Consider the following 144,179-nt stretch of genomic DNA (forward strand, 5'->3'; position numbering starts at 1 on the left):
CATCATCTTTTCCCCACAGAGAGGCATATGGTTTTGAACTGTTGACCTTGAGGTTAGCAGCCCAACACATAATGACTGTGCTATATGTGTGTGTGCAATCTCTTCTATTTGTGTCCTTCTTAAAGTGAATCTCTATCCATTTTAACTCTCACAATCCATTTGCCTAAATCAAGGTAGCCATCCAATATGTAAGTGTTTATTGAATGAACACTTGATGCCCTTTTAATTGATTCTCGAATAGTGGAACAATCATCCGTGTTGATTGGTGTTTTGCTCTCCTTATTGATTGACATGCATATTGATAAACGGTAAGATGAGCAAAGAAAACGAAGTAGAACATTGCATCTATGCGTAGGAAATTTGGATGCCTCACAAAGAAGAAAATAACGAAGTGTCCTAAAGATGAGTAACTGCTCACGGGCTTATTTCCTCTTGGCAACTATCAGAAAAAGCAGTGCTGTAGATGGAAGGAAAATGATGCAGTGCAGGTTTTGTGAGAAATGTCATCAGTTCTGCAGTATAAAGCAAGCCAATAAAACTAATCTACAAGGGGCTTTTAGATCTTGATTAGATTGTAGATTGCAAGCATTTTGTGAAGTTTTTATAAAAATAGCAATTGATTTCCCCTCTAACCAAGCAATTTAATCTATGGTAGAAGTCGCAAAGCCAGCTGTGGAAAAGCAGGTTTCCCTGCAGGCTCAGTGAGCTAGCAGCAATGCACCTGCCACTAGGCTTCTAAAATAATCATTTGGCAAAGCTAATTTTAATGGGCAGGGATAAAGGTTAACAACCTTTGTTAAGGCTCTTTAAAGCCAGAATGATTCAAGCGCCACATCCATCTCACCACTGCTTCTTTGTCTGTATGGTGTCCTTCTGTGCTCTACAGAAATTGGGACCAGCAAATTTCAGTTCCACAGGTAGTCATGGCTTAAGTATGCATATATTCATGGAGGATATATTAAATGATTGGCATTCTCTCAGTCCCGTGCCAGATAAGGATAATTGAATATTGGAGAAGCAGAAGTTTGGGTACTTATACATGCAAGAAAAAATATTGAATTGAGTGTAAAATTCCCAACGACTTGGACTCCTAGCAATCCTATAGGACAGGGCAGAATTGCTCCATAAATTTATAAGGATCTAATCATTATATATGCCGGCTTTCTACTGTGGTGTGACTGGTAGATTCAACCACAGACTACTTAGATAGCAGGCAAGTGCTTTACCAGCATAGGTTGGACATTCATTTCCAAACCAAGCTTTTACCCTGGGAAAGTAGAAATAGTTCTGAATTCTCAAGAATTGCACAGGTATAGATTTTTGAGATTGAACTGAGATTTAATCTCCAACAAATAATTCTTTCCCAGTCATTGCTGTGAAGAAGCTTCCTGCCTGGGCATAAGATATTTTGCTGTTTTTTTAAAGTCAGGATAACATTTAGTGATAGGCCCCCGGATGTGTGTAAAGAGAGGAAAGATACTTCTGAGAATAACTAGTGGAGCAGACAAAGATTAGGGGCATACACTACAGCAGCCGCACACAGTGATTGACTCCACTCCTCTGGGGAGCCATGCTAATAACCAGCACTGAAATAGGTCAGAAAGGTCTTCCATGGGTTAGCAGAGTGCTAGCTCTGGATTAAAGGGAGCAAAATCTTCCATTACTTTCAGGTAGCTCAAATTAGTCCTCGCCATTAACTAGAGCGCTGTGCTGAACAACACATAACTCTGCGAGATTTTGTTTCCTTATCTGGGAACAGGAAAACTAACTCCTGCCCAGAATTTTGTAAAGAGATATCAGGATTAGCAATTTATACCATCACAACCTCCAACATTATCACCATCATCATTATATTAACTTACACATCTTAAGCAGTTAAAATATTCCAGACATGATTTCAAGCACACATATATCTTATGTAATCTATACCCACATATAACATGTAGGGTAATTGTTGGTTACGTGCCATCAACTCTGTTCCTACTCATAGTGACCCTATGTTCAAAAAAAAGGGAAGGAAACACCATCCAGTTCCTTATAATTGTTATGTTTGAGCCAATTGTTGAAGCCACTATTTTGATTCATCTTGTCAAGGGTCTTCATCTCTTTTGCTTCCTCTCTATTTTACCAAGCACTATATCCTTTTCTAGGGAATGGTGTCTCCTGATAACATGTCTGTGATAGGTAAGTTTATTGTGCCAACCTGGCCAATGAACACATGTGGGATTACTTGAAGGGCAGAAAGATAAATGGCTCGGCAAGCCTCGCCTTTCTTGCCTCTTTCTCTTTGAGATCAGACCAGTGTGTGGTTGCCTTAGCTGGTTCTCTGCCTCAACTTGCAAGCTAGACTACCTGGGGACAGCCAACCTGTGGAGTGTGTTGCTGTAGTTAGGCAACCTCCTGCTTTACCACACTACTGGAATATACATCGCTTGAGCTGAGGACTGTTGGACCCTGTCACCTGGCTGGCTATTGGTAACTTGCTTTACTATTTGCTGCCTGTGACAGGATTGCCTGAATTGCTCTACAGAGGACTCAGCTGTCTGCTTCCTTGACTTGGACCTGGAGGCCCTCAATACTGGAAATACTGCCAGTGTATTAGCTGTCTCACAGAAGTGACATGGGATCAGGTGCACCTCAATCCTCAGATAAAGGTTCATAGATACAATAGATCTGTGCAACAGGTTTATCCAATGCAATAGACCAACTAATCCGTTGATTGTTACTTTCATGAGCATGAAGCATGGATACAAGCAAGAGGAAATTATTGATGTCAATCTTTCCTCAGTTTATCACATAATGTAATAGTATATATTAATATTTAATATATATTAATATCTCAACAACCAAACTAAAACAAATAAAAAATAGGATGTGGAAAATCTTACCATCCTACCAATGAAGAAATTAATTAACATGAATTTCTTGTTTTTATCTAGTGTCAGGCAGTTATAAATTGTGAAATTAAAACAAACCCCAGTTGTCCAATTCTAATTCTATGTCTCTTAATATCATGTTGAAGTAATATGGAATATTGTAGCATATGCTAAGTGAAAACATGAAAAATGTATTATCATTTTAACTACCATGAAGGAGGGTTTAAAACAACCTAAGCGCTGAGATGCTCAGCCCTTGCAGCAAGAGTAGAATATTATTACTGAATTACGTGTAGATCAAATATTGACCTATATGGTCACAGCTCTGGTGAAAGCTTTTTGTTCTCTGAGTTATATATTTCACTTACCACTCATTAAAAGATTCAACTCAGGAATAACTTCAGAGTAAATTGACACCAGGACAGGCACACTCTTCTTGAGTCCCTGATTTATCTTTGGAGGTGGTTAATGAGTTTCTTGCACTCTCCTCTTGTGTTGACTGACTCCTTGGATACTCAGAACAATTATTTCTGTCTCATCTAACAACTGTATGCAATATCACTTAATATTTCCTGAAGTTACAATTTTGTCTTTACGTATATATTAAATTACATTTTATCGACTCTTTGTCGATGTATGATTACTAGTTTAATTTTGTGGCTACTTTTTATTGCTCAAATATGGTGCTGATTTTTTCTCTTTGTTCCAAAAATGAAGTTGTTCACAAATAAATAAATAACCCTTATAATTGATTCCTTAATAGTGGCTTTCTGTTTAAAATAGAATATAGGTCTTTGAAATTACATTTGTTCGTTTTGCTTTGGGCTACCAGACAGAAATGAGAAAATATATTTGATCTGAAATCATTATTATTAACAGGAGAGCAATGTTTTTAAGCTCTGTGATTTATAAATGAAGGGTCTGAGAATGAAGTCCCTCAAAGAGGCTTGTAGCACCCTCACCACATCAAAAGCCCTGGAGTTTGCACAGTATCTCCCTCTGCATATCAGTGAGAGAGCCTAAGAAGTCTTGGCATCCTGAATAAATATCAATAATAAAAAATAAACCCTATCAAACATTATGCTATTTTAGACTAATTAGCTCAACACTTTGTTTGCGCAGCTCAGATGTAACTCCAAACCTTCTTGTTGGAGCAAAATGCTTTTGGGGCATTGTTAAGAAACCATTAGTTATGTATCCTATAAAATGTGATGGCAAGTGCAAGTCTGGGATAAACACACTTGAAGCCCCAACATAAAAACTCAGAAAATAGCTCACTTAGAGGACTATCAGAGGGCCTGAAGGGACAGAGCACATATTGGATCAAGTGGTCTTGTGAACTGGGTTATTGTGACACTGTTGGTGTCCCGAAACACATTTGTTTCCCTATTAAAAAAACACAATCAACCATAATTTTAAAATTTGAAGCATATTAAAAACAGAAAGAAGGAAAATTCCATGCACATTCCCCCAAACAAAGCAAACTTCTCCCAAATGAAGTATGAAAATATGCTTAACTCTCCAAATATATTTGTGCCTTGAGTTAAGAAAGTGTGGAGTTGGATAATAATCACTAATACTGAGGCATATATCAATTGCCCAAAATAGAAAGGAAATCCTAGATATACAGTTGTTTGAAACTACCATATGCCTAAATTTTTATGTGAGGATTCAAATAGTAGGTTTTCAATTGTTAAATTATTATATTGACATTGATGCTTTACATTTCTAAGGTATACATATTTATATGAACTATAAGAAATTCATGTGAAACACATAAATATACACATACAAGTACAACAAGAGTAACAGTTGGAAAAAAGAAGAAAATCAGTAATGAGAAAACATAAAAAAATTGTCAAGAATTTCATTTTACTTGGCCCCTAATCAATATTCGTGGAAGCAACAATAAAGAAGAGAGAGAGAAAGCAGAGAGAGAAGGGGCAGCAGGGATGGAGAAGGAGAGTAGGAGGGCAAAAGAGAGAAGAAGTCAAAAGACATATTGCATTGAGCACTTTGCTAAAGACCTCTTTAAAGGAATAATATGAAATTAATTTAGGTTTTCTTTTTTTTAATCTAACAATATTGTTTCTGCACAGGTTTCTCAATAAATTGTTCAGAATAAATCATTTTATTAACTGCACACTCCAAAAGTTTGATGATGACAAAACACTCCAAGATTTCTCATAACGCACTTAAAGGAATGTTCTATTCTCCTGGTAATAGTCTTATCTGACTTACTTCTGTAGACTTTTGGAATACTTTTAATTATACCTCAAATGATCACTGCACAATAGCATGATTCAAATAATCTTTCTTTGAGGCTGATTGGTGAAAACTTTGAATATATCAGCTATTAAAAAGAGATTCTATGGCATTCACTGAAATTAATTAGAAGTCCATCAATAATAAAATGCTATTAACTCAATATCTACAAATTTTAAAAGATTCATGAAATAGTAAATAAGAATAAAATCACATGAAGAAACAATTTTCACACCAATGGGGGAGTGGAAAAGTGCAGGCTGAATTAAAATCTAACACATCAATTTTTTTACATGTTAAAAACAAACAAACAAAAATCACTATTGCCTAGTCAATCATAATAGAACCCCCCCCCCCCCGCCTTTCTCCCTTAAGAGATTGGTTGCTATTTGGAAGAAGATTTAAGCTTTGCTCCCACATATTAAGTGGAATTAATGATCTATTTGCTTAGAAACCATATATTATCTCCAGTTTATCCATCCACTGGGTAAAAGTAGACATTATTTGGTCACCATGATAGATTTGAAAGTGAGCAAGAACATCAGTCAGTGTCAGCAGTGGATTAGTTGTTTGTGTCTAACGGACTCCTCCATCTCACTGCATGAAAGCCAGCTGATCGATCACACATCGCTCAGTCCTCTGCCCGACTCTGCCACTGACTGTATCACATAGTTAAAGCTGACAATGGAAAAATCCTCTGCCCCAATTAACGGCAATTTCCTTCCATTCGTGTATCGTTACATCCATGTTGCTCTAGTACTTCAAATTACAAAGTGAGCCTGGTCAACATTACAAGGGAACATGAGGCTGCATAAAGCTGTGGGTAGCAATGGGAAAAGTAATTGTGTTAATATCATCGGATCTGCTCAAGGCACAGAAGTAACATAAAATGCACTTGCTCCAAAGACATGAGAAAAATCGGATTTGTCAAGATTAAAAGCATTGCTAGTTGAAGAACAAAAGATGATGGTTGGAGGAAAATGCCACCTTTGAGATCAATTCAGGTTGTGAATGTTCAATAATAGTTAACACTAAAAAGATCATAAATTGATATTCATTTCCCCCTAAAATTTTGTTCAATAAAATAAAAACATTTTATTAAGAGATTTTGTGTGGAAACTGTTACAAACTCTGTAGTTTATCTGATCCTTCAGAGCAGATGAAGGGAAATGTATTTGTGGAAGTAATTGAGCAAATGCAGAAGATGTGAAATATTAGTGTCTTGACATCCAACACTTCCTGACACAGGCCCAACTCTTATCATTAAACAGCAGGTAATGAAGAACAACTCATTTGGAACTAACATTAACTTGACTAAACTACACTGAAGCAAGTACTGATAATGATACAATAAGCCAAACAGAAATTATACTCCATTCTTCTTTATATGTCATCTTTTTAAGTCAATGTTTTATCGTATTCTACATGTGACTATGAATAACCAAAATGTTCAATATTAGATCTCATATTTTCCAATTTTCCCTCAATGATATGTAATTGTAAAATGTAAAAATCATTTTTAAATAAAGAAAAAACACATAAGGCTAATTGGTATGATAGAGAATGGTAGAATCCCTTGGGCAGTAATCCTTCATTGTCTTTCAGGCTTGCGAGGTGAGTCATATGTGCAAATACAAAAATGATAACAGTATCTACAAATACAAAAATAATGGCTCCAAACAATAATAAGTACAAAAAACAAAACAATAATTTTGAGAACTCCTTAGAACAAATAAATCTATGAGATCAAAGAGCAGTTTTACTAGGTATAATTCTGAGCAGGCAGGAAACAATGTGAATGAAGGACAATGATAGGGATAAACTGAGAGGAAGTGGGACAAGCATTGTTGCTTATGGAGCCTAGAATCAATGTCACTCAAAAAAAAAAAAAGAATCAAAGTCACAAAATGAAGAGTGTAAGAATTGTTCGATGGAAAACCAAATTTCCCAGCAATTTTTTTCCCAAATCACAATTAAAAAAATTAAAAGCAAAAAACAAATCCCTATGATTACTAAGTGTTATCTCTACATGGCTGTGCCGGGATTTTCTGTGGTTAGACGGGTGAGGTTTCCCCCAAATAATATATAAAATAATATAATATAATCTATGGTGGGATCTCCCGTGAGCCAAGCAGTTACTCATATCAAAACACTGATGATATCTCCCTGAGGTGTTGTTGGCGGTAGGTGCCAATGAATCAGTCCCTAAATTCCTGTGGGAGGAATCGAATCAAGATCATGGTTTGGCTTTCGTGGACTTGTTTTAATTTTCTTCAGATTTAACCTGAATTCTCATATGAAGCATTGATGGTCAGTTCCACAGTTGACCCCTGGCTTGGTTTCACCTGCTAAGATTGAACATCCTCATCATCTTTTGGCTCCCATGGAGTCCATTTGAATTTTTTGTATCCCATCTGGAGAAGTTCTTGTGTATAGTTGCCAATGCTGTTGTTTCAAACAGCATTTCCAATGAAGAAAGAATTGATCTTGCAATCATCCCTCATGTCAACTTCAGCCTCCTTCCTATTGCCAAGGCCACTATTTTCCAACTACTGTAAATACTCGAGTATAAGCCAAATTTTTCAGCACATTTTTAATGCAGTTTTTGTGGTAAAATTAGGTGCCTCAGCTGATATTCGGGCTGGCTTACACTGGGGTATATGGATATTCTTTTTTCTTCAATCCACGGCTCGCATTTAAATAATAAATGATTATCCAAGCATCAGACTGATGATCTTGGTAAAATTTTTCAATTTGTGCATCACTAACCTTTGCTGTTGTCAGTTGGATCTTGGCTCAAAGTAGAGAATAACAGAAAGATGTTTACTTGAGTTTTGTTGATTCTGCCAATGAATTGGGCTGTATAACCAATAGCAAACTATACATAATATTGAAAAAGATGAGAAAGTCAGAACAATTCATTGTAGCCATGGGGGACTTGGGTGTCCATCAAGAGGTAGGTTCTGAACAGGACAAGGGAGCACTGCATGCTCTATTTTTTTTTAAAGATGCTCATCTGATTTGCATCCTCTACCCATATTTATTCAATCTGTATGGTGAGCAAACAATCAAAGAAGCTGGATTATATGAAGAAGAATGTGTCCCCAGGACTAGAGAAAGGCTCATTAACAAGAGATATGCAGATGAGTGTACCTTGCTTGCTGAAAGTGAGGACTTGAAACACTAGCTGATGAAGATCAAGGATTGCAGCCTTTATTATGAATTACAGCTCAAGGGGAAGAAACCAAAATCTTCACAACTGGACCAAGATGTAACATCATGGTAAATGGATAAAAGGTTAACATTGTCAAGGATTGTGCCTTGCATGGAATCACAATAAATGCTCACAGAAGCTGCAGTCAAGGGAGCATAAGATGTGTTGCGTTAGGTAAATGTGTAGAGGGTTGAAAAGGAGTACACTAAGGTGCACTGGACCCAAGCCTTGATATTTTCAGTTGCCTCATACACATGTGAACGACGTGTACTGAACAAGAAAAAAACGAAAGGATCAATGCATTTGAATTGTGGTGCTGGAGGAGAATACTGAAAGCACCACACACAAATTGACCTGCCTTGGATGAAGTATGACCAGAGTGCTCCTGAAAGGCAGGGGTGGGAAAATTTCTTCTTATCTATTTTGGCACGTTGTTAGGAGAGACCAGTCCTTAGAGAAAAAAACTGTATGATCGATAAGGTAAAGGGTCAGTGTAAGAAGCAGACGACACTCAAAGAGATCAATTGACACACTGGCTGCAGCAATGGGCTAAATGTAGAAACAGGTGTGAGGATGATGCATGACTGGGCAGTGCTTTGTTTTATTGGGGATACGGTCACTAGGGGTCAGAACCAAAAATAACAACAACAACTTTAGTGTTGATCCATATTTTTTAAATAATGGTTGTATTGACTAGATTTTCTTTGAAGTGGATAGTTACTACTGTATTACAGATTGTATTGTACGCAGACAGATCATGAAATGTCATTTTTGGGGACCAATATGACACCTTTGTTCTTGCATTGATCATCTCTGGCATAGCAAGCCGTATAAGTTTCTGATTCAAAATGTTCAATACGAGTCCATTCCATCTCACTAAATCCTAGATCTTTATGGTGCACATTTCATTTTGACGACTTCCTATTTTCTTAGATTCTACTTCTTACTTTCCAAATTTGAATTAGTGAGAGATGTTTGCAGCTGTTTTTTCTCCTTTCGTATGGCACCCTGTCAACAAATGGAGGTCCTGAAGCTTCCCCCCACCTAAGTCATTAAGGCCAATCTACTTTGAGAAGGTGGCCCTTTCTCAGTCATAATTTGAGTGTCTTCTAACCTGAGAGACTCATCTTCTAGCACTATCTAGGTCAAGAATCTGCTTCTATGCATTAGGTTTTCAGTATCTGAGAACATTTCATTGCTATTTACAAGGGTCCAAAAGTTAATTCCTCAAAAGCAGATAGCCCATTCTTTCTTCCTAGTCTATTCTTAGTATGAAGTCTTTCCTGAAAACTACTGGTATGTGAAATATCAGTTATATAATTTTCAGCATCACAGAAACACACAAGCCACTACAGTACAACACACTGGCTTACAAGTGGTGGTCTAGTGATGTTTATGTGGACACCGTGGAGAGATTCACTCTTCCTTGTGCCTTGGATCCTGTATCAGTAACATACATCTCCAATTCTAAAGCCAACAGTCTGCTGAACCAGGGAGCTACCAACCGGTTCTCATACATCAACCTTGGGATGCATTAGTGCCTGCTAACCACGGATTTGTTCAACTCTGCCAGCCAGAGGCCTGATCAACAGTACTGTTGCTATTGGATGGTTAATGTCAAAAATCTTTATAATTCTAGTAAGGGAAATGATTCCTGTCACATTTGTTAAGATGAATTTCAGCTGCTTTACTAAATTGGTATTATCAAGGATTTATTAGTACATATACTATTCAAGTATTTTTAAGGTAACATATATGCATATATATGTCTATGTAGACAGATATAGAAACATATATATTTAATCCGTATTGTTAAAGTCTGAATGTTTGACACTGAAAAAATATTTTAAAATATATATTGTCTACCAAATTATAATGGAATAAAATTCAATGCTTGAAATAAAAAGAAAAAAAGTGAAATTTGAATGTTTCAATATCTAACTGAATTTTAATGATTTTAATTTCAATAAACTGAAGATAGCTTCAAAAATTTCATGGAAACGCTCCATTATCTTTTAATTATAATTTCCAATGAACATTTTTAGGCCCCCTCAAACATGTACATAAGTACACACACTAATGTTAAATATATAGAAACATATCATGCACATTTAATTCTCAAAACAATTCTAAAGCTATAGCAAACACTTCCAAAATGGTGACTATGAGTGAAACACTAACAGTTTTATGAAATTAAAAATGCAACCTTCACAGTACGTCTGAATGTTGTCAACAGCTCATGTGCATCAAAGAGTTGGAGGTTTAGTCCATCCGAAAGCACTTTGAATGAAGAGGCTGGCCTTCTCGATGACAGCTCAAGGAAAATCACACATTGGAAGCCTTCTGAGCCCAGTTCTACTCTAATGCACAGAGGATTGCCATGCATCAGACTGATTGAGTGGTACTGTAATCTTGAGTTTTAATTGATTGTCACCCACATTTTATAGGTGTCGATAATGAGCTTTATAAAATGAAGGTAACAATCTCAAGATTGAAGGGCTAATACGTGGCATGGATATGACAGTTGGGGCATATGACACAACGTGGAACCTCAAATACATACTATGCTTCCAGGGACAGATTACTCAGTAGTCAAGGTAAAGATGTCCTAAGAGCGAGGACAACACAAAGACACCAGTTGTACAAAGCAAAGATAGATGGCAAGGAGACAGGACACAAAGGGTAATGACTGCCGCAGGGAATGGCGGCCAGCAAGGCACTAAATGAAATTGATACCACTTTATAAATTTTTTATACAATAAGAGTTACATTTCCTTTTCATTTTGGATCTATCAGGTATAATCTCATATTTATAGCTTTCTCAGAGGCCAGCAGTGCTATATAACCATGATTCTTAATATGTCTAGTCCTGCACAAAGTGAAACAAATGAATCATGAGATTGAGCCTCCCCTCGTCCCATGCTCTTCGTGACTGCGCTCTGCCCTATTGATGGCTATCAGTAGGTCACTCAGCGGGAAAGGCGCAGTTCAATGGATATATAAAATGAGCACAGGAGGGTCTTAAGGATTCTTTTGAGGAAAAAAAAAAGAAAATACATTCTGTAGATATGCAAAGGGACCAACAACAAACATCATAAAATAAATGAATGTAATTAGTGATGATTGTTTTGTTAGTACAATACCTTTTGACTGTTTCAGAAGAACGAAATTCATACTGTAAATTAATTATTTTACTAATCTTCAAATATATTGTGTTATTTTCCAAAGTTGAATGCAAATTGCATGTTATAAATTTTACTTGTATTATACATTTTATCTGTTTTCTATTATTCAGATTTATTTGCTACAGTAGAACTGAATTTACAAAGTGAAGTAGTTTTATATACAGCTAAACTGACGTGGCTTTAGAAGAGCATAAACAACAAAAGCTTACAGAAGATAAAAATAAATGAAACCGAGTCCAAAATAAATTTCCTTTTTAATGTGCTCTACTTTCATTAGTGCACAGTACTATCCTACTATCACTGATGCTGAGATTACGAAACAAGTATAAAAATATTTTAAATGCATTCAAAATCCTTTATCCATTCTTTTTAATAGAATAAAATAATGGGACAGAGGTAAAAGTATTTTATAATAGGAAATTGTCACATATTTGAACCCCGCTAATTACAACAGTAAAGACCTCAATTTTGGACTAATCGTTCCTCTAATGATGCATATCACAGGACCCAAATTGTGCCAATAGCTTGTCAACTGCATAGTGGGCCATTTGCACATATTATTAAAAAATTTTATATGGTAAACAAAATGTTTCTCCTCCAGGATTTTTCTAGGATGCAAGGCTATTGGTGACAGGTACAACGAGTGGCCATTGTATCCTTTATCAGTAGGTCCTGCGCATTATTTTGTTGGCAAACTGTCCTATTCATCCACAAATGACTAGTGCTCAATTTACTGTGGAGGGATTTACTGATTGCTGCAATTCAAATATGATTCATAAATGAAAAAGCTTCAATTCACAGATTTTATATTATCATATTTAAATTGAAGACGTAGTTTTGTTTCAATGCATATCAACTGTAAATAAAAATTACTAAAAAGTGTCACTACTGGAATTCCATTTTGCAATGTGTTGGTGGTGTCATAAGAAATCTAAATGTGGACTACTTTTTCTTTTTTTTTTTAAACAATTTATTAGGGGCTCATACAACTCTTATCACAGTCCATACATATACATACATCAATTGTATAAAGCACATCTGTACATTCTTTGCCCTAATAATTTTTTTCTCCTCTTTTCTTTTTTTACATTTTATTAGGGACTCATAGAACTCTTATCACAATCCATACATATACATACATCAATTGTATAAAGCACATCCATACATGTGGACTACTTTTTCAAGGAAGAAATGAGCACTCATATCCCTATAAAATGGAAAATTGGGGGTTTACTTGATCTTGCTGCATAGTTTGTTCCACTATTAGCAGATCATACCTCCAAATTTGGCTACACAGGTAAAGTCACATTATATATGTCCCCAAAAGTAATAAAATATTAGACTTAATAAGTGATAAACCTCAATCAACTACTTTCTGTGAAATGATAGCTCAAAGTTTCAGTTTGTCTGCATTTCATCTTTCTCATAGAGATCATTTGAGAATGGATTTAAGTCACATATCTCCAAAGAAGTATCATGTTTATTAGCATAAAAGGTCATTATGGTGAAAAATTGTGAATCAAGTACTTCACTATTCATGTGAAGTTTGAAAGATTGAGTTTCCTAAGTTAAGACTGTCCTGTAACAATGGGGACAACCAATCAGGACATTGGAAAGCATGCACCCGGAGTACTGAGGGTGTAATCAACATGCTATTCAAAACCAGGTGCTGTGCAGTCACTTACTCTTGTAGGACATAGCACACTAGGGTGGGTCAACTGGCATTGTGCTAATCAAAGCAGGGAATAAGGCTGTATGGTTTGAAACCAGGAAAGGTGTAAGACAGGTTGTATACTCTCACCATACTGATTCAATCTGTACACTGAGTGAATAACCAGAGAAACTGGTTTATAAAGTGGAACATAGCATCAGGCTTAGAGGAAGGCTTCTTAACAGCCTGTGATATGTAGTTGAATCAGCCTGGCTTGCTGAAAGGGAGGACTTGAAGGCCTTGCTAATGCAGATCAAGGACAGCAGCCTTCACTATGGATGACTACAACTCACTGTTAAGAAGACCAAAATCCTCACAACTCGACAAATAGGTAATGTCATGATAAATGGAGAAAAGTTTGAAGTTTTCAAGAATTTTGTCTTGCTTGGATCCACAACCAATTCTCATGGAAGCAGAAATCAAGAGATCAAAAGATACATTGCATTAGGTAAATCACTTGCAACAAGACCTCTTCAGAATATTGAAAAGCAAGGTTGTTATTTTTTTATTGTTGTTATTGAGAACTCTTATAAGTATTATAACAATTCATATCATTTTCAGAGTATTTTGTTTCTTCTTGGACTCTTTGATATCAGTCCTGCTTTATCCTTTCCCTTACCTTCCCACCCCTACCTTCCCACCCCACAGAAACCCTTATTATTATATTATAGAGTAGTAGTAATAGTTTGCCATATCGTACACCATCCAATGTATAGATTCACCTACAATTCTATTATTTGTCCCCGTCAAGTGGGGTTATTTATCAGTTCCCCCGACATCCCCTCCCCCAACTCTTCCTGTATCCTCAGGGAATCATTACTCCCATTACTGTTTCTGGAGGTTTTATCTATCTTGGATTTCATGCATTGAACAATTTTATTTATACAAATGAACATATACAGGACTAACAGGATTAATGAGGCAAAACTAAGACCACAATAGTGAGAGGAGGAAATATTAAAAAGATAGATGATAGTTATGTGTTTCATCAACACTATATTGTACCCTGGATACATCATTCCTTCTGTGTGGCCCTTCTCGATGGGACTGTCCAATTATCTTTCAGAGGGTTCTGGATCTCCACTTGGTCTATGCTCCTTGAAGTAAATTTGTTTGCTTTTGTTTGAACTTCTGATACCTATTCCCATTAACACCTTATGATGAAACAGATTGGTGTGCTTCTTCCATGTGGGCCCTGCTGGATGGCCATTTGTTTAATTGAAAACTTTGAAGGCAAGGATGTTATTTTGAGGAATAAGATTATATTAACTCAACTCAAAGTATTTGCAATAGCCTTATATGCATGTGAATGTTTGACTTTGAATAAAGATGGCCATTGAATAAAGAATCCATGCATTTGAATTGTGATGGTGGAGAGGAATATTGAAAGTACTATCGAATGCTAAAAGGACAAACTGAGCTACACTGGCAAAAGCACAGCCAGACTGATTCTTAGAGGCAAGTACGGCAAGAGTTCACTTTACACCCTTGTTGTCATCAGAGGCCAGCCTCTTGAGAATGACATCATGTTTGGAAAGGTAGAGGGGCAGCAAAGGCGAGAAAGGCCCTCAACAACATGGACTGACAGAGTGGCCACGACAGTGGGGTCCAGCATAGGAACAATAGTGAGGATGGTGCAGGGACGTGCACGGTTTCCTTCTGTTGTGCATAGGCTCGCTATGGTAGGAAACTACGTGGTGGCAACGACAACATAGTAAGATATTCTCCAGAAAGAGTATTTTCCTACTAGTCACTAACGTTAGACATTTTAAGGCACCTCTTTTCACCAACAGGCAGTTCTTAAAACACAGCCAATGATCATTTATTAAGATATACTTCTAATACATATTAGGAAGCACATATTGTTTCAATGGGTGAAATTCTAGAATTGTACATGCAGGTTTTAGATGCCTATGGAAATATTTCAGAAGACTAGAACCAAAAAAAAAAGAGATACCAAAAATTAAGCTGAAAACATATCTAAACATTTTTTGAAATCCTATGGTTTGCATCTATATTGGTTATGTGAAGGAATATTTTTATCAAATGAGTAACACTCTGGAAGATTCAGAAGTTAATTTACATATGTGCATATATTTCTATCAGTCATTAACAGAATGTTGATAAAACCTAAGATTTTGAAAACATAACAAAGAAATACTGCCAAATACTGATTATCAGGAAGTCCACGGTCACAGAAACATCATGAAGGAACAAGTAAATGACGGAAGTTCTCCAGAAGTTCCACTGAGTGCCGGAGATCAATTCTGGATACCCATTTACTACAAAGCCCATCACTAACATGCTTCAACTTTACCTGAAAAGAAGGGTGACTGTGTATGGGAATTCAGAAAAGGCAGAGTTTACTTATGGAATCACATATGGTTCAATAGCATTCTCTACACTCACTGCCACTAAGGTGGTACTGATTCCTAATGACCTGATACAGCAAGATAGAATCTCCCTGTGAGTTTCTGATTATGTAACTCTTTACCGGAGTAGAAAACCATGACTTCCACTGGCTGAAAGACTGGGGGTTTCAAACTGCTGACCTTTTGGATCGCAGCCCAACTTGTACCACTATGCAACAAGGGTTCCTCATGATTGTATAAGAGAAGATAAAATACAATTTGTATTTCCAAATGTTCAAATTGCTTTAATTATAGCAAATTATACAACAGAGATCTCATTCTCATCTCTAAAAAAAATAACATACCCAATTGTACAATGCTTGGTAGCTTAATTGTAATGAAATAATTATGAAATAATTGAATAAATTATAAATCTAAAAAATGAGTTTTTCTAATTATAACATATTATAGAGAAAGCATTTATTTATTTGAAAAATAAAATAGGGTAATTTGGTGACACATTTGTCCTCTAATCACAAAATTTTCTATATAATATATCCTATTGTCCATTTACACTTATAGCATTTATTAAGAAGCCAGTATTAAAACTGAAGAATGCACTGTGTAATGTAAATTGGTATAAGTATAGTTTTCACTGTGAGAACTCAGGAGACCATTGCATTGATTGTTGAAGCAACTAAATTAACTGACTCATTTTCCTTGGTGTAGAATATGTGCAATTTTTTGTAAAAATGTGGTATATATAGCATAAATTGTTATACTCCAGCTCCACTAAAATTTTATAATTCAGCTCATTCATTGCACTAACATGCCACCTACCATTTCTGTGTTCAATCACTAGTGTTACAGCGATGCTTAAAAGGAAGTCACATCACGGATAGCTAAGATTGTCAATATAGCTATGACTTTTTGAATATGTGAGTGAGCAGAGGAGGAGGGACCAATGACTGTCAGTGTTAGGACTCTCATATGTCAGTTCAGCAATGATACTGAACAAGAGAGAATGAAAAGTGAAGTGGTGTATCTAGTCATATTAATACTTTCTATATTTGAGAGAATAATTTGTTCTAAGCCATATCAGGATAGTTTGCTTTGAAATAGTCTTATTTGTGAAATATACTTCAAAACAGAGTAACAGAGGAATCACGTTTAAACTACTACCTGTTAAATTCTAAACAAATTCTAAACACGATGCCTCTGAAATAGAAGAATTAAGCATGAGTTGATATCTCTATTAAAATATGACATGGAATATGAGAAATGTACCCCATAAATGTATGGACTTTACCAATAAAGATGTGAATTAAAGTAAACGTATTTTTCTCTTGAGAATAGTGTTGTTACAGACAATAGGGATAACTTAACAACTCAAATCAGTGTCCTTTCTAGCATGTAATTGTATCAATTGCGAATCATAAGGGGTCCTTACGTTTCATGGGCTGTTCACCAAAAAGTGAGGTGTTCAGACCCAATCCATCAGCCGTTCCAAAGAAGAATGATGAAGCCATCTGCTCTCAGACAGATTGTGACCTCACAAACCCTCTTCAGGGTCAATACAAATCAGAATTGACTCAATCACTGTGGAATTCTGGTTTCTTTCCTTTTTTGTATCTCCTTTTGTATCTCCTACCTGCATGGGGGCAGGTAGGAGAATATCATCACTAGAAAAAATGTAAATGAATTTTCTTACAAATCTGTAGCCTAAAAGTTTTCAAATTTTAAAATAGTCCTAGACACATAACTTCATTATTACTTGCTCTTTTTATTTCTATCATGCTTTTAACTTGAATTATACTTAAAACCACCTCTTCCATGACCGCAATGAAACATCAGACACTAATGGGATCATAGGCACAAGTATATAAAAACTTGAAACTGGAATTTGCTAAAGAGAAATGACTTAAAATGACTCTTCACATCTTTAAAATCTCATCAAGTGATTGGGCTGGGCTATGCAAACAGGGCGTGTGGAACACTAATAGAAGGGATTCACATGGTTTGCCATTGTGCTGGGTATAGAAGAGTGAGTCATCTCAGAAGCTGGGAGAGAGAATTCTTTGACCAGCAGGAAAGAAGAGACACCAGCACAGCACATGTGAGATCTTTCTAAACATCTAGAGGCATTAGAGGGACCACAGGTGGCAGCCCTGGGATTAGATGGAATAAAGGGCAGCTGTAATATCAGACAAGGAGGGTTGTCAAGGGTTTTTCTCACCTTACTCAGACCGGATAGAATCGACCTCTCCATTATCTCCCTGGAGACACACCATCTATCCTAAAATGCTCATATGGAAGAAAATGTCCCCAAGTGGATTATGGCGAATGCACAACTCTTCTTAATGTGACTGAACGATTGCATTGTATGATGGGTTAAAAAGAGCCCAATAAAAGTAGTTTTAAAAGAGAGAGACCATGAACCAGAGCAGCTGGTATACCAGACCACGAATAAAACAGGGTTCATGGGAACATGTGACTGAGAGGTCAGGGACCAGAGAGCAACACATCAGCCATCATGACTGAGAAAAGGCTTTGCGTACAAAAGTACTGTCTCTTTAATATTTTGTAATCTGTTAACTTCCTTCATAAACCTCAAAATCATGAACACTGTATGTGAGTTCTGTGTCACCATTGGAGTAAATAATTTTTACCCAGCAGAGAAGCAGAGTTTGTTGGGAAGGGTGCGTTGTGTCAGACAATTGCGGGACCGAGGTGGAGGCACGTTTGACCTCTGCCCCGTAGGTGTCATATTGGGCCAAGCTGGAGTTGGATTTGCTTCCTCCCTTGTGTCCCTAAGGGGAATTCAGCTGTGGCCTCACTGCTTTCCTTAGGTGGGCAAGGCAAAAACTGCAATGATTCGATTCAAAATCCATTCAGAGCTTCCAGAATTTTTATTTACTCTTCAAAAAATGAATACTAAATATATGTTTCAGAAACACAGTACTTATGGTATAAGAGGGCACAGAGATTCTAGACACAATCTAACCTGTGTATGAGAAAACAATTTCAAAACATACATGTAAGTGTACAAGATCAAATAGAAAATATGTGATAGAGCTTATTTATATTTTTGTACTTATACCAGAAATTCTATCAATCAATTCCCACTCACAGTTCAGCACCAGGACACGAACATACGTAGTCTCACATTATCCGTTGCCATCAAGCCAATCCACACTTGTAGTCACCCTATACAGAAGAGCAGGGCTGAGCATACGGCTTCCCAGGTTACAGTCTTTATGTCAGCAGACTGACACACCTTTCTCAGGCTCAGTGGCTGATGACAAATATTATTCACTTTGATCACTTGATTGATGAAATATTTGCCAAGAGTATCTATTGCATACCTGCTTGTTGGTATGCCTATATATGTGTGTATGTGTGTGTTTTATGTAGCTATGTGTGTACATAAATACATATGCATATATACACATACCAGTATACCAGCTTCAAAATCTTTTTGTGTGTGTATACAAATGTGTGTGCATATGCACAAAAATACAGGTTCAAAAGTTTGTAAAAACACTATGTATGTCAACCTATGAATTTATATGTGTATATGTACATACACACATATGTTGTTTAAACCATCTGTGAGAAGACTTGTATTCAGAATATATAAAGGAATTTTGCAGCCCAATATTTCATAATAAATGACACAGTTTTTAAAAATAGTACAGATATTTCTCCAAAAGAATATAAAAACATAATTAAATAACTACATGGAAAGATGCTAACAATCCTGGGTCATCAGGGAAATGTAGACTCACTGAGACACAAGTTACATATCCCAAATGGCTACCATACAGCATTTATTTAAAACATCTAAGTATTGGAAAATTTGTGAATAATAATAACTCTCTTCATTAGCTTGTTTTCGCTTTGGAAAATCAGTACACAGTGGCTGTCAAAATGTGTCTTATAGTTACCGTATGCCCCACTGTATTTTTGTTCTTTCAAGAAAAATGAAGAGATCCCCTCAAGATAAATGAAAGCTTATGTCCATTCTAGGGCTAGGACTATGGTATCATTTGCATAGGAAACAGGAAAGCCTGTATCTAATACAGAACAGATTCCTAAACGTTTTATTTACATTAACTCAGAACGATAGAGGCCACAAATATCCATCACAGATGAACTGATGGAAATATCATGCTATATTCATCGGATAGCATGTGACTCAGCAATAAAATAAGCACATTTTTTAAATGTGTAGCAAATGTTTAAGGAAACTCTGAGGCATTACTGGTTTGGGGAAACCAGAGAGAAAGAGCACACCTGTGGGCTTCCATAGACACAGTCAGGTGGTATGCTGTGTGGAGAGTGTGAACTGCACCGTGAACCATGGATGCCTTAAGTCCTGTGCACACGGTCTCTGCATTTATTTACGTTGTCTCTATTTGAGCATGCGCATTTGATGAAAACCTTCGCATAGGTAGCCAGGTGTATTTTATGTTATGTTAATTATATTTCAATACAAAAGTTGCAAAAGGAAAATTAAATAAGTTTTAAATATTATTATATCGCCCAGTGTGGGGTAAATTACAGAAGTCCTATGGAGCATGTTGTAAACGCTCATCTCTTAGGGAACTATAGCTCTGTGTTGTTGTTCTGTCCCTTGACAAGAGCGTACAAAGATTTCTCAAGTTTATTCTGTGAGATCAACTCCCTGCAGAATGCACAACACTCATCATCATTCATAGAACTCATTCTGGATCTTAATCTTATTCATCAAATTTGATCTTTCCATTTCTTGACATTAGGGCACAGCTTTAATTTTTCTGGGAAGGGGATAGGATTCCCTGTGAATGCAAAGTTGCACTGGTTACTCAGGGACAGTGAGAATGGTAAATGTAGGTTGCTTTATTCATTTGAATTGTGCGTTCTCTTGCAATCAGAACAGAGCGTGCACTATTAACTTTTTAATGGCAGTAAAATTTAAAGTAGGAATATTTTCATTTATAGTTATCTTACTCTCTAGCATTTAAATTAATTCAATTTCCATCAGTGTGCAAACTGGGTTATTATACTACTAGATTAAGAGTGAAAAGTGACAGTATCTATTAGGCATTGCCTTTTGGAGTTAGAAAATCCAACATAAAGAAGATAATAAATAATATGAGAAGAGGAAAGTGAGTAGTAAAAAAAATTAGAATTCACAAAAAGAGAAAAAGAAAAAAAGAAAATAGCCTAAATTTAAGTACCAGATACACTTACTAAGATTTTTTATGTATTTATTTCATTATTGAATTTTTATTTAACTGAAAACTCGGGTTTAAAAAATAGAGTATTCTTGCATGATGACCTGTTACAGCATCTTTAAAAGTACCTTTTATTGTATAGCAATTCATTTTGTATAGCAACTTCTATTCTTATACTTGAATTATTGTTTCTCCTTTTCAAGCCCTTAAAGCAATTTCTCTTATTTCCTACTTTTTCTTTTCTTTTCTGTTTTGCCCACAAAGGGACAATTCCCTCTTGGCGGCTCAGAGGGAGACGGCTGCAGGCGCTTTCGCAGCCAGGAGACCTCTTCGGTCTGCTTGGCCGAGCAGCAGACATTGAAATTGTAAGCGGTGATTATGGGTTTCCTCTTTTGGAGTTTGTCCATGGCTCCTGTTTTACCAGAATGGGATCATCACTTTCCCTAGCTACACACATCTCCACTGATCTTAGACATTTAACCTATATGTGTGACAAGGTAACAAAAGAAGTAAGAGTAAAATTGCACCCCCGAAATTAGCCAAATATTGAGTTCAGAAAATACAAAAGAAAAAGGAAAGAAATCAGACAAGTACTATGCCAATCAACAGAATTAAATGATTATTTCTGACATTACTTCCCATTAGTTGGCATTTATTTATTTGGGTATTGTCTGTCTATAAAGGGAGGAAGGTTGGATAAAGAAGAGAAGGAATTAAGATGAGTATCAAGCCATTATTATGGGAAAAAATAAAACAAATGATTTAAATTATTTGGAAAAGAATAACATGATATTTTATACTAATGTGCCAATGTCTGGATTTATATGAAATTCTAGGTAACACCTGGGAATAAAAATCTTAATTTGTTTTATATGCTGCATACCAAAAGTACTTAATTTGGATTACCAGTAAGTATATCTTTAGTTTGCAAGAATATCTATGCAAAAAGTGACCTTGAAAAAATGAATACAAAGACATTATTGGTGCATACCATAAGCACACACAAAGGCAACACTTCTGACGTCCGTATTACAAGAGGTGAATATGTATGAGGAAAATTCCATTTTCAGCTAGGGCCTTAAATAAAAAGAGCAAAACACTCTTGTTGAGTGTATCACAAGAAGAGTACAGGGGGGATGAGAAAAATGAGCACAGAGTACAGAGTGATTAGTTTATAGATGTCAACTATAGTGTTCATCAAACAGAGTAAGTCACACAGCAGGAAGGCAGCTTGGCGAGCGTTCTAAGAATGTGCAGTACACACTCAGGAGACCAACCTAGCAGGTGTTCCCCAGCCCTTTAACTCCACTACAGCAGCACAGGGTCAATCCGCGGCATAAAAACATCATTGCAGAAGAGTCTCCTTGGGGATCAGTAGAACCTCAACAGTACTGAAGCAAGCAAGCGGAAACAAAGTGAACAATGACTGCATTTTCTGTAAACACCTAGGTAGTTTTAGTTCTTTACTGAGTAAGAATTGAAAGTTTATTGCAGAAAAACATACATACACTTTAATATAAACCTCACTGATTCGCTCAGCAATGATTTTTTTTTTCCTTTTCTAAGCCAGGTCGTGTGAGATGTATTTTGGAAGAAGTCACACACACACAAAAAGGCCTAAGATTTCACCTTCCAACAAGCTTTATGTTTTTGTAGGAAATGACGTTAATAACCCTAAACAAGAAAATAAAGAAGTGACACTAAAGTATAAAAAAAGGATTTAAGATTGTGATTGGAATATAGCTGAGAAGGTGAAAGCCACTTGAGAAATTTTAAGTTGAGAAGCAAATGTGATTTAAAAAATACAAGCAACGATAAAAGAAAACAATGAAACAAAAAATATCTATATAAAGGTACATGAGGAGAGCATTTCAGGTTAAAAGGAAGATTTCATAAAAATTCACGAAGTACCATATATAGCTGAGTATAAGCTGATCCAAATATCAGCTGAGGAGCCTAATATTACCACAAAACTTTATTAAAAATGTGCTGAAAACCTGGCTTATTCATGAGTATATATGGTAAGAAAACGTTTGATTTGTGCCAGGAAAAAGTAAGTATATTGATTGTAGTTAGAAATAATGACAGTGGACTGGGATTTAATATTGTTGGAGAAGTTGACAAAAGTTACATTACATAAAACTCTGTAGGTCATTTTAAGGAGAGGAGAGTATAATCTTAAAACAAAAACCTATCCTGTGTGGATTTGATTGGGAATATGATATAATCTGATAATCCATTAAAAAATATCCTGGCTGCTTTATAAAGAGAGGGTGAGATAAAGTAAAGCATAAAATATAGGAGACCCGATGGGAAATTACAGAATCATCACTTTAAAAAATTGACCTTCTTGGCATGGGAGTTGCCTCTTGGCAGAATAGCACTAGGAACCCAATTCTAACAATGCCAACCAGACCTGGAAAGAAAGGCAAGGAGACTGGGGACGATTGTGGGAAGAATGGCATAGTTGTGGCACAGTGAATAGGTTAATGTGGCCCCTACTCGTGATTGTCTTTATGGTGCCTATGCAAAGATTGGGCAAGACTGAAAATCAGCAAATATGAACAGCTTGGGCAGTCTGGTGCTGTTGGAAGAGGCTGTACCCACCTCTGGTGTTTGGGGCTGTTGGCCAACTTGGCTGGACTATGATTTTCTTTCTTTTTTTCTTCTTTTTTCCCCCACATGTTTCTGACCAGGGCACTAGTGGAGGCCTTCTTTGCTCCCCCACCCCCACCCCCAGGGAATCAAGGCCAGCAGATCCTCTCGGAGGTCTCTAGCACACCAAGACAAGACGGACTGTGATTTTCAATGGTTTTGTACTTATGTTGCTTATGTGATTTGGCAGCTGTAGAATGATGCAACTATTCCGGATTTTCTGCGGTGCCTCCATTACAGTCACATTTGGTAGTCAATGGTCCACTGTGTGCTTAGGAAATATTAGAGGAGTCCATATCTTGAATCACTGCCTTCGTTCACAATCCTGTCTCCAACTGCTGCCTTTTGTGTACTTGCACTACCTTACTAAGGTCAAGGGAATTTTATTGAGGGTTTGGATCGTTTCCAAAAGATATGAAAACTCCAAGTTCTCTTTTTCTGGATCCTGCATGTGGCTCATAATCATCTGACATATAAGGCTTAGAACTTGAGCCAGTGGCCTGTCATTGACCTGATTAAACAGTGTCTGCATTTTGAGGGTCAACAGAATGTTCACAGACTGTTGGGTGTGTCAGCCCTTATAACCACCTCTGGGTCAGGAGGGGCCTCCAGGCTAATTCCGGATCTATTCCTTTGAGATTTTCCAGCCTCCACAATTGTGTGAGCCAGTTCCATAATCACTGGAGAGATCTATGAGTCATTGAAATCAACTGTGTAACCCAAGCAGGAGTGGGATATTACCGATGGGATGGGAAAGTAGTTGATGTAAGATGATGGAGTGTTCAGCAGTTTGGAAAATTTGGACAGTTGGAAAATCTTTAATCACCTCTTCATAAAAAACTGTTTGTGTTGACCCTTCGAAAAAATGTTCATGATTAAAAAAATTCCAGTAATAGTTATTTTTCTCAAGGAGACCCATGTATGCTTTCATAGTACTGCAATTAAAAAAATCATTTTATTGGGACCTCTTACAGTTCTTGTAACAATCTATATATCCATGGTGTCATGCACATTTGGACATATGTTGCCATCATTGTTTTTCAAAATATTTACTTTCTACTTGAACCCTTGGTATCAGCTCCTTACTTTTTTCCTCCCTTCCCTACTCTCCTACCATCATGAACCCTTGATAAATTATTATTATTTTCATATCTTACAGTGTTCACTGCCTCTCTTTACCCACGTTGTTGTTGTCCTGTAATTTAATCATGCATTTATTCAGGAGTATTCTGTACTTCCCTGCTAGCTTTAGTACAACTTGTATAAGCCACTTCTGATTTCTGAAGTTCAGTATTGTCCCCTAGCAAATGGAAACAGTACACAGATAAACTACCAGGACTTTAGTCAGGAATGAAGGAAAGGGGAGTGACATTGTAATGATTCAGGCAGTAATTTTACTCATTTTTATCTTTATGATTCTATACCTAGTTCTAGGCCTGATTCAATTTTTGGGTTTTTGTTAAGTTTTAAAATTAATCTATTAAAAAACTCTAAACTATACCATTCAAGGTTCAGAAGAATGGAATTATCAGCAGTGTTTAAAACATAAACAAAGATCGAGTCGAAAACCCTTATCTTTTGGTGTTTTCCATCGACTGTTGATTTGCAGCAACTTTTTTATTTGAATATGATAACTTTGGCTGTATGCTCAAAATAATCATTCAGTCAACTATAATAACAGTGTCAGGCTGGATGGGTAATATTTTATTACCCATCACAAAAAATTTACAGATTGAAAGAAAACAAAAAGTAACTATAAAATATGACTGAAGAAGGATAGAGGAGCCCTAACAAGATAGAATCAAAGGGTTTTCTTGTTCTTGCTCTTATTATCACAATATCATGAATGCATTTAAAAATCTTTTGTCTTCCCAGATATACAGCAAAGGCTTTAAAATCAGAGACATAAATGGATTCCTGAATGGTAGGATGATCTGTCATGGGTAATCTTGGAATCAAATTCAAAGAATGTTATAAAACTAGCCAAGTGACCTTGGAAGTGCCGAAATGAAGTGTTACTAATAAGACATAGGAACTTCAAAAATATTGAAAAGGTTGCATAGATTTTAAATTTTCTCTAGGAAAATGTGGCTTTCTAACTCAGATAAAATATATCTTAAAGCATCTTGACCTTGAGAAGTCACAATTCCAACATTCATGGCCCTGAGCTCCTCGGCCTTCTTTGCCGAAGAAAATGATCACAAATTGATTAAAATAATTCTAACCTTCGGGTTTCAGAAAAAGAGGGAACAAGCTAATTAAGTGAACATTCACTGAGTAGCCTGTGACCATATACAGAGTGAAATGAAGGTTCTTCATGCATGTATGATGAAGTCAAAAGAAAAGATGTTTTGAATTTTTTTAAATACATAGAAGTCTGATTGCTGATCATGAAAGGGATGTATCCTAGTACAATTTTTTTCATGATAGCTGGATTTTGCAAATTAGAATTCAAAAGTATTAAGTAAAAGCCTATTAACATTGATTGCACAACTTCATTTAAAGTTTAAATCATTGAATTATCTAAACCATTGAATCATCTAAATTATATATCAATAAAACTTAAAATGTTTAAAAGTTAATTGGGTCAGAGAGAAATATGTAATAATTATCAAGAGTTCCCATCTGATACTAATTTATGGGGCTTAATATTGACTAAAGAAATAGTCCTATTAGCACAACGGGTTAAGTCTAAACTGCTGACCAAAAGTCGGTGGTTCAAATCCACTAGCAACTCTACTAGAGGGAGAGGATTTTGTGTGCTTCCATAAAGATGTACAGTTTTGAAAACCCCGTGATTCAGTTCTGCTTGGTCAAAAGGACGACCATGAATCTGAATCAACTTGATGGCCTTGGCATCTTGATTACTGAGGCACAGTGGTGGTTCCATGTGGGGGACACAGTTTCAATTCCTTAATTGCACCTCCAATGTAGCCATCGCTTGACCCTCAATGATGGCTCGTGTGTTGCTATGCTGTTGAATAGACAGACTAGGAAGAAGGCCTGATGTTCTACTTTCAAGTCAGCTTGTGAAAACGTTATGGATTCATGACTTCCCAGTAACTCCCAAATTAAAATAATCCACCATTTAAGATGAAAGACAATAGTCACATGAGTGTATATTTGTAAAAATTCAGAAATCTCCTTAAGATTTCTTATTACTTTGTGTAAATTAAACATCAATTAAAACTTTGTTAAAAGATCAAAAGGATAGCATTTACCCAAGAAAAATACCAAGAGGGTCAGTGAATAAAAAGGAAGGAAAACAGGAAACCCAGGGAGGAAGTAGGACAAGGTGATGCTAGAACCTTGAGGGAAGTACAATGGATGAGTTGGATCAGAATGTGTATGACCTGTTGAATGTATAATTGATGATATGCTGTAACCCTCCACCTAATCAAACTAAAAATACAACCTAAACATAGCATCAAATAGAGTGCACAAAAGGCAAACCCGTAATTTAAGTACAATGTTCACATCTATGTTCACTAAAAACAATGAAAGTTTTGATTTGTGAAATCACAAACCACAAGGATAGAGCTAGTGTATTCATGAAATCTCAGGAAACCAAAGCTTTGGTGCATACCTGAAATTAAATCCAAGATCAATATTGAGACATATACTCTCATACCAACGACAGATTTCTAAATTCAGTTGGAAAACAAACAAAAATCTGATTTTCCATAGTAATGCTCATGAGACTTTTATCATAATTTATATTATGTGGGCAACTTGAAAGATAACATATCTTAGGCAAAAAAGAAATAGTGCAACAATAGTTTTTAAATCGATACGGGGGATAGAGGGAATACAATGGAGGGGGAGACTGGAGAGGGAGGGAGGATTACTGGAGTGACTAGGGAGGACAGGAACGGGAAGGAAGAACTAGAACAGACTGTAATTGCGTACATCATCTTGGGGCATATTTAACCATAGGGCAGGAGGAATGGCTAAAGTTGATGTGGGGGCAATTATACAACTCTCCAGGTTACGATTGCACTGTTGAATTATACGGCGTGTAAATTACTTGCCAATGGGACTATTGAAAAAAAGAAAACTTTATAAATAAAAAAATGAATATAAATAAACGAGGTGATGGCTATGATCAGTAAATGGAATTGGAACATTACATTTAATACATTTATTGATGCGACACATCATTTATCTTCCCACAAATGAATCAATCATATAGAATAATCACCAGTTAGTACAGAATTCCAACATGGCAGTACTTTGTTGCACAGTAAAACTAAATTCTGCATGCTTTAAATAATGTGTAAGTTGAGTTATTGCTTTATAAAACTATATGTTTTCGATTTTACTATTGTTGATGCATCACTAGCATAAAGGTGGCATTTTTAAACACAAAGGTACTAGTTTACTCAGAGCCAAAACTATCAAAAAGTCATAACCATACTTTATAAATCTTCCAAAATTATGACTACATTTCAAATGGGCTAGCACTCTAACTAATGGTCCTTATCATTTATTCTGTTATGATTAATTGATCATACACTCTGCTATTAGGCTCTTGTCTCCTTAAGTGTCTGAGTGAGTGTTTGTTTATATTTACTAATTTTACTTTACTCTTAGGTACTTCAACACTTTCCATTCAGCAAAAGTAAGGTGTAATATACTGCTTCTTTCCAATTGTCCAGAAATAAATAAATAATATGCACCTGTTATTTTTGTACATGTAGACTTCTTAAAATCAAATAGATACTTGCAACTATGTTTTTAAATTATGTGACCATTCTTTGGAGAGATCTAATTAGGGTATATGAAATATTTACTTACTTTTTGGAGTTTTTATCATGAGTTTTATTTATCATTTTATTAGGGGCTCATACAACTCTTATCACAATCTATACGTAGTTCAAGTTTGTAAAGCACATTTGTACATTCATTGCCTAACAGAGTTTTCTTGGCTGTGACCTTATAGCAGTAGATCACCAGGCTTTTCTTCTGCAGCACAGCTGATGTATTTGAACTTTCCCAGGAGGATTCAGATGTACAACCTCTCAGTTAGCAGCTGAGCATCTGAATGGCCTGCACCAACAAAAGATGGTGAAGTCTTTCTTTGTTGTTGTTAGGTGCTGTCGGTTCTGACCCAAAGCTGCTCTGTGTGTGACAGAGGGAGAGTCTGCCTATTCCTGAGCCAGCCTCACAATTGTTGCTATGTTTGAGATCACCATTGCAGCCACCGTGTTGATTCAACTTGTTGAGGGTCCCTCCCTTTTAGAAAGCATGATGTCCTACTCCAGGGACTGGTCTCTCTTGACAACTTGTCCAAAGTACAGGAGACCAAGTCTTTCCATCCTGGCCTCTAAGGAGCATCTTGGCCATACCTCTTCCAAGGCAGATTGGTTTGTTCCTTTGGCCATCCATGACACTTTCGATATTCTTCAGCAGCAACACAATTCAAACATGTCGATTCTCCTTCAATCTTCCTTGTCCAATGTCCAACTTTCACGTGCACATGCGGCAACTGAAAACACCATGGCCCGGGTCAGGTGTAACTTAGTAATCTCCCTGCTCTTCAACACTCGAAAGAGTGTACCCAATGCAATGCACTGTTTGCTGTCTTGACAACTGCTTCCATGAGCGTTGACTGTAGATCCAAGCAAGACAAAATCCCTACTTGCTTCAATTTTTTCTCCTATTTATATAGTTATTACTACGCATCTTCTCCATTTCCATCTCTTGCCTGTCACTTTGTTGTAATGTGACGGGCAATTACATGGTGAATTACATGGTGCTGTGATGTTCCAAGTTATGCCGATATTTCAGATATCAACAGCGTCACTCATAGCAAACAGCTTTCAACAGCACGTCTAAGAAAGAATAGATGATCCTCTTCTAATGGATTAGTCTTTAACACCATATGAATAATAGAGGAATAGTGTTTGCTATAAGTCCAGAAGATGTTGAAATGTCCTCAAAATATGACTGAGGAAGAGCTTGCTCCTTAAAGCAGAGCCAAGTTGATGTGGATGGAGTGAAGTTTTCAAGGCATTGACCTACTTTGGGGGCACTAATCAAAATGGAAGACACAGCAACAAACACCCACAACCTGAATGTGGAATGCACTAAGTATGATTCTAGGAAAACTTGAAGTCATAAAAAATGGAACGGAATACATATGGATATAAATCCTAGATGCTAGTGAGCTGAAATTGACTCCTATTAGCCATTCTGAACTATACAATCACAGAATTTACTCTGCTGAGAATGGCAAATTCAAGAGGGATGGTACCACTAACTGTCAAAAGAATAGTTCAAGATTTATCTTGAAGATCAAGGCTGTCTGTGAGAAGATAATATCTACAATTCCTCAAGGAAGACCAGATAATATAAGCATTATTTAAATGTATGCAACAACCACCAACTGCAGTGATGAAAAGAAGCGATCAAATTACATCTGCAGGAGGGAAAATAACTGATGCATTTAAATTAGGGTGTTGGTGAAGAGTATTGAAAATACCATGGGTTGTCAGAAGAACAAATAAAGCCCTTTTCGTGAAAGTGCAGTCAGAAGGTTCCTTAGATGTAAGGATAACAAAGCATCATCTCCTAGTCTTGGATGCATCATCCAAAGGACAAGGCCCTGGGGCGTGTGGGGTGGGGCATGCTGCTTAAAGGACCTGGGCCAGGAGGAAGACCCTCCAAAAGATGGATTGACCCAGTGACTGCAACAACAGGCTCAAGCATAAAAGTGACTTTGAGGAAGGTCAGAAACAGGCTCGGTGGGTGGCAGTGTTCCTTCTGTTTTACTTAGAGTCAAGATGAGTCAAAGCCAACTCGAGGTCACTTAACAATGTGCTCCATTGGGCTTCTTCCTTTTTTTGTCCTGAAAACACTATTCAAATAACTTGGAACAGTGCCATTACTATAGATAGTTAGGGACAGATTTCCCAGCATTCCCTGCTCAGTGTAACCTCTTATCTCATGAATCAAAGTGCTTCGCAGATAATCCTCCTATAAACAACATCATAAAATGAAATCAGAGCCCAGGCTTTAGACAAACAAATTTAGACAAGACATATTTCTTGTCTTTGGACAAGGAGGATTATTTGTTATAATGGATATTTGTTTATTTCAGTTTTCTTAATCTTATTCAAAACACAAATTTCTGATTATACAATCTTCATCTAGGACAACCTGATTAACCTCCAGCATTTCCTGCTTTCAAAAGAAAACTGTCCTCTTTGGTTCCAAAGTACCCTTTCCAAGGTAAACTGAGCATTCTAAGATACTGTCAAGTTTCTCATTTTCAATCTTATTTTCCCAGGGATACTTCTCCTTGTAAAACTAGCACCTACAATAAATAATTCAATAGTCTGAAAGATATTTCTTTAATTAAGTGCATTCTCTAGCTGGGAACTTTTTTGGGACTCCATGATGACATTTATTAACAATGTTACCGAAATATTCTTTGACAGTAATTGTTACCATCATGCTATAAACTTCTTTTTAGTAAATATATAAAGGACATAATATGTAATATATAACATTTCATCATCTAAACATGGAGTCCTGGTAATGCTATGTGTTAGGTGTTGTGCTGCTAGTTTTAAGGTTGATGGTTCAAATCCACCAGCTGCTCTGAAAAATAAATACATGGCTTTCTGTTCCTCTTAAGTATTTAGAGTCTCCAAAACCAAAAATAATGTTGTTATTAATTAGACTGACTCAGTGGCTGTGAGTAAATTTGTGGCATCATGTAATCTATTGATTAATAATTGGAATTAAAGACCACAGAAGCTAAATTACATAATAAATAGACCAATATCTAGTACAGAGAACATTTCCTTGATATTTTTAAATATGCTTTTTGGCTTTCAAAAAATGTAAAGGAAAAAGTTAGAATCACTCACATTAAGAGTCAAACTGTGCAGTGAATTATTATTTTCTTTCCTCTTAGCTAAATCTCACTATTGGTTTTCACTGGCCAGTGACTTAAATAGATTGGAAGGTAGCAAAGTACTTTGAGGCCAGTGAGTGAAATTGATTAGAAGAAGGGTATTACAAATACACACTCCAGAGTCTCTACAGGAAGTTCAAGGTGATAAATGTTGAAACTTTAAGTACCATACATATTCTCCTTAGGGCTCAACAATTTAGAATTCTGAGAATTTCGATGATGGAAGAAAATATTTTTAATCTGGAGAAAATTCTACAGAAATGTCCCCTAGTTGATGGCCTTTTTTTTCTTTTTATGGTCATAGCTGCCCTTCAACACAAATTCAGTCTTTTATATCAGTCATTATATATGTGATTACTTATGAGCCGTACCAATTTACTTTAAGAGGCTTCTGAATAATCTATATCTCCCATACCTGTTTTAAACAACAGCAATAACAACAATAAACAGAGAAAAGTACATTCATTATCTGCTGACCTTTATGGAGATTATCATCAACATTGGAGATACGAATCATGATAGATTTAGTATGCTGCAATTTGCATTAGCTATAGGCCAGATGGCTTATAGCAATTTAAAAATTCTTTAGAAAGTGGTTTTTCTCAGAATCCAAGCCAAGGAACAGGAAAATGGTAAGAATTTGAACATGAACAAATTACTAAATGGACACTGATTACTGAAAATCAATGCTTAAGATAGTGGAGCTATGACAGTTAGGATTTGGAGTCAACATGGCTGGGCCAGGATTCTTGCTGATTTGGAAGTTGAGGTTTAGTAATCTCCTGTAACGACATCTCCTTAAAGATGTCCTATTTCCAGTATACATGAATTATGTGGGAAACATTAACCCTCATCTCTTTAGCTCTTCTATTATTAATGTTCAATCCTTCCAGTCTGTTCTTGAGATGTTCACAAAATGCATGGGCGAGAGACTCAAGGTCTTATCATGGCTCAAAGTTTACTTGTTTTAAGTTCCTTCAGCTTTAACCTGAAGTGACAGATCAGTCATGGATGGTTTGCCCCACAGTCAGTCCCTGACCTGGTTTTAGATGCTAATAATGAACTTCTCCACTGTCTCTTCTGACTGTGTTATTTCTGGGTATTTCATCTAGAAAAATCCAGGTATATAGTGGACCATTATTGAATAAAAGCATTTTTCATGAAGAATCATTGGTCTTGCAAAATACAATCTTGCAATTTCCAGCTTCATTTCTATCATTAAGTCCATATTTTCCAAATACTGTTCCTTTTCCTTTGTTTCAGATTTTGCATTACAATCACCAATAATTATCAATGAATTTGATTGCATGTATGATGAATTTTAGAGTGAAATCATGTTATGATTGTTCAAATTCATCACTAACTGGTGGTTGGTGAATAAATTTTAATAATAGTTTTTTGAATGCATTTCTTTAAATTCAGGTAGATCTAATCTTATCATAAACAGCACTGTATTTCTAAGCACCGTGTACTCCCAGGTACATTGTAATTCCAAGATCCATCTTGGAATGCCCTTTTTGATGATGAATGCAACGTCATTCCTCTTGCTGGTTTCGTTCCCAGCACAGAAAACCACGTGATTTTGTGATTCAAAATGACAAACTCTAATTCATTTCAGCTTGCAATTGCTGGAAGCTCTCAAGAACTGGTTTGTACACTGGACACCAAGTAGGGAAGAAGACCGGATGAGCTATGGGAATACATCAAGAACATCATTCGTGAAGATAGCAAATGGTCACTTAAAAGACAGGAAAGAATAAAAGATCAAAGTGAATGTGAGAATAAACTCTGAAACTTGCTATTAATCATAGAGTAGCTAAACACTTGGAAGAGATTATGAAGTCAAAGAGCCGAACAGAAAATTTCAAAGGGTAGCTTGAGAAGAGGAAGCAAAATATTTTAATTAAATATCCAGAGATCTAGAGTAAGAAACCCAAAATGAAAGAATACCCTCAGCATATCTGGAACTGGAATAAATCAGGAAAAAAATGCAAGGCTTCATTGCAATATTGAAAGATTCTACAGGACAAATATTGAACAATGCAGGAAACATCAAAAGAAGATGGAAAGGAGACATAGAGTCACTATAGCAAAAAGAATGAGTAGACATTCACCCATTACAAGAGGTAGCAGATGAGCCAAGAACCAATGCTACCAAAGGAAGAAGTCCAAGCTGAATTGAAAGCATTAGACAGAGTCAAGGGTCCAGCAATTGACGGAACAACAATTGAAATGTTTCAACAAGCTGATATAACACCGGAAGCTCCACACCTTTATGCCAGGAAATTTGGAAGACAACTACTCAGCCAACTGACTTCAAGAGATCCATATTTGTCCCCATTCCAAAGAAAGGTGGCCCAACAGAATTCTCAAATTATGGAACAACATCACTGGCATCACCTGGATGTAAATTTTTGTGGAAGATCCTAAAATAGTGGTTGCAGTCGTAAGCTGCCAGAGGTTCAGGCTGGATTCAGAAGAGAATGTTAAACAAGGGATATGGTTGCTGATTTCAGATGGATCTTACCTGAAAGCAGACAACACCAGAAAGATATTCACTTGTGTTGTACTGACAATGCAAAAGCATTTGCTTTTTTTGGTCATCACAAACTAGGGATATCATTGAGAATGAGAGTTCTATAACACTTCCTTGTGCTCATGTAGAACTTGTACATGGAGTGAGAGGCAAATAAAACAAGGAACTATTGCATGACTTAAAATCGGGAAAGATTTGTGACAGGGTTGTATCCTTTAATCATACTTATTCAATCTGTAAGGTGAGAAAATCATCAGAGAAGCTGGATTCCATGAAGAAGCATGTGGCATCAGGACTGGAGGAAGGCTTATTAACAACCTCCAATATTCAGATGACACAACCTTGCTTTCTGAAAGTGAGGAGTTGCGAGGCACTTGGTAATGAAGGTCAAGGACTGAAGCCTTCAATGTGGATTAAAACTCAATGTAAAGAAGACCAAAATCTTCCCAAGTGGTCCAGAAGATAACATCATGATAAATGGAGAAAGGTAGAAGTTGTGAAGGATTTCATCCTGTCTAGATCCATAATCAATGCTCACTGAAGCAGCAGTCAAGAAATCAAAAAGACATATTGGACTGGATAAATCTGTTACATGAGACCTCTTAAAATTGTTGGGGACAAAAAGGATGTTTCTTTGAGACAAAGGCGTGCCTGATCAGAATCGTGTTCTTTTCCATTGCTTCAAATGTAGGTGGAAGTCAGACATTGATGGTGCTGGTGAAAAGAGCAAATCAATCTGTCTTGGATGATTTACAGTTAGAATGTTCCTTAGAGGCAGCGGTGTCAAGATTTGTTTCTTGTACTGTGGACATGTTATCAGGAGAGACAAGTCCGTGGAAAAGGACTCATGTTTGGTATCCTAGCAGGGCAATGAAAAAGAGGGAAACCTTTGACAAGATTTATCGACACAGTGACTGCATTTATGGGCTCAGATATAAGTACTTGCGAGGATGGTACAAGACCAGACAGTGCTTCATTCTGTCCTGGATAGTGTCCCTATGAGTCTTTTGGACCAGAAAGCATCTTCACCAAAACAACATAGAAAACCTCACTTTCATTCTTCTAGATTTTGAGGCTGCATTTGACTCAGGACCTCCAGTTTTCTGGACTTGATCCAATTATTTGTTACCTTCCCTGTAGCACCTTGCATTCATCATTCTCTGAAGCTGCTCAAATCATCTGACCTATGGACTTGGAACATGTCCTCTTTTACAACTCTGTGACCCATTTCCAGGGTATAAACCTCTCTACATCTCTTCTCCTCTAGAGTAGTCATCCAAAAACAATATCAAGCTTTCAAAATTTTGAGGCTTTGGAACAAGACAGTGTGGCTTCAGAATATTTATGAATCTGCTCTTGCTAACTGAAGAGAAGCCAATGTGCTCCTTTTCCAACCGCAGAGACAATAAATCTCACCCCTTGATTTCCCACTGGGAAACAATATTGGGTATCATCTCACAAAATACACATCATAAATTAGCAAGAAATTAGGAAACTTCAAGTGATTCTTGCAAACAGACATCAAGTCCGGTAAAGTAGAGGGTAAGTGAGAAGGAAGAATGTTCTCATGAAGACATATTTACACAGTGGTTGCAGCAACAGGCTCAAACATAACAACGACATTGAGCATGGTGCATGACTTGGCAATGTTTTCCTGATATGATGTCAACCTGATGACATCTATCAACAGTCTTCAAATGCAGAGAATTCTCTCCAGGTGGAAGAGCAGGATGTGATCCCAAGGAAGTCTAAAGAGATGCACAGAAAATAAAAAGGTGGAAATATTTCATGGACCAGGAGATTCAATGCAGCATTGCTAATTCCGAGATGGAATGAATCACATCCAGGGACTGGAACTTCTAAAACTAAAATGGGCCTCTGGCTGCTACCCAGCAGGGAAGTGGAATATAATATTCATAACTTCACCTACCACCTTAATAAGCTTAGAAGATTGCCATGCTTCAGAATCTGCAAAAAAGGAACAGCTCACCCAGCACTATGATGTTTGTCTTGTGAGACTAGATCAGATCAGTGGAACCAGCTGTGCCTAGCTTTCTTATCTATGGAAAATATGCACAATAAAGGTTGTGGTATTTTCCTGCAATGAAAACAGGCATATTTTTGTTTTCAGTTGGAGCTGTGAAGTTGCTCTTAACTCATAGTAAACTTATAAAAAAAATAGACCTGTTCCATAGAGATTTTTTGGGGGGAGCTGTAGACAAGAGTGTCCGCAGGAGAAAGACCTGTTTATCTGACCCTGTAAAGATAATAGTTCTGAAATACCTGTGGGAGCAGTTTTACTCTGTCACATGTATCACTATATGTTAGAATCCACTTGAAAATACTCAGCAACATAAATAAAAGGTCATTGGATTTTTCTCTTGTACGAGATGTTGGATGTGTTCAAATCACCATCCCTTTGGTTGTAGCAAATGAGTGCTTAATCATTGGGCCCCTAGGGCTTCATAACGCAGGCATAGGACACAAACTCACTGACATCAAGTTGATTCCAACTCATAGCAGCCTTACAGGACAGAGTAGAATTGCCCCTGGGGGGTCCAACCCTGAAACTTTTTTGGTAGTAGATCTACTGGCAGTTTCATACTGCTCTCTTTGTGGTATTAGCTCAGTAGATAATCCCTTATGCCACCATGGCCCTTAATGAAGGCCGAGTGGTATTTTATTCAAGGGGTTAAAAGAGACCAATGTTGCTGTTGTTAACTGCTGGTTGGTCGTAACCCGTGTGTTTCGGGTAGATTTGCACTCCGTGAGGCTTTCAAGGCTGTGACCTTTAGAAAACAAATCACCAGGCCTGTTTCCCACGGCGTCTCCAGCAGCAGCTGATGAATGTATATCAAACGGTTGTTTCATCACTAGTTGAATGGCAAACTGCTATGGAATTGCAAAGGTTGATATGAACAAAACCACACATCATACATCTCTGTGTGGTAAGGTATGAAGCCAATAGTCCTGAATTTTCTAGTCTTCCATTATGAAATTTGTCTCTTTTAATGCATATAATACATAATGTGAGATATTTAAAACATTGCATTATGGAGCAATACACAGTTATTATAAAAAATAGAAAGAGGGAAAAGTCATAAAGAAAATAAGTGTCAACCAGGAGAAATAAAGAGTTTTGAAAATCTCATGTGTACTTGCCAAAAAGTTCTGAACTGAAAGTACTGAGTTCTATCCATTGAAGCAAAACTAAGAACTTTCTTACTCTAGTCATGTCATTTATTTCAATTTTAAAACTTCTCAATTTTTAAAAAGTTGTCTACCTATGTTTATGAAACAAGGGTGTGAGGGTCATGCAGTCTGTGGAGTGTTTCCCACCCTGAGGACTTATTAGAGTCTGGCCCGGAGCTTCACAAAAGCTTTTCAGGTTGTTGTTAAAGACCTTGTATATTTCCTTTCCCTTTCTTAATTTTATGAAAAATTGGAAAAATTTTCCATTCTCTTCCTTCAGAAGGCACAGCTTTTCCACTTCTTCTTGTTTCTTTAAGAATCAGATTCCTTTTTATGTTTGTTTCCTTGTTGATGCATCTTCATGGCTAGAGTCAGGCAGTGTGTCCATGGCATACATGGTTGCTGCCTAGGGTGGTCAGAGTTAATATCCTCTACGTTATCAACTATCTGAAATATATTCATGTTTACAATATGATGAAGAAAATGATGCACTTAGAAAATAGCCATGTGCCATGTAGAAAATTTAAATTAATTGTTGAGAAAAAATTATATATATCAACAAGAAATGTATGAGGGATAGTGTCCAATTTCCTGTGATTTCACTGGAGAGAAATAATCAAATAATCAAATCCACCACCCCAAGGCCAATTTCTATGAGGCAGAAGTTAGGAATGTTTTTATCATCCAATCTTTACCCATTCTAAAAGCAATCGTTCTTCCCATGGCTCTCGCTAATTCTTTGCTGAATTTGGTAATTCATTACAATGGCCACACTTAACTCAACCAGATTACATGGTCCATTAGGGAAGGTAAGATGTTACGATTTGGGATCAGAAATACTTGGGATACAGTTCTTCCATCAAGAACACCTCTCACAAACCATGTCAGTAGGCATATATCTTTCTGGACTTTAATCAATCATGCTACCCATTGAGCTTTTTCCTGCTCAGGAAAGTATTACTAAGTTACTTTGTTGCTAGGTGCTGTGTAGCTTGTTACAAATTGCAGTGATTCTATGCACAGCACAATGAATCAGTGCTGGCAGTGCCCCACCTTCACAATCATTGTTATGCTTGAACCCATTGTTGTAGTCACTGTGTCAATCATGCCCTTGATGGTCTCCTCTTCTTCACTGCCCTCAGTTTACCAAGCAGGATGTGCGTTTTTAGGAACTGGTTGCTCAGGTAACATGTCCAACGTGCATGAGACGAAATCCTGTGCTGTGGTTGTTTTCTTCCACGATAGATTTGTTTTTTATTCTGGCAGTCCAGAATATTTTCAATATCTGTTGCCAATGATAATGTTCCAGTACATCAATTTTTCTGCAGTGTCCCTTATTCATTTTTCAGATTTCACATGCATATATAGTGATTGAAAAAAAACACATCAGGGCTTGGATCAGGTGCATCTTAGTCTTCAAGGCTCTTCCACAGCTTAAAAGTGTCTTATTCCTTTGGTTCCTAGAGTGTTGCTGGTATATTTTCAAAGGAGCATGTCACTCCAAGGTCATAAACTTGAAGGCACTTGGTACTGCTTCTTGGATTAGCAAACCTAGCTACCCCAATTCAATACATAGAGGCTGAGCACTCTATGAGTGAACCTCCGCCCAAAGCACATGGCTCTCTCTCTCGGTATGTCAGAAGGCTGACACTCTGCGGACTCGGGCTCTTGGAGCTGTCCTCTCTGTTCTTGTGTCCCAGAAGAGGTTTAGGCCAAGAATCTCAGGGTCCAAAGGACATGTTCTGTGTCTGACTTTTCTTTTGTGAGAATTGTGAGCGGTAAAAAGGACAAATGCCTACAAATGACAAATTCTCAACATCAATGCAATGGAATCAATTTTGACTCAAAGCATCCCATAGCACATAGAATTGCCGCTGTGAATTTCCAAGACGGTAAATCTTTACAGGAATGGAAAGTCTCATCATTCTCCTTCAGAGTCCCGGTGTTTTCAAACCACTGACCTTGTTGTTAGCAACGCAGCATGTAGCGCACAGTGCCAGCCAGGCTCCCTATTCTACCATTAGAATTTCATTCATCCCTCTGCATGGTGCCACCAGCTATTTGGTGGGAGTTAAGAGACTGTGGCTAGAATAGCCGTACCATGTAATGCAGTGCATGGCAACATCCAATTGGTCAACATTTCCATTTCATACATATTTTGCCAATATTCGCCTGTGAAGTTTAACATATTCAAGAAATATGTGTGAAACCCTTTAATTGTATTCACTGTTATTCTAATAAATCTTATAACCCTGCCACCTTTTCTTTCATAAAATTTTAATTTTGATCTTTATACATATTTGCACTTAATTGGTTATTTCACTCACTTTGACCTTAAATTATTTTTGTCACGATTATTTGTTACAATGTCATTAGTTTCTTTTCATTTTCTTTTTCTAATGTGCATTTTATACCACATACTCTAGAACATTTCTATTGAGATGCTTATATATAGGTATGCAGCTTTTCAAAAATTCATGAAAATTGGAATTAAAAGATAATTGAAGTTTTCACTGAATTTTTGAAGCCCTTTATATATTATATCCCTTCTAAGTAGTGTGTGGATGATTGTTTTTCACCCAAACTAATAAAATGATCTCGTTTACATTTGTTTTGTATCGATGTGGTTGGGTTATTCTATCATTCTCTTCGGTGTTGTCTCTTTGCTATGCCTTCCCCATACTTTTCAAATCTATCCTGCTTTTGGTATTGATTACGTTTTTTGAATTTTCATTTGATATTATTGATTTTAATGGTATAAACAGTCTGAGTTATTTCCTCCAATATTTTCCATTACCTGTGTAGACATTAAAAAAAATAAAGTCAGTGCACTGTAATCTTTTAGCACAGAATACGCCTAATCCCAAAACCCCACTGACATCGGGTCAATTCTGCACCGTAGCTATCAAATAGAACAGAACAGAACTCTCCCTTTGGGTACCTGAGTCTGCGAATCCTTACAGGAACAGAAATGCTTCTCTGGTGTATTTGAACCACTGACATTGTGGTTACTAATGTGGAACCCACTACATCACCAGGTTTCCATACAAAATATATAGAACATAGACACAGCTGCTATAAAATAACTAGCATATTTTTACAGACAAATAAGCTGAGCCTGATAGGAATTCACTGATTTGCACACAATTTATAAATGACAGAATAAGGTTAGAAGTCAATTATTTCCTAGCTCCAAATCACTCCCCACCCCTCACCCTCCATTCTGTGTTTGTGTGCTTGCTGGGTGTGCTGGTTTATTTATCAGGCATTAGACTCCGGTTATCCTTTGCATTTTGATACTGGGAATAATGACCCTGACCCTAATGAGCACACTGTTTGGGCACAGGAAAAAATAGAATCTAATGAAAACACATGATAAAAATTTAGATATGAGATATCATATATTGTTATTTGGATTATCATAATTGCATTTCTTTTTTTTATTCTTTCTATGCTTAATTGCATTTCTTAATATAATTATTGCAATCTTTCAAAATTCAGGGGTCTTCGCTTGAATTTGTCCCTGTCATGGTAAGGGGAATCAGTGAGAACAGCTGCTTGTCATATCAAGATTACCCGAGTGGAAGGCCTAATTGGAATATCAAAGTAACCATCCAACGATGGCAGCATAATGCTTTCTAAACTTTATAAAAAACCACCAGAGCACTATTCACTGAACAGCAGCCACCAACAGCAAACATGCAAAAGTGACTTTCATTGACTTTTTACTTTGTTATACAAAAGCACATCTCATAAGGGACTGGGTTCTTTGTAACTCATTTCCTTGACCCAGATGGCGAAGTCTAAATGTATCGCAACATCAGCCCGAATCATCTCATGCTGTTCAGGGTGACTCACACGGACTGCACTAAAAACAGTCAACAAGAATAAAGCAATACTGGGTTCAAACATTTCCCAACACAGTGGACACATGAACACATTTCAGGCCTGGATTCCAAAGATCCGTCATTAAAACCCTGAGCAATTTGGACAAGTGAGGACTCTGGGTTGGGTCCTGTGGTGCCATGTTGCTATGACAATAACCAAGATCACTGAAAGAATGAATACAATTCTTATCTGCAGTGATTGATTACTCCCACATACTTCCAAGGGGCACAATGAAATGTATTCACTAAACGTGTGTAAAATACTTTAAAATCAAAAATGCAATGTGAATTCTAGTATCTGCAGGCTTTTCCTCAGTGTACCTTTGAACTATCTGTGTGGCATCATTTTATCCATATGACATTTACATGTGGGACCTGACACAATTTCTTCCTCTGTTTTAAGCATGAATCTTCAAAAAAAACTTTGCTTTTTCTAGTCTTTTGTTTTAACTTTGCAATCATTTTGTTTGTTTGCTTCCTTCTTTACAAAAAGATAAAAAGTCACCTTTGAAAGGTAATGTGGCTTAGCCAACAGGAGCTTTAACACATTGATCTTTAAACATTACAGTTTTGATTGAATGTATAAGTCCATCGCTATTTTCCAAGAATAAGTATCATATTATATTATTGGTAACATAAAAAATGCAATGTGCTCAGAACTTGAATGAAACATTTTTTAACTATCTGCTACACAATCATCTACTAGAGGTGATGTTGGGCTGCTAGGCAGGCAATGTTTTGCTGTGTTGAACCTAAGTTCACATCGTGTCGACAATCATAACAATGATACATAAGTAGAAATATTTTAAAGGTGAATTGTTACGGAGTCTAGCTACCTGGCTTGAAGTGGTGATGTTTTTACTTTAACTTGAGTACAGTCAACTGTGAGCAGATATATGTTTACCTACATCAGCAGCTGAGAAACATTGAGAGTCTAGTGATCACACATAGGGCTACCAACAATGTCAGCAGTTTGAAATCACCTGCTCCTTCTCAGAAGAAAGGCAAGGTTCACTACCCTGTAAAGAGGCTGCTGTCTGAGAAATCCACAGGGGCAATTCGACCTTGTCCCAGGAGGTTGCTATGAGTCAAAATGAACTTGATGGCAGCGAGTTTGCAGTTGGAGAGATCAGCAATTATCTTGGTAATTTTAATCACTGTGTGTTGCTGGGCATCAAAGAGATGTGTTTCAGCATCTGAATTCATGACCAAGACTATCTGTCCCAGCGAGTCTGTAATAGACAGAGATATTAGGCTCCTCTATAATGGGAATCAGAAGAGCTCGATTGTTTAAAACCACCCTGTATGTAAACAACCTTATACATTTGGCAAATTCACTTCCTATGCTACTTTCAGAGCAGTAAATAAAGTTTATCTTAGAAACTGCTCACGTGTACCTTCTAATTCTAATTTCAACGGTTGAAGCTCAGAAACAAGCTAATAATCCACAGATATTTAAAAAACTTTACTGCTCTGGAATTGATTTGGGCTCAAATTAAACTGAGTCTGTCTGTCTTTATGTAAGTGGAAAGTCTTGTATTTCTTCTGCATAGTAGTTGTAGGATTTGAACCAGGGACTTGTTTTTCAATAAAATGTTTACTTACCAGAAAGTTCCAAATATAGACTATGGAAAAAGGATACACATAAAATAATATATGTGCTTGAATGGATCACCTAACCACCAGAGTATCTGCAAGTTCAGCTTACAATAACTTTTAATTTTTACGAAGTATAAGAACATTGAAGATGTTCTAGGCCACATGGAAATGGAGAATGTGTTACAGGAGTTATTTCATGACATAACTTGGTGTCACCTAGTTGATTTTCTACTCATAGCTACATTATAAGCTAAAGTAGAATGGCCCCAGTGGATTTATAAGGCTCTAATGTTACAAAGACAGACTCTTCATTCTCCCTCAGAGCCGCTGCTGGTCTCAAACTACTGACCTTGTGGTTAGCAGTCCAATGATTAACTCACTACCTCACAGAAGCGCTATTTTTTCATAACCTAATAAACACGAAGTAGAGTCCTACAGACCATCAATGCCCCTGAAGAATGGCAAACTTGGTATTCCGGATGTTATCGGGGGCTGTGAAGTTGGCCACTAACAGCAACCCCACGTGCAACAGAATGAAGGGCTGCGGAGATTGTGCCATTCACACCACCCTTCCTCTGTGTGAGCCCATTGCAGCCGCGGTGCCCATCCATCTGCTGGAGGGCCTTCCTCTTTCTCTTATTTCCCTGCCACTTTTCGCTTCATAAAATTTGAATTTGTTCATCTTCATAGAAATTTGCACTTAATTGGATATTTCACTCACTTTGGCCTTAAAGCATTTTTGTTGCAGATATTCTTTGATACAATATCATTAGAACTGATCTCTCCTGAAAACACATGTAAGATATGTGAGACAAAGTCTTACCATCCTTGCTTCTAGAGAGCATTTTGATTGTGATGATTCCAAGGCAGACCCCTGTCCCCACCCCCCAGGTATGACCCAGTACTTTCAAGTTGCTTCAAATGTAGCAATTTGTCTGAGGTCCTTCTTATTCCTTGTCCAACTTCTACATACACATGAGTCCATGGAAAACAGCATGGCTTGAGTCAGGCACATCTTAGTTCTCAAAATGAAATATTTGTTCCTTAACACTTTAAAGGGTTCTTGCACAGTATAGTTCCCCAATACAATACTCATTTGACTCCTTGACCCCTGTTCTCATGAACAGTTATTGTGGATAAAAATAAATGGAAATCCTTGACAAATTCAATCTGTTCTCTATTCTCCATCATGTCTTCTGGTCCATTTGTGAGAATTTTGGCTTTCCTTACATTAAGTTAAAATCTGTACTAAATACTGCAGTCTTTAATCTGCATTACTAAGTGCTGTGTTGTCCCCATTGTTTTCTGCAAATAAGGTTATATCATCTTCAAATCTCAGTTTTTTAAATAACTCTACCTCTGATCCTGTCATAAATTCTTTCCTTCATTTAGTCTCTCTGCTAGGATTATTCGCTCAGGATAATACTGAATAATTATGGCAAAATATTGAATAATTATACAACTCTAAAACACACACTTCCTGATTTAGAGTCACCTAGTTCTGTTTAAACAACCACGTTGATTCATGTAATTTTTCTACATGAGCACAATTAAGTGTTCTGGAATTCCCATACTTCTCATTGTTATCCATTTCATTATGCATGACACAGTTGAAAGTATTTGCATAAACAATAAAACATGCATAGACATTTTTCTGGTATTCTCGACTTTCAACCGAACTTCATTTGATATCATCAATGATATCTTTTTTAAAAAGAATCATCCTGTTTGGGACTCGTACAACTCTTATCACAATCTTTCCATACATCCATTGTGTCAAGCACATTTGTACATTTGTTGCCATCATCATTCTCAAAACATTTGCTTTCTACTTGAACCTTGGGTATCAGCTCCTCACTTGTCCCCTTCCTCCCCCCTCCCCGCTCCCTCATGAACCCTTGATAATTTATAAATTATTACTTTGCCATGTCTTACACTGTCCAACGTCTCCCTTCACCTACTTTTTTGTTGTGCATTCCCCAGGGAGGAGGTTATATGTACCAGTGTACATCCTCCGGTCTAGCCAGATTTGTAAGGTAGAATTGGGTGATAGTGGGGTTGAGAGGGGGGAGGAAGCATTTGGAAACAAGAGAAAAGTTGTATGCTTCATTGTTGCTACACTACACTCTGACTGGCTCATCTGCTCCCCATGACGGTCCTATAAGGGACCTATAAGGGTCCTATAAGGTCCAGTTGCCTACAGATGGCCTTTGGGCCTCCAATCTGCTCTCCCCCGTATTTACAATGATATGATTTTTTGTTCCTTGATGACTGATACCTGATCCAATCAACACCTTGTGATCACACAGGCTGGTGAGTTTCTTCCATATGGGCTTTGTTACTTTTGAGCTAGATGGCTGCTTGTTTACCTTAAAGGCTATACGATCCTAGACACTATATCTTTTGATAGCTAGGCACTATCAGCTTTCTTCACCACATTTGCTTATGCACCCATTTGTCTTCAGTGAACAGACTTTGAACACAGTTTTTTCTTTTTTTGTCATTGCTTTTTTATTGTTGTTCTTTTGTTGCCTTGTTTTGCTCTATCTTGTTTTTGTGTATATTATCTCTGCAGGTCTATCTAAACTTAACATAGGATGGATAGACAATCTGGAAGAGAAAACAATGGGACCGATGGTTCCAGGGGTACATGGGACAGGGGGAGGTGGGGGAAAGGAAGTGATTTTAACAAACCCAGAGACAAGGAAACAAAAAGTGATCCAAAAACAGTGGCAAGGAGGGTGTAAGAAACCTTGTTGGGCTTGACAAGGGTAATATAACCATGAGGAAATACTGAAACTCAAATGAAGGCTGAACATGATAGTGGGACAAGAGGAAAGTCAAAGGAAATAGAGGAAAGAACTAGGAGGCAAAGGGCATTTATAGAGGTCTAAATAAAGCATGTACATATGTAAATATATTTATATATGATGATGGGAAGTCGATCTATGTGCACATATTTATAGGTTTAGTATTAAGGTAGTAGATGGACATTGGGCCTCCACTCAAGTACTCCCTTCAAGGAAGAACAGTTTGCTCTATTAACTTGGCATTCCATGATGCTCACCTTCCTAACATGATTGCTGAAGACAAATGTGTACATAAACAAATGTGGTGAAGAAAGCTGATGGTGCCTGGCATTCAAAAGTGTCTGGGGTCTTAAAGCCTTGAAGGTAAACAAGTGGCCATCTAGCTGAGAAGCAACAAAGCCCATATGGAAGAAGCACACCAGCCTGGGTGATCACAAAGTGTTGAAGGGATCAGGGACCAGGCATCAAAGAAGAAAATAATCATACCATTGTGTGTTCACCTTCCCCATACGATCAATGATATCTTATAGCCAAAACTTCTCCCAAATTCAGCTGAATTTCTGACAGTTCCCAGCCAGTGTCTGCTGCAACCATTGTTGCATAATCTTCAGTACAAATATACTTGCATGTGTTGTTCATGATATTGTTTGATAATTTTCACATTCTTTCAGTTTTCTTTTCTTTAGAATGGGTAAAAATACATACTCTCTAGTCAATTGACCGGGTAGCTGTCTTCTAAATTTCTTGGCATAGTGCTTCCATTGCTTCATCGCCTTATGGACCCATTTAAATTGATATTTTGTCCATTCCTGGATCCTTGATTTTTTGGCTAATACCCTCAGTACAGCCTAGACTTTGCAAAACCAGGTAAGAGACTACACCATACTTCCTTAAAACATAAAGAAAAGAGAGAACAGTCCACAAGGCAGAAATTGGAGATGCCTCTGCCGTCCATCTTTCTTTTTTCTGACGCCAACTTGTTTCCCAGGACACTCTGCTTTTCTGTTGGGTGAAGTAATTTGTTGGAATGGCTACACAGAACTCAAAGACAATACTCAAAAGTATGGGAGTGTGATAGGGAAGTTAAAAGGCTTACCAAAAGCCAAGATCATTAGATAAAAAGGATACAACCAGTGGTCCACAGCAACAGATCTACTAAGCCAGTATCAAAATCTATCTCTAGGTTCAAGCCAGGAAGGCTACTTACTGCTCTGTCTCGGAGTCTGGATGCTGCTTCCCTGCCCTGTCTCGTTGTCTTGGCCTCCGACTTTGCCTGGACAAGGCAAAGTTTTCAAACGCACTCCACTGGCAGATCTTTTTCTCTATATTTCCACTTCTGAGATAGTTTTCTCATACCCAGAGTAATGGCGATGGGTCAATCTTCTCTATTGGTGTTTTAAACACACTACATGTATGGTCTTACCTAATCATTTTCTGGGAGTTACAGAGAAAGACAAAAGAGCCATATTTAGAAATTTCACTTCACCCCTGACTTATTCCCCCCCCCATCATCAGTTCTTGATCATATGCCAGCTCTTGAAGTAGTTGAATGTGGAGTCATTAGTTTTGATACTGTGACTCTTGATATTTCTCCCATCTTTTTATGATTCCTGCATCATCTAATATTTTGCACATAGAATTGTTTAACATTTCAACTCAAGTCTTAGAATTTTATATTCAGTTCTTTCATCTTGGCATGAGCTGAGTATTCACTTTCCTTTTGGCTTTTTCATTCCAGGTCGTTGCACATTTCTTTGGTATACTTTGTCTTCCTGAGCTGTTCTTTAAAATCTTCTGATCGATACTTTTATTTAATCACTTCTTCTATTTGCCTTAGCTACTTTGAATTCCAAAGCAAGTTTCAGAGTCTATTTTGAAAGCCACTTTCATCTTTTCTTTTGTTCTTTCTTTTTAATCATTTTTGCTGTCTTCATACATGATGTTCCTGAAGTCCTCCCACAAATTGTCAGTCATCCTCTCATCAGTGATAAATTTGTCACATGTGCTATTGAGAGGTTTTCAAATTAGAGGTGGGATATATTCAAGACTACATTTTAGCTCCATGGACTTGTTTTAAGGTTTTGCAACTTCATCTTGAACTTATATATAAGCAACCTATAGTGTGTTCCACAATCACCCCCTGATCTTGTTTTGACTCCTGATATTGAGCTTCTCAAAACAAAAACAAAACTGCTTGATTTTTCTAAAAAAGACGCCAAAAGAAACCTGGGAAAATGCCTCCTTCAAATTATGTGGGTTTTACTATATGTTGTAGACCTTGGGCTGTTAATCTCAGAATCTAAAGTTCATAATACCAGGAACTCTACAGAACAAAGATGAGGCTTTCTCTCCTGTGAAGATTGACAGGATTAGAGATTCTATGCAGCATTGCTATGCTTTGGAATTGACGCAGTAGCAGTGGTTTTAGGGTTTTTATATCATTCTTGTGGTTTTCAACACATAAACATATTTCCTTCCTTGCATATTATAAACAAATGATGATATTGAAGGGAAAAGTCCAAGCTGAACTGAATGCATTAGACAAAACTAAAAGTTTAGGAATTGATGGAACATGAATTGAATATTTCACAAAACTGATATAATATTAGAAACACTCGTTATAGGAAGAAAAACAGGCATCAAAACAACAGTGAATAGCAGGGGGGAGACAATGTTTCAATCTGTTGTCCATCAAACCCCTGTGAGTTGGAGATGATGCAAGGGCCCTTAACAATAATATCAAAACTCCAAGTTATGAAGCTAGAAGGGAAAATAAGTTATAGTTCCACAACATCAATAGTGCCTTCTTTAGTCATTCTTTCTGCATAAAAATTGTGTTCCCTTGTCCAGAGTAATAGATTTTCTTACCATAGGATATATGAGTTAGCTTACCTCAGGGATTTTTCGTGTTATTTTAAACCTTCCTTTTAGAACTATATTGTAGCATTGCTTATATGGAAATGTTCAAAAAGACATAATTTTCTGGTTATGGGCATCTTAGTCATACCCTTATTTACATATATTACTGAATTTACATCTCTGGTGGCAATAGGGAAATCAACAGAATAGTTGTGACATACGTGTTACTTAAAATTATAGAATTGTTCTACATTTACCTTTATAGAAAACCAACTTATATGCCACTCATTTCCATGATTTCTCTCTGCTTGAATGTGTCCTTTCTTTCAAAATCTATTCCCACCCCCCACATTTCAAAATATAATTTTAAGAGAGTTTCCTTTTATAAATTTGCTACTGGTTTTGAAGATATTGTTTGTCTTCCACCTTTTGCTTTGTAACAAACTGCTCCAAAGCAATGGGAAATGCAGCAATGCATGCTCATTTTTTATGCCCATGAGATTGGGATGATAACCTGGTCAGGGCGTAACCTGGGCTCACTCTTACATCTGTGGTTTAGCTGCTGCTCGTATCTCTGCTAATCTTACAAGCAGAATCTGTCTCTGATCAGTCTGTTCAATGTGACTATCATTTTCCTTATGGAACTAGAGGCACGTTAAGTATGCTAGTATTAATGACACTCGAGTACGAGATCTCTAATGGATTCATTGAAAGCTTTGATTTTTATCACTTTTGACCACCATCCAATTCAACAAAGAAATTCACTAGGCCAATCCAAGGATGAAGATATAAATGGGTAACCATGCCAACAGTATCAAGGCCCTAAAATGTACTTAAAGTGGGCTGAGGACAGGGAAAGACTAAAATGATGGTGCTAATAAAACAATCAACTATAAAGGCAACTCTGTATTCAGTTCGCTAAATGCAAAAACATGTTGAGTGGTACATCTTCAGGAAATGAAATCAGCATTTTATTATTGACAATGGGAAATATAATCATATTTTCCAGTCCAATCAAATATTCTACCTAATTAGGTGAAATATCAATAATATCATTAATGACTATATAAAGACTAATCAAGTAAAACAAAACATTTAAACTAGCAACTGCCCAATTACTTAAGCACTTAATGAACTCTCTAGTGACTATGTTTATATGCAGTACAAAATGATACCATATATTAAAATTTATTTTTCCCATTTGCAGATTAATGTACAAATGTTGTATTACAAAAAATTAATGATACTAAAAATACTGTTTTCACTAGCTCTAAACTGATAGTTTCTCTGGAGTATCAAGCACCATATACATTGTTTTAAGAAACTCAGGGAAAAGGTGAAGATAGTAGAAGGTAGAAGATAGTAACATTGCACAATATATCAAATGTCATGATCAGAAATTAGAAGCTACTAAAAGGAGAGTTGATGTATACCTGCAGTGCACTTTGCATGTTGTTGCTTCCTATGGACTGGAGGAAAATATGTTCTCCCTCCTGGCATGCATACAAATCAACTACAGCAGCATATTTATTCAAAAATTCAATTTTGGGAAAGATATGTTTGTATATAAAAATTTTTATACTGAGAGTTTGGGTAGTAAAAGGTAAGAAATGGGTGAGTTTATGGTTGTAATTTACCTCCAACTCTTTATCCAGAAGGGTTAGTCACTTTATATCAGGATGATAACCAAGTAAAAAAATAATTATTAAAGAATTACTACAATTATCTCTCATTCTCTAAAATCTCTAGCTTTATCAAAACTTCAATTACATCATGAGCATATTAATACTCTAAGTCTAACTCATAAATTATGGGCTCTGAAATATACATTCACTCAATTGTACTAATTATTACCTCTTACACAAACCTCAAAATTAAAGTTTAGCTCAAGGAAATTTCACTTGCAGTTGATGATAAAAGATCCAGCTTGCAATATCCCTGATATGCAAGGTATCATAAATTGTGTTTTGAGCTAGAAGGATTTAAGACTTCAATGTATGCATCTGATTTCTGAACACTAACCTCCTTGACTTTGAGATTAATGACAGATATATAGAATCACATTTGTCAAAATTGCATTTTCTTAACAGGCTCTCCTTTGATTCAAACTGCCTCTATATGGGAAGTCAGAAGTTTAACTTTAAGTCTTACATCAACAATACAGCAAAGTATTGGACTTTCTTAGTGGTATCACAGCAACTCAATGTCTCTTATGGCCCTAGTACTATTAAGTCAACTTAATAGCAACCGTGTGTACAACAGAATGAAATGGTACCTGGTCCTGTCCTCATAACTGTTGTGTTTGAGTCAATGTTGGAGTCACTGCGTCTTCCTATCTGGTTGGAGGTCTTTCTCTGTTTCCCAGCCTTCGCGTTGCAGTGCTTGTACACTGAGCTGCGGACTCATGTGGTCTACCGTTGGCAACCACCAACAGCTCCGAGGGGAGAGGACTAGGTGTTCTATTCCCATAAGCAGTTCAAGTCTGGGAAACACACAGGTTCCTCGTGAACATTCACTCAATGAACATTCACAGAATGAACACAACACTCACTCGATGGCAGCGAGTTCTACTTTCCCCAGCGTGCTGTCCTCTTACGGAAACTAGTCTCTTCTAATAACATGTCCATAGTACAGGAGTGGCTTCAAAGATACATTCCGAGTGGACTTTCAAGACAGATTTCTTTGTTCTTCTGGCGTCCATGCTGCGAGTACTAATATTCTGTCATTTAAATAAGATATGTGGTTCTGTACATGAGAAAGTAACATTCAGGTAGTTTTAACTACTCTCTAGTACTAGGTATTGGGTTGCTAACCATAAAGTGACAGTTTAATCCCACTAGCTACTGCGCAGTAGAAAGATGAGACTGTTTTGTGAAGATTTACAGTCACTTGTAGGATCCTCCACTTGGTGTGGAATGACTAAGTCAGAATGAATTCAGTGTCAGTGGTTATGGTTGGCTACAATGGTTATTTTCTTACATAGATTACTATAGATCTAAATAAGTATCCAACTCACGGAATATCACACAAGGTTAAGTACTCTAGTACTAGTCAAAATACCATTGGTTCACACAAACCCTAAGGTAGAATCATCCTGAGTCATAAATGACCAGCTAGCAAGAAATTACAATAGCACAAAAATGACTATATTTGAGGGCTAAATTATAATAGTTATACTTTCCATGTCAAGTCAATGGGACTTTGCTATTGCTAAGTCAACAATCTTGTGACATTTCTGAATACTGGATAACAATTAGATCTCAATGGAAAATGTATTTATTAACTAATTTATTATGTTTTACTATTCTTGGTAGAACACAGTAGGAGACAAGAAAAATAAACTTACCATATTGTTAATTTTAAGTGTTGTTTGTCAGGTATTTTTAGAATCCCTCCTTCCAAATGTCAAGCTGAGTGCAAGGTTGTTTTCACTAGTCTCCTTGTGTCTGAATGGAGTTATAACATTAGTTCTGGCCCATGGATTATGAACGGAAATTATATGCATTATTTTCAGGCAAGAGGTTTTAATTTCCAGTGTGAAATATTTCAGATCTCATATGTGTTTTCACAATTTTCCTTATATTTTGTACCAGGAGAAAGGAGACCCCAAATGAACAGGTAGTGTTATTAAAACACTCAAACATTTAAAAAGCAATATGATGTGGGGCTTATTTGGTATCACAAAAGATCTTAGCAGATCTTGGCTAATAGATACTGGAATTGCTGCACTATCATAACCGCAAAATGCCCACCATATAGCTCAATCGCATCTGTCCAAATGGGATGGGAAGTTGGAAGCAAGTGATGGAGATCTATGTTGTATAGTCATGAAATACTGGATCAAAATACCACCAATGAAAACATGAAGGGCAGTTAATATACTCAACGCAATTCTACCTCCAAGGGAAGATACTGAAACACAGAAAGTAGATTGTATGTACTGAATGTTGTTGACTGAACTTGAAAAGGAATTTAAGCGTTAGAAGTTTCTCTAGCTTAGGGAGGAAAATGATTCCCACGTGCATGAATGTAACAATAACAGAACGAGCCTAGAAATTTGGAGGTCTTTCAAGTTTGTAAGAGAGAACAAATGTCAATATTTATGAAATAAAATTGAGAAGAGCTTTCAGTGTAAAAGTCTAATTAATCTCCAACTTTTGACATATAAGGTGGTTGTCAGGTGCCACAACTAGGTTCCAACTCACAGTGACTCTCTGAACAAGAGAGCAAAGCACCGCTCATTCCTGCACCTCCTCACAGTTACTGTGATATTTGAGCCCACTGTGGCCACCTCTTTGACCATTCATATTGTTAAGGGTCTCCTCTTTTTTTGCTGCCCCTCCACTTTATCACCCATGATGCCCTTCTCCAGGGACTGGTCTCTCCTGAAAACATGTCCTAAGCACATGAGACACATCTTGACATTCTTGCCTCTAAGGAGCATCCTAGTTGTAATTCTTCCCAGAGAGATTTGTTTGTTCTTTGGGCAGTACATAGCACTCTCAATATTCTTCCCCAGCACCATAATTCAAATGCATCCATTCTGCCTCAGTCTTTCTTCTCCGGTGTGTAATTTTCACATGCATATGAAACCATAGAAAATATCACGGCTTGAGTCAGGTATACCTTGGTCCCCAAAGTAACATCTTTGCTTTTTAAAACATTAAAGGGATCTTATATAGCAGATTTCCCAAACGCAAAGTATCTTTTGATATCTTGATTGCTGAACTTAATATAACAGTCCTTTCTATTGTTGGAAATTCCTGTTTAAAAAGCTTAACAATGAAGCAGTGAAATAGAAAAAAAAATTGATACCTTTAAATTATAGCGGCAATCAAGACTATTGAAGTTAGCATGGACTTCCAAAAGAATGGAGAAACCTGTTTTTGAAGTACAAGCAGATGGCTCCTTAGAAGGGAGTGTGGTGAGCCTTCATCCTCAGTAGTGTGGACATTATTAATAGGGCTCAGACTCTGCTGGTAAAACACAGAGTCATGAATAAAACGGGGATAAAGTAATACTGTGGCTGCAAGCAATGGGCTCAAGAATGGAGAGGATACTGAGAATAACACTTGATCCAGCAGATAAAAAAATTTCGTATAGGCCCATTTAAACATTACAACACTAAAAGGAGTTTAAGAAAACCTCCGTTTTATACTTCTTTCGTTCTACAGTGGGGTTTGTCTTTGAGGTTCTAGAATGGTAAGAGATATCCTGAGGAGTCATTCATGATTTAGATGTGAAAATACAATAAACAATCCAGGATATTTAGTATCCATGTACTGCTTGATGATAATATCCCCAGGGTTGAACTGTGACTGAGTAACCTGGGCCTGAAATGAGGTCTTTCATTCTCATATGTTACTGCGCAGTAATAATACCATCATTTTATGTTTGGGTTCATTTTTAATGTGTCCCTTGAAACCAAGGAGACTAATGGTCATTATTGAGAGGTACACTGCATAGGAGGAGGCTTAGGAGCTGCAAAGATGGGTTGATGGTGTGGACTGGTGGTCTGTCCCTCCTAAATTAATTCCTCCGGCTGCTTTTCCTGTGCTGGTAAGATAGACATCACTAATAAACTGATGTGAACTTTCTGTCTTCCTATGTTGAAAAAAAATAACTAAAGCTCCGTGGCATCAAATAGATTCCAATTCATAGCATTATTCCATCAGAAGTGACTATTTTAGTTTTGAGTTGATGTTTTTCTAAGACTGAATAGTAATTAAACCCATTAGTGCTCTACTCAACTCTCCTAATGGAAGAGAAAACGAGAGTGCATTCATTGTCAAGAAAAGGATTTTATACATTGTAACTAAACTGGTCCTCTGTCACTTGGCTATTGTTAGAGTCATTATTAGGAAAATATAGTGTATGTTAGAAGTTATATGCATAGTCTTCTACTATGCTTTCATTTCCTCGGTTCATTTTTAAAATTATGCATTGCAGTTGTATTCTGTATGTCATCTATGTGTGTGTTTTACAAAGAGCCTGAGTGTCCAGTGCTCACAGTTTTGAAGTGAAGTTGTGAGTTGGAAAAGCTGAACCTTTGCTTTGAGTCTGGAGAGTTCAGGTGAGGTGAATAATCAATAAACAATGTGGAATATAAATGTACACACTAGTGTGCAAAATTGGAAGAGTAAAACGCAAAGAAAAGGTGTGATATGTGAAATTCAAATCTGCCCAAGAAAATCAAATATGCAAATAAGTGTAGCCTGTCGTTAATAGGTTGTTTTACTTGTAATAAATTGAAAATCAAGCTTGGAAAATCTACCTTACTTATGCACAATATTTTACCACCTCACAGTATGCTGTAACACTAGTGAAATGTATAAATTATGATGATTTTTCAATTGGCTATGAAGAGCTGCTTGACACAAGATAGACTCAAGATATATTCCATTAACTGTCTTTCTGTCCGGAGTCCCTTAGCCTGCCCTAGAGACGACGTGTCGGCAGTTATACTGATGGCATTCCATCAGTGGTTCCTTCCATGAGAGCCTGGCTACTTAGGAAAAGTAAATTCGGAAGTAGTCACAACAAACCATTTTCCTCATATGCGGGTATTATTGCATATATTCATGGAGGAAAATAAGCATCCAGGAAGATGTCACCAAAATGATCCTATTTACAAAACAAAAGCTGATTTTCAAACTAAAACATTGAGAATGTTTTAAAACTTGGTGCAAAAACTTATATAAAGAAAATAACTTTCTAGTAACTATAGAAATCCAGTGCTTTGACAAAATAAAAGCTCTACAAAGGATGTGTTTCTGATAAAAAGGTGATTACAGAGAACTTTCAAGTAAATAGCAGTTAAACATAGTCAAGGAGGAAGAGAATGTTTTGAAACAGATTGTGGGAGCAATAGTGCAATACTGCTGATGTGATTGAACTATGGAAGGATACGATGTTTGTAATAGCTTCCATAAGGTTTTTGTTCCTACATGTCACATGAATCAATGCACAGTGTAAACATGAAAAAGGAAGAACAGCATATGTGTCTACATCATGTTTCCAGCAGAGGACCACAGGGAAACATTCTCTCAAACACAGGCATATGATTTGTTAAATCAGTGGTATAATGAGACGTGTTGTGTAAAACATGATATATGTTGCTACAGTTGTATCCTCAAGAAAACACAAAAACGAAATATTCTCATCAGTGACATTTAGAATAACTCTGATATTTCTCAGTTTTTTCTTTACTCTGAAATAATTCTATTTTTAAAATGTTTTCTTTAAACTAAAGAAAGCACAATAAATTATAGTGTATCCATCATATCTCTAGCTACAGAAACAATCAAATAAATATTCATTTTTAACATAAAAAGGTTTATTGCTAGCTATCACCCCAAATAACTACTATTTTAGGAAATATTTTCTCCAAGGGAAAAGCCACAAACCTCTTTACTGAAAGTCATCAGAACACAAAAGGAAACACTTTTAATAGTTGAGAACAGAACTAGGAGAATTACAGAGAACAAGGAGTGCTTATATGAATACCTATCTCACTGATTAACTAGTTTACTTTCAAACATGAAACACCTAGTTGTTATCAGATTCACAAAAACATCTTGCTTAGCTGTGGTTTTAAATTTTAAAATACACCAAGTCATCATTGGTATATCCCCCCCACCCCATTTCTTACAAACTGCCCAACTCGTTTTTATTCCCCAGGTTTTATTAAAAACAAATTATTTATTAGTTAAAGGGAACTCTAAAATGTTTTTTAAAAGCAAAATAGTATGCCTTCATCAATGGTGACATAAGGAAAAAGATTTAAGTATAGTCCCCAGTGCCGTGATTACTTGAATATGGTTAATGGTGAAAATAGATGTCTAATGAAATCACATTAAAGATAGTCAAATGTTTGGCATCAAAGAACAAAATATCAAATCATTGTGAATGAGGAGGAGTGTGGAGTGGAGACCCAAAGCCCATCTGTAGGCAACGGGACACCCCTTATAGAAGGGTCTCGGGGAGGAGACGAGCCAATTAGGGTGACGTGCAGCAATGATGAAACATACAACTTTCCTCTAGTTCCTAAATGCTTCCTCCTCCCCCACTATCATGATCCCAATTCTACCTTACAACTTTGTTAGACCAGAGGATATACACTGGTACAGATAGGAACTGGAAACATAGAGAATCCAGGATGGATGATCCCTTCAGGACCAGTGGTGAGAGTGGCTATACTGGGAGGGTGGAGGGAAGATGGGGTAGAAAGGGGAAACCAATTACAGGGATCTACATTTAACCTCCTCCCTGAGGTATGGACAACAGAAAAGTGGATGAAGGGACACATCGGACAGTGTAAGGTATGACACAATAATACTTTTTAAATTATCAAGGTTTCATGAGGGAGCGGATAGCGGGAAGGGAGGGGGAAAGTGAGGAGCTGACACCAGGGGCTTAAGCGGAGAGCAAATGTTTTGAGAACAATGAGGGCAACCAATGTACAAATGTGCTGGACACAATGGATGTATGCAAGGATTGTGATAAGAGTGGTATGAGCCCCCAATAAAATGATTAAACATAATAATAATAATAATTACTTAGAGACATGACAGAGGAGAATGGGCTGGGGGTACGTGGAGTTATGGATGCGGAGCTGACAACTACAACTACAAGGCCATGTTCTGAAAGTGATGATTGCGCAGCTCTTAATATCATTGAACTGTTGACTTGTATGATATATGAATTATGCCAGGACAACTGTTTTTATCACCGAAAAATAAGTCAAGATTTTGACTGCCAGTATCCAAATTACCTTCCTGGTTTTTAGGAATGCTTTATTTTATGACTATCTACCTGTGGGGATGAAAGGAAAAGAAGCAGGATAAGGTGCCTTTCATTTTATCTCCACATCATAACACGAGGACATTGCTTGCGCTTAACCAAGTGGCTGCCCAACTGGGATTCTGAACTTTACAACTTCAATTCCTTGGATTTTTATGAAAGAAGCAAATCCATGTAGCATTAGTGAATGTAAGCATACACAAGATTTTCTTAAAGCTAAATAGAAATATAGAAATACACATGTACAGAGAAAAAAATAAATATTGACTCTCATGCTTACATGACATCAGACACTGACGAAGATCATGTTCTCATCTAGAGCATGGGACTTGCCCCCTCCCTCCAGAAGGGAAGGGCAGTGAACAAACATTAACCTCTTTTTCTTTCCATTGCCTGATGCTCCCCTGGGGATGAGTTCTATACTTGAGGTTCAGACAAGTCACTCTGTGTAGTTCAGACCTGCTTTAATTTTCCGGCAAAGAAAGAAATAAAGAACAAAAGAAGGAAAATTTCCCCCCAAATAGTATGGTTTCTTTCTACCTTTGTTCTCTCTGTTCGAAGCACAAGAAAAGGCTCAGGAGGAAATTCTGAACTCCTCTTCCAGTTTGTCTGGGGAGAATTAGAAAGATAAATGATGAGGATGCTTATTTTTTTTGTTTCCAAGTTCAAGCAAGATTTCTCAAGATGGTTTTGCATATGCTACACTTTATACCATACAGTTGAACTGAAACTGGTAAGGTGAAATCAATTAGTACCTTTTAGTCACACATATGCTACAAATACAACACAAAAATTAAAAACACTAGTTATAAACTTAGAGGCACTTCATACTTTGATCTGATTCTATAGTCGTTCTTCACTTCTATATCACATGACTGATTTTATAATACATCTAATAATTTTCATCTAAGGTACTCAAATTTTGTATGTAGAAAACGCTCTTCATTGTCCTTAGCTGGGAAATTGGACATGGTCTACTAGACTGGAAGAACAATGTGACTAAATTATCACTCATTTTTTGCAGGTAAAATTCTTCTCTCCTATACTAATAGAATCTCTAATAAGAATCATTATTTTCAATGACTTAATGTTGCCCATTCCCCTATGTTAATCCTAATTCCTAGAAGTATCTTTTATCATTAAAACAAAATATACTCAAGGCCATCGAGTCGATTCCAACTCATTGTGACCTTATAGGACAGGGCAGAACTAGTCCTGGGAATTTCAAAATATACAAAGTTTTAAATTTTTGTATTTTTTAAAACATCTGTTTCTTTTTCTTAAAGCATGGTTAGCAGTCTTAAATTATTTACAAAACTCAAGGTGAGATTTAAAATTTTAGTGCTCAGTGTATATACATATACACATTTTAGTGCATTTTAAAAACTAATTTAGTTTGCATATAAACACACACACACACACCTATCTGTATCCCAAATGCCCTTAGAAGCAAGGATGGCAGAACTTCATCTCACGTACTTTGGACATGTTATCAGGAAAAACAAGTTCCTGCAAAAGGACACGATGCTTTTTAAAGCAGAGGGGTAGGGTAAAATAAGAAGCCCTTCAATTAAATGAGTTGGCACAGTAGCTGCAACAGTGTGGTCAAACATCATGACTATGAGGATGGCGATGGGTCAGGCAGCGTTTCCTTCTGTTGCACCTGGGGGTTCTGGGAGTCAGATGCAACTGGACAGCATCCAACAAAAGCAATCCATGTCTCTATATTCCTTTCTAATTCAATAAAACTGCTTTCACATATGATTTCTTTCTATTTTTCTTCCAAGTTTGGCAAAGTTTGATTCAATGGTGCCTAAACTTTCCATTTGATGACATTGTTCATGTTCATGAATGAAAAAATCATGGGGGGATTTTTATTAAATACATATAGTATACAGCCTGGCTACATATAAATTTCGAATGAAATTTAATCTGAAAGGCAAGTATGAGGTCTGGAATATATAACACGATCAATAGATTGAGGAAAATTTAATTAATATAAAATATAAAAAAGCAAAAGAAATGCAAATATAATGCTTTTATAATTAGAAATACAATGTCTTGCTGTTAGCTTTTATAAACAATATGCAGATCTGAAAGTGATCTTCAGCCCAAACCTGAAGAATTAGTAGATACTTTAGTTTTAAGCTGAAGTGCTCCCAGATTCTATATTTATGTTTAACCATTTTTTTAAAGTAAGAAGAATATTTAGTTAGAAAAAGAAAAATAGGTTCAGAAAGGAGGGGCATAATGTTTAAAGATGCTGGGAGCAGGGAGAATAATGGTTTATGTTCGAAGAGAAAAAGAAATGTATTGGGATAAAGCCGAATGTAAGGAACAAAAAAATAAGTGATGGGATTTAAGATAGCAAGTGTCATATTCTGGAAGCATGTAAACCTTATAAAGCAAAAGACACAATGAGAATGAACCTTCTCCATGCCATTTAAATAAATACTTTGGCTCATGGGCTAGAAACATTAAAACACAACTCAGAAAACAAAATGAAAAGAAATCCATTGTAAAAAACAATCAGAAGAAAGCTACAGTGTATCTCTTCTGGTTGAGTTGTCTACATAGTTAATAACTATTAGTTTGGATCGGGCATTCTTATTTTAATTTCTACTTTCATTATTTAAGAAGGATTATGATGATTAATTGTCTAATGCCGATTATTAGGTTGATATGGATGATCTCTACAGAAGAGAAAGGAGAATGGTCTTTGTTTCAGAGGATTCACAAAAGTTCCCTGGTCTATAAACATAAAAAGGCAAATCAAGTTGTCAGAAAGTTAGGTCACATGTTTAATCATCTCATCATTGCTTATTATCTGAGTACTTCAATCATATAAATATGCATGTGAGAAAAGTTGATTTGTAGAATAATATTGTGTCATGAGTATATTTTGAACTTTTCTTTTCTGGCATTTTTCAGTAGAACACTTCTGGTGGATCGAAATACACTCAATTTGTGAGATTTCCAAGCCTTGAAGAAAGCAATAAATAAGCTAGTGTTAATTTTAATTGGTGATAAAAGTAGGAGAAATTTGTTTATTTATACCAGCCATGGTGGTATAGTGCATTTTATATTGGGCTGCAAATCATAGGGCAGCAGGTGAAGCCACGAAGGTGTACCACCTTGAAAACCCTAAGGGGTAGGTCTACTCTATCCTGCCATGCCTGCATGAGTCACAGAATTGACTTGCTTTGGCTTGGATTAGTTAGTTTACATAAGTTCTATGATTACTAACTGTATATTTGAGACTTTTGTTTAGATTCTGAAGGGTAAGAGCATCCTTAGTGAGCTTTCCAACATTCTATTTTTTCAACTTTATTTCTTTCCTTCTCAGGTTCCCCCAATTCCTCCTTTCTCTCAGTTTTCACTCATCTCACAATCTAAGAACTTACATGGCACAACAGGTTACACCCCAAATACCAGCTGAAGGGTTTGTTGTTTGAGCCACTCAGAAGGCCCTTGCAGAGCAAGCTTTACAATCTACTTCTATAAGAAAATAATCTACAAAAATGTCCGCTATCAGAAAATAATAGCATCTGGGATCTGAAAGGTTTATCTGCAAACAAGTAGCCATCGAAGTGAGGCATCATCTCAATACACATAGAAGAAGCACACCAGCCTGTGTGACCCAAAGACTGAATGTAGTAAAATTTAAATCTGAAGGAGGGAATCATTTCAGAGCTTAAATTATGAACACCTGGTTTGCAGGCTACAAATGATATGGCAGAAACTCAAAATATATTCACAGGGTCTTTACATGGGCTTAACCTCCCTTCTCACCTGAGTCCAGGGATGTGAACAGTCTTGATATCAGAGAGCATTGTAAACCCAATTATGGCCGATGTAGTTAGATCAAAATTTATCACCCTATCATTTGATCTCCCTTTTGACCCATTTTTAAATTGTTCTAGTTTTTAATATTTTCTGTGTTCTCTGCTTTAATCCATTATCATTATTAAGTTTTTAAAATGTTTTTCTGTATATGAAATCCAGGATAAATAAATCTCTATAGACACCAATTAGATATTGTTTCCTCAGGAGTATGGCTGGGGAGATTGGGGAGCTAAGAATAATGAGTACAAGAATGAAAACATGTTCTAAAATTGATTGTGATGATGACTGTACAACTCTTCTTAAAACGATTAAACTGTTGAATTGTGTGATTTGTGAATGATATGCCAATCAAACTGTTTTTTAAAATTCCATGAAAATAGTTCTACTCTACATAGATGGGACTGCCATTAGTCCCAGGAAACGTGAAGGCAACTGACATCAACACTAAGGCATATCACACCAGCTTGCCATATATTGAGAAATCCTTTTGTTGATGTTAGTCGTGGTGTCACCATGTTGGATCCAAGTCATAGCAACCCTACATACAATAAACCCTATGTGTACCATTGGGGACTTCTCGTCATGACTGTTCTTATGTTTGAATCTACTGTTACAGCAATGTGTCAATCCCTTGCGGAGGGCTTTCCTCTTGCCCATGTCCAAGGAGTGGCCTCTCTGGATACATATCCAAAGTATACTTTAGACATACTATGGAAAACCCTACTATACTTAAATGGGTTACCATTAGTCAGAACCAATTCAAAGGCAACCAAGAGTAACATTTCTACATATCATATCAATTTGTTATACCTGTGTATTGTACACTTAATATACATATGTGCATGTTTCATATCTTACATGAACAGTAATAATTTCTACATCCTTGGGTTACATTTATATCTCATAATTGTATTGTTCCAATCTTTATGCCACTAAATCAAATTCTGTTGTGGTTTGGAATTTCCAGTAGATTTTTCTGGAAATATGGAGTAAAATTTTCCACACAACTAAATCTAAGTGTTAACAGAACTATCTACAAAATATAGGCCTAGGAAAAGCATTGAGAGAAAGATAAACCAGCAAATATCACTGAAGAAAATCAATTCATAGCTTTTGCTTTCCACTGACATGGCCACAATGTACGTCACAACTTCTCCATCCTCTCACTTTTCGTTATCTTTAATACTAGACTGGTTTATATGTTGTCATGCTGAAAGTGTTGCCACTGATTTTTCAAGTATTATCTGAGTCACTGTGGTAGTTACATGAGCTCCTGTCAACTTGAGGGCATTAAGAGTGAATGGTGGAATGTAGTCTGTCAATCAGCCTGATGACATGCCTCCTGTGGGCATGGTTTTCTCCTGAGGATTCTGGGAACTTCCCTCTTTTTCCCTGGAGGTGGGCCACACGCCCTCTCTCTCTATGCTTCACATTCCTATTGACATGCTGCATGGAGTCATGGTGATGGTGGCCAGAGTCCAGGACAGGTTTCCACAGTCACTGGATCCACAAGACTTTACACCCACTGGCCTGTGATCTTCCTGCAGTAGGCATAATTGCATGTGCTGTATGAATCTAAAGAGGATTTGGTGGACCAGTATGGGACAAATGGGCTAATATTGGACTTATGGACTTGATCTGGACTGGGCTGGGATGTTTTCCCATTATACCATTGATCTTTTATATAAAGCTCTCACATACAAATATGAGTGTCTCAAGTCCACCCAGACTAACATAGTCACCCACATGATGGACAAGCTTCAGTGGAGCTTCCAGGGTAGGATGGACTAAGGAAAACGTCCTAGTAGTCTACTCCTAAAATACTGGTGAGTTCAAACCATATGAACATACATGCGGCATATCCGGTATAACACCGGAAGATAAGCACCTTGGACTGGAAAGCACACCAAATATAACAGGTGAAGAGTAACTCCTCAAAGGAGAGTCAACCGTAATGAAATGGGTGGAATAAAGTTTTAGGGGCCTTCATTGGCTGATAGGGCACAATTCAAAATAAAGAGTGTGGAGAAAAAGCTTATTTTATTCATTAATAATCACAATGTGGAATGTACTAAGTATGAAACTAGAAAAATTGGACATCAACAGAAATGAAATGGAATGTGTAAAATTAATATGCTAGATATTTGTGAGTTAAAATGGAATGCTATTTGCCATTTTGAATGACATTCAGATCATTTACTTTGTGGGGTTTAAATGACAAACAGAAGACAAATGGCCTTTCATCTATGATCTAAAAAATATCTCTGTGTCTACTTTGTGACAGGAAAATATCCATATGTCTGCAAAGAACATCAGTAACATGGATTTTACTCAAGTATAACTATCAACCAATTTAAAAATTAAAACTTAAGATGTTTACCAAATTCTGTAGTCTGAAATTGATAAGCCTGCCATGATAGGAACGTGAAAGTTTAAAATAAAGAAGAAGGATGAGTAATTAGAAAATATAATCTCGGGGGGGGGGGGGGCGCAGAAATGATCCCTGAGACCACAAGATAGAATTTTGAGAGATCAACTTATTTATTGCAAAAACCTTTTTTCCCCAGCAACACAAACAGTAATTCATCAATCAAGAAATCAAAGGATATATTGAAATGCACACATATGCTGCAGAAGACCCCTTTTATATGTTAACAAGCAATTGTGTCATTTTAAAGGTTAAAGTATACCTAACACAAGCTATGACATTTTCAATGGCTTTGTAAGATGGTGAAAGTTGAACAATGAATAAAGGAGACTAAGGAATAATTAATTCCTTTGAATTATGATTTAGGCAAAGAATAAAGGCAGTCCCCAAGTTATAAATAAAACATCTTCCAACCCATTCTTTTAAGAACATATAGGTCAGTTAGACTGTAGTGAAAGAGAGATTGACTCCCTCGTTTCATAGTGAGGACAATTTACCTAACATTGAAGCAAGGATTTAAAGATGACAGTGCACCACCCAAAGATGGAGGCGAATTATCTCACATTGTGTGAATGTGTTTCTTCACAGTCCTGACCATATTAAAGTCTCATGGATAGGTTCTTAAGAAACTTCAGAATTTCTCATTCTGTATTTTTGACCAATCATTTTTTTTCTATTATAACCCTGGTGAAGCACCCACGTTGTAAAAATTCGGGTTTGTTACAGTTTGCTTTGTGAGCCATGACAGAACCAGCTTGAAGTCCTATATTAAAGGAACAGTCAGAATTGTTCATGAGTTGGACAGTTATGAACTGTTGACTGCTTGCATACCATGGCATTAGAGTACCAGGAAAAATAACCCTCTGAAAATAAACAGCCGAAAGACTACTCAGAAGAAAGGATAGCAAAACTTCTTTTAGTTTGCACATGTTTACAGAAAGATCAACCCCTAGAGAAGATGATCATGTTGGAAGCAGGCAAGTACAATTGAGGCAGGCCCCCAGTAGGAGGCACTGACAGTGTGGCTGCAACAATGGACGAGACCAGAGGAATGGTTGCAGACGTGGTGCAGCACCCAGCGACGTTCTGCTCCACTTGGCAGTGGGGTCGCTGTGGGTTAGAACAAGACACATGTGCAAACTAAATGAAGTCTGCTACTCACATAGAGATTAGTAATAAAAATGGAAAGTAGGAGGAGGCTTCCAAAAGTTCGTGGAAAATCCCATGATCTTTTAATTCCATTTTTCGTGAACTGAAACAAACCCTCATGCATAAACTCATCATTTGATATCACAAATCATCTCTGCTCTGTTGTGGAAAAATTAAACCACGGACTCATCTTCTCTTTGTTTGTTAAAAACAAAGGACCCAAGGAGAACAAAGGATAGAAATAATAGCTAATATTTATACAAAGAAAGGTTATTTTCATTTAACATCCTGATCACTTGCTCTTCTTGTCAAGTTTATGCCACAGCCCTGTATTTGTGGAGTGTTCTGGAAGATGCAGAAGATGAGCCTAGTGCATACTTGTTCCTGGAACAATCGGCAGATTTGAAGAAGGCATATGATTTTGAGTTTTACAATTCTTTCAACTGGCTCTTTACTAACATTCCACAATAGAAAGATCCATTATTTTGTGATGGGGCGATGTAAAATAATTGAAAAGTGGTTCATTTTTAAATGCCATTTACTGTTGGATGAGTAGTTTACTTCTGAAAATAGCCTGCTATTTCTCACGCACAAATCTTCCTCCTGGCAACTCGATGTTCTGCTGGAATTGCTGGAAGAAACTGGTTCTGAATTTGTTAATGACCATGAGTAAAATGTAGCTTTGGGTTTACGACCTTTTAGATTTTCTTGTGATTATACCTAAGTACTTTCTTTCAAATGAAAATTGCAATTTTTATTTCTCAGAGGAGACCATCCTGGAATACAAACCAAGTGAGAGCAGTGGGGTGTAAAAATGAATTTTGTGACATTTTTGGCCTAATAATTCAACATGATTATCAATTTCCTCTTGAATTCTCTTAAAATTTTTAGCCTAACCTAATAAATTAATAAGCCTCTGGATATTTTACAAATCTTTCTGAGATGAATACTAAAGAAACAATAGTACTTATCCTCCTAGAAGCTTCACTGATGGTACTTAACTGAAAATATCTAGTATCCCATAAAATGCATTAACCTGCATCTCAAAACTGAAAATAAATATTTGGTTCTACACTAGTCTATTTTATAATTCTCATGCATCCTCATTTTGAATTTACTCTGTAAGTGAGAATGGGGAATCCCTTGGATATTTGGTATATAAAGGAATTTTCAGAAATCACAATTCAAATAAATACACTTAATATGCATTTAAATGGGGTTTTGATACTATGCTTTTTTGTAAATATATTGTGAATGGTACTAGGAAGGGAATAATGCAACAATTAATCATGGTCACTGATTAAAAAACCAATTGCTTTGACATGTACACAAGGATTTGATCCAATTTGGGGGCATCACTCTGCATGAGATAACAAATTTTTTTGTTTTGTTTTTAATTCAAGACCTATGAAGTAAATGTGCAGCATGTTTTCTTAAAAAATAGTATCAATAAGTGCAATGTGAATCCATTTTAATACTCTTTTGAAATATATAAAATTTCTGGCATTTGACTGGTTTTATTCAATTACTATATATATATATATATATATATATATATATATATATATTCAAGCCAAAATACAATGCAAACATTAGCTTCTATAGATTCTGAAGAAGTATTGTAGTAATATTTAATATTACTTATTTGCTTATATTTAAAATGTATTCTTATGACATTGATGGTTAGTAACTTATTTTTAAGGCAAATGAAGCAAGCCTTGATTGATTTCAATGTTTCAAACCAAAATGTAACCATGTCCTGTTTACCAACTAGTTTTTGCAACTATGACTTTTCAATAAATTCCAAAATTTACTAGAAAGGAATGGTGAAATTGAAAATTTGAGTAATTTAATGGGATTTTAAAGAATGTTGAATTTAATAATATACTATTTTGTTTTATAGCACCTTGATTATTTGTCAGTATTATCAGAAAACCTCAGCAAATGCTGTATGTTTATTTCAAAGTATTTTATTTACTAATTACACTGACTTTTTATCCATTTATCATTGTGTTACTCTCTTCTTCAGTTTTAAGTTGATCAACCATGTTTTGGTTTTGAAGGTAGAGTAGCTAAAGCAAATAGAAGAAATGAACAATCAAAGAGCTGAACAGAGAAGGCAACGTACTATCATTAAATTTGCAAAGATCTGCTTCATTTGAGATGAGTAGGAAATGACTCAATGGCGTCTAAGAACAATGGTGAACAAATGGTCCAGACCAGAAAACAGATCCTATTCTGTGTCATTCCTATCAATGCTTTGTCTATCACTTAATAATAACCAGCAACTGATGTGGAGTAAAAGATTCATGAGTTTTCAAAAAACTGAAATAAACTTAAAGTAGTGTTAATGTTATTTTTATAAAGCACTGTCAAGTAGGTAAGGACACATATCAACCTTTTGTGTAATAGAATGAAACACTCCCTGGTCCTGAGTCAGCATCACTCTCTGCTGTGTGTAAGCCCATTGGTGCAGCCAATGTGTCCACCCACCTTGCTGAGAGTCTTTCATATTTTGCTGACCTTCCATTTACCAAGAATGACTTCCTCTCAAGAAATGGGCACATTCTGATAGCATGCAAAGTATGTGAATCAACCTCTTGTCATATGTGCATCAAAGGAGAATTCTGGTTGGACTACCAAATCATGCTTGGTCATTCTTCTAGTAGCCCATGACGTACAGTGAGCCTTTTTGTAATGAACATCTGATTTATGGATTATTCTTTGCCTTTTTATACAAGGCTTAAAAACTGCTTTTGTCATGGGTGGTAAGGTGAGGCATTTTAAAATTTGGATGGTTTATCATGGGGCCAAGATCAGAACCTTTGAGGGTCCCAGTCCTAAACTGAGAGGCTTTCTGGAGGCATCATGACTCATTTCCAGATCTTAATGTGTGGAATTGGATATTTGGTCGTCCTCTACAAAGGAACACACAGGAAAATAACACAGTGCCCTGCCATGGCTGAATGGGGCATTGCCATCTTTGAATGCTTGGTTTAAAGTGATAGAAATTGGGACTCACTTGGAAAAGATTTAATCAACACTGTTAACAAAGTCTTCATCAAAACAGGCGCCATTGCTTCAAATGCAGCTTTATTCCAAAGCTTCATTGGAAAGGCGTGGAGCCCTTTCTTGTACTAAAGTTAGGCTAAATAAGAATTGTCTGCATTTTTTCTGCTTGGCCTACATATTTTTATGGACAATGGAACAGATCTTATTTATAGCCCAGGGACTGCCTGTATTTAACACTCTTTGCCAACACCTTAATTTGAAGGTATCAACTCTTCTTTGGTCTTCTGAGTCATTGCCCAGCTTTCCAAAACATAGTAGGCAGCTGAAAGTGCCCTGGCTTGTGTCAGATGCATGCTAGTCCTCAGAGTGACGTCTTTGCTTTTGAAAAGGAGGCCTTTTGCAGACTCCACAATGTCACGTTTGCTTTAATTTCTTGACTAGTGTTTTCCTGAACATGGACTGTGGGTGCCAGCACAATGAAATCCTTGATAACTTCAATTGTTTTCTTCATCACAAATTCGCTGATGCGTCATGTTTGGGGGTGTTTGCATTCTTTACACGGAAGACTAATTCATACTGAAGTCAGGAGCCTGTGTTCCTTACCAGGAAATGGTTCCAGACTTCTTTGTCAGCAAGCAAGATTATGCCCTGTCTGTCTTGCAGGTTGTGAATGAGTCTTCCCTCAATGTTGATGTTGTGACCCCCTTTCTGTATTATATCAGGAGTGTTTGCACAGGATAAAGATTGAGTAACTACTGTGAAATGATGCAACCCTGATACACACCTGAAGTTTAAAAATGTTGAAGTTAACAAAGTAAATGAATCCTTACTCTAGTTGTAAAAACTACAAGCTTTTCCTTCAAAGCGATTTAAAACTTAATTGGATGCATGTGGAAACAAATATTTTATGCATCTGTACCATTAAATGATCCTGCATCTCTGTTATTTAAGTGTCCTGAGGAACCTTATCATGGAGTAATGAGCCTGAACTAATTCCATAAACAAGATAAATGATCTCCTTGAGCCTGCATTACAGATAACCACCTCAATTAAAATTAAGAGCTCATGTACATTATACCTGTAATTCCTACCTGAAAAGGATATATAATTCTAAGCAGCAAAACTCAGTGAAATCAAGTTGATTCCAACTCGCATCAATCCTACAGGACAAAGTAGAACTCCCTTAGTGGGCTTCAAGGACCGGAAATCTTTAAGGAAGAGACTGCCACTGCCCCCTCTCATAGAATGGCTTAGGGATTCAACCTCTGACCTTTGGGTTAAAACTGAACACTGAACTATGGTGCCCCAGAGCCCTTTTTCTAACCAGATGGTGCAATCCATGCAGTATATTTATGAGACTCGGTGACATTCTTTTCAGTTACTTTATTGAACATGGCTTTCTTTTATCATTAAGTAACACAACTTTATTTTCCACACAATGGCACACAGGGTCGTGGACACAGGTGTCCACCTTCTCTCATGCAAGTATTCATGCACGCTGACTAATGGCTAAAATAAAACCAAACCCACTGAGTAGATATCAACTCATATTGACCCTGCACAGTAAGGCTCCTGAGGCTGTAAATCTCCTCAAGAGCAGATAATCCCATCTCTCCTGTTCAGGAGGGATGAGTTTAAATTGCCAACCCTTCAGAGAACAGTGTGAAGCATCCTGACACTTCCATCAACGCTCAGATGTTTATGAATAAATGACCCTGAAGACAACATCGTCCAGACACTACAATTGAAAATCTAGCAAGTTTCAGAGGCTCAGAAAAGTTAAGGACTGGGAAAACAAAGTTTTCTGGTGGATGGCTCGGGCCTCATTACAACTGTAAAATTTTCAGTTCTAGGATCTGAAGAAAAGTACTGTTTGGATTAAGTTCTGTATATGTACATTTTAAAATTGCATTTTATTTATATTTGGTGATTTTAATAAGGTATATTGGATTCAAAAAGAAATGCTACAAAAATTTGCTACATTTTTGAGTATATATTTTCTAATTAGATGTAAGAGTTTTTTCTGAGGTAAAAGTGCCTGTCTATAGTAAAATGTAATCTACTTTTGTGACTCATATCAAACCCTTAATATGTCTGGATTCACTGAATTTCTGCTTATTTATTTTTGTTTCCTAATCATTAAATACCTTGGATAAAGAGCTTTCTATTAAATTATCAGTCTTTCTGAAATGTTACAAAGTTCTTCTGGAATCTCTCATACACTTTTGATTTTTCCCCTCCAATTTTAATCCCCAAACATGTCACATCACATAGTCTTATTAGCATATATGTAAACAGCATCCTAAATACACTCCAGCACAGGTGTGATTTAACATGTCATTTCAATTTCACTCAGATCTCTTGTCCCCCAAGTGCTGTCACGAAGCCAGTTTTCACCACATTAAATTAACAGGAATAGGCTAGGAGTAATAACAGTGTGTGCCATATATATTTCATTATTTATTGACAAATTATAGGCTAGATTGGAGTTTTTCTGAAAGCATTATAGTGTTATTTTTTTCTACCTCATCAAACTTTCTCACTGCCATTGAGTCGATAATGATTCATCGTGACCCTATAGCCTGGGGTAGAGCTGCCTTGTCTTTCTCCTGCAGAGCCGCGTGTAGTTTGGAACTGCTAATCTTTCACATCACAGCCCACCCAAAACCCACTTCACCTCCCTTTTTTTATTCTACAGAGAGTAAAATATCTAATAGCTGAATGCTAAAAATGTACCATGCTCTGCCCTTAATGTTCTGAGAATTTTATCAAATACTCACACATACACACAAAACTAGTTATGTTATTACCATATGAGGAAGCAGAAGTCCATTTTATTTAAACCATAGACAAGTATGCAATCTAACAAGCAATACACTAGAATGGGAAGAGAGATTGTTAACAGTAAATTGAATTTCCTGATGATACCAGAAATAACTGCTACAAAGCACTTTAATTCACCCATTTAGATGAAGATTTATCATGAAGTCTGACAAAGACTTAACCAGAGTTAGAATCAATAGGTTGGTATAAGTTAGACCCTATTGTCAAGAAACTAATATCTTATGGCCCATATGTAAGGGAATGTCTAATTGTCTATAAATGGACTTTGGTCTCCACTCCGTTTGCCCCCCCCCCCGCCCCACTGCCCCATTCACATTGGTATGATTTTTGTTTTGGGTCTTTGATGCCTAATACCCGATCCCATTGATGCCTGTTAATCACACTGGCTGGTGTGCTTCTTCCAGGGCATAGTATAGCATAGACCAAATATACAACTTTTCTCTATTTCTTTAATGCTTTCTCACCCCTCCCCCACTATCATGACCTAAATTCTACCTTAAAAATCAGACTAGACCAGAACATGTACACTGCTACAAATAAGAGCCTGCAACACAGGGAATCCAGGATAGATAAACCCATCAGGACCAATAATGAGAATAGAGATACAAGGAAGGGAAGGGGAAGGTAGGCGGAGAAAGGGGAATTGATCACAAGGATCAACATATACCCCACCCCTCAGGGAGACAAATAACAGAAAAGTGGGTGAAGAGAGACAGTGGGCAGTGTAAGACAAGAAAATAATAATTCATAATTTATCAAGGGTTTTTGAGGGAGGGAGGGTGAGGGAGAGAGCGAAAAAAAAAAATGAGGAGCTGATATCAACGGCTCAAGTAGAAAGCAAATGCTTTGAAAATGATGATGGCAACATGTGTACAAATGTGCTTGACACAATGGATGGATATATGGATTGTGATAAGAGCTGTAAGAGCCCCCAATAAAATTATTTAGTAGGGAAAAAAAAGAAACTAGTACCTCTGCCTTTAAGTGGAGAGTGAATGTGGTCAATGACTATAATCCTCACCATCTCAGGAGTTGATATGCAAGCAGTTTCTGACTTAACAGCAGTCTGTTCCAATGGTTCTCGTAGGCAGATCTAATGTTTAAGTGCAATATCTCATTTTCACGTATTTATTTAACTTTCAGTATTATTGCCTTTGTTAGCAGTATCTTTTAAGATCATAAGTCTTTGAGTGTGGAAGGAAGCATGGCAATAAAGTTACAGATATATTTTAATATACACAGACATAAGTGCAAACATACATAAAAATGCATAAACAATGAAAATGAACTCTGATAATACAGAAAATAGGTCGGACGTTGGCATTTTGACAATTGTTATTATGGCTCCATTTGTGGAATGCTCTAGATCGTCTGGAGGATCCCCGAGAAGAAGCATGGCGTTTCCTTTCAGAAAACCAGTGCTTTCTGCTTGCTTCACTCTATTGCCCAGCCCCATCTTACTACGTGTTGAGTGGATATTAACGAAACAATCCGTGTTTCGGATCCTTATTTTCCAGCTACCGAAGAGCTTGGTTCAAGTTAGAAACTCTCCTGCTAATTTTGCCACTCCCGGTGATTGGACAACCTCCCGATTTTCTCTTCCTCGTTCTTTCTTTCTTAGCTCCGTTTTCCTCCTCAAACTGCAGGAAGCTTGGACCTGTCAGCCCCCTCTCCTGGTCTCTGCGCTGCCGAGCTGTTCTGCAAAGGCAATATTATTTTCTAAATATGATATTCACGCCCTTTGCATAACTCTTCCGCCAATCTCTTCAATAACTTTTTCTAATAAAATGCATGATCGTGTTTACATAACTCAGTATTTTTTTCTATATTGTCTGCATCTATTTTCTCACAACTTCCTCAAGAAAGAAACACTGTGACAGATTCAGTAGTGGTTGTAAGTGTAAGTCATAGTTTACCTGTATATAAACCAAAGAGTAGAAAGAACAAATCACGGAGCCTCCTGGGAAAGATAGACGTACTTATCGCTCACAACACGCTTTGAGGAAGCAGATGGGGAAGAACGTTCACTGGAATCTAGTCTTCGTCCACCAAATAGAAGTTACCCTGGACTGGGCACAAGCCCCCTTGCAAATGTAGTCTCGGGGGGCAATCCTAGTGTCTCTTAGCAAGCGTGCTGGCAACTAAAGTCAGCTCCGTGTTTCCCCCAGAGCTGCTGCGGCATCAGCGATTCCCAGTGTCGTCTCACCTGTGGTCCACAGGCAGGTGGAGAGCGCCCAGTTCGCAGGACATGATGATCTCTACTGCAAGGACTGCTTCGTGTCTGGGCAGGACTGGGCTCCTGCAGCCGGTTTGGAGGAAGGCATCTCATGGATCACATCCAAGAGTCAAGCTATGCGGCGACTGCTAACGAGAACCTCCCCATCGATGCTGCCTTCAAAAGGACCAGTCCCTTTGACTGGCCACAGAGAGCGCTCCGTGCAGATGGACCGGATGCTTTTTGGAATGATGTGGTCCGAGGCTATGGGGTGGTGCACGTCCCTTCTCACCTGGCCGACACAAAAGGACCATCGCCAAGTCTGTCCCTGAATCCGCAGCTAAGGTGCAAAAGTTTACAAGCTGGTTCATGGGATGGAGGCCCGAGTACACAGACCCCAAGGTGGTGGCTCAGGGTGAATGCCGGGAAGAGACTGGAGTCCGTTTCCAGGGCTGCATCACCCTCCTCTTCAACGTGATCACCAAGGAAATGAAGACCCTGGGCTATAACACCGGGCCTGTGGACTCACAGGGTGTCTTCACACCCAACCACCCCCCCACCGCCGAACATAATCTAGTTAAGGCGTTGGCTGTTGCCCCCATCTGGCATTGAAGACCCACTGGTTCTCCTCATCGCTGCTCATTTGGAAAATGGATTAGAAGCATAGCCTTTGGAAAAGCGTTTTTATATACTAAAGTGTCATATTTCTAGGGAAAAAAACATTTTTGCAAAAGCAGAACTTGATACTGTAGAGTATTCCAACTCACAGTGACATTTTGGGACAGGGCAGTACTAACGCTGTAGGTTGCCAAGACTAACTCATTACATGGTAGAAAGCCTCTCCCCTCCTCCCCCCTTTGGAGTGGACTAATGGTTTCAAACTACTGACCTTGTGACCCAAGAGTTAATAACCACTTTGCCACTGGCTTACACAACAAATAGAAATGGAGTAAATTCTGTCGATTTCAAATGTCTTCCATCACAGCTTTGTGAGTAAAATACTTAAGAAAGAAAGGCTTACCAAGAAGAGCTAAATTGTATGGTAATCAGTTGAACTAACATAATTCAGGGGTAATCATTAAGCGTTTGTAATAAAATTTGGCAGGTAAATTTTCATGATCCTAGTTTAGTTTTACTTTTTTTTCAGTTTATAGAATAAATTATCTGGATACAGTTATAGAAACTCCATTGACTATGTAATATATACATAAAATGATGCAGAATGATCCTTGAATAACATAATTAGGATTCATAGGTAGAGAGTTTTTAAGAAAATTAGCTGTGGATGATGAAATAAGCTCACAATTCAATAGTTTGAGAACAAGATCCAATGAAACTTAAGGTTCTATTACTGAAAATATGGGAACAAGATAAAAGAAGGTAGTAGTTTCATCCCCTTATAATAAACCTCATCTGGAATATTCAATTGATTTATAGATACCACTTTCAAAAATAAATGTAGAAATTACTCCCAGTGTATGAGACTAGTTTTTCAGAGCAATAGTAAAATGAGATAGAGTAAACCGAGATACTAGCAAAGATGGTGATGAGCGACGTAATAGGCAGCTGCATATATCTGTGGCACACAGTAGGGGAATACTAATTTCCTCTCTGAATTTGCTTAGTAAAGTAAAAAGATACAGAGATATGGTTTATCGCTTTAATGTAAATTTTATTGCATACTCAAACACATACAAAGAGAAACTTGGGCTTGGGAGTGCAAATGAGTGACCTGAGAGTAGAGTCATTTGCCTTCCAACAAATTAAAAACCAAGTCACCGCCATGAGCCTCAGAAACCCACAGGGGCAATTCTCTGTCCTATTGGGTCTCTCTGAGTCTGCAATGATTAGATAGTCAAGTTTGATTTGGTTTTCTACCTTACCAAGCATAATGCCCATCTAATAGGACTAGTCCTCCTACTAATAGTTGTTATCGACTACTATGAAACCTTATATGTACGCTACAGAATAAGAAATTAAAAATCCCCAATATATTTGAAGACTATTATTCTGAAACTTACTGTAGCTTTCCTAATTATACATAGCTAATCCATTTGTTTTCAATGGAAGCAAGACTTTTCTTGCTCAAAAATATTTCCCTTTTATTTTAATATTTCAGATCCCACCCTCACCAGCTTTTATAACGTCAGGTGCATTTGTCTTGATGCATGGTAACTTTTTAGTTCATTCTTGAAAGATAATGTGAATTAATTATAAAAGTAATCCCAAGCTACGATAGGATCCAATAAATAAAACACATCCTCCTGATCCATAAACAATGTAGAATATTGCATTTATACCCAGGGCCCCTTGCTTCTTAGTGACAACCCTTTAGTTAATGAGGAAGTGCCCTTCCAAGGGTCCTCGCCTATGCTGGACACCAACACTGAGGAAGTCTAATTCTCAGATGAACTCTGGTTATCTTTACAATGAAAAGAGCCCCAAAGTGGCTCAACTAAATTGGGTGTATGATCAGTTTATCTAAGAGGGCTTGACTTTGGTTTAATTCTTTACAGATCACTCCGCAGTGCTCATTGAAATGTTTCGGGCACTGGGACAAAAGGTAAGAATTGAAGACAAAATGTGAGAAAACAGTATCTTAAGAGTTGAGAATATTTGTCTTTAGATGGAAAGCATCGTACATATTTTCACTGGTGGAAAAATGAGCTTCTCTGAGTGGCCTTATCCACACATTTGCCTGGCATATCTTCCAAGTTCTAAATGCCCAAAGAGGACTGTTTTAATTGATGTCTACAACTGCTTTGCAGAATCATCCTGCAGGGCTCTGCATAGTTTTGCTACTCCGTGACATTCCCCTCCTCTACTGAAACCAAGCGCCCTTCATACTGTAAACCAAGAAAGAAAAGTGTTCAATTGAATTTTATGATTTTAAGATTGCATCATGTAAATTGAAATGTGTTTGGTCGCCATAAAACTTTTGTACCAGAGTAAAAAGCTCTGACTAGAAAAACGCAGTTGATGTTGGTCATTAAGCTGTCATGTTTAATAAAATCTAAAAAGGTAGCCTTATCTTGCTACTCATAAAGATTAAGATACAGTCTTTCCTTAACATGAATAATTAAGTTATTTCTCAACTAGCATTAAAAAACTCTTATATAACAAAGAAATAAAACACCTTTTATATTTTGAGGTGTTTGGAATTTGGAGGAAAAAAACACGTGAGCATATTTTTGGATGTATATATGTAGTGTATATTAATCTGTATACCAGACTCTATATTAGCACAGAATTTGTAGGTAAGAATTTTTTCATATTTAAAATACACCGTCTTACATAAATTTAGAGAGCAAAATAGCAAATATAAAACATGGATTTTGGAATTTGATGACAAATTTAAAAGCCACTTACACAATTTACTAGTAATATAATTCAGAGACATTACATATAATACCAGACTAGTCCCTAGGAATGGGAGGTTAAGGATGTCCCAAATATTGAAGTCTTCCAAGATACTCTTCAGCTCAGTTCCCCTCACTCCTTCCTAGAGTCTATTCCCTCAAACTCCTGGGTTTTGTGAATCCCTGCAATGTCTCACAGAAACTCACAAATCTTTTAGGAGATGTCTCACGTGGCAATGGTGCTGGTCAGTCCAAAATTCAAAGGTCAGATAATGGTGAGCAAAATACAGGCTAGAGAGCCAGAGGTCAGAGATGTCCAAAACTCATGGGAGGCCTCCTGGATTCTACCAGTGCTCAGTCAGGAAACAAAGATCTGGCTTCCCAGGCAAGGTGATCTGCAGAGATCAGTGTGGTGGCACCAGGATAGATCCTCTGAAAGTAGATTGTAGCCTTTTTCACACCCGGGACTAAGGTGGGGTCTTAATGATGCTTTCACAAACACAAAGGAGGTGGCCCTCTTCATCCCAAGTACTAAAATTGGGTCTTAAATTTGTCCAGAAAACAAAGGGTGTGGCATGATTCACAGCCTCCACTAAAGTCAGTAAAAAGACAGGAGAGAAAGAAAATGTCTAAGTGGATTCCCAGCATAGTAAAGCATATGATTTTCTAATTCAAAATGGCCAATATCAGTCCATTTCAACTCACTAAGGCCTAGGATAGCCACTCCATTTCATTTTTGACCACTTCCAATTTTCACACATTTCAAGATCGGATCATTAGAAGATGATTTCTTCAGCTGTTTCCCTTGACTTTCATATCTTCTCCTTCATCATAGCTTGAGTGCCCGGGATCTCAGGGCCCACCATCCAGCAGTACCTCTAACGATGCTCTGCGTCCTTCATTAAGGTGCTCAGTATTTGGCAGTGCTTTGAAGCTGTGCATAAGGTTTTCAGTGGTTTTTCCTTCCAAATTGGGGACCTAGTCCTTCTTCACTCTGTTCTTATTCTGGATATTTTCTTATAATCTGTTCACTTTGGGTGACCTTCCTCGCATTGAGATACCTGTGACTTAGCTTCCAGGATCACAGCAACACACAAACCTGCACAGGACAAACTGGCAAACAAGTGGTGGAATTATGGCAAGAAGGACCCTAGTAATTGACTACAACTCATTACCTACATGAATTTAGGCTTACCTTATTTTAGGAGCTCTGGTGACATACTAGATTAAGCATTGAGTTGCTAACCAAGAGACTGGTGGTTGAAACCTTGCCATGCTTCCCTAGAGGAGTACGGGGCAATCTGCTTCTACAAATATTTATAATCTTGTAAAGTTTAAGGAGTAGTTATCCCTGTCTTTTGTGGAGTCTGCCTTAGTAGGCCCTATGACTATCCTTTCAACATAAAGAGAAATCTAAGACTCTCTCTTTAGATATTTCTATTTAAATATCTCAAGTAAATTGAGCTTGCGATTGATTGATCTGAGGAGGATAAATAAAATTGTCTCCAAGGTGCACTTGGAATTATTAATATAATGGGCAATATCTTTACAGTCCTGTTTTGTGTTTTCCTATTCATTGTCTGTATGGTATGTTTCTGATTGCATTTTGGGAGCATGGATAGCTTCATAGCTCACATAGAGACTTATTTCATAAACAGCTAAATTCTTCTCTAGTTACTAGGCAAAGGATATTAGTAGCAAGTGATATCCATGGTAGCTTGTAATTCAAAGTATTTTGAAGGTGAAGAATTTTAGATAGAAATAATCAGCTGACCATCAGGGAGGAATAACTATTTTCTCACATTATTAATGAAGGAGTGGTGGAATGTTTCCAACTTCTGCAGTGTGCTCATTTCATAAATCAGTGATGACATATGAAAATATAGAAACATCATGCTTTAACTAGCACTGGCAGGTAGGTGGGTACATGAACAGATAGCTGATATATAGGTAACCAGAAAGGCTTCGCAGTGTTTTCATTTTTATTGTCATGTTTTTGTCCTGGTAGGATCTCAGCAAGAGTAAACTATTTGAAAGAACAATTTTCACTTCCCAGATGAGAAGGCAGAGGCGCTTAGCAATGAAGATAAAATTTCCAGGACCTCAGAACTAGTGGATAATGGTGTTGGAACAGATTTCCTCCCCCAGAGACAAATTTTTATTCAGCTGAAAATAAAGTAAGTATAACTAAATCATTTTTTTAGAATCTAGGAAGAGGCATCCTGCAGCTTCCCAAAGGAAGGTCTAAAGATCTCAGACAACACCATGACAAAAAAAAAAAAAAAGTACCGGAGTAAACATCCAACTTCTTTTTGCTCTACTTGTGGTGGAAGCCTGCCAGGAGCTGCTTGCATATGAGGAGGCAGTTCCCCCTCCAAAGACAGGCCGAGCCAGCAGGTACTGTCCGTACATTGGGATCAGACAGAACACGGAGTAAAATAAATCATAACCTTAGCTGCATGGGATGGTGGGGATGGTGGGGGACACTGTGTGTTGTCAGAAAATAGTTTTCGAACAATGTTGGCTAAGCTTAACGGAGTAATGGTTAAGCAGCATTTAGGGTGTAGTTGCTTATGGGAATGGAAATCAACAAAATCTCATTATGTTGTTATCATCAGGGAACCAGCAATGTGCTTCCCTCTTCACTTTGCTGCACATCTGCATCCCTGCTGCTTGTACAGGGCGGTCCACTTCTGAGAAGTTAATGCGTGCAGAGGCCTAGATCCCTGCTGCTTCCCCTCGCTTCCCAGCAAACAGACAACTTACCCTGCTAACTGGCATACGAACAGAGTATGAATGTTCCACGTTCAAATCACAGGAGTAGGAAAAGTTTAATAGTATTAATATTTTTAGAAGCACCTTAAGGCTCACTATGATTAGTTAACAAAGGCAGGTTAGTGTGTAATGAAGGGGGAAATTACTTTTATTGAATTAGTTGATGATTTTTTTCTAATTATAGCACTGCAGGTGTTTATATCAACAGATTGCATTGGCAAGGTAATTAGGTCCAGCAAGTGCATGAATTATGTTAGGTTAAATTAGCTTATCACCAGATAGGAATTTAATGATGCGGAAATGTATCTTCCCAGGTTGTGCACTATGTGTCGTCCCGGTTTCAGTGACCACTTAATATGATGCTAGGGGATTTTGTGTATCAATTAGGAAGCAGAATTGCCTTAGGAAAAATCACATTTTAAGGGACCTTTTTTCATGTAGGGATTAGCACTCAAATGATGAATGGTGCAAATGCCAAATTCCCCTCTCTAATGTAATCATTTAATCTAATAGTTCCTTTTCCAACTCCATGTGAGTATGTTTAGACACGTGTTATGTGCATATCAAGAAAAAACTAGAGGTCTCGCTACTTAAAATAGATGCCCCTGTATGTTATTCAGTTATTTAAACAACAAGGGAAATCTAATCATTTTTCAAGAGCCAGGAAAAGAGGGGGGGGTGAGGGAAGAGAAGAAAAGAAAATTACCTCAACTAACGGTGTGATGTCTACTATTTCCACAAACACATGGAAATAATATACTCAGTCAGAAGCTCATTGTCTCTAATAATCAGTCATGTATATTTAGATGAGATGAAAATCAGGTTATGTTTCCCGTTCTGTCATGTGAAAGCAGCACCCATATCCACCATGATTCTGTTTTTTTCTTGTCTGGGCACACAAGATCACATTTTTTTTGCTTATTTTCCGTTCCTTTGTATTCAATTCTTCAAGCAGCATAGAGCATGTACCCTTCACAAGCCAAGCATTTCAGCCAAACCTAAAGTTGACTTAAACAGGAACCCATCAACATTGCACTCAATATTTGCCAGTAAGAAGTAGTATGAAGCTATGGTGTACCCTCACATCTGGCAGGGGGCTATAAACCTACTTTAAGACAGAGTGACAGGCAGGGTGACTTCCTGACTCATAGAGACAAAGGCCAAGGATCCCATGACTGAGACACTGAGGACCAGAGGGACTTGGCTTCTGCCTCAGGAGACTAATGGCTGAATCCTTATTGTTTACTAATTCTGACTTGTGGTAACCTATTAGTTTCCTTAATAAATTTCTTAACCTTGAAAAAAAAAGTAGTATGAGTCCTACCACTCTATCACCACATTTTGATGATAGGAAATGTCTTATACTGCTGTCAGCTATATTGAGTTTATGTATTTTATAATGCACCTTCTTATATTCTTTCTTAGAAATAGGAGGATTCGAGCTCATTTATTTTCCTGTGTATGTACCTGAGCTTTGGGAGAATTCCAAATCCTAAAGCACGGAATTAAACTGCTTTAAGGCTATTTCACAAGCCTGGTGCCAGAACTAGAATGACTATCCTAACTTGAATGCGCTCGTGTAAAAATCAATACTGGAAGAAAACGACCAACAAAGCAGCAGGCTACATGTTGTCAGACATCTCACGTTGTCAGACACCTTGTTAACTTTAGAAGCGTGTTCACTGTCCAGTACAGTCAGAATGGAAACATTTTATAGCATTCCTCGCGTGGATGTATGTGCTCATACTAAAATATCCACATCATGTGAATTCTTCCACTTTCTTTAGGATGTTGGAAGAGATCATTGAGAAGCTGGTTTCTCCTGTACGACAGGGTAAAACGAATAAACTGGTACAAGGGTAAAACTCATACACACAAGTAACTCTTTGAGGATATATCTTGGTGCCTCACCAGCACTATGAACCTGAACAGAACCAAAGTTATGGATTTGAGTTACCAGAAAAATACCTAATAACAATGCACATGAGATTATGCATGTGCGCATGTTAGTTTTCTAAGAACTGCTTTCACAACCATTAATTCACAGGATATCCTCACCAACTCCTAGAGATAAACAGGAATATAGGCCAGATTTACAGATAAAGAAACTTAGAACAAACGATTGAATGGTACATGAAGGATCATAAGCCTATTAGATTTGAAGTGAAAATCTCATTTGTTTAATTAATAACTCAGTGTTCTGGTTGGAGATAAATTTATTCAAGCAAAGGATAACACAATAATAATAACCACCCCATGTTACCATAAATGTATTCTATGTACTTTTTATCTCTGTGGATGCAGAGGGAGAGAGATAAAGGGGAATTCAGAGAATAACCCAAAAAAGTCTACTTCCGATTATGCCTATGGCTATTGGTCAGAGCACAGAAATTTTTCTTTGATGTTTACTATTTTAATGACCCTATGTTTTATTTGAGAAGACCCAAAAGTAAAACATTTAAAGCCATTTCTCTAGAGTTTTACACTGCTTTATATTTAGAATTGCATAGAGAAACCAAATAAAAAATAACATTAAAATGAATCCAGGAGAATCAAAATATGGCCTTCAGGACAGCCTCCCTGAATTTCCAGATCACATTTGATGCCGTGACCAGTACTGCAAGAGGGCCTGATGAGCTGTGGGAGGGTAGCAAGAATACCGACATCAATAAAACAAAGAGTCGTCTAAAAGACAGGAGTGAGAAAGGAGAGCAAACTGCATATCCAAAGAAACTCTGAACCTTGCTCCTAATTATAGCAAGTTTGGTGCAATCTTTCCATCTAAAGAACTTAGTCTTTGAAAGGCTAGATTTGCAGTGACGTTTTAGGCCAGGTACAATTCTAATTCTATTGTTTGAATAGAATTATTCAAACATTATCACCAAACGATCAGAGTGATAAGGTTTTTTCAAAACATTATTTTACTAAAAACAAGGGAGTTTTTACTTTCATTTTTCCCACTCAAGCCACTCTACATCAACACTCACTAAGATAAATTTGGTAGCAATGGAAATATTGAGAGAATCTTACTAAAATATGAAGAAATGGGTTTTCTTTGGAAGTCCGTTTTTCACATCTAGCGAATATAGCTGATGCTATTGAAGATCAATGGGAACTGCTAAAGTAGCAACAATGGATAATTGACACATTAATATAGAGGTTTATCTGCTTTTTCATCTAATACCAACCGAGAATTTATGGAAATAGATGAATATGACAGAAACAATTGAAAGTTGTGTTCAGTGGTGGAGGGAATATTAATTATTTGTCCCCATATTCTTTCTGCAACAGAAAAAGAAATCTACCACATCATTAAGTCACCTTCGCCAAAGGAGAAGAGCGTCTACCCAAATCACTGGAAACTTAGTATTTTACTCCTTTACAAGAAGGAACCAGGTTGTCTTTTTCCTCCTCTAACCAAACACAGCAGGATTTCTCTCTTGTTCTTTTTTTGAGGCAGGGTAGGGGGTGGGGGTTAGGCAGAAGGATTTCCTCCTGTCAATATGTTGATCACATTTCAGAAGCTCAGGCCAACATGTTTGGCCTAATCTGTTCTTTCTAAAGCACTTGGTCTTTGAAGGGCAAGATCTATAGTGAAGTTTTAGACAAAATAGAATTCTTATTTTGACTCCTCCAAATGTTCTTTTAGCAGAGAGTTCTTCCTGCGAGGTTACAGGGTTCTTAGATGAATTATTAAAGTTGATAAATGTTTCTCATGTGGATTGTGTTCGCTTCACTAGCAATAATCTGAAGGATATCAAAGAAAATCACTCAGAACACCTGACATTCATCACTGGGAGTTCTCTATGAAAGAATGCCAAATTTGCTTTAGTAAGAAATGAAAAATTTGCTTTAGTAAGGAAATATTTACATGTATATTTTTTACAGATTTATCAATAATTAGACTTCAGTTTAACAGAATTTGAGGATTTGCACAGCCATATTTTGTAGGCATATTTTTCAATATAAAGATGATATTGGAAATAGAATGATTTTAACACTTTAGAATACAAAAAGAACTATTTCATACTTCATTCATTGAAATATTACACTTACAACACTGATCTCTACATTTTTTCCTCTCTTGTTCACGGTCACACATACCTTGGCATGCATATCAGAACTTGAACTATACACACCTGTGTGTCTGCACACACTATGTTTCTGCTTCATTGGGATTGCCTTTAAGTGGGATACGCTGTGAAAATCTGGAACGTGTCATAGATACATCTCCAAACATTTCAATTCATTTAGAGCCTTTCAATGATATTTCATCTTTTGGTGCTGTTTGTCAAAGGGCTTACTTCGCCTCAAAGAGCAGAGTTCAAGGGTAGGAACCCTGGATGTTATAGTCACAGCTAGAGTCCTATACCAATTAAATAGATGATTTCTTCTTTTCAACTATCCATGATGCGGTATCATCGACCAGTTTCTTTATTCCTGGTAGACTTTTTCAATTAAAAATAGGATTACAATGATAGACTTTATCAACCAAAGTTAACTTCAGATGAAATCCTTTTTAAAATAGTGTATACTCAGTCATGTAATACCCAAGGTGCTGTTGAAATTTCCATGTTAACGGAAAAGACTAAAAATGTGAGAAGAAGGTGGGAGATGAATATATCATTTCTATTAAAGTTAATTCAATTAAGCAAGAACAGGTGTTTCAAGAAAAGTGCAAGGCACGTGCTCCGGAGGTGGTTTCTGTATCACCCCTTCCAGCAAGGCCCCAGAAAAGAGCTTAGTTTTCCTTCAGAAAAGAGCTTAGTTTTCACCAAGTCGGAGAAGCCTGAGCTAAAGGTTTTGTGTTGAATTTAACTTAAAATTGATTCAACCACCATGCAGAAATATTCTCAAAAATAAAAGACGCTGTCAAGACAAATTTATACACAGTATCAAATTCAAACTCAGTGCCCGTTATGTGACTGATTCACAGGGAACTTGTAGAACACAGCAGAGCTGTGTCTGTGGGTTTCCAAGACCGTAAATCATGAGGAGAGTCGAAATCACCATCTTGCTCCTGTGGAGCAGCTGATCCTCTCAGTTGGCATGGCCAGAATATAACCCACTCCACCACCAGGACTTGCTGTACACAATGTAGTCATTGAGATAAAGCCACACAGATGAAACCCACGCGTTTGTTTTAATATTGTATTCTTACACTGAAACAAATAGAGTTGGGCTAATACAAAAATGAATGTATGTGGTAATCAGTGTTGAGAACCAATGGAGATAGAACTGATTCTAACAAAATTCTGGTCCCTGAGGGTTCGTTGAGTAACCTCACACATTTTAATGATATTTGAAATATTTGCTTCTGAGTATTAACTTGTAAGAGACATGTGAAGTCATCTGTCCTAGCTAGGTTTTGTGTCAATTTGGCAGGGCCAGGAGGCTCCAATTTAGCCAGTAAATTCTCCCCTCCTCCAATGATACAATCTAAAAGAGTGTAACTGTGTTAGGCTGGGTGGGCTAGAGGAGACAAAGTCAGTGACACTCGCATATGTATAAGAAAGAGCTTTATACATAACTGCAGGCCAATGATGCAAAGAGCTGAAGCCAGTGGAAGGGCGATCACAGACCAGTGGTTCCCAAGTAATGTGGTTCCAAGATCAGAGGAAAGATGGCAGGGTGTCCACAACTCTGCAGTTGGCGACTCACATGAACTTGTGTCTGGAGGCAGACACTGAAACCCAGCAAGTAGAGAGGGTGATGGGTCAGAGAAAGTATCGCTTTTAGAAAAGGTTTACACCCGCAGGGGACATCACCAGGATATCCTCTGATTGACAAGCTGGACTTCATCCACAAAGATACCTTCAAGTTGACATAAAACCTAACCAACACAATAATCAACTCCATTACGGGATCTGCTGTGAGCAGCCAAACAATGAAGGGAGGCTTCCAGTAGAGTGGAACCCTGTTATTCAGGTCACAGCACTGATAAGTTTTCTCAAGGTTGTGGTCAAATTTCTATGTAAGTAGATGCTCTGGAGAGCTTGTTTCCTTTTGCAGGACGTGGCTCTTGCACCGGCCTTAGTGAACTCCAGTTCTAAAGATGAACCCAAAGCCTACCACATTGCCTGCCAAACCTGGGAGCCTAAAGACTGCCTATAGATCTACTGACCTTGGTTTCACACACCAGCCTGTGATCTTCCTGTTTCCTTGTTCATCAGCCTACACAGCTGTTTGAGGAGTCAGGAGAAGGCTCGAGATTAACACTCGATCCACAGACTTGAACCAGGGTTGTATTTAACTACCACACCTACAATTGTGTCAGCGATTTCCCCAAGTAATTTTATCAATCTCTCTCTCTCTCTCTCTCTCTCTCTCTCTCTCTCTCTCTCTCTCTCTCTCTCTCTCTCCCTCCCTCCCTCCCTCCCTCTGGCAGCAATGGGTAGGGAGATCATTATAAGAAAAACATTGGGATCTGGAGGCACAGGGAATCTAGGACAGACGAACCCTTCAACACCAGAGGTGGGAGAGGCGACACCAGGAGGGAAGGGCATGTAGAAAGGGAGAACCGATCTCGGAGATCTATGTGTAACCTCCTCTCTGGGAGATTGTCAAGGGGGAGGCAGGTGAGGGGAGACGCTGTGGAGTGTAAGATAAGATATAATAATTATTTATAAACTATCAAGGGACCAGGGGTGGGATCGGGGAGGGAGGGGGATGGGGGGAAAAAAGGGAAACCGAGCTGATTCCAGGAACCCAAGTGGAAGGTGAATTATGAGAGTGACGAGTGCAACGAATGTATAAGGGTGCTTTGCTCATTTGATGTATGCACAGATTGTGATAAGAGCCTTATGAGCCCCAATAAAAAGATTTTTAAAAAAAGAAAGAAAATGATTAGGGCAAAGAATGTACGGATGTGCTTTATACAATTGATGTATGTATATGTATATGTATGGATTGTGATAAGAGTTGTATGAGCCCCTAATAAAATGTAAATAAATAAATAAATTAATTATTTTTTTTTAAAAAAGAAAAACATTGTAAGAAAGTGGGTATGTGAGAAAAGAAAGAGAAGAAAGCCAAGAGTACAGAAAAATAATGGAAAATTAGAGCTTGCTCAGTGGGGAGGTGTCATAATTTGGCTGACACTTATCAAAGGACACAGTGGTTGATTTATTGATATTTGAGCTTATATAGGAGCCTCGGTGGTGTAGTGGCTATATATTGGGCTGCTCACCAGAAGATAAGCAGTTCAAAGCCACCAATAGCTCCTTTTTAAAAAATACAGGACTTTCTAATCTTTTAAATAGTTACAGTCTCAGAAATTCATAGGGACAGTTCTATTTTTCCTATAGGGTCATATGAGCCAGCATCAAATTAAGAGCAATAGAAGTTTTGAGCTTTTATGAGGGCATTAATTTGCATGCACCATGTCAGTCTGTCCTAGAAGCAGAAATAGAGGTGTTTTTTTTTTTGGGGGGGGGGCAGGATTTTGTCACTCAAAGACATTTCAAGAAAAAACATAAGTAATTTGTGTAACTATTGTTACTTGGAAATTGTTCTAGCCAGAATGGAAGAGGTTATATATGAACCACTCACAAAGTTTATTGTAACTGTATCTTTTATATATGAAACTAAACTTCTGTATTCCTCTTGATACCAAATAATGTTTCACAAAAGAAAGCGTAGCTTGGTATTTTAAAGACTAACTCGGTTCCAAGGGTATTTGAATTTCAGGAAATAATATGGAGATAATGATGATTTGTGGGTATTATAGATATTGAAAACAAAGAATTCAAAGGACATAGGAAAAGTAAAAAAGGTTGATTTTTTTTTTCTCCCAGCAAAGTACAAGTTAAAATATTGAGGATAAAACAAGCAGGCTCACTTCCTCTTTAGAAATTGCTCAGTAAGTACTTGTTTGTACTGTCAAAATTTAGAGTACTTGGAGACTAATGAAATTACATGGGAATGTTAACATGAGAGAAAGGATTACTAGTGGTAAATGTTTAAAGTTCTTGGTTGCTTACTGAAAGGTTGGCACTTTGAACCCACCAGTGGATTTGTGCTAATCGATTCTGGCTGAAAACAGAGGATACCAGAAAGATGTTTGTGTTTTACTGACAATGCCAAGGCACGTGACTCTGTGGATCGTGACAAACTAGGATAACCTTGAGAAGAAAAGGGACTGCAGAAGATTTCATTGTGTTCCTGTGAAGCCCGTACACAGATCAAGAGGCACTTGTGAAAACACAAAAGGGGAATGCTGCAAAGTTTAAAATCAGGAAATGCGTGTGCCAGGGTTGTAGTCCCCTCATCAATCTGCATGTTGGAGAAGCTGGATTTTATGAAGAAAATTGTGGCATCAGGATTGGAGAATGGCTTATTAACAACATGTGATTTACAAATGACAAAACTTGCTTGCTAATGAAGATCAAAGATAGAAGCCTTCAGAATGGATCACAACTCAAAGAAAAGAAGACCAAAATTCTCACAACAGAAGAACCAGTAGGTACCACCATGATAAATGGAGAAAAAGTTGACGTTGGCAAGGACTTTGTCTTGCTTGGATCCACAGTTGATGTTCATGGAAGCTGTGGTCAAAAGAATCAAAGGTAGTGGTATTGGGTAAATCCGTTACACAAGACCTCCTTGTAGTGTTGAATAGCAAAAACATTACTTTGAGGACCAAGTGCATCTCAACAGAGCCATGAAATTTTCAATCACCTCATATGACTGGAACTTTGGATATTGAATAAGGAAGAACTAATTAGAATAGATGCATTTGAATTATGATGCTGGTGAGTAATATTGAATTCCATGGAGTGCCCGAAGAATACACAGATCTGTCTTGAAAGGCAAGAATAGTAAGATTTCATCTTACTTACTTGGGACATGTTGTCAGGAGAAATCTGTCTTTAGAGAAACTCATTATGCTTGGCAAAGTCAAGGGTTAGAAAAAAAAATGAACAAACCAGAAAGATCATCAAAAAACATGACTTGGCACAATGGCTCCAACAATGGGCTCAAGCAGAGGAACAATTGTGAGGATGGTGAGGGCCTGGCAGTGTTTCTCTCAGAAAACACTGTGAGCTGGAACAACTGAGTGACACTTGTGTTAGGTTGGATTCTCAAAAGAAGCAAAGCCAGGGATGCTTGTGTTTGTGTATGTTGTTAGGTGTCATCAACTTGGTTCCAACCCATAGCGACCCTGTTCACAGCAGAATGGAGCACTGGCCCAGTCCTGCACCATCCTCATAATTGTATCTATGCTTGAGCCCATTGTTGCACCATGGTGTCAGTCCATCTCGCGGAGGGCCTTCCTCTTGTTCGCTGCCCTTCTACTTAACCAAACCTGGTTTCCTTTCCCAGGGACTGGGCTCTCCTGCTAACATGTCCTATGTTTGTAAGATGAAGACTTGCCATTCTTTTCTCTAGGGAGCACACTGGCCATACTTCTTCCAGGACAGATCAGTTTGTCCTTCCGTCAGCCCATGGTACATTCTGCATTCTTCTCCAGCACAATTCAAATGCATGGATCTTTTTGTTTTGGAAAGGGGTGTCTTCCTTATTAATTTCTAACTTTTGTGATAGGTGCATAAATGTGAATAGCAGTTGTATCGATGGATTTCGTGGAAGGCAGAGAGATTTACAGCACTGTACTTCAGGCTTGATTTTGCAATGGTCTTTTGACAATGACTGCCAAGTCTTCCCTCTTCATTGGGTTGTCTTCACAATAAATCATATGATTTTTAAATTCAAAATAGCCAATTCCAGTCAACAATGCCTAGGATATCAATCTTTATGTATTCCATTTTTCTTTTTTATTTCTAATTTTCCTATATTCATACTTTGCATATTCCAAGTTCTGATCATTAGCAGATTCTTACAGTTGTTTCACCTTCTCTGTAGTCATGCCCCATAAGAAAATGAAGATCCTAAAGCTTCTATTCAATTCCTCCTATGGAAGTTCAGGATAAAGCTGACAAAATTTTAAACAAATCCATGAGAGCCAAAATATTACCTTGAGTTTGTCCCACTTAAATTGAGAACATCTCAAGAAGAGGTGTGTTGCATTGCACACTAATGACAGAACACCCACCTTATGAGCTGTGAGAGGACACCAAGAACATCATTCATGAAGAAAGTAAAAGGTCATTAAAAAGACAGAAAAAAAAAAACCCAAAGTGGGTGGCACAATAGACTCTCAAATTTGCTCTCAGTAGCTAAGGCAAATGGAAGAAAAATCAAAGAATTGAATAGAAAAATATCAACTTCAGAAGACAAGTTAAAATTTTATAATGAACTGTTCAAAGACCTAAAATTAAAAAACCAAAAGGGAAAAACATACATAGCATATCTTAAACTGACATAACTGAAGAAAAATTCAAACCTCGAGTTGAAATCTTGAGATATTCTATGGGCAAAATATTGAATGATACAGGAAGCATTGAGAGAAGAGGGAAGAGCTATACAGAGTCACCATACAAAAAGAACCAGTTGACATTCTACCATTTCTGGAGGCAGCATATGAGCAAGAGCCAATGCTGCTAAAGGAAGAAGTTCAAGCCACAATAAAAGCATTAGACAAAGTCAAGTCTCCAGGAACTGATAGAATACCAATTAAAATGTTTCAATAAGCTGATGAAGCTCTCGAAGCTCTCACTTACCTATAGCATGAAATCTGAAAGTTACTTGGCCAATTGACTAGAATAGATCGATATTTGTATCCATTCCAAAGATAGGTAACCATACATAATGCTCAAATTATAGCCCAATGTCATTTACATGCCATGTGCGTAAAGGTTTACTGGAGAGAGTCAAATAAAGAGTGCAGCAGTACATTGACAGGAAACGGCCAGAGATTCACTGGATTCAGAAAAGGGTGTGGGTCAGAGGATTTCATTGTTAATGTCCGATGGGTCTTGGCTGAAAGCAGTGCATACCAGAAAGATGTTGATTTGTGTTTTATTGATAATGCCAAGGCATTGACTCTGTGGATCATAACAAACTTGGGATAGTTTTGAAAAGAATGGAAGTTCAAGAACACGTCATTGTGCTCATGAAGAACTTATACATGAATTAAGAGGCAGTTGTTATAAAGGAATAAAGTCATAGTGCATGGTTTAAAATCAGGAAAGGTGTGTGACAGGATTTATCCTCTCACTATACATATTCACTCTGTATACTGAGCAAATCACCAGAGAAACTGGATTATGTGAAGAAGAATGTGGAAGATGACATAACCTTGCTTGTGGAAAGGGAGGAGGACTTGAAGCATTTGCTGATGAAGATCAAGGATTGAAGGCTTATGAATGGATGACAATGCAATGGAAAAGTAGATCAAAATCCTCACAATTAGACCAGTAGTTAACATCATGATAAATGGAGGAAAGGTTAAAGTTGTCAAGGGTTTTGTCTTATTTGGATCCACAATTAGTGCTCATGGAAGCAGTAGTCAGGAGACCAAAGATGTACTGCATGAGGTAAATCCGCTGAACAAGACGTCTTTAGAGAATGGGAGAGCAAGGATATTATTTGAGGACCAAGGTGTGTCTGACCCAAGTCATAGTATTTTCTAATGCCTCATATGCATGTGAAAGTTGGACATTGAAAAAGGAAGACGCCTCCTACTCCCCATAACAAACACAACTATCTTTGAATCTTTTCGCTACCACTTCTATGAACATCGACTGTAGATCCCAGCAAGACAAAGTCCTTGACAACTTCATCTCTTTCTCCACTTGTCACAATGGCACCTACTGGTTCTTCTGTTGTGAGAATTTTGGTCTTCTTTTCTTTGAGTTGTGATCCATTCTGAAGCCTTCAATCTTTGATCTTCATTGGAAAGCAAGTTTTGTCATTTGCAAATCACAGGTTGTTAATAAGCCATTTTCTAATCCTGATGCCACAATCTTCTTCATCACATCTCTCTGTCTTCCAGGAAATCCAATCAATACAATGATTATTCACATTTATGCACCTACCACAAAAGCTAGTGACGAAGAAGACTCCATTTTTTGTGTGTTGGGTAAATCTGCTACACAAGATAACCTTGGAGTGTTAAAAAGCAAAAACATTATTTTGAGGATGAAATGCATCTGACCAAATCCATGGTATTTTCAATTACCTCATATGAATGTGAATTTTGGATATTGAATAAGGAAGAACTAATTCGAATAGACACATTTGGAATATGGTGCTGGTGAATAATACTGACAATGTTTTGAAACTATGCATAAGGTTTGCAGCAGCTCGCCTCCTTCCTCTGAAGTGGGGAAGCTGGGGCCTTCTTGACTGTGTGTCCTGCAAATGGAAGCTCTGCTGACAGCTTTTCCCTCCTGGTGGCCCTGCTGGCGTTCAAAATACCAGTGACATAATTCCAGCATCACAGCAACACACAAGCCAACACAGTATCACAAACTGACAGCGGTGGTGTTTGGGTATAGAAAATGAGTTATAGCAAAAAATGTATTCATAATGTACACAGTTGTAGAAACAAGTATGTTCAGTCCATCTTGTAGGAGGCATCCAGCTGATCAAGGCTGATCAAGGTGTTTACTAATGGGTGACTATTTAGTCTCCTGGTGCCTCTCTGTCTTTGCAGACAAAAGCATTGTAAAATGACTGGTATTTGTGACTTTGCTGCTAAAAACATTGCATATCCATGTGATTGTCTTTGAACCTAGTGCTTTTATTATTCTAAGGTTAAGAAACTGTGACTAGTTAAGTAACATTTGCATAAATAAGAGTTTAAGAATGTTTAAGTTCTTTGATGTTTGTCTTGTAACCAATTCCCTTGGTTAAGAGTATAAAAACCAAGCTTCAAATATACTCAGGACTTCAGTCCATCAGATTGGAGTCCTCCGGATCCCATACTTTGTATATATCTCTTTCTTTTCCTTTCATCCACACGCCTCATTTCGGACCCAGCTTGATGCGGGATAGCTGGTCTAATCCCCTGCACCATATCAAATTGGGCTTCTCCTGACGTGTGGAAGGGAATGAGCAGAAAGCAGGATGATGAAGTTGGGTGGGGAGAGAGGTGGGCACTGGCAACCTGCTCCTGGAAAGACTGCAGCCTAGGAAACTCTAGGGACATCTCTACTTTATCTAGTAGCAGTGCTAACAGTTGAAATAGATTTTGTGCTGATGGCACACAACACAGCCCTGACAACATTCTAGAGAAATTCAGCAAATAAAAATTGAATGTATAAATAGATCAAGGTTAAAGTCTGTATGCCAGGAATATAAAAACTCTCTCTTTTGTTTCTATATAAGAAAAATGTACCTGAGAGCTATACTACTCAAATTTGTAAAACACTTGCTTAAGGAGCTTTAAATTGTGTTATATATTTAATTTCTGTGCTTTAATCATTTTAATTGCTATTTTATATTTTAAGTAGATCATCTACCCAACATATGAGAACTTCCCCTTAATGTACAAAGTTTAAATATTTTTTTCCAGTAGATCTTTGAAAGAAAATTAAAATTTTGCTAGAAAAATCTATTATAGATAGCTCTATATAGAGTTTCTAAATAAATTTATCAAAGTAATTTTGCAGAGCAGATTTTGACATTTTTCAGTGTTTAGTCTCAAATACAGCTAGCTGACTCCTCAAACATTCTGTTGTTTTAAAATTCTTTCAATCGATTTCTACTGAAGCAAATTATCAGTAGACCTATTTAAAGATGCTATAATTGGAATTCTAATGATGGATTCATCAATCAAGATACTAAAGCTTTGCTTTAATTTTGAGTTTGTAAGCTGTAGTTTAATATCCCAATGTTTAAAAAAAGATGTAAAAATCTGCTCTGGAAGTGCTATTCTTTTAATATTTCCATACAAATGAGAAAAAAATCAGAAAGTCACAAAGTGAAAACACTGACTCAGTTTATACTTTGGTTGAAAGTAATGCCAGGTTTTCTGAACATATAGATATTATAAAACACTTGTGGTCTTCAATTGGTTTGTATGAAAATATTTAAAATACATTGCAGTAAGTAAAATGCCTCAGTTTTGTGCACACACACAAACTAAAAATAGGGTAGAGTCTCAAGATATTACTAAGCAAAAATAAAACAGAAAACCAGGACAAGAACAATGTTAGGCATGTGGTTGTTGTTAGATGCCATCTAGTTGCATTGGCTCTCATTAAGTGACTCGAACCAGAGTAAAACAAACTACTGCCCAGTTTTGTAGCACCCTCATAATTATTGTATTGTTTGAGCACATTGAAATATCTGTCAGTATTCTCATTGAATCTTTATTTTTGCTGATCTACTTTTCCAAGAATGAAGTCATTCAACAGGTACTAAACAAACAAAACCAAAACAAAACAGAACCCAAACTAATTTAATTAGACAAACAAAGAAGTAAAAAATGACTGTTCTCTGACTGATTTCAACACATATCCACCCTGTAGGAGAGAGGAGAATCATCCTGAGGGGTTTGGAAGTTTCAAATCTTCAGAAGAGATCGCTGCCTCATGTTGCTTCCATGATGAGTTCAAACTGACAACCTTGTGATTCTCAGACCAACCCTAACCCACTACATAGCCAGGTTACTCCTGATAACATGTCCAAAGTATGTGAGACAAAGTCTTGCTATCCTTCCTTCTAATGAGAATGGGATCATACTGGTCGGAATCAACCCACTGCCACCTAGCAACTGCATCATTGTACCTTTAGGAGCCCTAGTGATGTAATGGTTTCGAGTCGGGCTGTTAATCACAATGATCAGCAGTTCAAAACCACTACCTATTACCCAGGAGAAAGACAATGCTTTCTACTTCTGGAAAAAGTTACAGTCTCAGAAACTCACAGACTGAGGCAAATTGACCAAAGTGACGCCATTTTATTGACTGCTGAATGACAAGCCTCCTTTCCCCTCCCATCTCGGGAAGTCCTGCTAGTGAATGATTTTAGAATGTACTCGTATGTCCCCAAGATCAGGACATTGTAATTAATCTTATTATTCTTCAATATTGTCCCTTTTTGATGTTAAAATCAATCTTGTGCCTTGCAATGCTCACTTACCCTAAAGAATGTTAACATTAATTTTGTTTTCTGCTTTTGTCATACCTGCTCCCTCTATAGGAAAGTTCCTGATAAATGGTGTTTTTGCCCTATGTAAATGGGCTCTGGACTGCCATCTAAAGAGTTGCCTTGCAGTCTGGTTAACAGAATAAAGACTCTTGTAAATTTTAAGACATCGTGGCTGGCATTTAACCTGCAACATGACTATGAATTGGGACTTGATGGCAGTGAACCGAGTTTACTGTACCTTTAATCATTATATAATGTGTGCTCTTAACTCTCATTATGTTATTTGACTCAAGTGTATTTCATATTGCCATGCCTGCCTCTTATGGTTGCGATTGCCTTAGTGGATTTTAACCATCCTTTAATGTTTACTTTCATGTTTACTCCTTGAGTGTAAGGTATGTCTTTTGTAGGCATACATTAGCAGATCATTGTTTTCTTACCCTATCTGTTATTCTCTGTTTTTGCTTTGTGCATTTAGTCCATTATCATTCAGTGATTATTACTAAATACAAAGGGTTTGCTCCTGTCATTTTGCTGTATTTGTTTTTGGTTTCTCTTCCTCCCCTTCTTCTTTTTGTAGCTGTACTGATGTCTCTATTTATCTTCTGTTATGCTGTTGGTGGGGCTGTTTTCATTGCATTGGTTTCTGGGAGGCGTTGTGTTCCTTAATGCTGTCAGATTTGTCTACTTTGTTGTTGATTCTCTGTCCATAGTCATCTAGTTAATATATTTGGTAATTCTAGTCTTAGTTTTATGAATTCCATTACTTTTTCCTTACTTGGAAATTTATTTCTCCCTCTTATTTGATGAGTTTAGCTGGATAGAAAATCCAGGTTGACAGGTTTTTTTCACCTTCTAAGTTTCATGTATGCTGTTACATTTTCTTATTGCCTGCACAGTGTCTGCTGGGATGTCTGAGCTTTTTCATATTTTCTTTTTCTAGGTGATGATTTCCAGTTTTTGTTTTCTCCCTAGCTGCCTTCAGCTGGATGGTGGATAATTTGATGTAGTATATTGTTAGATAATTGACATTGGATCATATGATTATGGCATACTGAAGGTTTCCTTCTGAAGTTTACCTTATTTGGGATTCTTTCAGCAGGTAAAAGTTATTGTCTCCTTTGTGAGAGACAATTTTGGGAGAAAATTGACCCATAAATTCTCATACTATTTTCTTCATGGACTTTTGCTTCTTCTTGCTTTGGGATCCCATTGAGCTATAGATGGTTTCTGTAGTGTCTCACAAATCATTCTCATACTCTCTTTTTTAGTTGATTGTCTCTCTTATCAGCTGTAGTCAGAGCGATTGTCTTTCAGCTCACTAATTAGATTTTAATTATCCTCCATTCTACCGCTCATGTCATTTTGCATGTTGCTTATTTCTGTTATCTCCTTGTTTATCTTCTGGGATTCTTTTGAGTGTGGGGTTTTGTTTTTTGAATCTATTTTATGGAGTTTGTTTTCATAATTGTTACCTATATTCCATACAGGGACTTAAACATACTTCTTTTTAATCATATGTCTGAAAATTCCTCTTTTTTCAGATTAATCCATTGGGTTGGGGTGGGTTTTTTAATGTTTACCCCTCCCCCATTTTTGGCTGCATTGTGGTTGGCTGCTTTTTCTGAGGCACAGTGGTGTAGCTGTTAGTGGGGTGTGGGCAATAGGGGTCATTAGCTCTTTGGAATTGTTTAAGATGTCTAACAGGAGCCAGGAATCTTATGGTGATGAATAGATGATAATGGAGGAAAGGTGGGTAGGTGGACCAGGTGGGGATGTGGGAAGAGGGGGAATAAGGTATAAACAATAGTAGTAATAATAAGTGGTCCCCTGGGTAGATTTGAAATTAAAAAATAATGGAAAATGTATTTTAATAGTTGTATAAGACTTAATAGTTGACAAGTAAATATCTTTTACTAGCAGAGAAAGAGGGTGGAGATGGTGGTTAGAGCAGTCAGTTTGTGAGCAGATAATTAAGCTGTGGAGAAGAGAATTAAGTATATCTATTTAGAAATAGGAAAATTGAAACAGGGGAGAGAAAGATAAAGTAAAGAAAGAGGGAAGATTTGTGAAGTAAAATGGGATGAGAGGTGAAATATATGATGCTTGGGTTGGCTATAGATGAGTTTTGCTGCTATAAACACATGAATATGCGGGGTGGGAGAGATGTGACTTGAGGCTCTTGTATTTCCCTGTGTCTGCCTGGGAGGAGCAGCTGGGGCAGATGGATGGGGCCAAAGGAAGAGATGAAATGGGAACCCAAAAGGGGTATATATTGATTTACAATGAAATATAGGTAAAATGAAAACAAAACAGAGAAGCAGAGAATAAATTTGTGGACTGGGTTGGAATCCAATAAGATAGCTGTGGTTACAAAGTGTGGGTAGTGAAAGATCTTGAATGTGTGTGGTCTGTGTCTCAGGGGTCAGGATTCACCTGTGCCTGCCTGGAACGAGACCCCTGGTAGTGTAGTAGTCACAGGTTGGACTGCAATACCCAGCTGGGCAGTTCCAAATCACTGCAGCTCCATGGGAGAAAGGTGAGGCTTTCTACTCCTGTAAACAGTCACTGTCTTGGAGACCCACAAGGGTCTCTATGAGTCAACATTGACTGGACGGCAGTGAGTTTTGTCCTTTTTGGCCTGAAGGTGGGGCAGTCACAGAAGGTGAGGCAAGAGAAGAGAGGAAATGGGAAACAAAGGGGATATCGACTGATTCACAATAAAATAAAGAAGTAAAATGCAAAAGCCAAGAATCAAAACCTAAGCTGGTGGTTTGGACAAGAATGATCTTCTCCGTGGCTGTGACAGCACACAGATTTAGCCAGGCACAACAGGGAATTCTGTGGGAGAGCGGGGGAGGTCACCAAGGAAAGGAAGTTTAGGAAGTTGGCAGAACTTAAGGCGGCGGCAAAATTAGCTCGGTGGGCTGTGAGAAAGTCTATGCAGGGCTGCCTGTGCAGCCCACCCTTCACACAGGGGTCTCACAGAACAGCACGGTGAGGTGATTGGGTGGGTGTGATGGGATGGGGTTGGAGAGAAGTCTGTTCTTGAGGAGGGGATGAGAGTGTAATACACTATGAAGCGCCTGGGCACTTCTGTAACTGTGAAGGGAAATCAAAGAAATGCAGCCTGAAAGAAGAAGAAAAATAAAACAAAACCAACATCTGTGCACTCAGCTTTCAGGTTCAGCATTGGGGTTCAAGGAGCAAGGAATTCCTCCTGTCGGGATCTCCCTGGGATTTGCTGCGGGGTTGCTCTTGCAGTTGCTACCTCTGTTCTCCCTCTGCCATTTGAAATCTCACTTTCTACCTACCTTTGACTATAGATGCTTCTTACATATATGGTTTAGGCCATCTTAGCTCTGTTTTTGCCTCATTTTCCTGTCCCTGAAACGCAGGAGCCTAAAAAAGAAGAAGCAAGAATCGAGGAAGATAAGAAGGAAACAGAAGACAAAAAAGCAAATGTTAAGGAAGAAGATAAATCCGAGGACAATAGTGCTGAAAAAGCAGCTACCCAAAGAGCCAAATCAGAACAGGTCAGCAACCCCTGAGTTTGAGTCCCACCAGCTTCAGGAACCCATTCAAGAAGCAAGAAAATAATGTTCTCTTGTTGAAGGAGATTTCTAGCTTCATTTTATACTACGTTGGCATTTATTTACAAAAAGGCTTTCGTTTTTTATTTTTCTTGGCAAGTTTTATTGTGAGTTTTTCTAATTACGAAGAATGTTTTTTTTTCTCCACCATGCTTTATAAGATAGTATTTTAAATTGATGTGTTATTATGTCAAAAACTGATCTATTAAAGAAGCAATTAGCCTTTCCTGAGCTGATTTTCCATAGTTTATAATTATATTTATTTTTAAAATTGTATTTGAAAAAATAAGTCATTTAGAATCTACTTTGGAGTCCTAAGTCTATCCATAATCTTACACCCTACTATGCAAACTTGTGGTTGACAGGTGTGGTAGTTAGTTACCTAATTTTTATGTCAACTTGCACATATAAAGGTTCATGGGTAGAGGTTAGCCTTTCAATGAGGTCACAACTTAATGTCCTCATTTGGAGGTACCACTGAGCTAAATGGCAGTCTAGAGGTGGGACACTGTCTCTGCCTTCATGTTTCTGTTGATAAGCCACATTGAACTTCTATGAGTCCACCACCATTGGATCCCCAAGAATTTGCACCCACCAGCCAGTGATGTTCCTGCATTCTGCATCATTGCATGTGTCCTCATAAATCTAAAGAGGGACTTATGGACAAGTTGGACTAGGCTAGAATATTTCAGTGATGCATAATTACTTCTTGATATAAAGCTCTTTCTCGTATATATATTCGTGTCACTGAATTTGTTTCTTTCATCAACCCGGCCCAACACAACTGGTCTTCAACAAATACAAACTAACATTATTTAGTGCCCAGAGCTGTTATCACCTGCTCTTCTCTAATAGTGATCTGACCCCACTGAAGACTCCAAAATCTAGTTCTTCTAGCTCCAAACCAGGGAATTATCCATTTAAGATGCTTCTCTTGTGCTATCTTTGGCCCTAAGTTAGTTTAGATCAATATTTCCTTTTTCTTAGTTACTGCGGCAGACTCACATGGGTGTTTTTCCCCATATTGTCAAATTCACATAATTACGGAAGCAAGAACAAGAATGAGCTTTCAATGCCAATCTAACAAAGTGCAAATTGGAGTAATAGGGCTACTATCGCAGAGAGAAACAACAATTCATGGAAACCTTCATTTGAAAGAGATGACATATTACTGACTAATAAACCAAATTAATGAACAGATGAATAAATAAATTAAATGTACAAATCTCAGGGAAATCTATAATGTCAAAACTTCAAATATGAAAGAAAAAGGAGAACTTGCTAATACTATTTTGCAATTACAAGTTTTATAAATATTTTTTATTAAAACAATATAACTTATCTCATCAGTTAGATTGTGATAAGGAGTGGGGTAATGAAAGTGTAACATTGATAAGAAATGAGCATAATCAATAATTTACATTATATATTATGTTTTATGATCTACTATGCTTGGAATGACAAATTGAGGAGGAATAGAGTGATACTCATCATCAATAAGAATATTCTAAGGTATATACAATAGGAAAATAGCTACATGCCTACAAGACAAACTCATTAATACAACTAGTATTAACAATTACATAACAACCACTGATCACAAGGATAGAAAAAGTGGAAATTTGTACCAACTCCTGCAGCTTGAAATTGATCAAACATGTAACCAAAAGACGCTGGTGATTGTAATGTGAAATGTTGGAAACAAAGAAGGATTGATAAAAGGAAAATATGGTTCTTGTGATAGACATTATTATATTAGGCAGGGATAGAGAAGCAAGACCAGGGCATTTTTATTAGATAGACAGATGATAGATTGACATAGATAGATATATAGATAGATAAAGTTTATATAACAGCAAAGTAGTCCACCCAGCCGTACAGAGAGTTCAATCCAACTCACTATCGTGGGTCAGTTAATATACTAAAAGTCCTTCTAACTCATATTGCCACTAGCTCAAGGTCCAGGAAGCAGACAGTGGGAAGATGAAGTGGCCAGGTGTTGCAGTGGCCAGTAGCACAGCGTGGTGAAGCAGTTCATGATGGAGCCTCATGGTGTGGTGATGTGACTTGTTAGGCTGGAGGTGCATTGTGTAGAGTGGTGGCCAGCTGTGTGGAGTCAGCAGGCAGGTAGCAAACACAGCAGGGTGGAGCAGTGTCGCTGCATGGAACAGGAAGGCATAAGGACCCAGTCAACCCCAGTCCACTGGCCACTGGCTACCTTGGGCAGGTGGACCAGGACAGCTAGATCAGCCAGCAGCCTAATCAAACAACCAGGGAAAGGAAGAGGCCAGCCTTCAGTGAGTCATTTATCTCAGTCACACCTGCAAAGGAGGTTATCAAGCTGCGACATTATTGACAGGTTTAACCCCACCCACGTCTTCTTATGGGTGCTACGTTGGCATGATAAAGCTAAGTGTCACAGCCATGATGCTGGAAAAACCATTTAAAAATTCACAGAGCCAAATATTTATTCATTACAAATATCTTTTTTCAACATAAATGGTGACTACACACATGGACCTTACCATATGACAACCACAGGAATTATATCTACTATGTCTATGAAAAGAAACAAAGGAGAAACCCATTACATAAGTTAGAACAAGGCTTGATAATGACTGTAAAATATACCATCCATTGATAAATAGGAATATGAAGAAAATTTAAAAATCCACAAGAACCAAAGTATTTCTTTGAGTATACTACAGTTAAGTGTAGAGACTAGGTCAAGAATAGAAATGATTCGAGAATAAATGAGTTGTGGAATGACATCAATAAATATTACATGAAGAAAGCAAAAGTGCAATTAAAAGAAAAGAGAAAGAGAGAGCGAGCGAGAGAGAGCAAAATAGATGTCAGAAAAGACTCAGAAATTGCTCTTTGAAATCATAGTACCAAAAATTAATGGAAGAAATGACAAAGTATAATAGTTGAACAAATATTTCAGGAGCACATGAGATGAAAAGAAAACTAATGGAATGTGCTACAGTATCAAATTCAAACAATAAAGGAAAGAACCGAATTGGCATTTATTAAACGGAAAGACCTGAAGAGACCGTTCCAGCCTCAAACTGCCACAGGAAAAGAGTCTATGGCATGTTATTGAATGACACAATGTATTAGGCTGCATTGTCTGGAGATGCAAACCCAGTGATTGATACATACATCATATATTATATATGTTGTGTCAAGAAAGAATTTGATATAAAGAAGGCATCTATATATGAAGTTTATATCAAGAATCAATTATAAATCAACAAAGCATTTATGAATAGCCCAGTCCATTTCAACTTCATATGCCCAATGCTAGCTCCTATGTCTCTCCTGAGACTCACACAGCTGCAGGCAGATGATACAGAAAAGAGAAGCAGGTGAATCACAAGCCAGTTGGTGCAGAGTTGCCTGGATCTAAGGTCAGTGGGAAAGTGGCAGGAAACTGACAGCTGTCACATTTGCCTGACCCACACTGGACCACACCTGGAGACACAGAGTGTCAGCCAAGTCCCAGAGAGGAGGAAGGCAAAGGGTCAGAGGGAGGCAGTGACCAGAGGCCCTCCGTCTCCCACAAAAGGCTACACACCGAAGGGGATGTCGGCAAATTGCTACTTGATTGGCAGGTTTGACTCCACCCTTGATCGGGAGTGCCTAGTTGACATAAAATTACCCAAGCTCCACACACACTGTGATACTTCATACTGAGGCAACTTGACTAAGGTGCACTTCTCAGTCCTTTGGCAGTGGAGGCTCCCTCCACGACGCGATCTAATAGAATGCATTCAGCTCCGCGATGGGCCCTGCTGTGCGCACGCAGCCCAGGAGTCGCTGTGGGAAGTCGCGTGTGGAGAACAGCTTCTCCCACTGGGGTAGCCATGGTGGGGGTCCTCAGGGGTGCGGCCTACTTTAGATGGAAGTACACTTTGTGGAGAAGCTCTTCACTTCGTGTTGGTCTGGATCCTGAACCTGGCTCTTTGACCTTGGATTCTTTGGACTTCGGACAAACCACATAGCCCACCATGGAGTCTCCCTGGAACTCAACAGAAATTGCAACCTGACCTTCCAACCAAAAATGCATTCACTGCTTGGTCTTTCAGCTTTGTCTTCCTGCTTCCTGCCCTGTTTTCCTGCTTCCTGCTTCTTCAACTCCAGCAGCTATATTAACAGAAAATGCCTCCAACTTAACATGTGACCCACAAATTTGAGCTGGACTGAACTTAACTACTCCTACAGCTGTGCCATTTCTTGATATAATTATATATATATCCCTATATAATATTATATATATATATCCCTTGATATAATTATATATTTTATCCCTAGCCATACCTATATCTATTTGTCACTGTTTCTGCCTCTCTAGAGAATCTAGCCTAATACAGCTAGGAAACAGCCAAAGAAAATGGAAAAATACAAATACACAGTGACTATACTCCGAAGAATTGGCACTCAGTGTTCCAAAGGACTTAATACATTTGGCAAATCTGATGCAGAAAACTTCTTTACCGTGACAAAAACAATATCATTTTGAAGAATATAAAATGTGCCTCACCCAACTCATGGATTTTCAATCACCATGTATGCATGTGAAAACTGGACAATGAATTAGAAAGATTGAGGAAGAGTGAATGAGTTTGAATTTCAATGTTGGTGAAGAATATAAAATATAGTATGGACATGTTCGATTGCCTCATCTGCATGCAAAAGTTGGAAATGGAATGAGGAAGACCAAAGCAGAATTGGTGCCTTGGAATTGAAGTTCTGGTAAAGAATATTGCAAGGACGATGGACTGCCCAAACAACAAACAAGTGTGTCTGGAAAGAAGTACTCCCAGAGCGCTCCTCAGATGCAAGACTGTGTGTCATGGATATTGCACGTGTTGTCAGGAGAGACTAGGCCCTGGAGAATGACACCATGCTTGGTACAGAATTAGGACAACGAGAGGAAAGTACCCCAAAAGATGGATTGACACCATGGCTGCAACAAAGCTCAAGCATAGAAACAATTGTGAGGATGGTGCAGGACCAGGCCGTGTTTCCTTCTGTTGCGCAGTGAGTTACTGCGGGTTAGAACCAGTTTCTGGTCACTTAGAAACAATGTGAGCCGCCAGGAGAATGGACCAGCCTGACTTGGAAGAACTGCAACTGGAATGCTCTTTGGGAGTGAGCACTGTCTCACGTGCTTTGGATGTGATCAATTGACATCCTATCATGTCCTGAAAAACGACTTCAAGCTTGATAAAGTAGAAAAGTCAAAAACACACCAAAAACAAATTCACTGCCACTGAGTGGATGCCAACACATAGCGACCATATAGGCCAAGGTGGTTTGGGCCTCCGAGTTTCCAAGACTGACTGTTTAAGGAACCGGAAGCTTCGTCTTTTTCCTGTGGAGTGACTGGTGGTTTTAACTCACAGCCCAGTGAAGAATCACTCTGTCCCCAGGCTTCCTGATAAAGTACAGTGTCCGAGAAAGTGAAGAGTCTCCTCAGGAGATGAACTGGCACAGTGGCTGCAAAAACGGACTCAAACTTAGTAATTCTTTTAAAGCATTGATGACACGTGGTACATCCTCTTTCTAAGAGCCAGAACCAACTCTATAGCACATAACAACATCACTAATATAAAATATAAATATGCCCATCAACTGGCACAGTTAACATCAGCTCTTATAAAATAAAAACAGATAAAACATTGATGTGGGAACCCAAACTAAAATCCATGCTGTTGTGTGAATCCTGACCGCTATGGGCCCTAGACGACATAGTATAACGTCCCCCATAAGGGTTCCAGGGCCCCGAGTCATACCAGACACAGTTTTCCAGCAGAACAGTTGTGGGGGGGTTTGTTAACAGCCAAGTACTTTAATTACTCATGAGTCGGGCTCCTATGGTTTGATGCAAGTTGCATAAAATCCAGTGGTATTTGCACACCGCTCTAATCCTTTATCTCCACCAGCGCATAAGATATTCAGATCTTAATACCCATCGTTTCTCTACTGGGTTAGATGAGCTCGGAAATTATGCGTTTCTCCTCTGATTGCTACCAAGCTCTAGTTCCAAGTGCATTACTTGAACTAAGAGACTGCACACCAGAGCTTCCTAAGTTCATTTTTCTTTTCTGATTTTATAATCAGAATTGGATCTGTTCATTAAACATTCTCAAGGGTTTTATCAGCTTGAAAAATGGATTATTCAATCTTAAATTTCATTTAGTAGTGGCTGCATCATAATTAATTTGATCATATTGTTTATGTTTCTTAGAAAATGATATTAGTTCATCAAAATGTATAAAAAGTCTCCGTGCCTCTGATTTTTAGCTAATCTATATTTACTTTTTCTCTTCAAAAATACTTAAAGTTCATAAATGCATCTGTTGCTTATTCTCTTTCATTATTATCTGAAAAAATATTAAAAATAAATTAAAACTTGGTAAAAGCTTCCATAGAAACCCATGTACATATGTATATCATGTATGACTTCAGTACATAATAAAATGTGATAGGAATTAGATTATGGTTTTGTATTTATTATGTTAATCCATATTCACTAGTTATTAAACTTAAACAATATTAATGATGACAATAAATATTTATTTGAATTCCAATGCTCAGGTAAAATTCACTGATTTTTTTCTTAATAAACAAAGTTATATATGTGTTTTATATATACATATATATATACATATAGTAAAACATACCCACTAGAAACTCACTTTCATGGAGTTCTGACTCATAGCCACCCTGCAAGTCAAAGCAGACCTGCCCCTTTGGGTTTCTGAGGCTGTAAATCTTTATGGAAACAGAAAGCTTTGTCTTTCTCCAAAGGACACAGATTTGAACTGCTGACCCACTGTCATGGCATAGTGAAGTATAAAAGGGAGGATGGGAAATTTTCCATTTAAAATTTCTCTTGTCAAATGGAAGATTCTTAATAATCTTGTATTTATCTATTAAGAATATTTCCACATTTAAATCAACAATGTCACATAATAATAGCATTAGTCCCATATAAAAAAGTTACATTGACTTCTTGGTCTTTTACATTTTAGTATATTGTATAGATGCATTGTAATTTATTTAAACAACTGTAAGATGAAGTTTTAGTTATGAAACTATGTTTAAAAATTGATGACACATTTCAACAAAAGAAATATTTTATGGTAAATATCGTTTGCTTTGCATTTCTGATTTTTTCCAATGTTCTTGATACTGTTTTAATTAACTATTGTTAGATTAAAATCTAGGGAAGCAGTTGCATAATCCTATAATTTATGCTAGACGAAATTATAAGACAGTATTTCCTGTAGCCCTGTACTTTGAAAGCGGTCATTTAGGAGTCTGGTGCATTATGAATACAGTGTGTCAAAATGTCTCAGTCCTACATCTGAATGGGAATGCAAAGCAAGGGGGCTATAATTTTCAACAGGCTGTGCACTTTGAGATATAAGGTCAGAGGAGCATAAATGAAAAGGTTACGATATAGGGTCACCTTAGATATGAATTTGACCAATCAAATTCCAAACTGCTATATACAACGATGTCAATTTAGAACTGATTAGCTCAGATGAGTCTTAGTTCACACTGAGATGTACATACAAGGCACTTGAGAGCCGGTAAAATGTAGACTTTGTATTCTGCAGAGCAAACTTCTGGTAATTAAAGTAGGTGGGGGAGTTATTCGTTTAATAAATAATTGGAGACATCAGTGATCCAGATCATAGAGATGGGATAGAAGCGTACACATTCCCAGAATTATAATTTTGACAAAATGAATTCATAATGACTTCAGTTTATTATGCTGAAACACTTGAAGATTGCTCTTTCTTTTGCAACCAAGGATAAAATTATCAAACAGGAAAATATATATATTTCAAGGTTCATGTAGAAAGAGTTTGACTCACAAATGCCTAGTTTCCTATGAGTGGGAAAGCAGGAGCCCAGTCAGTGAGAGTGATGAAGGAGATGAAGAAAGACAAGGGTGATACCGTGCATATCAATGTAATAGATATTAAACTTGGCATAGTATGGAAGAAATAAGCTCTGCCTTAAGAGCGTAAGTCCAAACCATACTAGAAGACATTTTCTCCCTCAAATATCTATTAATGAATAAATAATCTTTTCATTTTCATAACTGGCAAAAGTGTGGTTTTAATTTCTAAACAAATATTGTTTGAAGGTATCATTGAATAATTTTTCACTTAAAATGTTAATGACTTAAATAAGAACTCTTTAAAATTTAAAAGTGGCAATTAGCAACAGACATTTTACAAAATTTGTTTTCTCTCTTACGTTGGCATCACGTTACTATTCTCAAGTATTTGTCAGTGTCCTTTTTGGAGTAGATTCCCTTCATTTGCCAGATTATCCCAGCTTCATCTGTAATACGGAAGATGCATTTTTAGAACACAAACCCACCCACAGTCACCGAATGTATATTAAGTCATTGAATTGATCGCAACTCATATTAAATCATTTAATCAATCTCCACTCTTATCGACTCCTGAGACAAAGTACACTGCACCACAGAGTTTCTGAAGCTGCAAACCTCTGTAGGAGCAGAAAGCCTCACCTTTCTCCCACCAAGGAGAGCCACAGTCCTATGAATGCAGTAAATCTGTGGCAGAAGAACTGAACGGGACTGCCTGGCTTTTCCATGTCTCTCAAGTTTTCTGTCTTTGGTGGGATACAACGTTACCACCAGTGTACCGCTCTCCACTAGAGGACAATATTTAAGTTTTCCATCATGGACAGGCTTCTACATTGCATGGATTCTTTGTGTTGTTCTTTTAGCTAGACTTCACAGAAATAAACTGAAAAGTTATTAGTTGCTTCCATTTTTACAATTTCCTATATGAGGTCCAGTTTAAAAGACAAGCTCTGTTTACTTTTAGGTTAGGACAATGTCAGCATTACAAAGAAAACCCACACTCCTTATTCTCTGAAATCTACAAATTAAATATTTGAAAGCCTACTCAATATGCCTAGTTTATAGATGATAACTTAAAATTTACTTAGACATGGAATCGAAAGAGAATTCTGTCACCCATAAGATGTCTTTTATAAACAATTTGCAATTTACCCCAATAGGAAGAGCCTTATTCCTAGACATTCTGAATACTAAATTATAAGAAAAATCATGCACCTGGTTGTATCGATATGACTTGAACTGACTTTCTCTCGTTCATGTTTTAATTATTCCTTTTACATGTAAACTTAATAATTAAAGTAAACGTGTCTCCCAGCTGTGTAATGTAGAGAACTGGAAAGAAGCTTGATCAGCTAATTGTAAAAAAACAAACTGGCTGCCTTGTATGCTCATCTATGTTGAAGTAAACCAATTAGAGTCAAATCAAAAGTATGTTAAATGTGACAGATGATACTTAAGATGACTTGTGAATAAGTAATGTCTATATTAAAACCAGATTTTTTTTCAGTACTTAAACTTCATGGATGGTAGAACTGCAAGATAGAAAGCTGTAGTCTCAACAAATTTACTTTTATCAAACATATCTTCTTGTCGCTGGCATTGATTTTGCCCATGTAACCAGAGAATGCACTATACACTCATTCTAAATTTCTCTACCTGAAAAAGAGAAACACATTTGAAATGATTTATTATCATTTATTATCCTGCCTGTCTGGTACGTAATTCTTTTTAGATTGTCTACTCGCTTAATTCCTTCTTCTCTTCTTATACATAGTCGAGGGTGGCAGAGTCTTTAAAGTGGTTCTAGTCATGATCTCTGTCCGTTCAAATAAACAACCATTTCCTGAGGGGTCTGGGTAAGAGAAGGGAAGGAAAGACACTCATGGGACTCTGTTGTGATTGTTTAGCAGAGCTGCTTGGGATTGCCAGCCTGCTGAGCACAAAGTGAATCATCTTAGACGCAGGAAGGGAAGCTCTTCCTTCCAGCAAGAGAGGAGTTAGGCGTGGAGAAAATCCTTTGGACCGCAGATTCTCATGCACTGACCCTCTGTGATAAGGAGACTGTTGTGACAGCAGGTGGGTGACAGAAAAACAGCAGTAGCAGTAGAACCAGGAACCAGAGCATGAGTGACAGCAGTGCGTTTCCCAGCCTACAGAAGAATTAAAGCTGAATGTCTGCAGGCAGGAGGCTGGGTTCTGGAGTGTTTTCAGGCACTCAATAGAGGGAGCTAGATTTGGGTCTCTTTGAACTAAAGCTTATAGCAGTTTTCCCCTTAGACATTAGGCTTTGTAGTATTCCCTAAGTAGTACAGCTGCCAGGGCAAGACGCTGAGGGCCAGAAAGAGCCCTGCCTGGTGGCACTGCAGAGACTGTCCTGACCCAACAACTGTACCCAATGAATTGTCACCTGAATTGTAGCTGGCTAACGTCATTAAAAACCCCATAATATCATCTTTGAGTTCTATATGCTATGCAATGAATGACTGAAACTAGTGACATTGGTGTGCATGAAGAGACTGCTGGTGTTGAAGTTGGACAAGGACTTTAGAAGGTGGATGCAAACCTCCGAGCAATTGGCCTTGGGCAGCTGATGCTGGTGATGCCGAATTTCCCTCCTTCTTGTGTTTCTGGAAGGGGTCAGACGTGTCACCCATGCTGTTCTTTTTACCGTAGGACATCTTACGCACCCTACAGCAACTAACATTTTTTTAAAGTAAAATTACATTATACATTTTATAGTGTTTATCCATTACATACAGGAAAGCCAAGTTGGTTTCAGACCAGTGTACATCATGAGTGGTCACACCCATTAAAGAAGGTGTGTTGGTATGATTTAAACAGGGTTCTGTGGAGCTTCCAGACAAAAGTCAATTAAGAAGGAAGGCTTGGTAATCAACACCGAAAACTCAATAAATGAAAACCCTACAGAATAGGCTGATTAAAAATTGGAGAGCCTTTATTCTGTCATGCGTGAGGTCACCATGAGTCTGGGGCCAACTCAATGGTTGTTAAAAGAAAAACCCTTTACAAAAGTTACAGTGTACAGTGTCTTAAATCTTGTGAATCTTTGTGATGAGCCGTTCTTGGAAGGAAAGGCTCATTTTTAATACAAGGGAAGGATCAGTCTTTGAAAGTAGTGGCAAAGGTTTCTTTTCTTCCCCTATTTACTTTTTCAATGTGTAATTTAGTGAAACTACTTTTCTTTAAAAACATAGGACACTTCCCTCTAGTATCAAGTCAGAATTTCTAATTGCAGTTTCAAGAACCAAGTTTAGTATCTCCACACACGACATTGTCATTCTCTTCAATATTTACTAAAGCATTGTACCATAGTCTATTTTTACTACCGTATATACTCGTGTATAAGCCAAGTTTTTCAGCACTAAAAATGTGCTGAAAAACTGGGGTTCAGCTTATACACAGGTCAGTTGTACCCCAGAGAGGTATAACACCTTGCTGCCCACCCCCAGGTGATGGGACGAACACCAGTTATCTCACGGGTGATTACCATTTCTCCACTGTTCATTCAAAGCCCCGCTGACACTGCAGGGCTTTGAATGTTTGTTTGCTCACATCTAACCAATCAGAGCCGTCCTATGACATGGACAGCTCCAATTTGCAGAAACACCTGTAGTGATTCACTTACGCCGGCAGCTGAACTGGTAAGGATATGTCTGTGGCTGTGCTCTGTCTCTCTCTTCTGGTCTCTGGTCTCACATCCTGCATCCTCTCCACCCCTGAACTAACTCCCTCCCCTCTTCCAGCTAACACGTCTGGGTTGGGGGTTGGTTGGGGGAATGGGTTGGCATTACCATGAAAGATTTTTTTCAAAGTCTTGTTTTTTTATGCTATCAGAAATGGATACTCTGGAACAAAAACAAAAACGCCGGTCATGAGGCTGGTTTCAAAATGAAGGTTGTGAATGAGCCCAGGGAATAGTATTCTTATGGTATCATTGTTGATACCTTATTGTTTTTGTTGAACCTATTTTCCACTTACTGTGCTGGTTTACTAATATTGAATGACTTGTCCTTTTATTTACATTTTAAAATATATATATTTAAATACATTACCCCACTGATGTCTCAATTTTTAATAATTTTATTTTCATTTGTTTTGATTATTGAAACTCACCAATAGCTTCTGCATTTTCCACCTTAGGCTTATACTCGAGTCAATCAGTTTTTCTGGTTTCCCAGGCAATAATTAGGTACCTCGGTTTATCCTCAGGTCAGCTTATATTCAAGTATATACGGTATATTTTGTCTGTCTTATTATATGCTAACATTACTTCACCATCTTTTGAGAAGATGTGTATTTACTATTATCTTTTCATTTTTAAAGACTTGAGCTTCCTCATAAATGGATCTGTGGAATTGAGCTAAAATTAATTTACTTGAGTATCAATTAATTTATCTGAGAAATCTTTATACGTCAAAGAATATGAAATCTACCATGTTTTAAGGAGCTTATATAAGCTCCAATCTATATTTGTAGGCAAAAAATGACAGAACATGACATCCCATGCTAATTAGAAATTTAACAAGTGTTTATTTTGACAACAGTTCTCATACTGGTGATTAAACTGTCCCTGAGAATATAAAAAAGAACAGTACACTACAAAATAAATGAACTATCTGTCTGCCTGCCTGTCTGTCTTTCTATATAGTGGTTTATAGGTTTGAATCCATTTGAAAGAGTGGCACCGAGGCCGTCAGAAATCCTATCTGCAGATATGAAGGCGGTCTCAGATTCCAAACCCAGTGACTAGAATAGAGTGAGTCTAATGAAGATGTGATTAGAAAAAGCAACAGATTAATTGCTGTTGATTCAATTCCAACTCATAGTGACCCTGTATAAATTATGCTAACATCTTTAAGGGAGATGGCACAAACCATTAACATGCCACGTTGCTAACAGAAAAATAAAGGATAGTAGATTCAAGTCCACCCAGAAGCGAATCCGGTGTGACAATCGACTGCTAGGAAATCCGCTGTTGGAAACTCTCAGAAACTCAGTTCTACTCGGACATCCAAGTGCTTGCCATGATTGAGAACAACCATGATGGCAACTGGTGTTGATCCCAGGTGTTAGATTGCTGGGGCTTCTATTGTTCTTAATACAGACGGTAAATATCATCTGAAAATATGATTCGTTTGTTTGAGTATGGCTAGTCATTTATTTTATGCCTAATGTTATCAATCTTTATTTTAAAGAAAATTTGCTCACATCTAAAATGTCCATTTTACTTTTAGGAAATGAAATGTAAGCAGTCATTTGGATACTCATGTTTACTACCACTGGCGTAACATTTTGTATTTGTGAAACAACATTAACAATACAAATGCACAGGCTATTTTTTAAACTAACAAATAGTTATTTCTTAATCAATGACACTTCAGTTATCAATATTAACTGGATCAGTCATAACAGAAGATGTCACACTCTCTTGTTTTTTCCCATTTTTGACCTGCCGTCATGGTTTAATACAAATTCTGGTTCTGCCATGTTACCTAATTTGCTACAGTGGTGACAACTGTTATTTTTTCACTTTATTGGAAAACAAAACAATCTGTTTGAGCAAGACAGGCTGTCACCTCCCATTACTTTGGGCTGGCATCATATGCCATACAAAATTAACTCCCATGTTACTGGAATCACGATGATCATGATTGACTTCATGGTAACAGTCAATACAAATCTGGCATTTGATTCTGGAATCAATTACTGCCAAAGACATCTTAAACCTTGACTTCCAGCAAGAAAAACTACTGCTCTGTATTGAATCATGTAAATCAAGAATGAGAAGTCTGAAAATCCAGGGATATCATGGAACGCTATGGTTATGTGCCTTAGACTTTAAATCAATATGACTTTAAAAGAGTGGAAATGTCAGGAATGTTCAAATATAACCATGAATGATGAAAATGTGTTTGTAGTAACAATTCAAGGGAGACTTAAACCATTTGCTCTGGAAGACAAATACACATGGCAAATATCAAAACATGATTTTTATTAAATAGGTACATATGTATACACATGACTATGGTTTTTATGTTAGTGTGCATGGAAAAGTGACTTTAAAATATATATATATTTAAGTCAACAATAGTTTTTCTGATTAAAAATAACCTTGGTGCACTTTACTCAAGTTTGTTGAGTTGTCATGGCTTTGGGATTGATATGATAATGGAGGCTATACTACAAATATTTCAAATACCAACAGGGTTACCCATGGTGAACAAGTTTCACTGGAGCTTTGAAACGTAGAATAGATAAGAATGTGGAAGTGATAGCATACTTCTGAAAAATCAGCCATTACAGACTTTAAGAATAAGAGTGTGACATTGTCTGATGCAGTGCAGTAAAATGAGCCCCTGTGGCAGAAGACATTCAAAAGCAAACTGGGTAAGAGGTACCTCCTCAAAGCAGAGTTGACCTTAACACGTTTGCTGATGGGGCATACCCTAAGATGAGAAGAAACACCTGCAAAGGTCCATCAATAATCATAACATGGAAACTAAATGTATGAACCCGTGGAAATTGGAAGCTGTTATAATGAAATGAAACACATAAATAGTGATATCTTAGACATCACATCAGGTCTTCAATTATGACAGTATTGAAGTGTGTGCTAAATTATATTACAGATTTATTTCTTATGGCAATCTTTGATCATGAAAATCTTCTTGTAGAGGTGGGACTTTGGAATTTAGCTAAATGAGAAATGTAGAAAGGCTCTTTTAACCAATGGAATACAAAATGGAAAGGTATGAAAGGAGACAGGGAAAGTCTAAATAAACTAAAATGATTGAAGTTATTGCCCATGGAAGAATGAGGTGTGACTTACCTATGTATTTTTATGATAATCAACCCTTAGAAATATAGTTATGTAACATTTCCAGTAATGCATAAATATATGAATAGCTACAAAATCCTAATGAAATTATATTTATTTTTGCCACATATTATAAATTAGAAAACCCCAAAGGGAAGAATATGCTCAGCACAGATCAAGCTAAAAGAACTGAAGGGAAAAAAATCAAAGCTTATGATTAAATATTGAAGAATTTCCAGACTTAAATCCAGTTTTCCAGGATGCGAATGCAGTGTGCCGGTATGGAGTGGGGAGCCAATGGAGGGGCCTGAGGGATTGTCCTCCATACCAGCTACGTGGACAAATGACCTTCCCCCAGAAGAATTTACTTTAAGGGACGGCACTGAAGCTGTAGCTAGGGGAGAGAGACACATTTGATCAGAGAACATGGGAGAAAATGAATGGGAAGGAAGAGAGAGTGAAGCACATTCTGACCCACCAGGCCTTGAGGATGATATCCCTGCTCTGAACAGCCAATGCACAGAGTGGACCATATGGCTGATCTCACTATAAGACACACCATCCCTTGCTAGCTCAGGGCCCTACAGGGGACAACACTGGAGACTCAGTGTTGGGACTGGCCTGGACTGACCCCACAACACAAAGGCAAAACCCTAAAGGCATGCGGCACACCAACGGTGGGTGGGGGGAGGCAGGTAGCAGAGTAGGGAGCTCACAAGGGAGTACAAAGGATAGACTCTGGGGCCAGAGTGTGGCACCCCATCAGACTTGACTAGAAGACACGCCTTGAGTTCAAAAATCAGACCTTGGTCTATATACAGGTTTTTCTTTGATTTTTAAATTTATTCTTTTAATTAATTTATTATTTTATGGGTCATTGGTATTCTTTTTTTCTGTCATTGCTGTGTTCTCATTCGTCGCCTCTTGCTATGGCTTGTTTTTTGGTGCATAGTATTATCTCTACAGATCTATCTAGGTAAAATAAGCTGGATGAACTGTCTGGAAGAGAAAACAACAGGACCAAAGGTTCAGGAGGGATATGGGGGATGGGTAGTCGGGGGTAAGGAGGTGGTGCTGACCAACCCAGGGACAGGGGAGCAACAAGTGATCCAAAATTAGCGGGTAGGAGGGTCTGAGAGGCCTGGTAGGGACTCAGGGAAGGGCAAGGTAACCAAGAGAAATTACTGAAACCCAAATGAAGACTGAGCATGATAGTAGGTCAAGAGAAAAGAAAAAGGAAATCTAGGAAAGAACTAGGTGACAAAGGGTATTTATAGAGGTCTAAATACAAGCATGTACACATGTAAATATATTTATATAGGATGGTGGGAAAATAGATCTACATGCATATCTTTACAGGTTTCATATTAAGGCAGCAGATGGACATTGGACCTCCACTCAAGTACTTACTCAGTGGAAGAACTTGGTGTTCTATTAAATTGGCATTCCATGATGCACACCTCCTAACATGATTGCTGAAGACAAATGTGTACATAAACAAATGTGATGAAGAAAGCTGATGGTGCCCGGCTGTCAAAATATATACCATCTGGAGTCTTAATGGCTTTCAGATAAACAAGCGGCCATCTAGCTCAGAAGCATCAAAGTCCACATGGAAGAAGCACACCAGCCTGTGTGACCACGAGGTGTAGAAGAACCAGGTATCAGACATGAAAGAAAAAACCATATCAATGGCTTCCCACCTTCTAGATACGATCACTGAAAACAAATGAGTGCATAAGCAAATGTGGCAAAGAAAGCTGATGGTGCCCAGCTATCAAAAGCTGTAGCATCTTGGGTCTTAAAGTCTTGCAGCTAAACAAGCGGCCATCTAGCAGGGAAGCAACAAAGCCCACATGGAAGAAGCACACCAGCCTGTGTGACCATGAGGTGTATCAGGCATCAAAGACCAAAAGGTTATATCATTGTAAATGAGGGTGAGTGCAGAGTGGAGACTCAAAGTCCATCTGTAGGCAATTGGACACCCTCTTACTGAAGGGTTATGGGGAGGAGATGAGCCAGTCAGGGTGCAGGGTAGCAACAATGAAACAGAATGTTCTTCTAGTTCTTAAATGCTTCCTCCCCTGCACTGTCTTGATCCCAATTCTATCTTACAAATCTGGCTAGACCAGAGGATGTACATTGGTACAGATAGCAACTGGAAACACAGGGAATCCAGGACAGATGACCCCTTCATGACCAGTGGTGAGAGTGGTGATGCATGAAGGGTGGAGGGAGGGTGGGTCGGAAAGGGGGAACCTATTACAAGAATCTATGTATAACTTCCTCCCTGGGGGATGGACAACAGAGAAGTCAGCGAGGGGATATGTCGGACAGTGTAACATCCAACAAAATAATAATAATGTATGAATTATGAAGGGTTCATGGGGGAGTGGGGAGGGAGGGGGAAAATGAGGAGCTGATATTAAGGGCTCGAACAGAAGGCACATTTTATGAGAATGATATGGCAACCTATTTACAAATGTGCTTGACACAATGGATGTTTGTCTGGATTGTGATAAGAAATGTTCCAGCCTCCAATAAAATGATTTTTTAAAGATAAGAAACTGAAAGATTCCATGAGCAAAATATTGAATGAAGCAAAGGAAGGAAGACTAGATAGAAGCACTGCACCACAAAGAAATGATGAACTTTCAGCCATTTCAAAAAGTAACCTATGTACATTGGAGAAAGAAAACAAAGCTGTATTGAAGGTATTAGCAACATAATAGCCTCCGGGAATTGATGGATCACCATTAGCATGTCTCGCAAAGGTCATAAATCACTGGAAGCACAGGCATATCTATGCCAAGGACTTTGGAAGACAACAACCTGGACTACTTAATGAAAGAAATTTATATCTCTGCCCGTTCCAAAGAAAGACGACCCCACGGATGTGAACATTATCAAATAGTATGATTAGTAGCTTCCGCAACTAAAACGTGGATGAAGGTAAATCTGCTACGGTTGCAACAGATCATCACCAGTGAGCTGCCAGAAGTTACAGCCGGACTGAGAAGAGGCCTTGGAGGTAACTGGCAGGCAACTTTTCAGTATTCTTAAGAGCATTTCACACACGATTTTTTTTCTGACTCTATTTCCTGCCGATGTTGGTGTCCCTGCCCTGGAGTCGCTATGGACCTACAGTAACCCTGCAGGACAGTGTAGAACTGCTCGCACAGGACTCTCTGGCTGGGACCTGCAGGAAAGGGGAGTGCCACCTCTTCCTCCCATGTGGGTGCGTGGGGCCTCAAACCGCACCATTGTTTAGCAACTGCTGCTGAAGCATTGCACCGTCAGCGTTCCTATGAGGCTGCCCCAGGTTCATAAGACTATGGCAATGTGCTCACCCTCGTTCCCATGCAGTGAAGATGAGGGGAGGTTTAAAAATAGCAGAAATTAGTAAACTTCGACTGACAAAAATATAAAAAATGAAGCTGAAAACAAAGTCGTTGCTATCAAGTGCATGGAGCCCCGGTTGCCCTGTGGCTTAGTCCTGAGATGATAACCACCGTCCAGCAATGTAAGCCCACCAGCCACTCTATAGGAGAAAGAAGGAGCTGCCCAGTCCCCGAGAGGCTGACATCCTCAAAGCTCTGTGTAGGGTCGCTATGAGTCAGCATCAGCATGAGGTCAATGGTTAGTCATGGCCGCAGAAGAGCTTAGATGAACATTCAATAAACCTCTAGACATGTTACTCATGTTCTCTGATAACTTACACTCCCTTATCATGTATAAGATGCTTGGCTTAGCATCATGAATACAAAGTCTCTGAATTTCTAGCATAAGTGAGTCAATGATTAAATTATAGACCATTACACAACACAACTGTTTACAGTACTGTGTATAATGATTCGAAAACTGCTCATAATACCATGGAAGCACAGAAACGGTGGCAAGAAAATCAGACTGAAGACTAAAAGAAAGCTTAACGGGATGACTTATCTGCATTCTGAAAAAGAGTCATAGGAGCCCAGGTAAACTTGAGGAAAGATCAAAGTACTGATGGAGCCATATATGGCAAGGAGCTGCCAGAGGGTCAAGCTGAATTCAGAAAATGGCGCCAGATATCGGATAGCATTACTGACAACAGATGGCTCCTGGCTGAAAGCAAAAAATACAAAATTTTTACTTGTGCTTTATTAACTCTCCAAGGCATTTGACTGTGTAGATCGTAACAAAATATGGTTAGCTTCAAGAAGCATGACAATTCCAAACACTTCATATAATATTAAGATATAATATTATATTGATATAATATTAAGAGGAAGTTATGAAAATAGAACAAGGGAATGCTACATGAATTAAACTCAGGAAAGGTGCGATTTAGGGTTATTAACAACCTGTGACATGCAGACGACACCACCTTGCTTGATGAAAGTGAAGACTTGAAGCGCTTGCTGAGGAAGATCCAGGATGGCAACCTTCAGTATGAGTTATGACTCAGCGTAATAAAGACCCAAATCTTCACACCTGGCCAAATAAGTAACGTCAAGATAAATGAAGTTGTCAAAGATTTTCCGTGCTTGGACCCCCAATGAATGCTCATGAAAGTAGAAATCAACAACTGATTTTGGTAGCAATTGTACATTCTACATGATGTGATTGAAATATGGAATGATCTGATGCATGCATTAAATCCCAGTAAGGATCAAATGATATACTGCACTTGGGTAAATATGTTGCACAACATCTCTTTAGAGTGTCCAAAAGCAGGCAGGATCTTTTGGAGACTAAGGTGCACCATCCCAAGCCATGGTATTTTCTTCCTTTAAAAAAAATTTTATTTGGGGTTCATACGTTTATCACAATCCATACATCCATCCATTGTGTCAAGCACAATTGTACTATGTTGCTATCATCATTCTCAAAACATTTGTTTTCTATTTGAGCCCTTGGTATCAGCTTCTCATTTTCCTCCTCCCTCCATGCTCCCCCCTCTCCCATGAACCCTTGATAATTTATGATCTATTATTATTTTGTCATATCTTACACCATCTGACATCTCCCCTCACCTACTTCTCTGCTGTCCGTCCCCCAGGGCAGAGGTTATTTTCAATTGCCTCATGCGCATGTGAATTTGGGCACTGAATAAGGAAGACCAAAGAAGAATCAGTGCATTTAAAGTACGGTTTGTTCAAAATATTAAATGTAACAATGACTGACAAATGAACAAATCTGTCTTGGAAGAAGGACAGTCAGAATGTCCCTAGAGGCAAAGATGGTAAGACTTTCTCTCACGTACTTTGGACATGTTATCAGGAAAGACTAGTCTGTGGAGAAGGACATCATCATACTTGATAAAGTACAGGGCAATGGTAAAGACAAAGTGCCTCGAGGAGATGAGGAGCTTGCCAGAGTGCAACAATGGGTTCAAACTTAAAATAATTAAAGAATGGAGCAGGACTTGGCAATGTTTTGTTCTGTTGGACATGGAGTACTATGAGTTGAACCAACTCATTGTCAACTAACAAGAGTACTGATGTGTTTAGATGACATAACAAAGAAAATACTCCTACCAAATGAGGTTACATCCACAAGATTTAGAATTCCATTACATACTTTTGGAGGACACAATTTAATTAAAAACTACTTTTATTGGGGCTCTTACATTTCTTATCACAATCCATATATTCATCCAGTGTCAAGCATATGCTATCAACATTTTCAAAGCATATTCTTCCCCCTTGAACCCCTGATTTCAGTTCCCTATTTCTTCTCCCTCCCTCTCCCCCAACCCTTCATGAATTCTTGATAAATTACAGATTATTATTTTCATATTTTACATCATCCTCCGTCACCCGCTACCCACTTTCCTATTGTTTGTCCACTGGGAGGGGGTATAGGTTGATCCTTGTGATCAAATCCCCTTTTCTCCCCCCGCCTTCCCGTAATCCTCCTGGTATCTCTACTCTCAATGTTGGCCCTGAGGGGTTTATCTATCCTGGATTCCCTGTATTGCGGGCTCATATCTGTAGCAGTGTGCATGTTCTGGCCTAATCTGATTTATAAGGTAGAATTGAGGTCATGATATTGCGGGGAAGGAAGGAACAAAGAATTAGAGTTAAGTTATGTGTTTCATTGATGGTTGACTGGTCTAAGGTGCCGTGTTCAGGTCACAGTATTCCCAGGAGGCATGAGTTTGAACCCCACTCCTGATGAAGGAATGAAACAATATAATTCTTGACAGTTTTTGTTATGAAGAGTGACTTGAGAATAAGATAAGAGTCATATTACAAAATATTCAAAAATTTTAAGCTAAGACTCAGAGAGAAAAATATTTAGGATATAGTTTTTCAAAGTAAAGGATACAATTAAGCATGTTTTCCCCAACAGACAGTATTGCAAATAATGGGTTACTTATGGTGCCATGTGTGATAAATTGTACTAAATGTCCTTGCAGTGGGGAAAAATGAGTCTCATGGTAGGTTCTGGTTGCTTCTGAAATTAGGTCACTTTGACTTTTCTAGAATTGAATTACTCGCAAATGTAAGCAGTGATTTTTTTAAAAAAAGAATTGAAAATATTTCTCTGAGTGTATAAATTTTGTGTGAGTGTTTTTGAGGAAGGGGAGGTATTTTTAATTTTATAATATTTAATAATAAATGATATTTGGCTATGAAATAAATTGTAGACATGAAATTTCTATAGGCCCCAAAGTACTAAATCTCTCCTCATCAATCCGAGTTCCTCTGGGTTCAAATGTAATGAGCAATGTACTTCATGCACCTGGGCATAGCTAACCCACTTCATAATTACACTCAGCTCCCAAAGGTAGGCTTTTCCCTAAGCAAAAAGGAAAAACTATAAGTTTCCTTGTCCATGTTTTTATATAACAGACATTACAGAAAGAAAGATCAATAAATAACTAGAACCTGTATCCGCGTGCGCGCGTGTGTATGTGTGCGTGTGTGCGTGTGCGTGTGTGCGCGTGCGCGTGTGTGTGCGTGTGTGTGCATGTGTGTGCGTGTGCGTGCACGCGCGTATGTGTGTGTAGAGAGAGTGAGAGATTCAGCCAGTTGTCAGAGCACAGGCAGCCAACAACCACAAACGAGCTGACCTCGTTCCAGTTTGGTGCAGTGTTCCCTTATCTAACTCAGTTAATTATACCTTCAGAGACAACTTGTATTTGTTTATTAAAAAAAAGGATAAAAGAAAAGAGAAAACTCGCATATTTTCAGTGATGTTGAGGACCTCATATTTCTTGTGATATTCCCTGGTTTTTAATCTAAAACTATTTCCCTTGCTTTGAAATAATTTCATTATATAGATATTATTTATATAGATATGATTTTAGTTTACTGTATCACTACTGCATAATCTGTGTAAGAGCAGAGTAGTCTTTTAAATTGTGTAACTGGCAGTCGAGTCTCTGCCAAGTTTATCAATGTCACTCTGCTCCCAGGAGAGATGATTTCCTCTCATTTCTCAAATGTCAAATATGTACCAGGGAAAGAGGCTACACACATTAAGAAATCCAAAGCAAGCGAGGGTCAGAAGAAGGACTAGCATTCTCTTTCCTTTTCATTGGTGGACAAGCCTTTCGGATTCTGTGCTTCTGTACAATTCTCTATAAAATGAGTCTTATAATTGTGGCAATCTCTCATTTTTATCAAGGAAATGAACATATTATTCTCTTTTGAAATAATTTGTGGTTCTCAAATTGAACAACTTAAATAATAATATATGTGAAATACATTATTTCCCAGATGTTGGCAATTTATTAGGTACTTATGCAAATGTGTAATTTTATATAGGACATAGTTCTGCATGAAGCTTTGGTGCTTAGCATAGTACTGTAGTAGAGTGGAAAATGAACCATAAAATAAAAACTTCAGATGCACATAAAAAAACAAATTTTGGCTGTAAAGGCCACTGTCCATTACCACCTTTTATTTACTAAATAATAGTTACAATACTACTGAAAATATCTGTCATATTCAGGAGATGGTAGGATTCACCTTCTTTTCATGGCTTAAGAAGCTTGCATTGCTGCCTCGCTTGATGGTAAAGGCAAGTTTAACCGTCTTTTTCCCTTTTGAAATGGGGTCCCTGACATCATGAAACATTAAAAATGCTATTAGGAAGGGATTTTCACTCACTACATGTAATTCAGGAAGAAGTAATGCGTCTTTTCAAGATTCAATTTTTGAGAATTAAAACCACAAATCAAGGTGCAAGGTAGCTAGCAATGCAGCTTAGTGTTATTCCAAACACAATGAGATGACTTGGGGAGCACCATTATGCATGCCAGCATTCCTTTTAGAAGATTTGTCTCATTAAGTCAGTTTCAACTCATAGGAACCATATACAAACACACACACACACACACACACAAGACAGTGACTTTTCTTGCACCATCTGCACAATTGTTGTTTTGTCTAAGTCCCGTTTTGAAGTCGTTGTGTCAATTTATCATGCTGATGTTCTGTCTCTTTCTGACTGATGCTCTAAAAAGCGCAATTTTGTTCTCCAGAAACTGGTCCCTTATGATGACATGTCCAAAGTATATAAGACAAAGTCTCTCCAAAATTGTTTCTAAGGAGAATTCTTAAAAATAAAGGTTCACAGAAAAGCTTATTTAAAACAAATGGACAAAGGCACAAAACTCAATATAAGTTGATAGTTTAATAAATGGTGCATATTAAATTTTAAGGCCTATTTTCATTGTAAACTTAATTAAAATAAATACACTTTATAAAACTTGAATATGGAAACATGGCCTAGCCGCACACTAAAAATAAAACAAACAAAACAAAAAAGCCCACTGCTATCAGCCAATCTTGACTAGTAGCGACCCCGAAGCTATAAAGATTCCTGGAAGCAGAAAGGTTCTCTCTCTGTACCGAAGTGGCCAGTGAGTTGAAACGACCAAAGTTGCAGATAGCAGACCAGTGCTTACCTGACAGAACTAAATGACCAGGCTTTGATTACCAAGGGATGGATACACACACACACACACACAAACACACACAAGGGGGTATGCCAAAACACAAACTAAAAAAACAAACAAACAAAAGGAATTGTGCAGCGCGGAGCGGAGCTTCTGTAGAATAAATTTTTCCCATGAGGTGTGTATGGAGCAACTCCCTTTGAGTTAGTGCACCCAGTGGCGTCATGCGGGAAGGTTCTCTCTGGTCACAGTGCCTTTTTTCGTGAAAATAGTTTTGCTTGAACCTGGTTTTTTGGTGATGACCGATTTAAGAGAACAGATTGCAGCTGTGAAATTTTGTTTCCTGCTCAGGACAAATGCTGCAGAGAATTTTGTGGTGTTGAAAACAGCTCACAAGGAGAGTGTTATGGGAAAAACTCACGTGTATGAGTGGTTTTCTCTTTTCAAAAAAGGTGAAATGATATTTGATGATAAACCTCATTCTGAATGTCCATCAACTTCCTGAGAGGATGAAAATGTAGACTGGTCGTGCATCTGGTGTTCATCCCACCAGGTCACACTGTCACTTAAGCTTTCTTTATAGACCAGTAGGTCTCAACCTTCCTAATGCCGCGGCCCTTTCATACAGTTTCTCATGTGGTGGTGACCCCAACCATAAAATTATATTCATTGCTACTTCATAATTGTCATTTTGCTACTGGTCTGAATCGGGAAACCCCTGTAAAAGTTCGTTTGACTCCCAAAGGGGTCATGACCCACAGGTTGAGAACCACTGTTTGAGATGTTCTGAAAAGATAGCATCGCAGTGTGCAACAGGAAAGCCTGATTCATGGCAGGCAGGAGACTGGTGTTGCCACCATTAGAATGCACCTGTTCAAAGAGCCATCTCAATGTGCAAGTATTTTGGCAAAAAGCAGCAGTCCTCTCTTGCCTACCACACCTGACTCACCTGACCTTGCTCTGGTTTTTTTTTTTTTTTTTTTTCCCGCAAATGAAGAACTTGAAGAAGAACATGAAAGGACAGCGATTTGATAACTTCGTAAAGGTGAAGAAAAATACAAGGGAGGTGCTGTCAGCCATCCAAACAGATGAGTTTAAAAAGTGTTTCCAAGACTAGAATCAAAGATTTGACAAATGTACTAAATGTAATGGAGAGTACTTTGAAGGCGATAAGATTATGTCATAAAAAAATTGAAGGCATAGCTTTTGGGGTGAAAAGTCCTGTAAAAATGTATCTCTACATATATATCACATATATATTGCTATATACACCATATAGATGTATATACATAAAGCAGTATATTCCTCTAGATTCTACATCTATCTCTTTAGGGCAAGGATTAAGAAACTGACACACTCTATTTTTTTCAGGGCCTCCTGTACCCACACACTTCTACTTGATGCACGTTCACTCACTGAGCAACACTGGTGTGAGCTTTGGCCAGGGCAGTCCAGTTTACTGCCTCCATGAACACTTGGGGACCTATGTCTGGTTCTCAGGCTCATATTATGCAGAAGCCTCTTTTACCTGTCCAACACCCAGCTTCAGAATGAAAGACAATGTAAGAAATAAGCAGAATTTTCCCACAGGATTTAAGAACAGCTAATCTCTCTTTATGATGTCAAGTTTAGTGTAAGCAAAACAATATCCCCATACTTTGTTTCCCAGATTCTGTGATGAGGTTACTTTGTATGACAAGAGTGAGTTACAGATGTGATTAAGATTAGGACATTGCCTTAGAGAGATTAGTCTAGACTGTCCAAGTGTACAAACTCTAATCACATGGGTAATTAAAATGAAAAACTTGCTCTGCTGTGTTCAGGAGATGAGACTAAGGATATAAGCCATGAGAAATACAATATCACTGCTATGGAACATGGGGAAAGGCCACCATAACCTCGATCTGTAGGCAACCTCTTGACGCTGGATTAGGCAAGGAAATAGTCCCCTTAGAGTATCCAGAAAGGAATAAAGTTCTGTGGACATCTTGATTTTACCTCCAAGGCACCCATGCTATTCTTCCAAACTCAGAAGTTAACTGAAGGTGATGAACTTGTGTGGAGTAAACTGCTGAGTGTGTGTTCAAACTAATAGACCAGTAATGACACACTAAACACTCTCTCTCCAGTGCTTCCAAGGACTTTACAGAGGCCACATTTCTGCTCACGACATTTAGAAATGTTTTTTGTTTGCCTGCGTGAACTTAGTTGTATTAAGACATTAGCAAGGTGAAGAAAGTTACTACTCTAATAAGACCCAACTGGCATGGTTTAGGTAAACAACCCGGAACAGGAAGAGATGGGCATCGACTAGGACATGCAGTCAGGAAAAGTCATTGTTGTTGTTGCTGTTGTTGTTGTTGTTGTTAGGTACTATCGAGTTGGCTCCTACTCATAATGACCCAATCTACAACAGAAGGAAACACTGCCTGGGCCTGGCCATGCTGACAGCTCACTGTTGCCAGGTTTGGAGATCAATTGCAACCATGTGTCTGTTCAGTTCATTGAGAATCTTTCCTCTTTTCAATGACTCTCTTCTTTACCAAGCAGGATGACCTTTTCCAGGCACTGGTCTTTCCCAAAGTCGAAGAGCCAACCTCTGGACATTCTTACTTCTCGATGTGATTGCAGCATCAGGTAAAGAAAAATAACATAAAACACACACACACAAACACACGCTGAGTTTTTCAGCACACTTTTAATGCAGTTTTGTGGTAAAATTAGGAGCCTCAGCAGACATTTGGGTCCGCTTATACTCGAGTCTATATGATATATACCGGTATATATTCTTAGCCTTAGACTGTAGCAATAGAATGCATAAGCTACCCATCGCCATCAACTCCATTGTTAATACTAGACATTCTCTTAAAAGACAAAAAACTCAAGGCCATCAGGTAATTCCAACTCAATGTGACCATATACAAGATTTCTGAGCCTATAAACCTTTATTGACACAGATCAATTCATTTTTCTCCCATTTAGTCACTGGGAGGCATAAACCACCAACCTTGAGAGAACCCATGTGGGGAAGAAACTGCTTTCTACAGAGACTTGAGAGCATCAAAGACACTTCACATCTTTATGGAAACAGACCAATCTTTCTCCTGAAAAATGGGGGAAAGGAGAAAAGAGGACAGCCCCTAGAAGCCAGAAAGGCAAAGGAGTCTATTCCCTCTGGAACCTCCAGGAAAAAATAAAAATTGAGACCTTCTTTGGAAATAACAGATTTGTGATTTTAACCCACTAAATCCATGGGTAGACTCAAACCTGTAGCCTTTCAGTTAGCAGCCAACAATTTTGAGGATGGTGAGGGACTGGGAAATGTTTTGGTTTTTTGTACATAAAGTAACTATGAGTCAGAACCCACTCTATGACACTTAAACACACCACTACCACCACCAACAAATCCTTGAGTGCACACACAGTTAACATAGTTCCTGCTACCTGAAAGACCAGAGGTTTGAATCTAGCCAGAGATCTCTGAAGAAAATCCTGATAATATACTTCAGAAACTTCAGCTACTGGATACCCTTTCAAACAAAGCCCTACTGGGATCAACAGAGGCTCACCATGAGTCGGAGCTAAGTTGATGGCCACTGATGGCAAAGGGACGATAATTGCTTACGTGAGGGAAACAAAACTAATAGAAGTAATCCCCAGTGCTTGCTAGAAGATTTTGTGGGTGGAGAAATTGGAAAAGTTCATATTGTTATTTGAATATTGACTAGCGTTTGAGTTCACGTTTGAGTGACCATGCTGCTTCTATTATTATTGACACACCCTTCAGGTTACTTAATGAATCCAAATATGTGAATGGGTGGGGAAAGAGCTCAGTCTAATTAAAGAGTCTCAGAAAAAAACAAGAAAATGTGTTAATTTTCCTGTAACAATGTACCTGGGTTCAAACAGTCATCTCGGCTCTAATGTACACACTGCTCACTCATGCCTTGATGAAATAGGTAGATCCTTATGACACCAAACATTCAAAACTAAATTAGCTGCCAGTATCTTCCATTCACGAGTTATAATAGTTGCATGGAAGAATGATTCTGCCAATTGGGCAATGGAGTATTAACATTATAATCAAATAAAACAGCTATTTCATGTAACAATTTAATACATTGCCAACAGGCTAATTATTGTTTACTTACAGATTACTTGCTCTTGAACATCCTTTTATTTCCAAGTCACTTGAAAAGGCAAGATGATTTTAAAAAATGTCCTATCCAATTATCTCACATTGAAATATTGATTTTATATTAAGCAAGATAAATGCTAACCTATTGGCAGAAGAATACTCTTTTGATAAAGATTGATATTTTATAGATAAAAACATCTTGAGGTCATTACACTGTCACATCCATGAGATGACACTAGGAACCTTGTTTTCTAGGTCCAGAAGTACACAGTGTAGTGCATCTGAACTTGCAATGTCCTGTCTGACGAGATCAGGTTGAAATCTTGACATCTGGACTACATAACTATATCATCCTACCGACGTACGCATCATGGCATCTGCGGTTCTCTGTCTCTTTATTAGAAAGTCTATCCTTGGGAAACTTCGGGGGATTTTGACGTGGCATGGCCCCAAATCCGTTCACACTTTTTGAAGTCTTCTTTATTAGAATATATTTTACCTCATCTCCAATGATGACTGTCATGATATTGGGTGAAAAGTTGGCTGTTCAAACGCACCAGGTGTGTTGTACAGGAGAAAAAGGTGGGAGTCTTTGTCCACAAAGATGACAGTCTTAGACGCCCGATGGGGCGGTCCTGCTCTGCCCTAGACAGTTGGTCTGAGTTCAAACGGGCTTGATGAAATGGGTTTCACATGATAACTAAAATAATTAAACTACGTTTGAGGTATTTTATGAATAACAAAAATATGCATTAGAGAGCACAACAAATATTTTAATGCACATATGAAGACTTACTAAAAGTGTTGTTTGGGAAAACTGTTATAGACATTGAACATATTCATGTGTGAAACCTTGTATTAGGTATTAAATTAATATTTTACATTAATGTTATAATAAGTATTTGTTCCAGAGCATAGCCTGTGGCAAACATGCCACGGTAGAGGCTACTGGCCACCTGTAACTTAACAAGGGAGGAGGACCATCATTATCAGCATCTCAATCACCCAAGGCTAGTTCCTTTGAGGCAACAGACAGACAGATTTCCATCCTCAAACCTTTTTACCAAATCTATTCCCAAACCAACTGTTTTGGTATAGCATCCTATAATTCTCTGCTGGGCTTGATAATTGGTTGCAATGACCAGAATCCACAAACACAATTTATGGATTTATAAGGGGAGTTACAGACTAAAGTCCAGGTTCAGTTTCAAGATTAAACACAAAACAAAAAAAAAACAAAACAAACTTACTCCATCAAGTCAATGAATGATTCCACAATTGTGACCCATAGACCCTATAGAATGGGGTGAAATTTCTCCTGTGGCTTTCTTTAAATCAGCAGAAAACCTCATCTTTGCTGGGAGAAAAGACTAGCCCACTACACTTACCAGCGCTCTTAAATAATCAATATAGAGTTCAGCCTCCATCTCACTTAGGTCCCTCCCTATCCATCAGCCTAACCTCCACCATGCACAGAAAAATGTTACAAAGCTCTTTAGCTCTGCTGAGGTGTGCCCAGAGGTAACTCACACCTCCAGCCAGCCTTAGCTTTAAGGTATCCACCTCTGGATCCCTGAAGCTACAAACCTATCTCAACCAAGTGCCCAGAGACTCTCACTCATCAGCAAGCCTCCTGCCTGAAGGCACTCTGCTTTTTCACCTTTCTTGAGGTTAAAGCGTGCAGTTTCTTTTGTTTTCTTTCCACAATTACCTAATGTTCCATCTACAGGTTCCCCAATTAAGACATTCTACTTGAGCACAAGTAAGTGTTCTGGAATTCCCAGGTTCCCCCAATATTAGTCATAATTGGTTATGATACAAATATTTGAATATCTTTCCATTGTCAATAATCATAAATAAAAATCATTCTTATATTGTCTGCTCTCAGCCATGATTCATCTGACTTCAACATTTCCTGAAAACACAATATTCAGAATCTGGCTTGAATTTCTGACAGCTCCTAGTCATTGGACTTCCATAGCTGTTCCTAATTATCCTCAGGATAATTTTACCTACATGTGATATAAATGATATTGTTCTATAATTTCCTCATTCTAGTTGGTAACTTTCTTTGAAGTGGATACAAATATGGATCTTTTCCAGTTGTTTTGCCAGGTAGCTGTCGTCAATTTTTTTTGGTATAGAAGAGTGATTTTAGTGCTTCTTCAGCATGTTGAAACATTTAAACTGGCATTTCATTAATTCCTGGTGCTGTGTTTTTGCTAATGCCGTCAGTGAATCTTGAGTATCTTCCTGCTGTACTATTGGTACTTGACTATTCTATCTCAAAATGGTTGAACGCTGACTGATTCGTTTTGGTATGGTTACTTTGCATATTCCTTGCATCAGCTTTGGGGGCTTTCTACAACATTCAATATTTTGCCTATAGGAGCCTTAGTATTTTAATTCTAGAACTGAATTGTTTATTCAGTTTGTTTAGCTTTAGATAGGCTAAATATATTATACGAGGTTCTCTAGAAAAGCAAAAGCAATGTTTTAACATTAGGAAAGAGGAGTGTCAGGTGTCTTCTCACTGCACTGCTTCAATCTGCATGCTGAACAAGTGATCAAAGCAACTGGGCTGCATGAAGAAGAACCTGGTATCAGGATTGGAAGAAAGCTTATTACTAATCTGAGATATGCAGATTTCACAACCTTACTTGCTGAAAGTGAGGAGGATTTGATGTACTTCTTGATGAAGATCAAGGATTGAAGCCTTTAGTATGGAAGAACAACTTCTGATAAAGAAAACCAAGATCCTCACAGATTGACCAATAGATAACATCATGATCAACAGAGAAAAGATTGAAGGTAAGAATTTGGTCTTGCTTGGATCCACTATCAATGCTCATGGAAGTAGCAGACAAGAGATTAAACAAGGTAATGCATTGGGTATATTTGCTGAAAAAAGACCTTTTATAGTGTTGAAAAGCAAGGGAATTACTTTGAGGACTAAGGTAGGCCTGCCTGATCCCAGCCTTATTCTCAATTCTTTCTTATGCATGTGAAAGTTGGACATTGAGTAAGGAGAACAAAGAAGAATTGATATAGTTGAATGATGGTGTTGGTGAAGGATATTAAAAATAATGTGGACTACCAAAATAACAGGCAAATTGTTTTGGATGAATGATAGCCAGAACACTCCTTAGAAGCAAGGGTGGGAGATGTCCTTTGTACTTTACACATGGTATCAGGAGCGATCAGAGGACGTCATGTTTAGAATCCACCCTTAACAAGATGGATTGACACAGCGACTGTGCCAATGAGCTCAAACATAAGAACAATTGTGTGGCGGGTGCAGGTCTGGTAGGTGTTTCATTCTATTGTACGCAGTGCTGCAAAAAGTTGGAACCCTCTTGAAAGCCCTTGACACCAGCAGTGCCACGGTGTTACGCTCTCAGATGCTGGCCAATAGGTCAAAGTTAAACTCCCAGGAATCTCTGCCAAAGAGAACTGCAACAGTCTGTTTCTGTGAAAACCGCTACTGTTCTTCTTAGGTGGTGGTGTCATGGTTAAGTGTAGGGTTGTGATCTGCATGGTCTTCAGTTCAAAACCGCCAGCAGGGCAGGAGAAAGACTGGACTTTCTACTCCTGTAAACAGTTGCAGTCTCAGAAACCCACAGAGGCTCACTTCAAGTTAGCATTGACTCAGTGGCTCTGAGTTGTTGAATTGAGTCTGTCCTACATAGCTCATTGAGCTGAAAATAACTGCTTGGCAGTGGAATTCTGTTTTCTGGAATATGAATCAGTTAAAAAGGAAAGGATGAGGCAGCCATCACCAGCTTAGCTAACAGGTCAACACACTGCTTCCCCTGAGTTGTGTCGTGTTTAACATACGGAGAGCACTGAAAGCACATGTTGTCTTGGGGGCTGGCCTATCAATGATGTTAATGTTTCAGTCTGCATATGAACTCTTGCCAGGAGGAACAGTAGGCATTAAGGTATGGGCAGCACCTGCTACCTTGATCATGAAGAATATTGCCTCTAGTATATTCTTACGGTAAAGGGGTTCTGTTTTAAGGTTGGGAGAAAGCACCAAAGGTCTTAGAAATTATTCTGAGCCTGTGGAAAGAAATAAATGATTTCCATAGAAGTGAAGCATGTATGGAAAATTAAAGTTGAGTTTTAACTCTATAAATGATAAATACATAGATACTTAAACTGAAAGGACTTTACATAGCATGCGGTCAGAAAGGAAACTTTCTTTTTTCCTGTGTAAACTAGGTTGGTAAGAGATAAGTAAAAATAATACATTATTAATTTTATTTGTTTTAGATTATACTGAGGATAGCTGTTTTTGAATGTTGATGGCATTTCCTTGATTTCTTGTTTAATTTGTATTTTATTTTCCTTTAGTCCTTTAATCATCAACTTTAGCAAGCGTCCATGAATACAATATTGTCAAGAGGTCTTTTATGATAAACTTATAAATCAATAGAAAATAGTTAAATTGAATACAGTGAATGTAAAATAATTGAACAGCATGTTAAACCATGTGAATTATTAAACATAGCAAAATCAAAGTTATTAACCTATTCCATAAATATTTTTATATGTGTTTTCAGATAAAGAGGCCCATATGACTCATTCCCTGCAATTGTTACATTGTGTCATATTGATAGTTCGAACTAGCTCTCTACTGTCTTAATCTGTAGATTTTTTTTCAAGGTGGGTATACATTAACTTCCTGGCCTTCACCATCTCATAAAAATGCAGCATCTTATTTTGGCATTGTTTATATCTCATGGAGGTGGAAATTCATTACAAACCCTATTGCTATCTTTGAAAATTACTTATTTCCATCAATGGAATATTAATTTAACAATGGTTTTTATTAGAATTTATTTTAACAAGCTATCTGTTCATGATATTCTCTGAGAGACATAATATTTTATTCTAATGAACTCTTTCAAAAATTTATCTTCCTTGTGAGTGCTTTCCACCTTACAACAGGAAGCACCTAATTTCAAATGAATGAAATTATTATTGCTACTACATTAACCCATCTTCAGCTTACCAAATATCAGTGACATAAGCACCTATGAAGTTGGTTGTGTAATACATGCAAATGCCCACATTATTAAATGAAATACTCCTGTATAACTATAGTGGTATCTATACATAGACATTTGTTCAAAGGATTTATTTTATTTCTTGTTTAGCAACCTCTCTTTTTTGATTCAAAAAGAGCCCTATGCCAACATTCTTCAGACTGTAATTCTGCCTGATTTCTATTTTACTTAGAGTCATAATCAATGCCCATAGAAGCAGCATTAAGTAAATCAAACTATATATATTGCTTGGGGCTAATATTCTGCAAAATATCTCTGTAAAGTGTTAAAAAGCAAAGCTGTCACTTTGAAGATTTTGCGATGTCTCTTGCAAACCATCATCTCTTATACAGATACGAGCTCTTAAGCATAAAACCCTTTTTTCAAACCATAACCTACATGAGAATTGCTAAAATGTTCAATCTACCAGAATAAATCATTATTGTTGTTTTTAGCTCCTGACTCATGGGGTCTGTTCTGATTCATAATGACCTTATATGGAGCAAAAAGAAAGCCTGCCCAGTCCTACTCTATTACCAACATTCTTCTTATGTTTGAGTCTATTTTCACAGCCACTGAGTCAGCCCATCTGGTTAAGTATCTTCCTCTTCTTCACTGCACTTCTTCTTTACCAGGAATGATGCCAGTCTCCAGAGACTGGTCTCTCCTGCCTAGTCCAAAGCAGGTGAGACCAAGTCCAGCCTCCTGTTCTCTAAGGGACATTCTAGCTGTACTTCTTCCAAGACAGATTTGTTCATTCGCTGGTAGTCCAAGGATTACTTAATGTTCAGGATGTAATGACATCAATTATTCTTTGGACTTTCTAAGAAAAATGGGGAGGATGGAGCGGCAGCAGGCTGTGTTCCCTTCCTCATTGGGACACTACGGGTCAGAAGTAACTCGGAAGCCCCTAACAATAACAACAACCAACTCTGGTAGGGTTTGTATTTTAGCAATTTTCAGGCTGATTATGATTTGAAAACGTTTTGTTTGCATCAGAGGTGATTGAAATACCAAAGATTAAATCAGACACACCAAAATCTTCAAAGTGACAACTTTGCTTTTGTAACACTTAAAAGAGATCTTTTGCAGCATATTTTCCCAAACAATACATAGTTTGATTCCTTTAATGTACCTTCCATGGGTATTGATTATAGTCCAAGTAAAAAAAAAAATTAGCATCTTGAATATTTTCTCCAGGTATAATAATGTTCTTATTAATGCAATTGTGAGGAGTTTTCTATTATAAATCTGGAACTGATAGCATAATACCATCATTAACACACAAAATTAGATTTTGCTGAATAGAATTAAAAATGACTTTAGCAGTAGATAGATACTATTTGTCCTGAAACTCAAACCAGATTGAGAAGAGGGCATGAGATGAAATACATCGTTGCTAATATAAGATGGGTCTGTCTTGGCTCAAAGAAAAATAATAGAAAGGGGTTTGCTTGTGCTTTATTGACTATGCAAAGGTATTCAACTTTTGTAGATCATAATAAATTATAGAAAGCATTTGGAAGAATTGAAATTCCAGGACATTTCATAGTGCTTCTGCATAACCTGTAGTTAAACAGAGAGGCAGACTTTTAAACACAACAAAACATTACTGTGTGGTTTAAAATCAGGAAAGATGGCTGTCAGGATTGTAACCTCTCATCATACTTATATGATCTGATATTGAACAAAGAACAAGAAGCCGGACTATTGGAAGAACATAACATCAGGTAGAGAAATAGCCTATGGTCTGCACACCATACAACCTTGTTTGCTGAAAGCCAAGAGGACATAAAGCACCGAGGAATGAAGATCAAAAACTGCAGCCTTCAGGATGCATTACAGCTCAAGCTAAAGCAAACAAATATATTCACAGTGGACCAAGACGTAACCATGATAGATGGAGAAAATGTTGAAATTTCCAACGGTTCAATTTTTCCTTGGACATCAATGCCAGAAGTAAAATGAAAGCTTGCAATAGGCAAATCTGCTACACATGATATCTTTAAAATATTAAAAAGGTAGACCATCACTTAAAAGAATAAGGCATATCTGCCCCAGGCAAGGTACTTTTTAATCACCTCATAGTCATGTGAAACCTGAACAATGAATAATCAAGACCTTTGTATTATGGTATTAGGGAAGATTATTAAATATACCATGGACTTCTAAAAGAATGGCCAAGTTTGTCTTGGAAGACAATGCTTAGTAAAAAAAAATGGTTAGTGAAAAAGAAAACCATCAATGGAATGGACTGACCCAGTGACAACGACAATGGGCCTAAGCACAGGGAACAGAGTGGAGATGTTGCGGGACCGGCAGTATTTCATTCTGTGTACATACTGCTGCTGTGAGTTGAAATCATCCAACAAGACCTAGAAGCAATGCGCCATATTGAAGAAAGTATTATTTGATCTTTAGCAGTAAATCATCCAGTTCCTCTTTTCTTTTGGTAAGCAACACTGTGTCAGCTACAAAGGAGAGGCTGTTAATGAATCTTCTGCTAATTCTGATGACATGTTCTTCATTATCTGCTTCTGCTTTTAGATTATGTATATGCCCAAATGTAGAGTGAATAAACACAATGAAAGGATACACCCCTGACATACAAAATTCCAGATTTAACCGTGCAATATCCCCATCTTCTCTTAGACTGCTTCTAAGTATAGGTTCTGCACGGGCACAATTAATTGTTCTGGAATTCACATTCTCCACAGTTATGCATAGTTTATTGTGTTAAACACAGGTGAATAGCTTTGAATAGTAAAAAAAAAAAAAGCCACAAGTAAATCTCGCTCTGGTATTCTCTGCTTTTAGCCAATATTCATCTCATAGAAACTACTATTCCTCATTTCACACTCTCATCTGAATCAGGCTTGAGTTGCTGGCAGTTCTCTATAATTGAATGCTTGCAAGTATTTGTTTTTAATAGTTTTAGGTAAAATTATTGTTGGGTTTTATGTTAATGATACTGTTCAGTAACATCCATGTTTTCTCTGCCTATCTGTCTTTATGAGAGTTAGAAATATGCATATCTTCCAACTGGTTGGCCAAGTCGCTCGCTTCCAAATTTCTTGGCTGCAGAAGTGAGTGCTTGCAGCGATGCATCTGCTCATTAAGGCATTTCAATTGGCATTCGACCCGGGCCTAAAGGCTGGTGTTTTTGCCAGTGCCTTCAGTGGGTTGGACTTCTTCCTTCAGTGCTATCAAGTCATGATTCTAGGCGCTAACATCTTGGAATGGTTGACCGTCATCCAGCGACTCTGTGCATCCTTTCCACGTCCTTTAGGTGTTTCCTGTGTCACTTATTATTTTGTCCAGACATTCCTTCAATGTTTAAACTCAAGGTATGATTTTTCCTCAATTCTTTCAACTTGAGAAGTATAAAATGGGGTCTTCCCTTTTGTTTCTCTAATTCCAGAGAAACATGTATTTATAATATTTAACTTCTTAAATCGCCTTTGAAGTATGATCCACCCACTTTTAAAAACATTTTCTTGAACTACAGTGTTTTATACATTTTATACTTACAAGATCATTGAAAAGCATATGGGACCTTTCTCGGTTTTTAACACAGATACCCACAGTGTTAATGTTCTAAATCACCACTGTGCATTTGTCAGAAGGTTAGAATGGACAGTACAATAAAACTGCAAACTAAATCCCAACCCATATTTGAATTTCCCCAGTGTGCTTTTCCAATTTTATTTCTATTTGGGAAAAATTTTACAAAGCGTGTGTCTTTCCATTCGTGACATCACACACATTTTGCTTTGACTTGGACTGCAAGCCCCACAGTGTAACAGCACTCTTTCCACTTCCCTCCCAGAGTTTACCACTTTCTGTCGCACTCTGTCTCTCCTTTCATGCCTTCGGAGCTCTGTCCCTGGACAAAGGCTGCCCCTTTGGTCTCGCATGGCTGATTGTTCTAGCAAATGCATACCTCCATGTTACTATTGTTCACCTTATAGTCCTATCATTTGACTGCAAGTGGAACCATAAGGGTGAGGTCAGTTTCCAGGTTAAATGTGTCATGATCTTGGGGGTTCCACCAGTTTTCGATAAACCTGTGAGCCAGGTAACTTTTACTACTTGGAGTGTTGTTCCAGAGTTTTCTCCCACTCTACCCAGGATTCAGAAGAGGATTTGGAACAAGTGATGTTATTGTTGATAGCAGATGGAGCTTACTAAAAGCAAAGGATGTCTACCTGTGTTTTATTGGCCAATAAAAGGCATTTGACTGAATCATAAAAATTATGTATAACATTTAAAATAATGAGCATACCAGGACACTTAATTATACTCATGTGAACCTGTACATAGATCGAGAGGAAGCAGTGTGGATTCAAAATAATAAAATATTGTTTGCTTTAAAGTCAGTGACAGCATGTGTTGGGCTGTATTTTCTCACTGTGTGTATTCAAGCTCTATGCTGAACAACTATGAGAAGCTGGAGTTTTTGAAGAAGAATGTGGAATCAGGATTGGAGGCTGACAGAGTAGCAACATGAGATATGTAGGTGGAACAACCTTGGTTGCTGTAAGTGAAGAGGATTTGAAGTACTTCCCTAAGAAGATCAAACTATAGTCTTCACTATGAATTTCATCTCAGAATAAATAAATAAAAGATCTTCATTGCTGGAAAAATAATAGCATCATGTTAAACAGAAACAATATTTACATTGTTAAATACTTCATTTTACTTCGATCAAAAGTTGACACCCATGAAATCAGCATTCGAAACATCAAAAGACATATTACACTCAGCAAATCTGCTGCTGCAAAAATTTTCATTTTTAGAATGTTCAAAAACAAAGTGTTATTTTGAGGACCAAGATGTGTCTGACAGGAGTCATGGTATTTTCCAATGGTTTCATATGCATGCAAAAGCTGGACAATGAATAAGGAAAATTAAAGAATAGTTGGACCCTTTGGATTATGGTGTTGGCAAGACTATTCTCTTTGTATATATATATGTAATATATATGTAATATGTATGTAATAATTGACTACAAGAAAGCAAACAAATTGTGCAGTCACTGGCATGTTTGGGGGTAAGCATGCTTTGGATGGGCATTAGGAATAAGGATGAAGTGACTTTGTTTCACATACTTTAGCATTTTATCAGGAGGTAGCAATCCCTGAAGAAATACCCATATTTGATCATAGTAAAGAGTTAGAAAAAAAGGGATATTCACAATGATACAGATTGGCACAATTGGTGCAACAATGGGTTCGAAGTTTGCAAAGATTGAGAGAAGAAGGCAAAAGACTCGGCAGTCTGTGTCCTTCAGTGGATGACCTGATAGATGTATAAAAATAAATGTATATTTTTATCCATAGAAGGAAATAGTGCTCTGAACCTACTATATGATATAATTTTTAAAATGTTATATTAAGTGAATTAAGCCAGAGGAAAAAGTACAAATATTATATGATTCAATTTATATTTAATGTCTTCATAGAGTAATTTAAATGAGTTAGAAAGTAGATTAGAAATGAGTGAGTTGTGAAAAAGTGGCAAAAAGAAACTATGGTTTAACAGATGCAAAGTTTCTGTTTGTAAATAAATGTTTTGGAAATGAGTACTATTGATAGTTGTACAGCATTGTGGAAACAATCAATAAAACAATAAATCCATGTTTTATATATTTCACTATTATTCATTGCCATTGAGCTGATTCCAACTTGCAGTGACTTGAAAGCACAGGGTAGAACTGCTCATGTGGGTTTATGAGACTCCAAATTTTTATGGGAGTAGAAGCCTCCTTTTTCTCCCACTGAATGGCCATTGGTCTTGAACTGCTGATCTTGTGGTTAGCAGCACAAAGTGTAAGCACTACACTATCATGGATCCTGCATTTAATTACAATGAAATAAAAATTGGATCAGTTCAATCATACTTTATCACTCATATAATGGAAAACAGCAATGGAACAAGATATTCCCCTAGTCATAAATAATCATATCCTGAAATGATTATTCATTAAAAATGGAGTCTACCTACAATATTCTAAAACATATGATCACCCCAAGCAAATCAACTTTTAGTTAATGGTTGGGGATATTCTAAGACAAATGGATACTGTTGGCTGATACTAAAGAGTCTTGTATGCTTGTTTTGAGACACTGATGCTAGGAATCATGTTCTGCCTACAATAATAGTTCAAGTTGAAATCTTTGATTTCATAAATAGATTTTATATGCCATGAAATTCTTTACCATATCATCTATTTGTCCATTTACTTGGAAGTAAAACTGTAACTTTTGAATAGTAGCTATCTCAATTTCCTTTTGAGTACCAAATTTCAGTTATTTCCCTTCCCAAGTTTATCCTAGTGAATTATCTATATGTGTGCCATTTATATATGGATATTTTTCCTTTCAATATTAGTCTTGACAGTGTAATATCATCCTTAAGAGTATCATTTAAAATTGGATTTGTCACCTATTTGCTTTATTACATAGAGTAACATAGCTGATTTTAACAGCAGTTTCTTCTTCTGAAAATGAGGATATCAATTTCTAGCTTGATAAATTAACTACAGATTCAAATAAGTTCAGAGAGTATGTACTGCAAGTAACTATAAAAAAATAGTGTAGTAAGAGCATCAGACCCCCTTACCTAATTTCACAAGGGTAAAGAGAATAATTATGAACATCAATACTTCGCGACATGTCTATGAATCAGAAGTCAGACATAACTACTTCCTTATCTTTTACAAAGTATTATACCAGCCACCCATTACATGGCATTCTACACTCCTTGTTGTGTTTGATCACTTCTTACAGTGGTCACACAGTACTGAGAAAATATAATTATGAGGCTTATTAGAAAAGTGACAGGTTATAAATCGGGATCAGAAACAACTCAGGATACAGCTCGTTGGTCAGGAGAGCTTCTTGGCTGTGCCTATATGCTGGGCTTTCGTTGACCTTCAGCCCGTTGTCCTCTTAGCCCCACCAGGCTTCTTGGGCTGGCCCAACCCCTGCCCTGTTTGGCGAGTTTTGCAAAGCTTCTCAGCTCCACCAACCAGGGCTCAGAGGCACATCTCTCCTCCAGTAAACTCTGCAGGGATCCACCCAGCTCTCTGACTCCGGGCCGGAATAAGAGCAGTCAGAGTCCACCACCTCATCTTTTGCCAATTCCCTGGTTCTGCTACTATCCACTCTGCCATTTTTGCTACTCCTTCTTGGTCTTGTGTTCCATTCTTACAAACCTGTCTCCTTGGTTTAGGAGTTCTTGCAGAGATTCTCTGCTCCTGGATGTTCTCGAGGGTAATGAAAGTGCCTTTCTGCCTCTACAACAACAAAGAACCCAAACTCACTGCCACAGAGTCAGTGCAGCCTCACAGTGACCCGCTCTGCTTTTCAAAACTGTGGCTGTTTAGGCGAGTAGAAAGCCCAGTCTTTCTCCCACGGAGCTGCTGCTGGTTTCTGAACACTAACCACCAAGGTTCCATTTTCCTGCCTCTAGCCTGGTTCATATTAAGACCTGTGTATTGGCAAAACTGACTGATACCCTGATTTTGTTTCTGCATAACTTACTGGCACTTTTCTACATTCCTACAGGAGTCTCAGAACTTTGCATTATGAACACAGCATTCAGTCCTTTGATAGGTAGCAGACACCTAATGTGTACAGTCTCAACTAATCATTTGGTAGGAGTTAGAAGACTGTAGCTAGAAAGGCAATATCAAAGTAATCCCAATCCATTGCGCCGCAGTGACTAAGTATGCAATTATTGGTAGCTATCTGTATTACTATAATAATAATATGTAGGAATTCTAGTATTCTCTATTGTGATTTATATTTAACATAGCAGTAAAATGCATACTCACTGGTATTATCACAAAATTTTGCAGGTAATGAAACTATACGTGCTTATACACCAAGGTCATAACAATAAAATGCATTACTGACATTATTATTATTTTATATCATAAAATCCTAAGTATTAAACATATTATCAAAATGTCAGTTCGCATGTAATTTCTATTCTTGGCAAAATATGTCTTTTTGGTTTCTGCCATTGGGAGCTTCCAGTTCTTTGAAAAAATAATAGGTATATTAAATAAAATTTGGGAACCAATGTTCTTGAAGCATTCCCTGTGGTGGGATATTTGAAACCACGCTGGAATCAGAAAAAACTAGAGCATAAATAATTTGTCACCAATTGCTTGCTGTGTGGTTTGAGAAATGACTTAATCTCTTTAAATTTCTGTTGCCTCCTTCTAACATGGGAACATAATTATTGTTTATCTCACAGGGCTACGTGAGCATCTACATTGTAATAAAAATTGTGCATTTTGATGAAAACGCTATTCATTTTGAAAAGTTTAGCATAGCTTCCAAAATAGGAAGCCTATTGTCAAGCACTGGCCTAGTTATATTTTGTATCAACTCAGCTGGGACGAAATTCTCAGTAATCTGGCAGTTGAGACCCCCACCCCCACCCCATGATGTGATTTAAATTAATGCAATCAATCCCATGATGGGGTCTGCTGTGAGTAGCCAAGCTGTTATGGGTGATCAAAGTGAAGTACAATAAGAAACAAGGAAGCGCGAAGAATCAATGCATTTGAATCCTGGTGCTGGTGAAGGATGTTGAAAGTCATGTGGGTTGTTAAAAACATAAACAGATTTTTTTTTTTGCAAAAGTAGAGCCAGAATGGCCCATAGAAGCAAGGATGGTGAGTCTTTGTCTCACATATTTTTGGACATATTGTCAGGTGAGACCAGTCTCTGGAGAAGGAAAGCATGTTTAGTAAAGGAGAAGGGCAGTGAAAATGAGGCAGGTCCTCCAGGAATATGATATTGCTTTTGGTTTACTATTTTCCCAGGTAATGGCAGTTCTAATGGTCTCCACTGGGCCTCTCCTAGTACAATAAACCTTATTTCACATTTCAGGGATTCAATATGGGGGTTCTGCCAGTTACTAAGTACGTCTATTCCAATGATGCATTCTGGAACTGGGGAAACAATTTGAGGATGGGTTTGGGGGCCCATTAGACCTACAGTGGGGCATACCTGAGCTAAAACTCCATCATAACTTGACCTCCACATGCCCCCACTCTGAATAGCAGGCCTTCAGAACATTTGGGTCTCCTGGACTTAGTGTCAGTTCAGAGCCAGTGTCCAGTAATCCTCGAAAAGTTTATTTCCTTCCCCCCTATGAACAGTCACTCTTATGAAACGTCACAGGTCCCTTTGGGGAAGGCTAGAAGAAAGACTAACAGTATAGACCTTCAGTGATATAGCAGGGTCCTCCTTCAAAGGGACCCCGCCTCCCCTAATTCAAGGGGCTGTGGGTCTGTAAACTGGCTTCGGTTTGGGAATTGAATGGTCATGAATCTCTAGTCTGCTGTTCACCTGTCGCAGTCTCCTACCTGTATAGATCACAAAAATATTTTGTAGGTTTCCCATGTATTTCACTCCTAGGGACACTGTGACTAAGTAGCCAATGCCCTAAGTCCACACGAGACATGTTGCTTTAATTACTACGGAAACCTTGCTGTATATTATGATATCCACGTCCACCCTGTCTCTGTTGATTCATTGCTGACACTTGCCTTCTGCCACCACAGAGCCCAATAAGCCCCATTGTGGGCAAATGTCATAGTTCATTTAGGGCAGCACCCACTGTTAATCCTGGTGCACATAAACTAGCAATCACAGGAGCCTTCGGAAATGCGGGGGCCCACTTCACACACTTGTTCCTTATGGTTGCCGTGAAAGGTATGTCCTCAGGGCCCTCCCTTTTGGGGTCTATGGGATTATTCTGATAGATCCATCCCAACATAGCAATTTCCCTAAGCTTTTGGATGCCTTATTCTGCAGTGTATCGAGGTAGGTCAGGTATCTCAAGTTGGTCTCGTCTAGACCATCTGACAGTCCATGCTTCAGTGAACAGACCAAATAAGCAATTAGATCCTCTCTTAACCTCTCTTGCTGAGACATTGAAGGAAGAATCTGTGCTTAGGGCCCCATATCAAGAAACCCAGACTGGTCTAATGTTACATACCTTGCCCCAGGATCCCACACCCTTAGTAACCATTCCCAGGGAAATTCCCCAGGCCTCTGCTTGTACGTATTAGAAAACTGGAGCAGATCTTTATGAGGATAGTGCACTTCTACCTAAGTTATTATCTGAATCTCACCTTTAGGAACTTCCTGAGATTTAATTCTAGTTATAGGTCTACAGAAAGTAATGGGTGGTGGGGATGTTTCCTGAGGGCTCTCAGCAATATCTCAGAAAGAATCTCCTCAAGCAATGCTACAGATGCAGCCCCACCTGTTATTTCAGCTTGAACATTTTCTTAATCTGCTCAGGTGAGGGTTGTTTTGATTGTTGGTTTTTCCCCTCAGCTGGGAGGGGTGGATCTATTAACTGGGGTTGCTCCCTTGACTCTAGCGACTCAATATTCTCCTCTTCTGGATCAACCACATGTTCCCATCCCATGTTTCAGGGTCCCAACTTTTTCCTCTCAATGCCTCACTTTAGTATCAGACACTGCTCGAGACCTGAAATTCAGCTGACACTGTAATTCAGCCACTAGCATGATGAGACTCTGGATTTGGATTTCAGCAATGTCAGCTCTATCACTAGAGAACACTGTCCCTTGTAGCACATGCAGAGGTTTTTAGGTCTGTAATGCGGCACTTGAGACATGCTTCTCTGAGATTATCCCTTTCCTTGATCACATTTTCTATTGTAAGGAGACCAGCTTCCCTATCGTCCTAACAAAACTGTGGGACAATATCAAACACACGATCACCCAGAGCCTCTCCTCTCAGCAGCACTTCATCAAGTGGTGTTGACACTGTGCATATTAGCTCTGCGACTTCACACCATGGATTAGTAAGAGTGGCAGATGTATCCATGCCTTCAGGGGTAGCGCTAGCATTATCAGTGCTGTTAAGCCTCATCAGACTGGAGAGCCCATTTGAGAAGTCCATACTTATGATCTAGCTTCTCTAGATCCACTCCCAGTACCAACTGTGCTAGACAGGGTTGTCTAGAGAAACAAAACTAGGACATTTCTGAATATAGCTAATCAGCAGATTATAGACATAAGATAGAGCAAGAGGGAATATAATAGCTAATTAGTCCACACAGCAGTACAGAGGGCTCAGTTCAAATCACTTCAGTGGAACAGTTAATGTACTGGAAGACCTTCAACTCACCAGGGCTGCTGGGTCCAAGGTCAAAGAAGCAAACATCTGAATCTTCCCTCAGGCAATGCAGGCCTTTCAGCCACAGGCAGCAAAGAGCAGGGCGGGTCACCACCAGTCTGTAAAACCCACAGGATCAGACAATCCCAAGCTCAAGTGATGTATACACCAGCAGCTTAGTGAAGCAGGTCTGGAAAGAACCTCAAGCTAGAGGGACACGATCCATGGGTTGGCCGTGCCACAGGTAATGTAGTTCACAAATTGAGGCAGAGAACTAACAGCAGCACGCTGGTCTGATCACCAGAGAGCAAGAGAGTGAGAGGCGGACCTTGCCAAGACATTTATCTCTTTGCCCTCCAATCAAACTGCGACCTTATTAATCCCACATGTTCCCATTGGCCAGGTGGGCACAATAAACCCACCTATCACAACAATGGACTCAAACATAACCATCATGAGAGAATGGTGGCATGAGAGAACTGGGCAGGACCAGACACTGTTTCCTTTAGTTGTACGTAGAGTAATTATGAATTAAATCAACTGAATGACATCTATCGACATCAACAACAGTCTTCCTACTTGTAAAAATGTCAGTCTCACCATATGGCCCTGGTCATTTAATTATTGTTTGAATAATGTCCATCACCATGTACTTTGCCCTGTCTCTTCATTTCATTTATGCAGAGTGGGAAACCACGGCACAGAGTGCATAAGACATAACAACTTAATGATATCAGCTTAAGGGTACCTGAATCGTATAACTCCGTTTTACTTGCATCGACTAGTGGCGACACTTCATAAAAAAGTGGCTCTGGTTCATGATTTTTACTCTTTCAGCATGTAGCACTTGAAAGATAATCTGAAATGTTCATTACTATCTCCACGAGTGGTGTTTTCTCTTGGATATTCCTTAATTGGAATCCTGGGAAAAAAAGATAATAATAGCATTCTGCTTGAGGTTAAAATGATTCCCTTTTCAGCCTTTTGTGTGAGCTTCCTGCTTTTCGACACAAACTGCAGTAATGAATTTTTGAAATGCATACCATCAGATGAAAAGTTCAACTCAGCAAAAAGCATTGCAGATGCACCTAAAGACTGTCTTCTTGTCCTAGGTATTAATTTGTAGGGCAGCCAATTATTCCTCTCTCGTGCAAAGTCACAGTCCTGAAGGGTCCTCACAAATCCCAGCAGGAGTGGTTTCACTTATAATGAAGGGAATCACATCCACTATGTATAGACCCAGTGCTTGCTACAATTCCTTTTTACAAAAGAGCAGTGTGGGAAAGAGAAACTTGATTCCAAAGAAAAAAATTTTCAATCATTTTATTGGGGCTCACACAACTCTTATCACAATCCATACATACATCAATTGTGTAACGCACAGTTATACATCCATTGCCCTCATCATTCTCAAAATTCGCCTTCTGCTTGGGTTGCTTGAATCAGTAGATTTTCCTTTTTTCACTCCTCCTCCATCCCCGTTCCCTCATTCCTCATGAACCCTTAATAATTTATAAATTATTATTTTATCTTATCTTATACCAAAGAACAAAAACCATCATTGTGTGATGGCCTTCCCCACATAAACACTGAAGACGAATGTGTGCATAAGCAAGTGTGGTGAAGAAGGCTGATGGTGCCTGGATATGTAGACATATAGCATCTGGGGACTTGAAGGCTTGAAAGTAAAAAAAACAGCCATCTAGCCCAGAAGCAACAAAGCCCACATGGAAACAGCACACCAACATGTGTGATCATGAAGGGCCGAGGGGACTAGGTTTCAAGCACCAAAGGAAATTTTTAAGGATCTGAAAGCAACCGTCACCTCCAGGATATTTTTTTAGAATGAAAATGAAAATGTGGTCTTTTGGAATGCTCCCTTCTGAGTGGTTTTCTATCAACAGCATATTAAAGGGCTAACCTCCGCCAGCGTCAAGATCCAGCTGCTGACCCTGCAAGACAGCACAATGGACGGTTTTAGATATTTTCTATTTTCAGTTGCATGGTATCTTGGTACCAAAATCATAAACATTATTTTATGGAGGTATTGCTAAGTTTTTAATTTAGTAGACAGACACCCAACAGGGCTGTCCTGTCTAGGTCATGGGTTATTTACTCAGAATAGAAGGAACATTTAAGTAATGAAGATCTATAATAAAAATACTCGGGGTGATTTTACTCTAAACTCATGGACATGTTAGGTAGCCTGGTAAAATTTAAACTGGGTGAGGCTGTTAATAGATTGCAGAAGTCAGTAGCTGAACTTCGTGCTGACACTAAGGAAGATGTTCCTGTTGAAATGTTGTGCCATCTCTGACGTGTGTGGCATTTATGGTGCTCATAAAACTGTAGAACCATAAAATATCAAAGGAGTTTTACAAAATCAGTCTCAAGGAGCAATTTAAAATCAGCTGGTTAAATGAAACCGCCTGGGTAATTTTTTTCCCCCAAGACATGTGAGAGCCAGTGAGGGTTTCACTGGAGATTCACTCTCTTCCAGCTCCGCAAATGTCATGGTTCCATAAGTCATTCTTCCCTCCTGGTTTTCAGACTTTATTCTCCTTTCTAACACTTAGCCAAGGGAAGGAATGTATTTTGGGGGAAAATACATTGAAAGAAAAGTACATTTTACCAGAATCCTTTAAAGTGGTTGATTTTCAGGTAAGTTGCATTCACCTGATTCCATTAAACCAGACTGGAGAGCTTGTAGTTATAGGTCAGGCATTACAGGAAAAAAATGAACCCACTCTCATTGTTTGAAGGCATTTCCATAGCACGTTTCACTTGTTTCAGGGAAGGTTTTTTTCCCTTTTTAAATCTTATCATTGCTCCATACTAGTCATCTTTTTTTTTTTTTT

The 144,179-nt window shown here is 37.8% G+C and overlaps 1 pseudogene; it reads left to right on the plus strand.

Annotated features, from left to right (window-relative positions):
- Positions 1-18,220: 18,220 nt before the first annotated feature.
- LOC142457752 (B9 domain-containing protein 1 pseudogene) lies at positions 18,221-73,191 on the plus strand (annotated as a pseudogene).
- The last annotated feature ends 70,988 nt before the right edge of the window (positions 73,192-144,179 follow it).

This window comes from Tenrec ecaudatus, chromosome 10 (assembly GCF_050624435.1).
Source record: "Tenrec ecaudatus isolate mTenEca1 chromosome 10, mTenEca1.hap1, whole genome shotgun sequence".
Lineage (NCBI taxonomy): Eukaryota > Metazoa > Chordata > Mammalia > Afrosoricida > Tenrecidae > Tenrec > Tenrec ecaudatus.